The 129,093-nt window shown below is 38.6% G+C and overlaps 1 protein-coding gene and 2 pseudogenes across 1 annotated transcript; 2 read left to right on the top strand and 1 right to left on the bottom strand.

Annotated features, from left to right (window-relative positions):
* Positions 1 to 17,633: 17,633 nt before the first annotated feature.
* Positions 17,634 to 98,426, top strand: LOC122747993 (meprin A subunit beta-like). The gene is given in 15 exon segments (XM_043993743.1): positions 17,634 to 17,696; positions 19,530 to 19,548; positions 21,908 to 21,958; positions 22,054 to 22,097; positions 25,850 to 25,925; positions 31,409 to 31,526; positions 35,304 to 35,482; positions 46,303 to 46,521; positions 48,424 to 48,576; positions 51,743 to 51,958; positions 52,519 to 52,959; positions 58,177 to 58,362; positions 62,030 to 62,171; positions 96,564 to 96,768; positions 98,415 to 98,426. Coding segments are annotated over 15 exon segments (2,124 nt in total).
* A 5,563-nt stretch (positions 98,427 to 103,989) lies between these two features.
* On the top strand, positions 103,990 to 106,567 carry LOC122748004 (annotated as a pseudogene).
* Positions 106,568 to 108,893: 2,326 nt separating this feature from the next.
* On the bottom strand, positions 108,894 to 109,936 carry LOC122748015 (annotated as a pseudogene).
* Between the last annotated feature and the right edge of the window lie 19,157 nt (positions 109,937 to 129,093).

The raw sequence follows: 129,093 nt of genomic DNA on the forward strand, positions 1-129,093 counted from the left end.
CCTGCTCCTAGTCCTTCTCGTCTTCTCCTGCGTCCTTGTAGGCCCATTTCTAGTCTGCCATGCTCCAACCTTTCTGATCTCATCAGCCATCGCTTGACCTCTTCTCTGCCTCATCTCATGCATCCGAACCTCTTGTCTCTCTATCTAGTTCGTCCCCCCAAGTCTCGTCAGCTGCCCCCCTGAGTCTAACTCCCAGGTCTATATATACCTTTTCTTCTCTCCACTCAAATCTTGGGGCTTCCTGCGTCCCCACAGACCAAGCTAATCCTTCATCCAGGGTTTCGGCTGGTGGGGGGGTGGGGGGGTGGGGGTGTACTCCAGCCTCAGCACAGGCTATCCGGGATTTTTCGGATAGCTCCGCTCAGGTCGGAGGGAGCTGGGGGCTTTTTCCCCCCCAGCTATCTGACCTGGCATCTTGTACAGCCCACGGGGCTTTTTGGCTCAGCTGAAGCAGAGGGGGAGGGGCACCAGCCCCTCCCACACAGAAGAGACCCTGAGGGCCTAAGGCTTTCTGATTTCAGCCTAAAGGTAGGGTCCCCAAATCAAAATAAATTTCCACAATACAAAAGAGTAGAAATAGAGAGAAAGGAAGAGAGGAGAGAGAGAGAGAATAATGGAGGTATCAGTATAGGCACCCTTCAGCAGAAAGCGTCTTAGTTGTCTTTTACACTAAATAGAGAATTTTCTTAGGAAGAAATATATATATAAAGAATGTGACATAGGGAACAATTTTGCACAGGCACAGAAGGAGCAGATTAAATATCATGTATTGAACATGTATGAAAAGAGTTAAGAGATCAGTTTGGCTATGACACAGCTTTCTTTAAGGGGAATAATCTGAGATAAGACTGGAAATGTAGGCAGGAACCAAATTGTGTGAGATGTGAAATCTGAAATGACTGAGGAAACAAAAGCTTGAACTTCTGAGCATATCAATTTATTAAACAAAACATGACAATTGTATTGCAATTTGGGACCAGGCCCCTTTAGCTAGTACTATATCCTGAATATGAGGAGACAGATTTTTACTCATTAAACAAAAACAATTAATAGGATAAAAACAGGATGTAATATTAGATAATCTGATTTCTAGTTGGAGTAAAGATTGGGGACTTTCCAAGTCGGGGAGAGGGGGGATGAGCTTGTTTCAGGAAGAGAGAAAACTGGTATACTTTCCCAGATATGAAACAGGATGTCACTCCATTCCCACAATCAGCAAGTGGGTGAAATTTACAGGAAAATGAAACATAGGTCTCAAAATGGAATAATTTTACAAGATAAAGTCAGTTTGGTTTATACAGTTCTTTTGTTAAAAATTGCTAGTATTTATGTAGTTCTTTAACATTTGTAAAGCACTTTACATATGTCATCTCCTTTGATCCTCACAACAATCATGTGAGGCAAGTGCTATTTTTTTCCTATTTAAAATTTTATTTTCCAAATTACATGTAAAAACAAATTTTGACATCAATTTTTAAAAACTTTGTGTTCCAACTTTTCTTCTGCCCTCCCTTCCCACCCCCACCCCCCAAAACTCAAGCAATTCAATATAAGTTATGCATGAGTAGTCATGGAAAACATCTCCACATTAGCTAGGTTTTGAGAGAAAACAGATAAAAACAAAACTTCAGATTAAGGAACTATCACAAAATTATGTTTCAATTTGTTTTCAGATACCATCAGTTCTTTCTCTGTAGATGGATTGCAATTTTTGTAAGTCCTTCAGAGTTGTATTAGATCACTGCATTGCTGAAAATAACCACATCCTTCCCAGCAGATGATTTTACACTATTGCTATTATTTTATATACAGTACATTTCACTCTGTTTCAGTTCATGTAGGTCTTTCCAGGTTTTTCTGATAGCATTCTGTTCATCATAAGTTTTATATAGTACCTTAAACTTGACAAAAAATTTTCTTCATAATAGTCCAGCAAAGTAGGTACCATACGTTTTGCCATTATAATCAATCATCATAACTATTTCCCTCCATCCTATTCCCTTTCCATGATATTTACTGTATTTTCTATCTTCTTTTACCTTATTTCTCCTCAAAAGCGTTTTGTTTCTGACTGCCTGTCCCTGCTTCTCCCTCCCTCTTTTCACCCTTCCCTCCTTATCCTCTTCCACTCCTACTTTCCTGTAGGGTTAGATAGATTACTCCTCCCACTTGGGTGTGTATGCTATTCCCTCCTTGAGCCAACTCTAATGAGATTAAGGTCTTTGAGCTAATTCTGTGTTCTAAATTTTCTTCCTCCCTCCCTCCTCAACCCTTCCTATGAAATCAAGCAATTCAATACAAGTCATATATGTGCAGTTTTGCAGAACATCTTCACCTTCCTTGAAAGTGTTTTGCTTTTTACTGCTCCCTCCCCCAATCTGCCCTTCCTTCCTTCCCCTCTTCTCCTTCCCCCCAATAATTGTCCTAATTTCATCTTCATTGGTGATGATTTCACTCTTTTCATTTTTGATACTAATAATTTGGTTTCCTTCTTTTCTTTTTTTTTATCAAATTAATCATTGGTTTATCTATTTTATCACTTTTTTCATAAAACCAACTTCTAGATTTATTTATTAATTCAATGGTTTTCTTACTTTCAATTTTTTTGGAGGCAATTGGGGTTAAGTGACTTGCCCAGGGTCACACAGCTAGTAAGTGTCAAGTGTCTGAGGCCGGATTTGAACTCAGGTCCTCCTGAGCCAGTGCTCTATCCACTGCGCTGCCTAGTTGTCCCACTTTCAATTTTATTAATCTCTCCTTTGATTTTCAGGATTTCCAATTTGGTGTTTAGTTGGGGATTTTTAATTTGTTTATTTTCTAGTTTTTTAAATTGTATTCCCAATTCATTGATTTGCTTTTTCTCTATTTTATTGATGTAAGCAGTTAGGGATATAAATTTTCCCCTAGGAACTACTTTGGCTGCATCCCATAAATTTTGATATGTTGTCTCATCATTGTCATTTTCATTAATGAAATCATCAATTGTTTTTATGATTGTTCTTTGACCCACTGGGCTATCTCTCATGCCTGGAATGCTCTCCTTCTCCCTTTTCCTCTTAGAACCCCTCAACTCCTTTAAGGCTCAGTACAAGAACCACTTTTCATCGGAGACCTTTTCTGATCCCTCCAGCTGCTAGTACTTCCCCCTTGAAATTAACTTGTATTTATTTTATACTTTGTACAATTAAGTGTACATGTTTTCCCCATGTGAGAATGTAAGCTTCTAGAGGGCAAAAACTATCTCATTTTTGTCATTCTATCCCTGCCACCTAGCACAGTGCTTGGTACATAATAGGAGCTTAAAGATCACCGAGTGGAGAGTCAGAGGCCCTGGGTTCAAATCTCACCTCTGATGCTACCAGCATGATGTTGAACAAGTAAAGAAACCTCCTTGTTTCCCTGTTTCCTCATCTCTAAGATGATGGAGTTTGACTATGTAGCCGCTGAGGTTCCTTGAATCTCCAGATCCATGATTCTATGATGCTTTTATTGGTTAGTAGAAATGGAAGTTTGGATACAATGATTGGTCATGTTGAAGTTGAGATGCCAACAGGACATCCAGGTGAACTTGTTGGTAACGTGAGACTCTAATTTAAGAGGTAGATTAGCAATGTAGATTTTATAAGTGTATACATACACACATATATTTATTATGTGTTGACATCTATGCATGTGAATGTGCGTCTAGATAGTTAAAACTATAGAGAGATGAAGATGTATATAATAATATTTTTCTCTATATGGGAGGAGTTATCTGACCAGAAATGATAATTATACATATGAGGGCTAAAGGAAAGAATTTAGAGAGACAACACTAGCCCAGCCCTGAGCTTCATGGGATGTTCCCATACTGATTAGAGGGAAGATGAGTCATATTTATTCATTAGATGCCATTTTATAGTTGATTGATCTAAAGTTAGGGCAGAAAGATGTGTTTAAGCTCATCATAAACTAAAGCAGAGCAAAACAATAATTTAGTCACCAGGCTTATCATTTTGGAGATAAAATGTACCTGAAAGTTTTACAGTATTTACAAATTGTTTTATGGATATTAAATCTGATGGCAAGAGATTTCACATATGCTGACACTTGATACAATGGGTCAGTGTCATGAAACTTCCCACAGTTAAGGTTGCCAGGTTTTTAGGGTTGAATAGAATCAAGGTCAAGGTTGAGAAATGAAACTAAAGAGGAGAGGTATGTAACCAGAGAGGAGAGGACCAAAAAAGTTTTACATATGCGGTAAGCTAAGACATTTACCAGTAAAAGTGTGAATGTTATCTAAGACATGGAAAAGCTATAATCTAGGCACTTAAAACAGGTCATTGTCATCTCTTTATCATCACCACACATATAAATTGAACTCATTATCTTTTCCCTAAGACCTTCCATTTTCTTTCTTTCTTTCTTTCTTTCTTTCTTTCTTTCTTTCTTTCTTTCTTTCTTTCTTTCTTTCTTTCTTTCTTTCTTTCTTTCTTTCTTTCTTTCTTTCTTTCTTTCTTTCTTTCTTTCTTTCTTTCTTTCTTTCTTTCTTTCTGGTGAGGCAGTTAGGGTTAAGTGACTTGCCCAGGGTCACACAGCTAGTAAGTCTTAGGTGTCTGAGGTTGGATTTGATCTCAGATCCTCCTGAATCCAGAGCCAGTGCTCTATCCACTGCACCACCTAGCTGCCCCACCCCCATTTTCTTAACTATCCTGTTTCTGTAGATGATACCACCATCCTCCTATTCACACAGGATCACAACACTGGGGCCATCCTCAACTTTTAACTTTTTCTCTTTCTGTGTGCTTTCTGCTGCTAAATCCTGTTATAGTTTTACCCTTGTAATGTTTCTCCTATATGCTCCCCAATCTCCTCTAACACTGCCACCATCCTGGAGCAGGACCTCATCACCTGCACTATTGTCAAAGACTTTTGGTTGGTCTCCTGCATCTACTCTCTTCCCAACTCCAACCAGCTGGCAAACTGATCTCCCTAAAGAGCAGGTCTGACCATGTCATCCCACCCTTCATTCAATAAATTCCCATGCCTCCCTATTACCTCCAAAGTAAAATATAAAATCCTTTGGGTTTAAAAGCTCTTCATAACCTGGCCTCTTCTGATTTTTCCCAGCATCTTACTTCCCTCCTGGCAGGGAGGAAGCAGTGACTGGCCTCCTTTCTGCTTCTCATACAAAATACTCCATTTCCCAACTCTGCAAATTTTCATCAACTGTTCCTTATGCCTGGAGCTCTCCCTCCTCATCTCATCTCTGGTTTCCCTGGATTTCTTCAAGTTTCAACTAAAGTCCCACTTTGAAAAAAAAAGTCTTTCCTAATTCCTGTTAATACTAGCATGCTCCCTCAGAGACCAGTATCAATTTATCTTGAATTTGTCTTATTTGTACGGTGTTATTTGCATGTTATTTCCCCTCTTAATTCCTGAGAGCAGTACTGTTTTTTGTCTTTGGGGTTTCTTTTTTTGGTATCACTAGCACTTAGCACAGTGCCTGGCACATAATAGTAAGCAGTTAATAAATACTTCTTGACTTGACTTGACATGGTTCTTTAAAGTAAACAAAACACTTAACATATGTCATCTCATTTTGATCATCACAATAATCTTTTTGTTTCATTGGGGCAATGAGGGTTAAGTGACTTGCCCAGGGTCACACAGCTAGTAAGTGTCAAGTGTCTGAGGCCAGATTTGAATTCAGGTCCTTCTGAATTCAGGGCCAGTGCTTTATCCACTGTGCCACCTAGCCGCCCCCCACAATAACCTTTTTTTTTTTGGTGAGGCAATTGGGGTTAAGTGACTTGCCCAGGGTCACACAGCTAGTAAGTGTTAGGTGTCTGAGGTTGGATTTGAACTCAGGTCCTCCTGAATCCAGGGCCGGTGCTTTATCCACTGCGCCACCTAGCTGCCCCCACAATAACCTTTTGAGGAAGATCATGTTATTACTTCTATTTTATAGATGAGGGAAAGAAAAAGGGGGAAAGAGAATATGATTTTTTAAAAAAGAGGAGAGAGAATAACAATCCATATTTATGCGGTGCTGTAAGGTTTACAAAGGTCTTTTCTCATAATGACTTTGAAAGAGCGGCGATGCAAGTACTAACACTCATTTTAATGTGGAAACTGGACCTGGAAAGATTGAAACATGTTAATGAAGGAGATTCTGGGGATGCTTACTGGGGGATGGTAAGCCAAGGTCCAGGACAATCCTGCCAAAGGCTATATATCTATTTTCACCTTAATTAAATATTTTTCTTCAAATGAGGGACCATCTTAAATCTTACCCAATGAATAAACTTTCATAGCCATCTCGCTAGTAATGGAGGGCAGAGAGAGGGAGACAATTAGGTCCCGCCTTGAAGAGACCTGCCAAAAGTTTTGCCTACCCTAACATTTCAGAATCTATATAAAGTGAGTCCAAAAGGTCAGATCAATCATCCTGCCTCAAATTTTCCTAAAGCTCTTTCTATTCGCCCCCCCCCTAATCCCTTCAGAGCATGCTTCTTTTTTAATTTATTTTATTTTATTTTGCTGGGCAATGAGGGTTAAGTGACTTGCCCAGGGTCACACAGCTAATAAGTGTCGAGTGTCTGAGGCTGGATTTGAACTCAGGTCCTCCTGAATCCAGGGCCAGTGCTTTATCCACTGCTCCACCTAGCTGCCCCCATGCTTCTTTCTTACATGTTGTATTAGAATATGTCACTTGAGGGCAGAGAAATGGCGATTTTTTTTCATTTTTGTATCCCCAGTGCTGATTGCATATTTCTTTGTTCATAACATTTAAGAAATGTTCCTTTAACTTAGTCAATGGAATTTGGTGACTCTCTAAGGCAGTAGGTATGATGGGTTGCCATCATTCCAGAAAGCCATCTATAGGTACTTCATTTAAAAGTTAGACCATTTCTTTGGGATTTATTCCATTAATAGCTTTCACATTCATGAATTATGTCATACATTGTCCTCTCTCCTCTGCAGGATAATCTTCCTGAAACCAAATCTGAAGATATCGAACAGCAGCAACCACCACCACCACAATAGAAAAAAATAGGAAAATGCATTGCTTCCTCCTCATGAATTCATCCAGAAACAAGTTTCAGCTGTGAGAAATGGGGTTTTTCTGTAACCCTAAATCCCTTTTTGTTCTGCTGGAAAACATGCCCTCTGTCAAAAATTGGAAATGGATCTTTTTTTTTCTTTTAAAGTCATTCAGTTTCTGTGTCATTTCTTTTTTATTGATGTGTTTAGAAGAGGTCACTCAGGCTGTTCATTAGGAATTCCCTGCCCATCACAGGGCTCTGTAGCCCTTCAGAAGTTTCAAATCAAGGAGATAACCCTTGGGGTCCCCCAAAATTCTAGCCACTATGTCATTTGGAGTCATCTCCTATGTCTCCTTTGGCTAGGGATGGCTTGTGTCTCTGGATGAGGATTTGGGGTTGGGTAGAACAATGAGTGGAACTAATGCTGGATTTGGTGTCGGGGGATCTGGATTTGAATGCTCTTGGGGGTTTGTTTCTTTACCTCTAGAATGACAGTGTTGTACTTTTTCCCACCTCACATACAATCAGTCAGTAAGTCCCATTGCATCTGCTTCCACAAATTTTTTTTATCCTTCTTCTCCTCTCCATTCCCATTGTCCCAACATGAGATACTCCTTCAGAACCACCTGATTGAACTGTGGTAATACATTCCTTCCAGGTTCCCTCTTCCTCTAATTCATCCTTCACAACCACTTGTCATAGAATTTTTCCTATGTATCAATATGGTTATGCCACTTCTCTTAGCAAAAAGTTTTCTTGCTTCCTAAATATGGTTTACACTCTTCTTCTTAGCATTCGAGCTCTACCACAACCTGGCACCACCACACCTTCCCAGATTTATTTTGTATTTTTCATTTTTAAGCCTTAACATTCTAGCCAAACTGGGTATTTCTGCCTTCCCTAAACATGCAACTTACTCTTATACTTGTAGGATTTGCTCAAGTTATTTCCTAGGCCTGGAATATATTTTCTCTCCATTTTCAATTCCATCCATCCCTTAGAGTAGTTGTGTCAAAATCAAAGAGAAAAGCAGGCCACTAAAACTGTATGAAAGGATGACTTTGGACTGCATAGTGACTTAGACAATGGCATTAACATTATCTGTTTTATTGTTTTTTATTTATTTTGTTATTTTGATAATTATTTACCAATTAAATTTTAATTTGGTTCAGTTTGCCCTTGGTAGTTTGTTTTTTTTTTGTTTGTTTTTGTTTTTTTTTTTGGTTGGACAATGAGGGTTAAGTGACTTGCCCAAGGTCACACAGCTAGTAAGTGTTAAGTGTCTGAGGCTGGATTTGAATTCAGGTCCTCCTGATTCCAGGGCCAGTGCTCTATCCACTGTGCCACCTAGCTGCCCCCATTCGCTTGGTAGTTTTGTGGGCCATGTCTTTGCTTTAAAGTAACTCCCCTTCCCATGACCATTTGTGACTTTGCCTCTCAGACTCCACAGAACTCTTTGCACAACTCTAATGCAATTATCATATACTCACTGGTTTTTCTGGTCATCTCTGATGGCGTGATATTCCTTCACTAGATTGTAAGCTCTATGGGGCAGGAACTATAATTGATCTAAAATTTGGTATTAGCCCGGTGCAATGCTTTGTAATAAGTAGAGAGTAAATAAATTCTTCTTGATGTCATTGTGGTCTAAGGTATGTTTCAGGTCTGAGTCTAATGATACAATTACAATGCCATTGACACCTTGTACCACCTGCAGAAACGGAATACTTTCTATGTAGGGTATAATGCTGCCTGGTGATAAAAGGTCTAGTTTGATGCCTACATATGGCTGATGCCTTCAAAGATACTGCAGCCTGGATAAACTCTTTCCAGGTGGCCAAGCAAGAGGGGAACTGGATGGATTTCTTATTTAGGGCTAGAAGATCCTAGAGCCTAAGGGATGAGGTAAGGGGAAGGGAAGAAACAAGGATAATACCCAAGGCACAGGCCTGACCATTTCACTACCCTCTGCAAAAGCCATTAATGTCTTCTTATTGTCTATGGCAAAGATACGAGTTGTGAGCATGAGCCACAACTTACTTGGAGGGAGAAGGTGGTGATCATGACAGGGATTGTGTACATCAGTGTCAGGTTGTAATGTCTACAATACACAGGCCATTCCATAAATGTCTTCTAAATGAAGAATTACTGTGAATGTGGCCTTATTTTATAAATCTTCCATATAAATACAAGTCAAATTATCTCTGTTTGACTTGTAAAGCTCTTCACAAATTAGCTCCTTCCTCTCTTTCCAGGATTATACTTTATTCCATATACTTGATCTAGTCACAGTGGCCTATTTGCTGTTCCTTGAAGAAAACACTCCATTTCCCAGATCCATGCTTTTTCTCTGGCTGTCCTCCATGTATGGAATGTGCTTCTTTCTCACCTCTGCCTTTGGCCTTTCCTAGAGTTCTTCAAAACTCAACTCAAATCCCACTTTCTTCAAGAGGCTTTCCCCCATTCCTGTCAATGATAGTGGCATCTCTCTGAAATTACCTTCCATTTACACTATGTATCTTGTATAGTTTTTTTTCACGTTGCCTCCCCCATTAGAATGTGAACTTCTTCTTTTTTTTTTTTGAGGGGCAATGAGGGTTAAGTGACTCGCCCGGGGTCACACAGCTAGTAAGTGTCTAATGTCTGAGGCCTGATTTTAATTCAGGTCCTCCTGACTCCAAGGCCAGTGCTTTATCCACTGCGCCACCTAGCTGCCCCAGAATGTGAACTTATTAAGGGCAGCAGCCATGTTGTTTTACTTTCTTTGTATCCCCAGTACTAAGCACAGTGTATGACACCTAGTAAGTACTTAATAAATGTTTGCTGATTAATTGGTTAATAAGACTCAATGGTGATGGCTAAGCTAAATATAATCCTGCTCATAATGGTTCCTGGAATTCACTAAAGGAAATTATGCTGGAAGCTGAAGCCAAGATGGAGGAAGGATAGGATGCAGCATAGTGGGATCCCCTTTACAAACTTCTCCAGATAGTTCTAGAAAATACACCAGACAGAATCCTGATAGGGACATTCAGGCAAAGTCACAGTAAGTCAGGTGTGTAGCATAATTTGGCATGGGGGGGCAATTAGGGAGGTATGTGGACACTGGGGACTGTCAAGAACATACTGTTTGTGAGGCTTTCCAGCACCTGGGGAGAGGCTGTTTATGAAAGCAAAAGGAGATCCTAGTCCATGCCAGGGGTCCAGAAGAAACATTCTTGGTCACCATGATGGTGACAGTGTCAACTGGAAGCTTTGTCACTCACTACCTAGTTCTGAGTCACAGCTCCAGGACAGAACGAGGAGTCCTGTATATTTGGTGGAGTTCCATGGCTGGCATGCCCTGGGCAGTTTACTGAGAAAAGAAAAAGTTCAGAAGACAGCAGGCCCCAGCCGTGTAGCTCAGGCTTCACACTTTAAAAAAATTTTTTTTTTTTTTTTTTAGTGAGGCAATTGGGGTTAAGTGACTTGCCCAGGGTCACACAGCTAGTAAGTGTTAAGTGTCTGAGGCTGGATTTGAACTCAGGTACTCCCAACTCCAAGGCCAGTGCTCTATCCACTGCACCACCTAGCTGCCCCTCAGTCTACACACTTAAAGCAAGATCTCACTTCCAGCATCTAGCACAGCCTAAAGATGAATAACAAAGGCAGGAATCCAGTAAAGGAGAGAGAGAAGCCTATAATTCTGCCACTTTGAACTGACAGAACTTTCTAGCTAGTTGATAGAGGCAGAGTCCAGCAGTCTAATTTTGCACAGACCCAAATACAGGTTAGGAATTACAGAACTCAGAACAGTCAGACAACAATTTTTGCCGTAGATCAAACCACTTTGTGAGCACTGAAAACTTGGAGGTTTCCGGCCTGTCCCTGAGATTGTAGAATAATACAACACTCAATATCACGAGAAAGCAGCAACAGGACCAGCCCAGACCTTCTCTCCAGAAATGTGACTGCCCAGCCCTAACATCAAGTCTAAAATAAGGAAGTAGGCTGGAAGAATGGGAAAACAAAAAACACCCAAGAGAATGAGCTATTATGATGACCAGGAAGCTCAAGACACAGATGCAGAAGAGCATGACTCCAACATGTCTACAAGCAAGGCCTCACAGAAAAACACAGCTTGGGCACAAACTCAACTAGAATTTCTGGAGGAGATGAAGGAAGAGTTTACATATAAGTTATATCAAATTTAAAAGGTTTTGTACATATAAAAATTTAGCCAAGACCAGAAGGAAAGTAGAAAATTGGAGGAAAATTTTATCTATAGTTTCGCAGATAAAGATCTCATATCTCAAATATATAAAGAACTTTGTCAAATTTATGAGCATACGAGTCATTACCCAGTTGATAAATAATCAAAGGATATGAACAGGCAGTTTTTAGATAAAGAAATCAAAACAATTTAATTGTCATATAAAAATTCTCAAAATCATTATTGATTAGAGAAACGCAAATTAAAACAACCTTGAGATATCATTTTATACCTATCAGATTGGCTAAAATAATTGAAAGGGAAAGCAACAATTATGGGAGGGGATGTGGAAAAATTGAGACACTAATTAACTGTTGGTGGAATTGTGAACTCATCCAACCATTTTGTAGAGGAATCTATAATTATGCCCAGAGAGTTATTAAACTGTCTATACCCCTTGACCCAGTAATACCACTACTAGGTCTATTTCTGAAGATGATCAGGGAAAACAGAAAATAACAAATGTGTTCTAACATGTTTATAACAGCTCTCTTTGTGGTGGTAAAGAACTGGAAATTGTGGGGATGCCCATCAAGTGGGGAATGATTAAACAAGTTTTGGTATATGATTGTGATGGAATACTACTGTGCTTTAAGAAATGATAGGCTTGGGGCAGCTAGGTGGCACAGTGGATAAAGCACCGGCCCTGGATTCAGGAGTACCTAAGTTCAAATCTGGCCTCAGACACTTGACACTTACTAGCTGTGTGACCCTGGACAAGTCACTTAACCCCCATAGCCCCACCAAAAAAAAAAAAAAAGAAATGATAGGCTCAGTGATCTTAGAAAAACATGGTTAGATGCACAAAATAATGAAGAGTGAAATGAGCAGAACTAAGAGAACATTGTATATACAGTAACAGAAATATTGTTTTAAGAACAACTTTGAATAAGTCATTTTGACTACTATAAATACTCAAATGAACTATAAAGGACATATGAAGCAATACACTATCTGTATTCAGAGAAAGAACTGATAAATATAAGTATGAATAGAATAATTTTACATATATGTGTATATGGTGTACATACATATATTATATATACACACACACTGATTTGTGTCTAATGGTAGCCATCTCTAGGGTGGTGGGGGAGAGGGGAGGGAAGAAAAAAAGGAAAAAAGAATATTTTACATGATAACTTTATTATATATTTGAAAGGAATAATAAGTTGTACATAATAGATTTATATTTTCATGTGCAATCATTTTTATTCTATTAAGTTATGAAAATGCTTGTATTATGTCATAAATTAAAAATAAAATAAAGTAACACACACAAAGAAATGTTGATTACCTTAAGCTTAGAATCTCTCTCTCTTTCTCCCTTCCCTTCCCTCCCTCTTTCCCTCCTTCCTTACTTCTGCTTATGACTTGAACTGTGGAAGGGAGACTAGAGCAGAATAATCCAAATGATTTGTGTTTTCCTTGGAAGATATCATTTCTCTGCCATGGTGGGGAGAAAGAGGCTACCCAACATAACAATAACCACATGGAAAACTCTTTTGGCCTTCAGGGAGAGCCAGGCTCTGGGGAAGATAAGCCCTCAGCAGAAACAGATTTTGTGTTTCTCAAATAGGATAAATTTATTCCTTATTTCAAAAGGTTATGGCACATATGTATATAAGTGTGTGGATATCAAGATTATACAGTAAATATACCTCCCCTCCTCTGAGCTGCACAAGGAATATTATGAGTGATTTTTCCCCATTATCAGTAATAATAAACAACTAGTATAGTATAGTACTTAAAGTGAGAAGAAAAAGTTCTATATCCTCTTGAAATGTGGGATGAGGGGCAGCTAGGTGGCACAGTGGATAAAGCACTGGCCCTGGATTCAGGAGGACCTGAGTTCACATCCGGCCTCAGACACTTGACACTTACATGCAGTCCCTGGGCAAGTCATTTAACCCTCATTGCTCCACCAAAAAAAAAAAAAAAAGAAAAGAAATGTAAAATGAAATGATGTCTTTATCTGCCTAGACACCACATCACCTGTCCTCAAGTTAATCACTTTTCCCACATGTTCCTTATGACTATGACTGTCCAGGTAGGAAAAACAATGTCGTATCCCTAGTGCCATACCTCACACTGGAGACAGTGTTTCCCTGGTCTGTCTCGAGGCCCATCCATCCCTGGATATTGTTGAAACTAAAATTCTTCATTTAGGATTTCACCCTGATTGATGAGGCAAAACTCAGGACAAAGAAAATTAAAAGGAGTTTATTATAATTACTTCAATGCAGTAACACACCGATTAACTGATCACTGAAGATCAGTGATGGCTTCAAGGTAGGGCCAGCTTTTATTGGAAATTTTTTGGAATTTCCTAAAGAAGAATAATTTGAAACAAGAGTGGAAAGGCAAGAGCCAGGTTGTTAAAGACTTTACATACTTAACATTTTGAATTTATCCTAGAAGCAAATGGGAGCTATCAACATTTTAGAGAGCGAGGGGCCTCAGGACATGGCCAGTCTCTGTGTCAGCAATATGTATTGAAAGCTGTGGGAAAGATGGACTGAAGGGGGAAGAAAATGAAGGCAAGAAGATTAATTTGGAGGTCTTTGGAAGAATCTAGGTAAAAGGTATTTACTGTGGCACATTGGATCGATACTTGTAGAGAAGCTAGGTCACACTGGCCCTGGAGTCAGGAGGACCTAAGTTCAAATCTCACTTCAGACACTAGCTGTGTGACCCTGGGCAAGTCACTTAACCCCCATTGCCCCGTAAAAACCAAAACAAAACAAAACAAAAAATAGGGGAATTTGGAACAGGAAAAGGTTAAGCACAAGATGAGGAGCCCAGTCCATCTTCCATGCAGTTGCCAAAACAATATTCCTCAAGGCCAAGCCTGACCTTGCCACAGCCGTGCTCAACAAACTCCAGGGCTCCCTCTTGCTTCTAGTTTCAAACACAAGCTCCTCTGTTGGGCATTCAACGCCCTTCATGATCTTGCTCCAGCTGAACTTTCCAGACTTATACATTTCTTCCCTTCAAGCACTTTCTAGTCCAGCCAAACTGGCCTGTTGGGTGTCCCCCACCCAAGACATCTCATCTGCCATCTCTACCTCTGCATAGGATGTCCCTAATGCCTGTTGTGCTTTCCTTCTTCACCTTTACCTCTTAGAATCTCTAATTCCTTACAATCTTCAGTTGCAGAAACATGTGTTACTTGAGGCTTTTCCTGATCCCTCTAACTGCTAGAGCTTCCCCCTTGAAATGAGCTCATGCTTATTTTACGTTTTGTAAAATTACAAGTACCTGTTGTCCCCATGTTCGACTGCAAGTTCTTTGAGAGTAAGGACTATCTCATTCTTGTCTTTGTATACCTGGCTCCTAGTGCAGTGCCTGGCATATAACAGGAGCTTAAAGATCACTGAGGGTGGAGTTGGAGGCCCTGGGTTCAAATCTTACCTTTTATGCTGGCTACTATTATGACCTCTGGCAAGTAAAGTAACCCCCTTGGACCACAGTTTTTTCATCTTACAGATAAGGAAGTTTGACTCAGTGGTTTTGGAGATCTCTTCCATCTCTAGATCCATGATTCTATGATCCTGTGATTCATAGAGAGAAATGAAGTTCAAGATATATTGATTGGTTATGTTGAGGTTAAGATATCAACAGGATATCCAAATGGATTTGATGTTAACATGGAACTTTAGTTCAGGAGATATATTAGGGATGAAGATATACATTTATATATGTCTATATAGTTATATTTATGTATGCATATATAAACAACATTAGTTGTATAGTCCAGCCTTGACCCCCAGCAGATACTCCCATAGTGCCCTGAAGGAAGATGAATCATACTCATTCATCAGACTTCAGATTTATTCGTCAGTTTACAGTTGAAGGGCAGAAAGATATTGTAAAGCTTATCATAAGTCAAGGCATAGCAAAACAATGAGTTTAGTCAACAGGCTTATCATTTAGGAGATAAGGCAAACCTAAAAGTTCTAGAGTTTATAGATGGTTTTATGGATGTTAAAACAAGGGATTTTGCATATGTGGATCCTGGATACAATGGGTAAAAGTCCTGGAATTTCTTCCTGCAGCTAAGGTTGGAACGTTTGTAGGGTTGAATGGTATCAAGAACAAGGTTGAGGAGTGGGACTAAAGAGGAGAATGTGACCAGAAAAGAGAGGACCAATAATATCATACAAATGAGGCAAGGCAGTTCATTTTTCAGTAAATTGTAGATATCATTTAAGACAAGGAAGACTCTAGTTTAGGCAATAAATGATGTCTTCATCATCTTTATCATCATCATCATCATAGTATACATTAACTTGTGATATGAAATGTGGAAACAGAAAACCTGAGGTCAAATCCTAGAGCTGTCATTTATTGCCTGTGTGACCTTGGCTAAGTCAGTTCAATTCTCTAGGCTTCAATTTCCACATCCTCAAAATAGCTACCAGGTTTTTGATTCCACGTGTCCTGTCCCTGCTCTTACTGCCTATGGCTTATTTTATGGAGATAATGTATTGAGGGTGGGATTAGACCTCATAGACATGATGAACATCAGGTGGCAAGGACAGAGACAAGATACATGGCCTCAGAAGCCTGACAGGGGTCTCTTTTTGGAAAAAATCTGGAGAAGTAGTGTGTCCTTGAATGGAGAGAGTGTGGGACTTCAAGTCAAGAAGACCTGAATTCAAATCTTGCCTCAAACACTTACTCGCTGTGTATTCCTGAGCAAATCCCTTAATCTGTTTGCCTCAGTTTCCTTAACTATAAAATGGGGACAATAACAGCCCCTAACTCACAGGGTTGTTGTGAGGATCCAAGAGGTAACATATGTAAAGTGTTTTACATGCCTTAAATCAGTCTATAAATGCTAGATAATATTATTAACAACAATAAAAGTTACCTCAGTATTTCTCTCGCAGTAATGCGTAGACTTCAAGCTTCTCTTCCCTCTAAGAATGTCACCCTGTCAAATCACTCTACCTTCTCTAAACAGGAAAATAGGTCCCAAATCTCTCTAGGAAGTTGATATTATCAACAACTTCCCTTCCTTTTATAAGATGGTAGAGTTCAGGTACTCAACTTTTCAGCCACTTGGTTTTCTTATCCTTATGGTTGAGCATATATGCAACTTCAATCTACTTCTGTTGCTAACTCTCCGTGGCTGGACCCAGACCCTTGTCATCCAGAACATGGGAATACTCCCTCAGGAGCCTTCTGAGGGTCACAAAAACTGTCAAGCCTTGATAGCTTCATGAAATGTCACTAAATCTATTAATTTTCTAGATGGGGGTTTCTTAAACATCAGTTGTCCTGGATTAATGCCTCTGTATCAACAATCGGGCAATGGGAATGTTCAGAAATGAAATTTATTATTATTTGCTACCCTATGTTCTCAAGCTCTAGAAACTCAGTGGGAATTATTGAATTTTATAACTCAGCGAGTAATTAATGAGCATAATTGGAAATATCATAGCTGAATGGTATTATGCACATGGTAGGTGCTTATAGAAGGGGTTGAATAGGGAGTTTCCAGTTTGACTTTATGAGATTATAAGGAGATGTGTTTTGTTTGGGATTTTTATTGATTATCCCTATGGAGGTTGTGTGCATATATTTGTGATGAATTGGATTTGAGACCTGTCAGTTACCCTCAACCTGGTTTAGATGGTCTGTTGAGACAGTTTAACTGGATTGTGGCTCCTGTGCATGCTACAGCTTCTTGGACCCACAGGTGAGAGTTGGGTAACTGTCTGGAAACTAAATGTGGATAAGCAGCCCTGAAAAGGGCATGATGGTTTTTAACACCCCATACACCCAACCCCCTCTTTTTTTATAAACCCAGTACAAAGGAGTAGCTACAACTCACAACATACTGAGCCAACCAATTCATCTCCAAGGGGACCTGGACAGCCTCCAAGGGAAGATTCCATTAAAGACCCGAATGGGCTCTCCTCTTCTCTAACTTCATCTACTTTATCAGTCAGTCAGTCAGTCAATAAACATTTATTTAATACTTCACTGATCAATGATTTATAATGACTAGTTGAATGGAAGAAAAGATGTGTTTTAATATTAATGCTGAGTTTCTTATTGTATGTGATTTACCAGGAAATAAAGATTGGATATTTAACCTCCAAGGTTAGCTCCTCCCAGGCATTTGCCTCTTGAAAACAAATGGGATAAACTTGTCATCTTCAGAAAGGTGCCCAGTTTGATGGTCTTCACTGTCTTGCTTTGAAGAATTACTCTAGAAAGAGACTAGTGTATAAGATGCCTCATAGAGATCAAAGGCTCTAATTTCTGATGTTTGTTTCTATATAAGTAAAATCCATTAAGAATTTTGTAGTCTTACAGCTCTTAGCTCTGGATGCAACATGGATTCACAGTGTTTGCCTTGGCTTCTGCTCTGTATGACTTTCCTTGTGGTCTCTGGCATGGTAAGGAATTGAAAGGCATATGCTACAAGATATATGAAAAATAAAGCAAAAGAAATAAGCTGGCTGGAGGGTAGCAGGTAATATGAACGTTAGAATAACCTCCAAGGGTGGGGAAAAATGGTACCATTAAGATTGGTTTAGCTACTGATTTTTTTCATATGAATCAGTTATGCTTAATGAAAGGAGTGTTTTTTTCAGGACAAGCAGGGAAAATTTACTGTTTGAAATAAAGTGACTGATTGAAGCAGACTGAGAAACAGAAAAGGGGATATAAGGGAGAGAAATAGGAATAGGGGACTAAAAGACTTTGGTGAAGTTTGTTGTTTTTGGTTTTGTTTCACTGTTTCAAAACCAGCTTTTAGTAATATGGAAAAAATGGTAATTTGGTTTTGTTCAATTTTTGGTATTAGCTGATGACAGATTTTAAAAAATAAATTACTTGGATAGACATCTCAATGTGAGTGATTTGGCTGTGGACTGTGAAGAGCCCAGCAGAGTAAATTTTTCTGTCCCTTCATTAGCTTTAGCCCAACATTATGCAGGTAGAGAGGTACCCTGTACCAGCTGAATATGCACAGACAAAACCAAAGCACAAAATCATATTTCAAAGACTTGGAGAGAAACCTGAGGTTCTAAGTTTAAAACAGCAGCCAAATGCTGAGTAAATGATCTTCTTTTTAAAAGTATTTGTTATATATAAAGCATGTCTTAAATTCTACTACTAAAAATGTGTTATTTGTGTGATTTTGTATTTCTCCCTATAGGCATATTCTTAATGTGTGAGACAGCCTTTTGGTGTCAAATATGATGGTGTATTGTGTTCAATGGGCAACCATTTTATAGCATTAATTTGAAATGACCAATTCATTTCTTTTGCTCAAAACAGCCATAATTGAGAATGATTCTGTGTCTCCTATCTTATTTATATGAACCAAAGAAATAGATTGAGGCATAAGCAATTTGCTATTTGGGGACATCTCAACAAAAAAGTTTGCTATTATGTGAATTATTTCAAACTTATTTCTCCCACCTCTACAAAGAAGGAAGGGGGAGCTTCTTCTCATATCACTTCATTGAGGCAAAGGTTTGTCATTATAATTTCACAGTACTGAGTTTCAAATGTTTTGTTGTTGATCTTTATAATTATATTGTGATAGCCATTATGTACATTGTTTTCTTGGTTCTGCTTACTTCTCTTTGTCTCAGTTCATAGAAATCTTCTTATGACATCTCTGGAATTGTTATATTCATAGTTTCTTAGAGCATAGTAATATACCATTATACTCCTTTACTGCAACTTGGCTAACCAGGCTATGGGCATTGAGGTTGTTTTATATTCTTGGGTACTACAAAAAGTACAGTTATTTTATATACATACATATGTGTGTGTGTGTATATATATATATATATATATATATATAATGTGTGTGTGTGTGTGGGGGGCCTTTCTTTTTCCATTCATCTTCTTGGGTTATATGCCTAGCAGTGGGATCTCTGGATCAAAGACTTATGCCTATTTTTATAACTTTCTTCACATTATTCGTAATTACTTTTCCTGGCTAAAGTTAGAGCTCCACCAATTGTGCATTAATGTGCCCTGGAGGATTTTTTGTTTGTGTGTTTCTTTAAAGACAAATACTCATTCAAGTAAAAATTCAGTTTAGATTCTCAGATTTCATGAAAAGTTACCCTGAAGGCAAAGAATCTGTATTAGTGAGGTAGTAAATAAATGCTCTTATTACTATATAGGACTGTGAGATCAAGGGAAGCACTGATAAATCTTTTCTATCATAATAATGTGTTCTCTCTCTCTCTCTCTCTTTTGTTCTTCAGCTAACCCCAGAAAACTTTGGTGAGTCATCTATTGACCTCTATTCTTTTTAGTACTTCTACTGATCCAAGATTTCATTTATGGGCAGGGAAACTGCATGGTAAAGTTGGCAGTGTTGGATCTGGAGTCAAGAAGGCCTGAGTTTTCTCAAAAAAAACTGAATCCTGTTTCAAATACTTCCCACCTATGTGACCCTGGGCAAGACCTTTTTGAAATTAGTATTCCTCCCTATAAAATGTGGTTAATAGCACCTACCTCATAGGGTTGTAGAGGGGGTTGGGTGTATGGGGTGTCATCAAATGAGATAAAATATATAGTGCATTTGAAATATTTAATGTGCTATTTAAATGCTAGCTATTAATATTATTATTCCACTGGTACATGTTATATATAACACCTTTACATTTCAGTGGATGGCTTCATCAGTGGGTATGGTACCCACAATTCATCACCTGGTGGCCAACCCCCTTTTGAGAAGCTTCTCTAAACTTAGCTAGGCTAGACTCTGGACCATAGATTGATGGGCCTACAAACAGAGCCTTTGAGAATCCAGGGTCACAACCAGACCACAATGCGACCTGAGTACAAGCTGAGTTGAGGGAGTTCTAGCCTTACTTTTGTTAAATGAATAAGAAAATAATCATGAATTACAATCATCGCTATTCCTCCTTAATATTTAAATACTATAACCAAAAGCTGAATCACATTATATTCCATGTATCAAGACTTTGTCAGTAACTATAATAACTGGAACCATGTGATTATGATTGAATGGGTAGGGTTTGTGACCAAAATAATGACTGAACGGTGATAACAGCAACAACAATGACAATAATAGTAAAAACAACACATTGCATTTATATAATATTTTAAAGTTTGTGTAGCGCTGAACTTATGAAATATTATTTGATCCTCAGAACAACCTTGTGAGGTAGAATGAAGATGGAAGGAATAAGCATTTATATAGTGCTTACTATGTGCCAGGCAATGTGCTCAACACTTTGTAGACATTATGTCTTTTCATAAGAGAAAAGTTAGTTTTCTAGTTAACTTTCCCCAAAAGGGGATGGATAAGGTAACCACACACATTTAGTTTTACCTGTCACACATAATAATAATATCTACCTAACAGGCAACTATTAGATAGATGTTATTATTAGATCTATCTTTTAGGTAGATGCTATTATTATTATTTTGCAGGACAATGAGGGTTAAGTGACTTGCCCAGGGTCACACAGCTAGTAAGTGTCAAGTGTCTGAGGCCGAATTTGAAATCAGGTTCTCCTGAATCCAGGGCCAGTGCTTTATCCACTGCACCACCTAGCTGGCCCCAGGTAAATGCTATTATTATCCCTATTTTACAGATGATGAAACTGAGGCTCAAAGAGGATGAGATAACCAGAGTCACACAGTTTTTTCATTGATCTCCTTGAGTCATATGCCTAACATTGGAATTTCTGAGTTAAAGGGTATAGACATTTTCATGACTTTCTTCATAGAATTCCAAATTACTTTTCTGAATGACCAGATCAAGACAAGACTCCAGGGATGGTGCATTAATATGACCTATGAGTTTTTTGGTTTGTTTGTTTAAGAGTAAATAATCATTCAAGTAAAAACTCAGTTTAGATTCTCAAATTTCTTGAAGTTTAGTACTCTGAGATACAGTTAGTAAGAGTCTGAGGTTAAATTTGTTCCTAGGTCTACTTAATTGCAAGCCCAGTCCTCCACTCTTTGGGTTTATGCTGCCCCTTGAAATCATTGAAAAGCCTTATATATCATGCTAACAGATCTTCCTGTATTATCTAAATAGTATGTGAGTTGAATGGGCTATTATTTAAGTCCAACCTGAGTGCTCTGAAAAAAAGCTTAAATGAGGGGAACTGCCAGATTAGATGAAGCAAGTCCAACATTCTTCTAATATTCACCTGTACTCATATAGAATCATAAGAACAATGATGGTTTCTGTTCCCTAGGAATTTAGAAAGGAATTCAGGGTTAAGCTGGAAGCTTTGATCTGTGCCATTTACTAAAAGCTTCAGTTTATATCAAAACAGCCACATATGGATGAGACAAGGCTGGCTATGTTAGTTTGCAGTACTCGATTCCAATTTGGTTTCAATTCAGTGCAGCCTTTGTGTATCAGTGGAACTTCTTTCTAGTCTAGTTTTCCATTTGCACAGAGGGAGCTATAATGAACTGTATTGATTTATTCCTAAAGTCAGTCAATGCTCAGGGGAAATAGGAAAACAGACTACACAATGTGACCCTACTAGGACAAGTTATAGTTTCACGATGAGGTGACCTAAAGATTATTTTCACTTCTGAAATATATGTCAAGGTTAACCTCTCTCCTGTGTCTTTTTATTTGTCTTTTTAGTCATAGATGTAGATGGTGGCAAAGATAAGGATATATTTGACATCAATGAAGGTTAGTGGATTCTTTTCTTTTGAAATCCTACATACAGGTGTGGGGTTTTTATAATATCCCATCTTATAATATCAGGTTTTTGTTTTGCCATTTAGCTTTGGGACTGAACCTTTTTGAGGGAGACATCTATCTTCATGAGGTGAGTTTGCATGCTGCAGTGATATCGATGCTTCTTTTTTTTTTAACATATTAAACATTTTTATTTATAGTTTTGAGTTCAAATTTTATCCCTCCTTCCCTCCCCTCCCCCTTCCCTGGGGTGGTAAGCAATCACATATGGGTTATACATGTGTAATTATGTAAAACAGATATCAATGCTTCTATTGGCCAAAGCAAGCTAAAATACTACTGCTCTGAAGCTCATCTACCAGTAAGTATGTTAACCCTAACCAGTGGAGAGGACGCAGAATTAATGGGAATCATTTATCAATGTATCTGTACAAAACCTCATAAACAAATTGTGCTGGAAATAATTACTTGATTCATGTTAATATCACAATCTTTCCCTTACTGTGATTTACTGCAAATTAGTCCCAAGGCCATCATCATTAACAATATGTAATCAGGGTATATTGATCTAAACCTGTTGAGTTTAAAATTCTTTTTTTATTAATAACATGTATTTTTACATTACTTTTATTTCCACATATTTTACTTTCCCCTTTCCATCTCTACCTAACCATTTAAGAATACAGATTCACTAGCACCCTGAGCCTTCTATCTCCTGCTCAGTGCAGTGTGTTCCCAGAAGAAATGTGGCACATGGCTGAGCCACGCACCTTCCATCAGCCACAAAGCAACCAATTCCATCTGTACCAGAACAAGGCATCTTCTACTTTCTGCTGCCAGCCCAATCTCCTAATTAGGATTTGGAAAACCTCTATTGCAAAGAAGAGAAACCCCACTCCTAAAACTTCAGGCTTCCCATTTCCAGCCAAGCCTGTTCTTTGGGGGTAGGAGTAGCACCCTTCACTCAATGATGAACATTCTCATATCTGATAATACACTTCACATTCTAGTGATTCTGAACTCTGGATCATCATCTAAACCTCACTTCAAATCCCCTACTATTGGAGGCCTTATTTCCATGCTCCCTCAACTCTCCCATCCCATCCTAACTTTACCCAGTCCTTCCACTGTGCCCCCTGGAATGCCTGTGCATAGGCATCAAACTTCCCTTCATCTGAATTCTATTCTTTTTCTACTCCCCTCTTCAGCTTCCCACATTATCATTCCACTGAAACTATCCACTTTCTCCAGTGTTACAAATTTAAAGGCCTTTCTCAGTCTCCATTTCTTGGATCAGAGTCTGAAGCCTTTGACAATGTTGATCATTCTCTTCTACTTAATACTCTCTTATCTCTAGATTTCTAAGACACCTTTCTCTCCTGGTTTTCCACCAACCTCTCTGACTGCTCCTTCTCTCTCTCCTTTACTGGATTCTCCTCTGGTTTGTGCCCTTTAACCCTATGTGTCCCTCAGGGTTCTGGCCTAGACCATCTTCTCTTCTCCCTCTAAACTACATCACTTGTTGATCTCATCAGCTCCAAAGAATTTAATTTACCAATCCTACGATGATGGTTCTCAAGCCTACTCTAATCTTTCTGCTGACCTCCAATATCACATTCCCAACTGCCTCTCAGATTCTTTTAACTTGTCTGGTAGACATCAAAAATTCAATCTGTCTAAAAGAGAACTCCATTACCTTTCTTCCTAAAATCCCCCCCACCCCCCCGCCACCTTCCCTACTATTTCAGCAGAGGACAATATTATCCTTCCTGTCCCTTAGGCTCACAATCCTTATGATCTTTCACCCTGGCCCCTCCACCCCAAGCTTGTGAATTTCACCTTTGCAACATCTCTCAAATATAGCCCCTTCCCTCCTTTGACACTGTCACCACTATAATGCAGGCTTTTATCATCTCATGCTTGCAATAGCCTGTGGATCAGTGTTCCTTCCTTAAGTCTCTCCACATTCCAACAATTCTCCATTCAGCCATGAAAGTGATTTTCCTAGGATTCAGATCCAATCATGTCACCTTCCTAGTCAATAAACTACAATTACTTCCCATTACCTCTGGGATCAAATACAAAATGCCCTGGTTAGCATTCAAAGCTCTTCATAACCTTGCCCCCTCTTACATTTCCAGTCTTGTTATACCTTACTCCTTGCACATACTCTTTAATTCAGGGATACTGGCCTCCTGAATGTCCCATGAATATGCCACTCCCATCTCTTGGCTCCAGGCATTTTCTCTAGCTATCTCACATGCCTGGAATATTCTCCCTCTTCCATTTTAACCAGTGACCTGACTGACTTCTTTTAAGTCCCAACTAAAATATCACTTTCTGCAGGAAATCTTTCTGAACCCATTTTAATTCCAGTCCTTTCCCTCTTTTAACTATTTCCTACTTATTATGGATATACCTTGCTTTATATTTTTAGGCTCCTCCCTCTCTCTCTCTCTCTCTCTCTCTCTCTCTCTCTCTCTCTCTCTCTCTCTCTCTCTCTCTCCCTCTTGTTTCCATATTGTCTCCCCCATTAAATTGTATTCTCCTTGAGAACAGGGACTGTATTTTTGCCTCCTTTTGTATCCCTAGTGCTTAGTACAGTTCCTGGCACAGAGTTGGCACTTAATAAATATTTGTTAATTGAAGAATTACTTTTATAAAAGAATAAAAAAGAGAAAGGAGGGAATTGAGTAGACCTGATTGACATATCAATTGAGTCTGACAATGTATGCTATGTTTCATAACCATAGTGCCTCACTTCTACAAGGAAGGGAAAGAGAATTAAATTTTCTCAATTATTTTCCAAGACCAGGCTTCTTGGTCATTTTATATATATATATATATATATAAAAAAGCTTGTTATGTTTACATCAGGTTGTCAACCTAGAAGATTTTAGTTATGTGATAAAACTGTACTAATTCAGATTAATTGAAGAAAGATCAGTTCAAATTAGTTGATTTTAATATTTTATTAATTTCAAGCAATCAATTTGTCAATCAATAATCATTTATTAAGTCTTAATATGTTTTAGGTACCACACTAGGAATTGGGGTGACAAAAAAGAAAAAGAACAAAGAAAATATTTATCCTCAGGGAATCTAAGATAATAAAATGTTACTTCATAGAGATACTACCAGACCCATCTGATGAAAAGGCCTAAATAATGGTCATCGGTAATTGGTACATTGATGAAAATAGGCATAGCTAAAATAGGGTTTGAGAATACTTAAAAAAGTTTATTTACTCAACTACTATAAATATAACCCTCCCTTTTTTAACACTTTTTTTTGTGTGAGGTAATTGGGGTTAAGTGACTTCCCCAGGGTCACATAGCTAGTAAGTGCCAAGTGTCTGATGCTGGATTTGAACTCAGGTCTTCCTGACTCCAGGGCCAGTGCTCTATCCACTGTGCCACCTAGTTGTACCCCACCTTTTTTTTAACACTTAAAAAAAATAAACTCCATTTTCACAGTGCAGTGGTAAACTTTTAACTTAGCATATGTCTGAATGACCACAAATTCTGAAACAGTATAGCTCAAATTAATGCGCTTTTGCCATAATTTTCTCCTTGTGGATAATTATTTAGTTTTTCTGCCAATGGTGATTGGATCTCTCCCATAATCATTGCTAAACATAAGCTTTGCATGCCTCTTTTAAATTGTCCTACCAAAAAATTAAGTGCTACTGATGCATTATTCTCCTACTGACCTCTTACAGAATTGCTGGGAAATTACATTTATACACCTGCAAATGATTTGTTTTCCCTGTTGGTTGGGAGATCCCTAAACAACCTTTCCTCTTGGGACAAAAACTTATTCTTCCCCAAGTAGTGGCCTAATCTTGACATAAGCACACCCTGAGTTTATTTTCCTTTTCAGAGAGACAGAGGTTCCTTTATTGGTGATGAATATAGATGGCCTCACATCATCCCTTATGTCCTTGAAGATAGTCTGGGTAGGTATATAATTTTGGATAGAATTCTTGTCCCTTTACTCTCTATCCCAAACTCTGGCCTTGTTTAAACTCCAGGCTGTAGGTGACAGGAGCTGTTGAGTTCAGACCCACTTTAGTTGAAGATAGAAAGACGTTTTTGCTTTCACCTTAGAATGGAGCTGGGGAGAGAAATGGAAGCAGGTACAAAAAATCATAAATTTGGCTCTATTGTCCAGTTTCATAAGAAGAAGCTATGATTGCCAAAGTCCCTCCTAGTCATCAGATTTCTAAAACCTATGACTTATAGGTACATGGCTCCTCTCTAGAATTAATGAAATGGAAAACTGAGATGTTTGGTCAGGTGCATTGAATATAAATACTCAGAAGCCTGGACATAAACGTATTACTATATAATTTTTGGGGGGGGGGGCAATGAGAGTTAAGTGACTTACCCAAGGTCACACAGCTAGTAAGTGTCAAGCATTTGAGGCCAAATTTGAACTCAGGTCCTCCTGAATCCAGGGCCTGTGCTTTATCTACTACACCACTTAGCTACCCACTATATAAAATTTTTTAAAAATTTAGTCAGTTTTTCAAAACAACTATCAGAAGAGCCTGTTAGAATCTCACCTGTTTATTTTCATGGATGGAGGTTTCTAAAACTGAACATATTTGGGGGCAGCTAGGTGGCACAGTGGATAGAGCACTGGTCCTGGATTCAGGAGGACCTGAGTTCAAATCTGGCCTCAGACACTTAACACTTACTAGCTGTGTGACGCTGGGCAAGTCACTTAACCCCAATTTCCTCACTAAAAAAAAAGAAAGAAAGAAGAAAGAAAGAAAGAAAGAAAGAAAGAAAGAAAGAAAGAAAGAAAGAAAGAAAGAAAGAAAGAAAGAAAAATGGAACATATTTTACCCCACCTTCCTTTGGAATTAGGGAAACAGGAAGGTTGCAATGGAAGGAGCACTGAACCCACATGGAATCCAAAGATTCAAATCCTTCTTGCTACTTACTGCTTGTGTGACCTTGGGCAATAATAATAATAGTAGTAGTTAGTTACACTTTAAGGTTTCCAAGCTGATTTATAAATATTATTTCATTTGTTCCTCATAATAACCCTTGGAGGTAGTTGCAATTATAAGACCCATCTTGCAGGTGAGGAATGTGTGGCAACCAGAAATTAAATACCTTGCCCAGAGTTATCCAGCTGGATAGTATGTGACTGGATTTAAATTCAGCTCTTTCTGACTCCAGGCCCATCACTCTAACCATTGCGCCATCTATCAGCCAATGACATAGTCAGTCACTTAACCTTTGTGATTTTCAGTTCTTCATGTGTCAAATAGAAGGATTGGAGTATATGATCACTCAGTCCCCTTCCAGCCAAGATCAATGACATGGATGGTTGATGGATGCTCACAGAGCCATTTGTACCTCTCTTATGTGCTTCTATACTTCTTTGTATTTTCTCCTTCAGCAAAGACTTCCTCTAATTCCTCCTTGTGGTGTGGAGGTGACTCTAGTTTCTCAAAGGTTATTTTAGTGCTACCTACACAAGCAATATCAGGTCCTATCAAAGTGGAAAGGTTTCCTATTTGAAGATAGTAACAAACTCTCTGTCATGTAAATAACAGCCTGGTTGATTTTGGAAAGACTTTTTATCAGATTACTTTCAAAGTGATGATTTTGCTGTCACAGAAGACCACAAACTAGGCTATAGAGGGTTTGTGACCCATGTCTATGACAGGTATGACCTCTTGGACAAAATAATAGAACCTAGGGGCAGCTAGGTGGTGCAGTGGATAAAGCACCAACCCTGGATTCAGGAGGACCTGAGTCTGATACACTTGACACTTACTAGCTGTGTGACCCTGGGAAGTCACTTAACCCTCATTGCCCTGCCAAAAACAAACAAACAAAAAACCCCAAAATAACAGAACCTTGAAGTGTTCAAAATTTTGAAATAAGTTTATATCTCACAACCCTCTATAGCATTACAAACTTCATAAGGGCATAGACAATGGCTTATTCAAATTTTCTAACTCCTTGAACATCAAAGTATGTTAAATACGGTAGGAACTTAATAAATAATTGTTGCTAAGTAGCTAATAACTGGGGCAGCTCGGTGGCGCAGTGGATAGAGCACCGGCCCTGGAGTCAGGAGGACCTGAGTTCAAATCCGACCTCAGATACTTAACACTTACCAGCTGTGTGACCCTGGGCAAGTCACTTAACCCCAATTGCCTCACTAAAAAACAAAACAAAACAAAACAAAACAAGTAGCTAATAACTGCCACAGAATGTATTGATACTAGCTTTTTAAAGGGTAGAGTGCTCTATTTTAAAATATATCTGTGTTTTAAAGTGTATTTATTTATATACTACAGAAATGGGAGAACTTAGAGAAATTAACAGGTGGAAAGCCATGGAATAAATTATTTATTTTACTGGGAAATTTATATTGAGGGTTGTTCAATTCAGGGATGATAGTTTTATACTGTTATTGATTGAAATATCACTGTTTTGATTTCATGAACTCACTCTTGGGAATACAAACCTATCTACAGCCTCTCATTCTCTGAGATTCTTGTCCCTTGCCTACCCCTTAGTACTACACAGAGGGGCTATTTTCTGGAAATTAGATGCCTTCCTTTAGGTCTCAATATCATATGGATGAGACTGCAACCCTTGAACTGTCCATCTTTTATTTCTCCTTTTGCTACCTGCCCAATCCTCTTTTTTTTTTTAGATGATGTATCTTAAGCAAAATAGTATTCCATAAGTCACTATTGGTTATCTATTGCAGCCCATATACACACTTTATCTTTCCATTGAAATTTGTGTCACTGAAAAATTTTATTCTTTAGAAATTGTGATACCCTATGATTAGCAGCCATGTTGCATCAAAATATACTTCAAAAATGTGGCACTAAAATATCCATTGTAGTGTCAAGGACAAGGTTAGGATAATTGACAGTGCTGTATGATCTAAACCCAATCTAGTCTGTCATCTTTCTTCCCTTCTGTTCTAAGCAAAATACTGTCCTTTTTTTTGATGGGTTGGCAGCTTTGTCATAATCTGGGTAATGCACAATACTTCTTTCACTTGGATTTTTTTGTATAGATTTGATCATTTATATTTTTGCAATAGCCAAGGATTTCATTCACTTATCACAGATTTTTGTAGTATCTTAATATTTGAATGGGAGATACTTTGTTAGAAGAGATTTTATAAAGCTGTGTTTTATATTATCAAGTATTGATAGAGTATTTTTGCTAATTAATAAACAAAGCAATATTTTGTAATGTCTGTACCTTCCCATCTATTATAAGGCTGTGGATGTGTGTTCTGCAATAGGAAATAATCTACAAAACATTGCCAGTTCCCATTTCATATTTCCAACAAGATTACCCTATAGCATATTTTCATAAAGATTTAATAAAGATTAGAAAGTAAATATGTGGTTCAGTAATTACTAGTATCTTCTTGGTTGCCATTTGGGCAATACAATAATACGGTTAATAATTTTTTTCTTTTTCTTTTTGTATTCTCTCTCATCTGAGATACATTAAAAATCAGCGCCTCTAAAATGGTGTTGTCTTCAGCATGAATTTCTTCTGTATATGTTTAGTCTGCTCCAGCCACTCTTCATGACTTCATTTTCTTAAGTACTATTTATCATATGCCCCATTGGGACAAGGGTAAGGAATGAGCAAAGAAAACAAAGAGGTAGGAGATAAAGAGGTAGAAGGAGAAGTAGGAGGACATATTATCTCTGAAGCAAAGGGAAGAGAAAAGGTGAAGAAGGGGGCACCATCTCTAGTGTCAGAAGCTGCGGAGTCCAACAAAGATAAGACCTGTATAAAATGAGTACATGATTTAGACATAAAGAGTGATACCATAGGTAAATTAGGAAAGGAGAGATAGTCTACCTCTCAGATCTATGGAGAGAAGAAGAATTTATAACCAAACAAAAGACAGAGGGTATTATGAAATGCAAAATGGATGATTTTGATTACATTAAATTAAAAAGGTTTTGTACAAACAGAAGCAATGCAGCCAAAATTAGAAGGGAGGCAAAAAGCTGGGAAACAATTTTTACAGCCAATGTTTCTGAAAAAGGACTTATTTCTAAAATATATAGGGAACTAAATCAAATTTATAAGAATCCATGACTACTCATGTATAACTTATTTTGAATTGCTTGAGTTCTTGTGGGTGAGGAGTGGGAATGGAGGGGGGAAGAGAAATTGGAACACAAAGTTTTAAAAAAATTGATGTTAAAATTTTGTTTTTATATATATTTTGGAAAATAAAATTCTATTTTTAAAAAAAGAATACAAGTCGTTCCCCAATTGAGAAATGGTCAATGGATATGAACAGGCAGTTTTCAGATAAAAAAATCAAAGCTATCTATTGCATTATGAAAAAATGCTCTAAATCACTATTGATTAGAGAAATGCAAATTAAAACAACTCTGAGGTACCACCTCACACCTATCAGATTGGCTAATATGACAAAAAAGGAAAATAATAAATATTGGAGAAGCTGTGGAAAAATTGGAACACCAATGCATTGTTGGTGGAGTTGTGAACTAATCTAACCTTTTTGGAGAGCAATTTGGATCTATGCCCAAAGAGCTATAAAACTGCATACCCTTTGACCCAGCAATTCCACTACTATGTCTATATCTCAAAGAGATCATAAAAAAGAAAAAGGACCCACATGTGCAAAAATATTTATAGCTGCTCTTTTTGTGGTGGCAAAGAATTGGAAATTGAGGGGATGCCCATCAATTGGGGAATGGCTAAACAAGTCGTGGTATATTAATGTAATGGAATATTATTGTGCTGAAAGAAACAATAAGCCGGTGGATTTCAGAAAAACCTGGAAAGACATGAATTGATGCTGAGTGAAATGAGCAGAACCAGAACATTGTACACAGTATCAACAACATTGTGTGATGATCGATTGTGATAAACTTAACTCTTTTCAACAATACAATGATCCAAGATAATTTCAAAGGACTCATGATGGAAAAATGCTCTCCACATCCAGAAAAAAAGAACTGTGGAATCTGGATATAGATTGAACCATACTGTTTCTACTTTGTTTTTGTTTTTTGAAGTTTTTCCCTTTTGTACTGATTCTTTCGCAACATGACTAATGCAGAAATATATTTGATGCAATTGTATATATCTAACTTATATTGGATTACTTGTTGTCTTGGGGAAGGGGGGAGGAAAAGGAGGGAGGGAGAAAAATTTGGAATTAGAAATCTTATAAAGACAAATGATGAAAACTCTCTACATGTAACTGGAAAATAATAAAATACTTGTATGATTTTTTTTAAAAGATAAGACCTGATAAAGAACCTTTAGGTTGACCACTGGTGGCCTTTGAGAGACCAGTTTTAACACAGGGCAGGGAAAAGTCCAGCTCTAAAACTAGGATCCTATTGGTGGTTAACAGTCACTGTTTTTGTTTCCTTTTTTCCTTCAGAAATTAATTCTAAAGGAATTATCCTGCAGGCGTTTGAACGGTACCGCTTAAAAACCTGCATTGACTTTAAACCATGGGAAGGAGAAGAGGACTATATTTCACTGTTCAAAGGACAAGGGTAAGAGAAAGGCGTGACATTCTAAGAATTTCCTGAAAACAGAGGGCCTCTTGCATGTTGTAAATCAAAGCAATTAACCTCAGGTCCTGATCTTTATGTGATTCAGATGTTTGGCTTGTGTGTGGAAAGTAGCTCAGGGAGACAGGGAAGAGGCAGTGGACCAACTCTAATTTGAAAAAATAAAAATTAAAATAAGATCGGAAGATTATTACATGCTTATGTCTAATACTTACAGCTCCAAAAGCTAGTATCAATAAGGAAAGAAGTATTTCCCTCCTTCTTTTCCTCCCTCCCTCATTCCCTCTCTTCTTTCTCTCCTTCCTTTCTTCTCTTCCTCCTTTGATCATTTCATTCCTAACTCTTTTCCTTCCTTCCTTTCTTCCTGCTATCATTCCTGCCATTCTCTTCCTTCTTTCTTCTCTCTCTACTTTCCTCCTTTTTTCTTCCTAAAATACTATTTCTTGATCCATTTTTTTCACATCACAGTCATTTCACTGCCTCACCATATTGAACATTCCATTATGAAAAAGAAAACCAACACAAACATCTATCTGATAGCCACATCAGATGATGTATGTAATAGTTCACTTCTCTACATTTCTGTCTATCTTTCCAGGTATTTTGGTCAAGCTGATATGATTGCTCTTCCTCCTGTATAGCATTCCATGTCCTGTCTCCCTGTCTTTGTACAGACTCTCCCCAATTCCTGAAATGCCTTCTCTCTTCACACCTGCCTCTTAAAATCCATAACTTCCTTCAAACTTCAGCTCTAGACATATCCTTATGAAATGTTTCCTGATTCTGTCAGTTGTTAGTTCTATCCTCCTCCCATTGCTTTGCATATATTTCTTATATTTGTACATAGTCTTAGAATATTCGCTCCTTTCAGGCAAAGTCTTCTTCATTTGTCACTCTGTATCTCTTGTGTTAGTTGGGTAGGCACTATGTGCATGACACATAGTAGGAACTCAGAAAGTGAATCACAGAATGATATAATTTCAGAATTGGAAGGCACCTCTACAGCCTCCTAGTCCAACTCATAGCCAAAAGGAATTCCTATGGTCACACACTTGCCAAGTAGTCATTTAACCTCTTCTTGAAGAACTTCAATGAGGAGCAACTCACAATCTCATGAAACTAGGTAGCTGTTTGAACTTTTGGACAGCACTAATTCTTAGGAAAAAATTTCCTGGCATGAGACTTAAATTTGCTTCTTTGTATCTTCTCATTGTTTCCAGTTCAACACTTCGAAGTACATTTCTTCTACGTGACACCTCTTGAAATCATTGAACACAGCTCTCATATCCCCCATGAATCTTTTCTTCTCTAGGCTAAAGCTTGACATTTCCTGATATGAAAAACTCGGTATATGTCATCATTCTTGTTGGCTGGATTCTCCAGAAGCTGCAATCCAAGATGTAATGTGTGTGTGTGTGTGTTTTGTTAGTCATTTCAAACTACCAAGTTATACTGACATTATAGTTCTTTCAAATCCTCAATATTTTTTAGAGAAACTTCTGTATAACCATGCTTTTCCCTCTCCAACCTCATTTTTGCTTGTGAAGTTGATTTCTTTTTAACTCCCATATAAAATATCACATTTATCCCTATTAAATTTAGTCTTATCAGATTAACTCCAATGCTCTGCAAAGGTTTTTTTGGGGTTTTGGATATTGTTATCCAGTAGGTTAGCTATCCCTCCCAGCTTTTTGTCATTCATAAATTTCATGATCATGCCATCTTTACTTTTAGTCAAGAAAATGATTGATAAAAATATTAAACTTCACAGGACCACTCCCCAGGACCCTTCACTGGAGACTTCTTTCCAAGTTGACATTGAACATTAATGTCGGTTCTTTCCATTTGACCATTCAAGCTGTTCTGAGTTTAACAGTATTATGATATAATTCACACCCGTCTTTGCTTCGAGATAGTATTTTATTAAGTGTTTTCCTAAAATCTAGACAGCACAACCCTTGTTTACTTTGTAGAGTTACTTTAACCAATTTATTCAACATAGTTATTGATTGCCTATAATGTACAAGATCTTAAGCTAGGAACTTACTAAATATTCTCTATTTGAGATCATTTATTTGTCAATGGGTAAACTGGGAAGTTTTCGTTCATGATTTCTTGAAGTGCAGTGTCCAGGCTTTAAAACTTATCCTCCTTGATCTCTTGTCCAGGTCAGTTTTTTAATAAGAAATTTAATTTTTTTTCTATTTTTAATAATCTTTTGATTTTGCTCTACTACTTCTTGCTACTTCCTGGAGTCACCGATATATTTCATATATTCTAGTTTTTAGGGAGTCTTTATGTATATAGTTAACTATTTTCTCTTTTAGAGTATTTATTATTTTTCTAGTTCATTTCTCCAGGTCTTTGATTGAATTTTTCATCTTCATTTCTTCTAGGCATTCATATAGTCATTGTAGAAAATGCATTTTTCCTTTTAATCTTTGCTTGCAGTTGTTATGGAGCTACTCTCTTCTTGTGGCATGGATTTGGGGATATCGATGGACCTATAAAACTTTTTTAGTAGTCTATGTATTCTATTTATTTATTTTCCTTGTCTTAGTTCCTGAATTGGCAAGGACCAGGACCATATTCTATCTCCTGTTTTTGGTTGAAATAGTCTACCTTGATTAATCTCAGTCTGTTTCACCTAGGTTCCTATCCTGACCTCCACCTTCTATACTAATACACACACTACAGATAGTAGGTTTTATGTTTTTATTTATCTTTAAGGGTCAGAGTCAGGGGCAGCTAGGTGGCGCAGTGGATAAAGCACCGGCCCTGGATTCAGGAGGACCTGAGTTCAAATCCGGCCTCAGACACTTAACACTTACTAGCTGTGTGACCCTGCGCAAGTCACTTAACCCTCATTGCCCTAAAAAGAAAAACAAAAAAGTTAAAAAGGGTCAGAGCCCTGGAATCTTCATGGTCTTCTTTGGTATCTCAGGACAGAGTGTTGGAATTTTAGTACCTGGGCACTTGACTTGACCCATTCACAATAGTACAAGTCCCACACTTATCACTGCATTTTACTTCTCAGGTCTATATTGTAGATTTTCTACCACTCTTGGGCTTTTTTTGTGGGAACTCTGCTCTTTCCCCCTTAATGGTTATAATTATCTGGCCAATTTCTGGTCATGTTGCTAATGCATCTGTGAATTCTTATTTGAGGGCTAATGTTTATTGTTTAACTATGCCAAGTAATCATGCTACTTAGTATTTTCTCCAGAAGTGGTGTAGCCTTTGAATTTAATGTTAATCATCACCCAATACCACATCAGTCATCCTACCTCTTTGTTCCTTGTTTTTTGGTGCTATTCTTCAGTAAGAAATAGACATATTGATAAAGAAATATTTTCTATAGGTACCATCTCTGGCACAATCACATTCTTCTATGAAAACTTTCTTTCACTAATTGAATTGCCTCCTCTTTTTCTCTTCTTTACCTCTCCATTATTTTGCTGTAAATAATCCAGATTTGGGGTTATTGGGGTTCTTCATTGCTTCTTTTTCTTTTTTTCTATTCATCTTCCTTTCACCCACTTTACTGTTTGTTAGTTCCTTCATTAGTGCATGAGCTGGAGCAGGGAGAAGAGTTGAAGGTGGAATTGATCAGTTCTATTATTTGTTAGCTTTTATGCCTGGCAAAAGGTTGGGGTGAAGAGTAATTTGAAAATAATGATTGAATTGAAGCTTAGAGATCAGGGAAACACAACTGGACTACATTGTCAGTTATCTTACCACTTTATGCCTTGTTTTTAGGTGCTTTTCTTCAATTGGAAATGAGCACGTTGGCAAGCAACATATTTCCATAGGAGACCATTGTGACACAGTAGGTATAGTTCAACATGAACTCCTCCATGCCCTGGGATTCGTGCATGAACAGTCCCGTTCTGATCGAGATGACTATATTATCATAATGAGAGACAAAATTAAGCCAGGTATTATTTCCTCACTTGTTTTTCTTTTTGTATGAAAGTCTAGGACTAGAGGCAAAAAGGGTGTGTGTGTGTGTGTGTGTGTGTGTGTGTGTGTGTGTGTGTGTGTGTGCTTTCAGTCATCTGTGGGTAAACAAACTTTATTAAGTGCTGATTTTCTACTAAATACTAACAATAAAAATAAAAAAAAAATGGCAACTGTCCTCACAGAGTTCACAATCTAATGAGATAACATGCAAACAACTATTTACATAAGAAGTATACGCAATGTAGATGGAAGGTACTCTCACAGAGAAAGTATTAGCAATTGAGAAAACTTGTTTACAGAAGGTAAAATTTGAGCTGAGTCTTAAAGGCAGCGAGGGAAACTAGCAGGCTGAATAAAAGAGGCTGAGAATTTTAGGCTTGGGGGATAGCCAGTGAAAATGCACAGAGTCAGGAAATGGAGTGTCATGTTTAAGGAACAGCAAGAAGGCCATTATCATTGGACCATCAAGGAACTGGGGTGAGTGTGGAATAAAGAATAAGAAGATTGTAAAGGTAGGAAGGGGACAGGTTGTCAAGAACTTTAAAAGCCAAACAAGGGATTTTATGTTTGATTCTGAGATAATAGGAAGCTGGATAAGTAGATAAAGGAATTATCTGTTTTGAAATGATTACTGATGTTGTGATCACCAAGCTAGATAGTACAGCAGAAGAAGAGAAGAGGGCCAGCACCAGACCCCTGAGAAACACTCAGGATTGGTGGTCACTATTTGCATGATATTCCAAGAATGGAGACTAAGAAGGAGTAGTCAGAAAGCCAGAAGGAGAACCAAGGAGAGAACAGTGTCATGAAATCTCAGAGAAGAAAGAGTATTAAAGAAGAGAAGATCCTCAACTGCATCAAAGGCTTTGAAGAAGTCAAGAAGCATGAGGATTGAGAAAAAAAAGCCATTTGATTTGGTGATTAAGATCAATTTGGCAATTTACTTTGGAGGGGTAGTTTTAGTTTAATATTTATTAATGAGGGGGCATCTAGGTGGTGCAGTGGATAAAACACTGGCCCTGGATTCAGGAGGACCTGAGTTCAAATCTGGACTCAGACACTTGACACTTACTAACTGTGTGACCCTGGGCAAGTCACTTAACCCATATTGCCCTGCCCCCCCCCAAATTAATAATGAGGTTAAAATCCAGACTGCAGAGAATTAAAAAGAAAGAAGAGAGGAAGTGGAAACAGAATTTATAAGAATTTAATTACAAGAAGAAAGAGAGATATAGGAGAGATGTCAGATATAGTGGATGGTTGGATCAAGTGATGGTAAGACATAGAGGAATTTGTAGGTAACAAGAAAGTAGCCATTGGACAAGGAAAAAATGAAAATTTTTGAGATAGTGGAAGTTTAGAAAAAAATTTTTGACAGCTACATAGAGAAATGAAGAAATTGAATCTCAAAGTGTTTAATAGATTTGTTTCATGTCACATAGACAACTAGCCAGAATTTGAAACTAATTATGGCACTTTCCATTATACTATGATGCCTTCCATATATAGCTAATGTCTTAAAATTATATTTACTATAGCATACTATATTTAGAGTATAAATATCATATATAATATAATTATGCTATACACAATGTAAATATTAGCTAAATAAATAATTTAATGGGACTATGCTATGTGGCAATATGCTTATCTTTCTTGGCCAGCTGGCAAGGGGAACTCTTCTACTAGGTGACAGGGAACAAGGACTAGCACTCTAAAAATTATGCTCAGTGAGGGCATACTTCAAGCTGGAGGCAGTGACTTAGGATTCTCCCTGCCTCGTTTCTAGGAAATCTTTGCCTCACTTGATATGGATGTCACAGGAGATATGAATACCATGACATCCTCATAAAAATATTTAGAATGTTATTAAGAAATTAATTAAAAGTTTCACATTAGATTTTAACTGGAGATTAACAAAGCACTTTTGAGAGAATTTAAGATCCTGAACAGCCTAATTTATCTCTAAATGTGGGTAATTTTAAATGTTCTTGTACACTACTAAAGTCTTATTTCAATGCTTCTTTTTGATATGGTGGTTACTCTGAAGTCTTGATAGCTATGGCAATGGACTGAATGTTTTGGGAGACTTACTGGCTTGTAAGATAAATGATTCTTCTCCCCTTTTAATGTTAAGTTGTTTTTCTCTTCTTTGTTTTATCATTTTATTTTTAACATATATTTTTATTTTGAATTCCAAATCTACCCCTCCAGCTCTCCCCTATCAATTGAGAAGGCAAGCAGCACGACACCCATAATGCATGTGAAATCATTCAAAACATTTCTATTTTATCCATGTTGCAAAAAAATCAAGTAAAATAAAGTGAAAAAAATCTGCTTCAATTACCACTCAGAGTTCATCCATTCCCTCTTTGGAGATGGGATAATATTTTTTCATCATGAGTCTTTTGGAGTTGTGGATCATTATATTAATCAAAACAGTTGAGTCTTTAACAGTTAATTATCAGTATAATATAACTGTTATTGTATACAACAATCTCCTAGTTCTGCTCACTTTACTATGTATCAGTTTATATAAGTCTTCTGAGGGTTTTTTTTAAACTACATCCTTCATTTCTTATAGTACAATAGTATTCCATCACAACCATATACAACTTCAGTCATTCCCCAATTGATAAGCATCCCTCAATTTCCATTACTTTTGCCACCACAAAAGGGCTGTTATAAATATTTTTGTACATAAAGCTATTTTTTCCCCTTTTTCTTGGTCTCTTTAGGATACAGATCTAATGGTAGTATTTTTGGGTCAAAAGGCATATGGTTTTATGGCCCTTTGGACTTTGTTCTAATTTGTTCTTCATAATATTTGGACCAGTTCACAATTCTAACAGTACATTGGTATACATATTTTTGCACATCCAATCCATCATTTTCCTTCTCTATCATGTTAGTTGATCTGATAGCTATGAAGTGGTACCTCAGAGTTGGTTTGATGTGCATTTCTCTAATAATTAGTGATTTAGATCATTTTTTAAAATATAGTATTAATAGCTTTGATTTCTTCTTCTGAAAAAAGGGTTATTCATATCTCTGATCATTCATCAATTGGAACATGGCTCTTATTTTTATAAAATGATCTCAATTCCCTACATATTTGAAAAATAAGTCCTTTATCCAAGAAACTTGCTTAATTTTTTTTACGTTTCTTATAATTTCATTTAAATTTTCTCTGCATTATTTTTGTTTTGCTAAAATCTGTTAACTTACAATTGCAATGGTCCATTTTACCTCCTACAATCCTCTCTATCTCTTGTTTAGTCATAAATTCTTTCCTCATTTCCCTTATTCATTGGTCTGACAATTGATTTTTCCCACTCTCCCCTACTTTGCTTGTGATAGCCCTCTTTATGTCTAAATCCTGTATCAATTTTGAACTCATATGGGTGCATGGAGTGAGATGTTGTTCTGTGCCTAGTTTCTGTTAGACTGCTTTTCATTTTCCCAAGCAGTTTTTGTCAAATGGTGAATTTTGGCCCCAAAACTTGGATCTTTGGTCATTTACTTGTATATATTGTGTACCTACTAAGTCTCATTGATTAAGTACTCTATTTCTTAACCAGTATGAGATTGCTTTGATGAGTACTGCTTTGTAAATATACTTTAAGATCTAGTAATGCTAAGTTGTTTTCACATTTTTCTTGACCTTTTGTTCTTGCAGATGAATTTTGTTATTTTTCTAGATCTATAAAATAATTATGTGGTAGTTTGAAAGGCATGTTTTTGAATAAGTAAATTAATTTAGGTAGAATTGTAATTTTATTATATTGCCTCAGCCTACCCCTGAGCAATGAATAGTTCTGTGATTATTTAGATTATTAAATGAAAATGACCCTACTGTCAAGAACGTGATGTTCTGACCTACACTTCTAAGGTCCTTTTCTCAATGCAATTTTTATTGCATTGTGGTCTTAAAAGTGTGCATACACACACACACACACACACACACACACACTTGCTTTTCTGACTTTGTTTGTGAGGTTTTTAATGCCTTAGTACACGGTCAACTTTTGTGGAGATACTATGAACAGCTGAGGAAATGGTACACTCCTTTTTATTTTCACTCAGCTTTATTCAGACATCCATCATATCTATCTTTTCTAAAATTCTATTCATCTCCTTAACTTCTTTCTTATTTATTTTATTAGATTTATCTAGTTCTAAGAGGGGAAAGTTGAGGTTTCCCATTAGTATATTTTTACTTCCTCCTATGACTCTTAACTTTTCCTCTAAGAGCTTAGATGCTATGCCATTTGGTCCATACATGTTTAATATTTATATTATTTCACTGTCTATGGCATCTTTTAGCAAAATGTAATTTCCATCATTATCTCTTTTAAGTCAGTCTCTTTTTGCTTCTCCTCCTCCTCCTCTTCCTCAAGTCTTTTATGCTTGAATGTCAACTTTTCTATTCGTCTGTTTTTTTTCATCCAGAAAGCCCAGAAGTTCTCTATTAAATGCCCACTTCCCCCATAATATAAGTATTGTATTTAGTTTTGTTGGAGAGGCTATTCTTTTTAAAATATATTTTATTAAATTCATTAAATATTTCCCAATTACAGGTAAAAATTAACATTAATTTTTAAAAAATGTTGAGTTAAAAAAATATTGAGTTCTAAATTCTTTCCCTCCTTCCCTTCCTTCCTTGGTAAAGTAAGCAATTTGAGACCAATTATACAATGAAGTAATGAAAAACACATTTCCATATTAGCCATGTTGCAAAATAAAACACAGACAATAAAGAAAACAAGAAAAATAAAGAAAATAAAAAAGTATGCTTCAATCTGTATTCAGAGTCTGTCTGTTCTCTCTCTGGAGGTGGAGAACTTTTTCCATCATAGGTCCTATGGAATTGTCTTGGATCATTGTCTTGATCATAGTAGCTAACTCACTTACAATTGATCATTATACAATATTGCTGTTACTATGTACAATGTTCTGGTTCTGCTCACTTCATATTACATGAGTCCATATAAGACTTCCCAGGTTTTTCTGAAAACATTCTGCTCGTCATATTATAACCATATACCATAACTTGTCCAGCCATTCCTCAATTGATGGACATCCACACAATTTTCAGTTCTTAGTCACCACAAAAAGAGCTACTATAAATATATTTTTTGTATATAGGTCCTTTTTAAAAAAATCTCTTTAGTATAGAGACCTAGTACTCATGTTGCTGGGTCAAAAGGTATGCATGATTTTATAGCCCTTTGGATGTAGTTCCAAATTGTTCTCCAGAATTATTGAATCAGCTCACAAATTCACTAACAGTACATGGTATCTCAATTTTCCCACAATCTCCAACATTTGCCATTTTCCTTTCTGTCATATTAACCAATCTGATAGGTGTGGGATGGCAACTTCATTGTTTTAATTTGCATTTTTCTAATCAATAGTTTTTTTTTTCATATGTCCATAGACAGCATTGGTTAATTCATCTGAAAACTACCAGTTCATATCTTTTGATCATTTATAAATTGGGAAATGACTCTCATTTTTATAAATTTGACAAAGTTCTTTATATATTTGAGAACTGAGAAATTTATCAGTGAAATGCTGTAATTTTTCACAGTTATGATTACTAACTATGTTTTCCTTTCTATCCTATTCCCTCCTGTTTATCCTATTCTCTCATTTCAGCCTATCCATCTTTTGAAGATAGCCTCCCTCAATCCACCCTTCCTTCTATCACTTCCCCTTCTTCTTTCTTTTTCCACTAATACTTTCCTGTAGGGTAAGATGTATTTCCATACCCAACTATATATGTTATTCCTCTTTGAGTCAATTCCAATGAGGTCAAGGTTCAATCATTTCCCCCATCTCTCACATCTTTTCCTGCACTATAATAGCTTTTTCATACTTCTTTTTTTTGTGAGATGATTTACCACATTATCCTTCTTCCTTTCCCATTTTCCAAATGCATCTCTCTTTCTCACATCTTAATTTTATGTTTTTAAATGTCATCTCATTATATTCAACTCACACCCATGTCCTTGATCTGTCTATACCCCTTCTATCTGCCCTAATAATGAGGAAGTTCTTAGAAGTTATAAGCATCATTTTTCCATGCAGGAATGTAAATAGTTTAGTCTTATTGAATCCCTTGAGATTTTTCTTCCCTGTTTACCTTTCTATGCTTCTTGTGAGTCCTGCATTTGAAAGTAAAATTTTCTCTTTAACTCTAATCTTTTTTTAAAAATTTCCTTTTTCTGGTTTTTTTTTTTTGGTTTTTTTTTTTTTTTTTGGTGAGGCAATTGGAGTTAGGTGACTTGCCCAGGGTCACACAGCTAGTAAGTATTAAGTGTCTGAGGTTGGATTTGAACTCAAGTCCTCCTCAATCCAGGGCTAGTGCTCTATCCACTGCACCAACTAGCTGCCCCTAACTATAATCTTTTAATCAAAAATGCTCAAAAGTCCTCTATTTCATTGAATTTCCATTTTCTCCCCTGAAGGATTATACTCAGTTTTGCTGGGTGATTCTTGGTTGTAATTCTAGTTCTTTTGCCCTCTGACATAGAATTTCTTGAAAGATGATGTCTGGGGGTCTTTTTTTTTTTAGTGAGGCAATTGGGGGTTAAGTGACTTGCCCATGGTCACACAGCTAGTAAGTGTTAAGTGTCTGAGGCTGCATTTGAACTCAGGTACTCCTGAATCCAGGGCTGGTGCTCTATCCACTGGGGGTCTTTTTTTATATCATGACTTTTAGGTTGTCCAATAATCCTTAAATGATCTTACCTAAATCTATTTTCCAGGATAGTTGTTTTTCCAGTAAAATATCTCACATTTTCTTCTATTTCTTCTTTCTTTTGATTTTGTTTTATTGTTTTTTGATGTCTTATGGAGTCACTAACTTCCATTTACACAATTTTAATTTTTAAAGATTTATTTTCTTCAGTGGGCTTTAATGCCTCCTTTTCCATTTTTTTCATTCTAGTTTTTCTTTCTTTCTTTCTTTCTTTCTTTCTTTCTTTCTTTCTTTTTTTGAGGCAATCGGGGTTAAGTGACTTGCCCAGAGTCACACAGCTAGTAAGTGTTATGTGTCTGAGCCGGATTTGAACTCAGGTCTTCCTGACTCCAGGGCTGGTGCTCTATCCACTGCACCACCTAGCTGCCCCTCATTCTAGTTTTTAGGAGTTCTTTTCTTACAATATTTGCATATCTTTTTCAATTTGGTAAATTTTGCATTATTTTTTAGTGGGGGGTAGGAAATTGGGGTTAAGTGACTTATCCAGAGTCACACAGCTAGTAAGTGTCTGTGGCCTGATTTGAACTCAGGTCCCCTTCACTTCAGGGTTGGTGCTCTATCCACTGTCCCACCTAGGTGCCCCACCAATCCTTTTTAAGGAGTTCTTCTCTTCAGTGAATTTGTGTGTGTGTGTGTGTGTGTGTGTGTATTTCCATCAGGCTAATTCTGCTTTTTAAGGAGTTCTTTTCTTCAGTAGATTTTTGTACCTTTTTATCATTTGGCCTATTCTGTTTTCTAAGGTGTTATATTCTTCAGTATTTTTTGTCTTTTTTTTTAAACCAAGCTATTGATTCTTTTTTTTTTTTTTTTTTTTAGGGAGGCAATTGGGGTTAAGTGACTTGCCCAGAGCCACACAGCTAGTAAGTGTTAGGTGTCTGAGGTCGGATTTGAACTCAGGTACTCCTGACTCCAGGGCCGGTGCTTTATCCACTACGCCACCTAGATGCCCTATTGATTCTTTTTTAATGTTTTTGTATCATTTTCATTTTCCCCCAATTTTTCTTCTACCTCTTTTATTTGACTTTTAAAATTCTTTTTGAGCTTTTTCAGTAATTCTTTTTGGTCCTAAGTTCAATTTAAATTTTTCTTTGAGCCTTTGGGTGTATAGTTTTGAATTTCTTGTCTTCTTCTGAGTTTCTGTTTTTATCTTTCCTATCACTATAGTAACTTTCTATGGTCAGATCTTTTTCTTGTTTTTTTTCTTGCTAATTTTCCAAGCTTATTTCTGTACTTTTAACTTTATGTTAAAGTTGGGTCTTGCTCCTGGAGTTGAAGGGGCACTGTTCCAAACTTCAGGTTTTGTGTGCTGATGTTTTCAGAACTAGTCCTGGAATGTTGTAAGTTTTCATTTCTTCCAAGTTGGTATGATCTAAGGAGAGATGTGGTTGCTGCTCTTATGGCCCATGCTCTGGTCTGTGAGTAATTACAAGCAGGATTTTCCCACCCTGGAACTATGACCAGGGTTCCCACTTCCCTGCAGCTTCAAGCTCTGATGTGTTGGTACTCCTTCTTGCCCTAGGACTGCAATCCAGGGCTGTGACATGGATATTTGAATTGGCAAATATAGAGTCCTGCAACCAGTGTCAGCAAAAGACCCCTATAATCTATTTCTGACCAGTTAACTGATCCCCTTACCATCTGTAAGCTGAGAACTCAAGAAGCCTCTATTGCCAATTCAGTTTTTCCTAAGGCCTGCTGCTGGCTTGCTGGGGTATTATATGCACTAGACTGAGCTGCACTCTCACCCCAGTGTGATGGGCCTCTCCTTCTGACCTTCTAGATTATTTTAGGCTGGAAAATTGTTTCATCTTATCCTTTTGTGTGTTCTGCTGCTTCAGCATTTGTTTTGAGATGTTATTTTAAAGTTGTTTGGAGGAAAATTTGGGAAATTTCAGGGAAGTCCCTGCCTTTTCTCTATCCTGCTCTTATTTGTTTTAAAAGTCATTTAAAAAAATTCCTTTAAAAATATTTTTCTTGGGGGCAGCTAGGTGGTGCAGTGGATAGAGCACCGGCCCTGGAGTCAGGAGTACCTGAGTTCAAATCCGGCCTCAGACACTTAACACTTACTAACTGTGTGACCCTAGGCAAGTCACTTAACCCCAATTGCCTCACTTAAAAAAATATATATATATATGTATATATTTTCTTCAGCTCTTCTAGTGATTCTTTTCAGATTTGTGACCAATCTGATTTTTCTTTGAGAAATTTGAGATATTTTCATGTCATTGTCTAGTTCAGAGTTTCTGCCTTGAGCTTCTTTTTCACCATAATAGCTTATTATGATAAGGTTATTTTGTTTTTTACTCATTTTTCTAGATTTTACTTGAATTTGACTTTTATTTTAGAGTTGTGCTTTGTTCATTCTGGGGGCTACAGCTCCCCTTCTAATCTTTAGCCTTTTTTTGCCCTGCTGTTTTTACAGCTACTTCTGTGGCTCTACAAATTTTCACTATCTCCAAGGTGGTGTGATTCATAGAGAAGGGTACTCACTGCTCTCTTGGTCAAGTTTATAATCCTTACTCAGGAAAGGTCCTTGCTCCCTTGTGACAGCAACAGGTGCTAGTGCTCTTCCCTGCCCTGAATTATAACCAAGACCTAGTCCCCTTTTCCCCTTTTGCCCTTTAACTGCTACCCAGAACTAGGGCCTTTCCTCCTTTGCAACCACTAAGACTTCTCTATGCCTTGGAACTTTGAACAAAAATTAGGTAATGGACACAAATTTGGAACTTATGGGTAAAGAGATCATGAACAGTGGTAGGTTTTATAGCCAGTGCCCACAAATGGGTCTCCTGTATTCTTCACTCAGCTTTAGTTTTCTCATTCATGAAATGTTATGTAGTTATATAGTGTGTGTTATGTAGGCCATGGGCCATCAAGGATCAAACATATAGAAAGTACTTTGTAGTTTTAAAGCACACTACAGATTACAGTTATTTACTCCCATATTCTATCCATATCATACACTTTATCAGTTTTATTATGAACTTGACAGTCATCAATAAATATAAAAATTTTCATGTTAAAGGGCCATAAAAGAGGATTGCATACGAAGCTATGAATCTAACATGTAGAGCTTGGCTTTTTTTTTTTTGTGGGGCATTGAGGGTTAAGTGACTTACCCAGGGTCACACAGCTAATAAGTGTCAAGTGTCTGAGGCCAGGCTTGAACTCAGGTCCTCCTGAATCCAAGCCTGGTGCTTTATCCACTGAGCTACCTAGCTGCCCCTCAGAGCTTGACTTTTTAAAGTATACATCCCATTTAATATGGTAGTAATAACATTTCCTTTCTTGTCTATGTCCCTTTCTGAATTTCCTTCTACTCTTTTCTGCATATTTTTAAAATTGTTTAATCAATTTTATTTTGTTTTTCCTATTTTTTGCATCACTATCACTACCTCTTTACAACTCCTGGTATTCTCCCATAACATTCAGTCAGTCAAAAGCATTTATTAAGCACCCACTATGTGACAGACACTGTGCCAAGTTCTGGGGAAACAAAGAAAGGCAAAAGACACTCTGTGCTTGAGAAGCTCCACTCAAAGCTTAACCCTGGCAACAAAATAATTATAGTCAAGCAAAATAACTTTATGTTCTATTGCATATGAAATACATACCACACACTTTTGAAATGTCATTTCATATAGTACCATGCAACATGGCAGTGTATAGAGTGTGGGTCTGGGAGGCAAAAGGACCTGAATTCTAGATCTGCCTCAGACACATACTAGCTCTATGACCAAGGACAAGTCATTGAACCTCTCAGTTCCCTCAAGTAATTCTCTAGACATAAATTGCTGATCTGCACTGGTGGGAAGAGTTTCCTCATTGGGAGCACCTCATACTAATGAATCCAAATACATGTACAAAATAGAACCATGTAAGGAAATATTATTCACAACTGCTTTCAATTTGGTGTAAGGGAACCTATGGTTCATAAACATTAAGCTTAAACATAAACATTAAACATAAGCTTTTAAAATTTAATATTCATATTTTTATTTTATATCATTTATATCATTTTTACTTTAGGCAAAGAGTATAATTTCTATGGTTTCAGTGATGTGAAAGTAGACACCCTGAATGTTCCCTATGACTACACATCTGTGATGCACTACAGCAAAAATGCCTTCCAAAGAGGCACAGAACCAACAATTATAACAAGAAACCCTAACTTCAAAGATGTGATTGGACAACGAATAGATTTCAGTGATCACGATGTTGAAAAATTGAGTCGACTTTACAACTGCTGTAAGTATCCTGGCCTTTAAGGAATCCTGGCTGTTTCCTCCTGTTCTGTGGGGAAACGTTTAAGTCTGTTTGGTTTTTGCAATTGGGAAAAGTTTAATCATAATGAAAAATGAGGGAAGAACAATTAGAATTAAATCTGCATTGTTGCAACATTGTATTTTGGGGAGGAAGTTTGGGGTTTGGAATCAGAAAACCAAGAACCAAATCATAGCTGTGCCATTTATTAGATGTCATTTTGGGCAAATCACTTGCCCCAGTTTCCTCCCCTATGTAATAGAAATACTATTTTTACCTGCTTCCTCACAGATTTGTTGTCAGGAAAGCTGTGTAAATTATAAATCATGACATAACTCGAAGCTGTTGTTAGACCATGATTATTGGAATGAGCTTTAATTGGCTCCCTCCTAGTGAGAAAATTCTCCCTGCCAATGTAGCTCAATGCCTACTCTACAATTTATAGTCTTAGAGTGCTGCCATGGGGTACTGAGAGGCTAAATGATTTGCCTGGAGAAATTCCCATTAGACTTTAGATCAGGGAATGGTTTTTCCCCCCCTTTCTTTGGGTCCCTAGCACTTAGCTCAGTGCCTGACATATAGGAGGTACTTTATAGCAATCAGTGTTAGTTGACTGACTGACTAAGACAAGCCTTATGTGTCAGAAGCAGGCCTTGACCGTAGATACTACTGATTTCCAAACTAGTCCTTGTGAGAAATGATTTTTGTAATTAATATCTTGGAGATATAATCCCGACTTCCCCCCATTCCAAAGTCCTTCTTGATAAAGCCAACTGTTCTTGGCCCTGGCCATGGCTATAAACTTTTAGAAATCTTGATAAGAACGACTCTTCTAAATTCTTGTTGGGGCAATAAAAATTTGGTCTGGGGTGAAGATTAATATTAACCCTAGGTTGGGGGATGGTCTGATATATATATATATATATATATATATATACATATATACATATGTATGTGTATGTGTGTATATGTATATATGTGTGTGTGTGTGTGTGTGTGTGTGTGCTTCATTTAAATATAGCCTACATCCAAATTAAGTTGACCAGTAAGAAGTGATTAGACATCCCTTAGGAACACCTTCTCTTTGAAGGGCATATAATCTATGACCATTGTGACTATTCGGGGTCGAGCTCATTTTACTGATAACTTGCTGGTCTAATTAATAAAATGATTAGATTACCCAGACATTATGTCTCTCAGATTTTTAATTGTCACATCCTCTGGCCACTGCACTGACCTCCTTAAACATTATGTGGTTACAAGGAAGACTCAATGATTTTCTTCTCCTAAATAGATCTTCTTCCTGATCTGGAAAGATTTCTGATCCTTTGTGGGATATGGATATATATATATATATATATATATATATATATATATATATATACATATATATTTTTTCTTTTTTTTCCTTTTTTTTGACCTTGGAAATGTCAATTTGGCATCAGGATTTATCTATCAGACAGGTTTCTGAAGGTCTGTTATAGAGCCAGGAATAGGTACATTTCACATATTGAAAACTGTTTTCACACAGTACCTGTAAGACAATGAAATGTTCAAATTCTTAAGGAGGAGAGATGGAAAAAGCTGGAGTATTGCTCAGCCAGTTCAGTAATTTGAGGAAGATAAAAAGAAGGAGGCATGGATTCAATCAAAACCTTACTAACATCTCCAAGGGAGGGCACCTTTGCCAAGCTGCTGGTCTCCTTTCTATTGTGTCTATGTGAGCTGGCATTAGTCAGATGTCCTCAGGGCACTCAGCTCACTACCTAAGATTGCTAGCCTCCTTCTTTCCTTGAATGCTTTCCTTCCTCAACTCAGTTATTCAAAGAATGAAAAATAGGTTACCTCCTGACTAGAGAATCATTCAATGATTTTTGCCTTTTGTAGCTTCTTCCCTAACCTTTCTGGATTCGTGTGATTTTGAACTGGAAGATATCTGTGGCATGATTCAAAGCCCAGAAGACAATGGTGACTGGCAGAGGGTTTCACAGGTGCCAGGTGGGCCTGACACTGACCAATCATACCAGGACAAGTGTAAAGGTAACTACATACCTTTCTTTGCTTTCTTCAGTAGGCTTCTTAACATTTGCCTTTCCCAGCTTAGTCCTACTCTGGGCTTATAGATTTAGAGCTGCGAGGAGCCTCAGAGGGCTTCTAGTCCAACTTCTTCATTTTACAGATAAGGAAATTGATGTTCAGAGAATTTAATTGACATGATAGGGTCACACAGGTAGCAAGTGCCAGATGCATGATGGGAACACAGGTCTCCTTGATACCCTGTCTAGAAAGGTTATCTCCTGCACGAGGCTGGTGCTGTAATGGAAGAAGCTAAATGTCATCTAAAGTCAGAACAGGGTCTTATTTCTAAGTTCTACCAGTCTTATTTGACTTATTATCTAGTTTTAAATTTATACTAAGAGCAGATTTGGAATTTCACTTGTTACCGTAGCAAATTAAAATGAATAAAGTCTCTCTTATCCTCCTGAAATTGCCACATCTTGCTGAGTTTGGACAGTGGTGAGGTGGAAAGAACAGTGATTCTGGCAAAATAGCACTTTGACTTGGAATCACAACTGTGATTTTACTTCAAATATGTCTTTTAACCTCCTCAATTCTCAGTTTTCTCTGAATGGTGGATTTTCAGCTCTAGATCTTTGGTCTATCGTTCAGATAAGTGATTTACTTAAGGCCACAGGAGAGTGGGATCTGAATCCGTGTCCTCTGGCTGCTGAGGCAATGCTTTTTCCACTGGAAAGTCATTAATAATCATTTCTTTATAAACTATCTGGAGTCTAAGGAAAGGAGCCTTGAAAGCTCCCTTAATTTTCTCATGGAATGATCTCTAGGTGAATAGGGGAGAAATGATAAATAAAAGGTAAGATTGCTCTTGTGCTCTGGGGATGGAGGAAATAGGAAGGTTAAGGAAGAGGGAAGCAGCCTGAAGTAAGTATATGAATTCATGCTTTGTTTGTTTGTTTGTTTTTTCCTTGAACCTGAGAATTATTACTTACAATCAGAAAATCTGTTAGGATATTTTATTCTTTCTTCAAATATATTGTCCTTTCCATAAAACATGAACTTCTAGAGGACAGGGACCATATTTTATATGTCTCAATGTTCACTTTGAACATAGGGGCTGCTAAACAAAAATTAATGAAGAAGCCCATAAGTAGCTAATTAAGAAGCAAATAACTCTCTCTGACCAGCCCCATAATCTTCCAGAGGCAAATTTTACTTAGAAGGTTGAGTATTAGAATTATAGTGATAGAATATTAGAACAGTAAGGAATTTTGAGAACCTCTACCTCAAGTTTTACACTTTTATGAATCTGAAGGTTTTTACAAATAAGAAAATTGAGAGCTGGAAAAGTGAAACAATTCAAGAAATGTGGACCATCTAAACTGGATTGTTCATTAGGGAAAGTGAGGCAAGCATTTCCCTATGCATAGAATAATAATGAATAAATGATGACATCCTCCAACAGCCATCTTTCTCCATGGGCACCTGTGGATGGAACTCAAGAGAAGCAGCATGGGGGCAGCTAGGTGGCACAGTGGATAAAGCACTGGCTCTGGATTCAGGAGGACCTGAGTTCAAATCTGACCTCAGACACTTGACACTTACTAGCTGTGTGACCCTGGGCAAGTCACTTAGCCCTCATTGTCCCGCTGAAAGAGAGAGAGAGAGAGAGAGAGAGAGAGAGAGAGAGAGAGAGAGAGAGAGAGAGAGAGAGAGAGAGAGAGAGAAAGCAGCATAGTACAGGGGGATATCTACCTGAAGTCAGAGGGCTGAGATTCAAATTCTACCTTTCTTTTGGGGAATTCTCTTAATCCAGCTGAGCCTCATTTTCCTTACATATAAGATGAAGGGGCTGAACTAGATGGTGTGTGAGGTACCTTTCAGCTTTAGGTCTCTAAGTTTTTGGTGCCCTCTTTCTTATTCCTCCAAATCTATAGTGTCCTCAGTCAGGTGGCATGGTGGCCAGAAGTCAGGAAGACCTTAGTTCAAGTCTGGCCTCAGATGCTTATTAACTATGTGGCACTGAGCAAGTTACTTAATCTCTGTTTGCCTCGGTTTCCTCATTTGTAAAATAAGGATGATAATAGCACCTACCTCCCAGGGTTGCTGTGAGGACAAAGTCAGATGGCTACAAAGTTCTTAGCTCAGTGCACAGCTCATGTTAAGTATGGTAAGCTAGTGTTATTTTCATCATCATGATTGGCTAGTGTGGCACAAGAATTCAGGAAGAGTGCCAGTCAAGGCCGACTAGCAAAGGGCCTTATTTTCTTCACCATCTTTGTTTCTACAATCCTCAGAACTGAGGTGCCTTTACATTTCCTGAGAAGACATTCAAATCCCTTGCTTGAATTAACCCTAGTATATATGTCGTTGTGGAAACTATTTGTTAACTGGTATAATGAGACCATATCTTCTTTTGGTCTCCCTTCTTCCTCTCTCCTATTCCTGATGGGTGTATCCTTAGGGGCACATGCCACAGAGCACCTTTTTTCCTTCTGTGGAAGGAGTGGGAGGGCATGTGTGCAGATTTGGAGAGATCTCCAACCTGGAGCCAAATTTTCAGTGTGAACATTCATGCTTCAGAAATCACCAAACAAATCAGGGCTTGAGTTTTTTGTTTTGTTTCGTTGAATGTCTAGATTTAAGAAAGTGATGGAGAAAATGATCATGCAGATTAAACTTAAAAATCTGTCATGCATTCAGGATTCTCCCCCCCCCCAGCAAAGAAATCCAATTATTAAATATTTACCAGCACACCCCTGAACCTGCCCATTCTGCCTGGCTGCCTTGGTAGGGTTTGAAATGACATCTGAAACAACATAATAGTGTTTGGTTCTTTGAATATTCTTGTGCCTCAGTTTCCCCCTTTACCAAATGTGATTAGGCTTGGAACCATGAAAAAGCAGATTGTTTTGCTATTGTAAAATATAAATATATATATATATAAATATAAAATATAATGGTTTTTACATGTATGTGGCCAACTAATATTTCACTTAGTATTGACTCAGTGAGGTGATTTTTCAAGTCCTGACAGTAGTTTAGATTGTTGCATGCGCGCGCGTGCACGCACACACACACTCACAGAGCTTATCTTGGCTTCATATATTAAGTACAACACCCTGTGAAATTTCCCCTTTGGAGCCAAGGCCTTCAAGTCTCAAGTCTCTTCTTTGTCCTCTCCCAGGCTGTGGTTTCTTTATGCACTTCAACAGAAGCTCTGTGAACGAGGGGGAAAACGCAATCCTGCAAAGCCGGATGTTTTTTCCCAGGAGAAATGTTCAGTGCTTGCAATTTTATTACTACAACAGCAGTAACCAAGATGACCAGCTTAATATCTATGTCAGGGTGTATACTTCAGGAAATGGTAAAGGCTTTCTTAATCTGGTGGACAAAGTGAAAGGTATGAAATTTCAGCTTTGGGGAATTAAGATTGACTTTGGACTGAAAACTTCTGTAGCTCTTTGCTTCCCTTCATAGAACTTGTCAGGGGCTTTCCTCCTTTATAATGCTAGGCTTTTGGTCTTTTGATGGTTTGTAATGCACAGAGGATTCTCAGCTGCAAGAGACTCTAGCATTCTTCAGATCCAAAGTTTTCTGTTTTTATTTTGTCTTTCCTATGTGACCCTGGACAAGTAATTTAACCTGGGTAGACTTTAGTCACAGAAGTAAAACTTAGTCATTGAATATGTCAGCTTGCCTAGCTCTATAACCCTAGAAAAGTGTGTGTGGGGGTTACTTCATTGATTGTTTAAAAAGTTCTCAAATATTCTATCAGGTCTTGTGATCTGACATGATATCAAGAAATAAAATGTTTAAATCAAAGAGTGGCGGGAACAATGATTTAGAAAATTATTGACTTATGACCTTTTAGTCCTGGAAGCTCTGAACTATTCTTATTCATTGGTATCTAGTTAAGTAATTGATTGACCTTAAAAAGTCAATGTTTCTCTTCTATTCCAGATCAACCCATTGGAACCTGGCAACTCCATCATGTACCCTTAACAGTTACCACCAAATTCAGGGTAGTATTTGAAGGAACTCGGGGTAGCGGCACATCAGCTGGTGGTCTCTCTATTGATGACATCAATCTTTCAGAAACAAGCTGTCCTCATCACACTTGGAAGATAAACAATTTCACAAAATTCATCACCTCCAAAGGAGTGCTTCTTAGCCCTCCATTTTATGCTCCTTCAGGCTATGCCTTTCAAGTCACAATGGATGCAAGTGATCAGGTTAAGATAGGGTTATATTTCTTCCTGATCTCTGGAGCTAATGATGAACAATTACAGTGGCCATGTCCGTGGCAACAAGCCACAATGACACTATTGGATCAAAACCCTGATATTCGTAGGCGTATGTCCAACCAGAGGAGTGTGACTTCAGATCCATTTCTAAAAAGTGGTTTGTGATTTTTTTTCTTTATTCTTGACACAATATATCTTTTCAATGGAAACCTGGGGAGGGAGGGAAGGGAAGAGAAGGAAGGGAAAAAAGGATGAAAATGGCAAAAGTTGTCAATGATTTAACGGTGACCACCAATTAGTCTGGTACAAGATTCCATAGTCTTTGGAGAAGGGGAGCTTGTGAGGGAATGTTGAAGTGGTTGTGAGGACGTGAGTGTCAAGAACAGCGGGCAGTAAAAGTTCCAATATAGAAACTTAGAATGAGAAGATTGTCACATGAAAAGTATGGGCCAATTCAAAGGATAATCCTTCCCCCCAGTTGATTCTCAACTTTTGGCTTATGTCCCATTCCTGTTCCCTGGTCAGTTTCTTGGCTACTCTTTGTACTACCCAACTTTCCTGGTTACACCAACGTTGTGTATGGCAGTGGTAGAATTAAGTTCTTGAATAGAAGAGAACTACTTAATAAATTGTTATTGAATTAATGAATGGCTTAAGCTCAACAAGTGAAACAATGACATTGAAAAAGAGGACCAAATTATAATACTCATTGAAAAAGGGTTTTTTTGGTTTGTTTTTGTTTTTGTGGGGCAGTGAGGGTTAAGTGACTTGCCCAGGTTCACGCAGCTCGTGTCAAGTGTCTGAGGCTGCATTTGAACTCAGGTCCTCCTGAATCCAGGAGCCACTTAGCTGCCCCCTCATTGAAAAGTTCTTAAAGATTGGTCCATGCTGTGACTTCATGCTTATTTTCTAGTCCCTGAAAAGGAACAGGATTTAGGGAATGAACTTCTGACTTTATTATTTTTACTGTACACTGTGGGGACTTGGTAAGGAGAAAAGAAGAGTGTTTCTGAAAGAATTCTTGTGAACCTGAATTTTGAAGTTTATCATGAAAAGATTGGACTTCTGTGACAGAACAGGTAAGAGACATGGTCATCTTTGAGGGAAATAAATTCACAGAACCAATATGCAGAAGTCTTCCTCACCACAGATAGATAGACAGAGTTGTTTTTGTTGTTTGTTCTTCTTTCTAGGAAAGGACCAATAACATCAGGAGGGTAATGTATTGGCTTACAAGTGAGTTGGATTTACATGAGGCAGGGCTGTTCGAAGTCATCAGCCTCACTCTTTCCTCTAGAATTATTTGGAATCCAGTGGCAAGACATAGGTCAGGGAAACTGTCAATGACCCTGGATGCAGTGGGAGATCTTGGCCTTTTAAAGCTAAGACCTTTACCAGGTCTCAGTTTGTCTGAGGCAACACACACTGACTGATTAAAGGACAGGAAAGAATTGAGGCAAAGTACGGCCTAGTTTGCCTTCTCAAAAGAATCAATCTGGAAGGGAAAGACCTCAAGGTTTCTGGCCAGAACAGAAACAATTGCTATTTGCACTCATTCTGAGCCATCAAAACCTGTTTGTCCTTTGTTCTAGAAGAGGACGGTGACATCGGGATGATGTCATGACTTGCAGTGAATTGGATTTAAGTGAGGGAGGGCTGTGCAAAGCCTCACTTTCTCCTCCACAGGCATCTGGTATTAGGACGACTGGAGATGATCCCAGATGTTTAAGGCAAATGGGGTTAAGTGACTTGCTCAGGGTCACAGAGCTAGTGTTTAATATTATATTTGAACCTAAGTCCTCTGGACTTCAGGCTCAGTGCTCTATCTACCATGCCTCTTATCTGCCCTGAAACCATCAAAATCTAAATAATCAGCAAATGAGGTTTGGGCTGGGACCTATTATTGGCCAATCAGTGAGAGCCATAATGATTTGGGTTTAAAGGCATAGTCAAGTAGGCTCCATTTATATCCCAATGGGATTTATCAAAGCCCGGTATTTCAGAGCTATATTTCAAAAAGTCACAAATTAAAATTACATGAGACAAAAGGGTTAATTTCCCCAGTGTTTGGGGGGAAACGATAGAATAAAGAAATAGGAAGAAAAAAAAATCTAGCCCCCAGACTCCAAGATTTTTTGAAAAGTATTAGAGATCGGGGCAGCTAGGTGGCGCAGTGGATAAAGCACCGCTCTAGATTCAGGAGTACCTGAGTTCAAATCCGGCCTCAGACACTTGACACTTACTAGCTGTGTGACCCTGGGCAAGTCACTTAACCCCATTGCCTTACCACCCCCCCCCAAAAAAAAAGAAAAAGAAAAAAGAAAAGTATTAGAGATCAAAATTTGTATTCATTTGGACAGGACACGCATATGAAAGGGTGTAAGTTCTCATGTGGACAGAGGGAGAGGAAAAAGGAAAGAAGAAAGGAAACAAAGAAGGAAACAATGAAAGAATTAAGAAAGGAAGGAAACAGCAACACTGCCCAACTGGAACTGGGCTGTTGGGTCCTCAGTGGGGCAGCTACTACTACTCATAGATTGTTGTTTGTTCTTCATTCTTTTTTTGTCATAAAAGTATTTTATTATTTTCATTTACATGTCAAGATAGTTTGCAACATTTGTTTTCATAAGATTTTTAGTTCCAAATTTTTCTCACTCCCTTCCTTTCCTGCCCCCTCCCCAAGTCAGAAAGCAATCCAGTATAGCTTATATATGTACAATCACATTAAACACATTTCTGTATTAGTCATGTTGTGAAAGAAGAATGAAAAAAAAATAAGGGGAAAACCTCAGAAAAGAAAAAAATCAGCATCAAAAAATAGAAACAGTATGGTTCAATCTGCATTCAGAATCCAGTTCTTTTTTTTTATATATGGAGAACATTTTCCATCATAAGTTCTTTGGAAGTGTCTTGGATCATTGCACTGCTGAGAAGAGCCAAGTCTATCACAGTTGATCATCACACAATGTTCCTGTTACTGTGTACAATGTTCTCCTGGTTCTGTTCATTTCACTCAGCATCAGTCCACTTAAGTCTTTCCAAGTTTTTCTGAAATCTGCCTGCTCATCGTTTCTTATAGCACAATAGTATTCCATTACATTCATATACCACAATTTGTTTAGCTATTCCACAATTGATGGGCATTCCCTTTATTTCCAATTATTTGCCACCACAAAGAGAGTTGCTATAAATATTTTTGCACATGTGCATCTTTATTTTTGTACATGTGGGTCCTTTTCTTCATTCTTGAAGAGGACCAATGACATCAGGAGAGTGATGTCTTGACTTGCAAGTGAATAGGATTTTAGTGGGGCAGGACTGTTCAAAGTAAACAGCCTCACTCTTTCCTCCTTAGTCATTTATAGTTCAGGGTCACAACATAGGTCAGGACTACTGATGATGGCCCTGGATGCAATGGACTAAGGTCTTTGAGAGACAGACAGACAGATAAATAAATAGGTAGATAGAACACATAAGACTTATTATGTGCCAAGCACTGTGAGTAGAGCTAGGGATACATATACAAGTAAACAAGAAAATCCTCATTATGAAGAGTTTCCATTTCAGTGGGGAGTAACAATACTGAATGGGAACTAGAGAATGGGTTGGGGGTGGGCTTGGAGGACAAAGGGTACCAAACAGACAAGATGTCTGGGGAGGAGGTAGAGAAGTTTGGAGAGAGAGTTGAGACAGGAGTGAAGTGAGTATGGCTCAGGCCCTTCTGGGAATGATGTTCTGAAATCATTCTTTGGAAATCATCCTTTCTCAAATTACATTGAACAATTACCAGGAGATATTGTGCTGTCACATTCTGTCAGAAAACAGTGCCTCCCCTATACTCCTCCCATGATCCTTTGCAACTTAGCTCTGGACTCTGAGTTCAGGTCAAGATGACAGGGTGAGCTGGAAGTCCAAGCAGAATGTGCAATCTTTAGAGCCAAAAAGAAGGGAATGGAACTCTCTTGCATTGAGTCAGTACTGATTCCTCTATGCTTTCCTCAACCCATTTTTTGTGGTGCTAAGGATCTACAATAGGGAATTTTGGGGGTTCAGAATACACGGCATAATGGAAATGACATTCCCTGTGTGATCCTGAGTAAATTGTGTTTCCTCTCTGGGCCTCAGTTTTCCCATTCTTAGAATAAGAGAATTGGAAAAGACCTTCTCTAAGGTCCCTTCTGGTTCTAAATATAGGAGCCTCTGATCCAATATTGTATAATGGCACAAGCATTCCATGCTATAGCAATAGAGGTGGTGCTGGTGCAGGTTTTTTGGGGGGTTGGGGCAATGAGGGTTAAGTGACTTGCCCAGGGTTACACAGCTAGTAAATGTCAAGTGTCTGAGATCAAATTTGAACTCAGGTCTTCCAGAATCCAAGACTGGTGCTATATCTATTACAACACCTAGCTGCCCCATGCCAACTAGCTGTCTGCTGGTGCAGTTTTTAAAAAGTTCTAGCCAGAACAACAACATAAGTCAAAAAGTTTACTCTCTTTTGAGCATCTGAGCATATTTCAGAAATTTCCTCAGTTGGCTTAGAAACAGGCATATAAATAGGAAATGGCCTCTTTTCTCCTCTTCAGTAGACTCCATAGGAATATCAGGGCTCTGTGTTTTTTTTTTCAATTTAAAAAATCTTGGGGGAGATGGAAGTAGCACAGGCAGAATTGTGAAGTAGCACAGGTAGAATTGTGAAGTTAAGCAAAACTCCTTTCTGAATCATCTCTCTTTCCCTTCTTTCCCCCAAAGTCTCTTTGTGGGGTCCCCTTAGCGCTGGCCTCTGGCTGCCTTGGATCCCCTATTTTTAGGCTTCCTTGGCATTCTGTACTTTTTTCTTGGTGTCAGATCCCTTCAAAACTTTATTTCCCAGAAATCCCTCCAAATCCCTTCAAATAATGCCCTAAGAAAACTTTATATCCCAGAAGGTGACAATCAATTACTCTACTATTTTAACTAACTAAATTAAATTAATCTGTAGTAATATGTTGCTCTATCCAGGTACAATATCTTCTTAATGCATTTAAAATGAACATGTCTCCAGAAAATCCCTAAAAAGTGATTCCAATGGTGAGAATTACAGCAGGTCAGTGGAACAGGTGTTTTGGGTTTGGATTTTGGGCACCTGTCAGATTACATTACACTGGTGATCATCAACTCAAACTACAGAGCAGGCCTCTGTCTACTATGTCTTGCTTTAGCATTAAGAATGTAGTAACAAGTTCCACAGATCTGGCAGAAAAAGTATCCCTGACCATAAACACCATTTATCATCTACTTATCATGCTTATACCATTGGACCACTGCTTATTTTCTCCAAACTCGTGAAAACCTGCCATTACTGGACATGACACATAAATATGAATTGCTTTTTCAGAGATGGGTAATGTAACATTTTCTTGGGACAAGCCCTCCAAATTAGGAGTGACAGCACTTTTTCCCAATGGAACATCATATAACAGAGGTCATGCATTTGGAACTTCGGGCTACATAACCCACCAACGTATTCAAAGCAGAGATTTTATCAAAGGAGATACTGTTTACATCCTAATTAGTGTGGAAGGTATGTTAATAGAAGGTGTATTCTATAGAGAATGTTTTTGTTTTTAAGTAAATTTATTATTTTAAAAATTCATTAAAATTTTTTTTGAGTTCCATATTTTTTCATTCCCTCTCACTTCTCCCCTATTCATTGTAAAGGCAGAGGTGTAATATCAATTCTACATGTGAAATCATATAAAACATAATTCTATATTATACATGGTAGTTGTTAGAATTTTTCCATACTCCCCTAATTTGCACTTGATATCATCCTTTATGTCTAAATATGCACCCATTTTGACCTTATCTTGGCATATGAAATGAGTTGTTGGACTATACTTGATTTCTGCCAAGCTGCTTTTCAGTCTTCCCAGCAATTTTTATCAAATAGGAAGTTCTTGTCCCCCCAAACTTGAATCTTTGTGTTTATCAAACATTAGATTACTGTGACAATTTAGTACTGTGTATTGTGTATCTATTATATTTCATTGATCCATTACTCTTTTTTTTTAATCAGCACTAGATAGTTTTAATGATTACCATTTTGTAATAGTTTGAAATCTGGGACTGCTAGACTGTCTTCCTTCACATTTGTTTTCATCGATTCCCTTGATATTTTTTACTTTTTGTTATTCCAAATAAATTTTGTTATTTTCTAGCTCTATAAAATAAGTTTTGATAGTTTGATTGGTATGGCACTGTATAAGTAAACTAATTTGTTAGAATTGTCATTTTTATTATATTGACTTAGCCCACCCATGAGCAATGAATATTTCTCCAGTTATTTAAATCTGTCTTTATTTGTGTGAAAAGTATTTTGTAATTATGGTTGTGTAGTTCCTGTATTTATCTTGGCAGGTAGTTTCCCAAGTATTTTATATTGTCTACAGTTATTTCTAATGGGATTCCTGTTTCTATCTCTTCCTACTGGGCTTTGTTGACAGAATGTTTTTCTTTATAACACAGTATGTGACTTATTGTGCAGTTTCTGTATTCTATTCTCAGGTAGATAAGATGTGTTCATAGAAGTAAAGGTTGGGGTAGGAGAGTGAGAGATATTTCCATACACTGAGATGTTTATGGAAGTATGGAAGAACCATTTCTAATTTATATAGCTCTTCCATCTAATCAACGGGGACAAGAGACTGCATATCAGAAAGACCCTTTGCCTGAGAGTCACCACTCCTGGTTTCTAGTCTCAGCTCTGCTACAAACTTTCCACGTGACTTAGTGATACACTTCTCTGGGATTCAGTCTTATAATAAAGTTAGACTAGGTGATCTCTAAGGGATCTTTTACCAACAAAGTTCTGTGATTTCAATTTCAGTAGCTAATTGTGATTCTTGATTATCCTGTTGCAGAGGACTCACATGAAGATGAAAAGAGATTGACTTAGGTTTGTTGTAGAAAGATTCAGAAGAAAAGAAGGGAAAATACATCATACATGTTTTATCATATATTTTATGTTTGAAGGAAACAAATCAAAACAACTGAAGCCTGAAACAAGAGGGTTTAAATCCAGGGGCTAACTTTTTTTTTTAAGATTTTGATTAATTGTTTTCATTTGTAATCCTAGGTATGTTATTTTATTTATTTAAAAGCATTCTGAGAAATGGTTCATAGGCTTCATCAGATTTCCTAAGGGGTCTGAGACATAAAAAAGTTTAAATTTTATTAAGTCACCCACAACCCAAATAATTCATTCCTTTAAAAAAGTAATCATTATTGATTTTTGTTTTTGTTTTTGTTTTTGAGTTTTCTGGAAGTTGTGTGTATGTTTGTATTTCTTTGCATATATTTCTAGTAGTGAAAATTATCTATTTCTTAAAATAGTTGAGCTGTGGCAATGCATATTAATCCTTCAAAAGGTCCATGATTTCAGCCTGATGGGTGCACTCTCTCCATTGACCTAAACTGTAACCCTTACATTGGTCATGAGTTTCTGTTCCCAATAAAATCATTACTTTGTGCTTGGTCTTCTGATGCTGAATGTCTCCAAGTTTAGCTAGGCTGGCTTTTGGGCAGAAAACCCACTGGAAAACTTTTCAGCTAGGTAAGACCAGTTGTGTGCTGTTAAATGTTTAACAACTGGCTCTCCAGTAATACATACTTTTAAACTTAATTTAAATTCTTAACATTTCTCTATTACTTTCTTAAGCCTAGACAATCAACAAAGCCATAAATCATACCCTGATTTGTAGCATTTGCTGTTTCCCAAAGTGTAAATGCTTATCTTGAAAATTTAACAATCAGCTCTTGTGAGCTTGTTTGAGCTAGCTCTAGGATACCTCTGGACCTGCCAGAGCTTGTACTTTACTCATGATGCCTTTGACTACCCTAGATCACCTCTGTACCCTAACAAGGCATCAGAGTATATTTCATATTTTAATTTCAATAGTTCTCATGTTTTGTTAATTAGAGCTATATTTTCCCCATGTTCAGAATACCTGTGAGAAGCAGTGTGCCATAGAGTATTGAGAACTGGTTTTGGAGTCAGGATGATCTCAGTTCAAGTCCCACCTCCTACTCATACTGGCCATGTGATCCTGGGCAAAGTCTTTAATCTTTCAGTGGGCCAGGGATCTCTCCAACACTATAAATTAGAGAGTCATTGTTCATTTGTATTAGTAGAATGAGTTTCCTCACTGTAGGTCTCAGTTTCCTCATCTGTAAAATGAAGGGGACAGAAATATCTGTAACTTAAGGCCCATGGCTCTAATATGCTCTAGTCTTTGTTCTCTCTGACTTAGGAGGTTAAGAGTTGAGAAGAAAAAGTCTTGTGATAGCAGGTGGTCCAGTTTAAAGTGTTAGAAAATTTTGACTTTCATATGTTTGATGGAAGGAAAACCAAATTACATCCCTTGTCATGCATCTTTTAGCGCTGTCCTATTCTTAGGGAGAGAGAGAAATATTTCTATAGGCAATAAAAGTGACAGTTTCATCTATTCAGCCAGGTCCTCTCTTAATCACACAAGTGTTATCTTTGTGTTCCTTGGGCCTGGCACATAGTAGGTGCTTAAGACATAGGTGCTTTCTGATTGATTAATAAAATCAGATAAAATCTGTTACCTCTGAGGCCTAAGATTTAACTATACCAGTTTCCCCCACTCTGAAACCTCCTGAAATACACAGCATGTCTTTCTGCATCAGAATGTCTGTCTTCCACAATATTCCCATCATATGGTGGTCATCCAGCTTCCCCTTGAAGACCTCCTGTGATGGGAAATTCAGCTGCTATTGCCTCACCCTTCAGTTGATCTTTCACCTAACCTGTTTATATTGTCTATGTACTTAGTCATTATTGTGATTTCATTAGAATGGACACAAATTGAGGGCAGAGACAGGTTATTTTTTTCTTTGTATCCCTGGTACTTAGCACCATGATTGGCACAAATTAAGTGCTTAATATTTTTAAAAATTTTTATTTTTTTATGGGGCAATGGGGGTTAAGTGACTTGCCCAGGGTCATGCAGCTAGTAAGTGTTAAGTGTCTGAGGCCATATTTGAACTCAGGTCCTCCTGAATGCAGGGCCAGTGTTAATATTAACTAATGTTTGTTGATTGATTGATTCAGCATTAATTTCTATAGGATTCTAAGTGCTCTGCCATACCTACAATTCTAAGACTTAGACCCCATGGTTATTAAAACAAAAACCAACCTCTATCCATGTACCCCTTTTCTCCTTTAGATATATCACATCTCCTTTCCAGTGAGCCATCATTTATTCCTACAAAGGTGCCTCCATCAAACCCTAACATAAGTCTTTGTGCAAATGTCTCCTGTGAGAACGATGGTGTCTGTGTTATTCGCAAGGGCAAAGGGGAATGCAGGTAAGAAGACAGCTTAGTATCTCCAGGCATACTTTGGTCTATATACTTTCTTTATGAAGTGAATAGAGTTTGGGGCATTGAGTCTGGAAAATCTTGGTTCAATTCTTGCCTCTGATACTTCTTGGCTTTCTCCCAGGGCAAGTCACTTAATTTCTGAGTCTCTCTCTTGGGGATAATAATATCTATGGTGTCTGCCTAACAGGGTTGTTAAGAGGCCTATATGTAATGATATTTCTAAAATACTTTGTAAATTTGGTAAAGTGCTATATAAATATCAGGCATTATGATTATACTCAGGTTACCCAGGTTCTCAACCATAGTATCATCCTTGACTCCTCACTCTCACTCACTGTATACAACTTTCCTTTCAAGGTTATGAGGAAAGATTGACATCCTGAAATTGTGAATTGGGGAGAACATTCTTACTGCAATGAGCACTTTCCCAGCCTTTGTATATACTTTTCTGACAGTAAAATGGCAAATGAGAGGCAGTGTGGCCTCTTGGATGAAGAAATTTCCTTAAAGCCAGGAGGACTCAGTTCTAAGTCATGCCTCTGACACGTACTTGCTGTATGACCCTAGGCAAGTCACTTAAAATAGAATTCATATCTAAAAATCTATACTCAACTCATTATAATTACAGTAATTATTGAACAAATTGACTCAAAATGCTATAAAATGTATTCAACCTTTATTGATCCTATGAAAGTCTGTGACTCAGTTCTGTACTCATGACTCAGTCATGTACTACAAAAATATAAGAGACCCAAGAAGAGTGAGAATGGTAGAGCATTTACTGTCTATATGGGAATTTGTTTTCTGTTAAAAACATGTCACCCATACAACAATGCCAAGAATAATTCTATTTTCTACCTACCTCTGATATCAAAGAATGTGGTTCCACTAAAAACATATTAAACAATTCATTAATCAACTTCTCAATGTTCTAGAGTCTAGAACATAGAGAACTCTGTAAGGCTCTAAGTTGTAGAGTAGGTGGTGACCTTCATCATTAGAGAGACTCTTCATCTGAGTAAGACTTCCCCATATCATTAAAGTCCCCATGTTATTCACTACCCCTGTCCTAAAGAAAAAAATGATAATTTTAGAAAGTATCCAAACAAACCTTTTATATTTATATAATATTAACCATACAACAAAATATTAACAAAACACAAAGGATATCACCCTAAGGCAGTTATAAAAAGATGAATACTTTCTTGTCAAAAGGAAGATTGATAGATGTTCTCAGAGCACAGGATCAATAAATCAATCAACACATATTGATTAATCATCCTGCACTGTCATATGTATACAAGTGTAAAGAATAAAACAATCCCTACTGTCCATAAGCTTCCATTCTAATGGGGAAGACAATTATATGTTAGCAGAAATAAATAGTGAATAAGTACAAATATATACAAAGGTGATAAATACAAGGTTATTTGAGAGGGAGGTCACTAGCAGTTGGGAAGATCTGGAAAGGTTTCAAATAGAGGATTAGTGTCTTAGCTGCACCTTACAGGAAGAGGAAGGCTCTGTGAGGTGGAGATGGAGAGGACATTCTAGGCATGGGAATGGCCAATGCAAAGGGAGGAAGAAATACCTGGAGGTAGGAAATGAAGCATTGTGTATGGAGAACAGAAAGAAGGCAGTATTACTGGATCTCACACTGCAGGAGTGGGGAAACCATCCTATGAAGTTGGAAAGAAAGGTTGGGGTCAGATTGTGTAGGTCTTTAAAGCTAAACAGTGTAGTTTATAATGTGTCCTGGAGTCACTCCTGGATTGGTCAGGGATGAGAGTCACATAGTTCACACTTAAGGAAAGTTACATTGGCAGCAGCATGTAGGATGTACTACTGAGAGACATGAGGTAGGGAAACCAATTAGGAGACTATTGAAATATCAAATTCTGACTTTGGTATTTATTGGCAGAGTGACCTTGGGCAGGTCACCTCAAGTCCTTAGGACTCAGTTTCCTCCTCTATGAAATGAGGGAGTGCGACTAGATTATCTCAAAAGTCTCTTCTAGCTCAAAATTCTATGATTTTACCCACACAAGCTCTTTCAAGTACACCATACTGTGCTTCTTTGAAGGGAAAAGGTCACAACTGTACAACATTTCTACAGCCTGATTGGTGTTTATGTTGGGGTGGGGGTGGGGGGGGGGTGGGGGGGAATTGGTTGCTTTGAATGTGTTCTACAGATAGAAATCCCATTCATGGACTAAATCTATTTTAGCCTTAGAATTTTTCTACTGCTACTTGAAGAGTAATTTTATTGTCCCTGATTCCCAGCATCCCTATGGCTTCCATAACAGAGAGCAGGCTATGGAACTTTGGGCCATGTCCTAGATTCAGACCTATTCCCCACTTTCTCCATTACTGGCTGCTTTGGCGTTCTATAATTTGCTGCATCTTTCCCAAAATCAGGGGATGGATGATACACTGTTGTCTGTCCTGCAGATGTATCTTAAGATTTTAATACTGTGGTCATAGATTATAGAAACCAACATTTTCAACTGATCAAATATATAATTTTCTAGTTGTCTTTCCTCTTGTGTTGTGGCTGATACATGTTTGAAAATGACCAGGCTGAAGGTTTACTAAATAGCTTTTTAAGCATGTTTTGCTATAATGCTATAATGTTTCAGAGTCTAATTTCTCTTTCTGCAGGTGTCGATCCGTTAAAGACTGGTGGTACATGGGAGAAAAATGTGAGATAAAGGCCTCCGACACGGACACCATAATTATAGAATTTCTATCTAGTTTCATTGTATTTATTGCTATGCTGATATTATCTAGTATGAAAGTCTACTCTGTTAAGAAGAAATACAGTAAAAGGAGGAATGCCAATACATGAAATAACACCTTAGAACATGTAAGTATGCAAGAATGTAACAGAACAAAAATACTCAAAGAAACCCAGACTGAGTCATTATAATAACAAAGCTTGATCCCAGAGAAGAAATAATGAAATATGCTCCCTTTTTTTTTGTCAGAGAGCTATGGGACTATAGGGGCAGAAGGTTGCATATGGTCATTATAGTACTTACTTTTGTTTGACTGATTTTCTTTGTTCTAATAGATGGTTCAGAGGGACAGATAGATATATCCCAAATGATATGAAAATAAAAGTTATCAATAGAGATTATTTTTACAAAAAAACCCCAGAGGTTATAAGTACTATGGGCAGCTAGGTGGCACAGTGGATAGAGTGCTGTGCCTGGAGTCAGGAAGATTCATCTTCCTGAGTTCAAATTTGGCCTCAGACACTTACTAGCTGTATGACTCAGGTATAGTCAGTCACCTAACGCTATTTGCATCAGTTTCCTCATCTGTAAAATGAGCTGGAGAAGGAAATGGCAAGCCACTCCTGTATCTTTGCCCTGGATTAGTCACTTCGCCTCTGCTTCAGTAACCTTCTTTTGTAAAATGAGGAAATAATAGCTCCTGTCATAACTACTGTACATGGAAGAAAAATAAGTCCAAGAGGCTAGAAGAAAATGCTTGGAGCCCTGTGCTTACCTGCTGTGTGTAGTACTTATTTTTTTGTTGTTCAGTCATTTCAGTCGTGTCCCATACTTTGTGATACCATTTGGGGTTTTCTTGGCAAAGATCCTCAGTCTCCATTTCATAGTCGATTAATCAAAAGTTGGGGCAGAAAAATATTTTTAAGCTCACCATAAAGCAAGACATAGATAAACAACCAATTTAATCAACAGGTTTATCATTTTGGAGATAAAATGTACCTGAAAGTTTTACAGAGTTCACAAATTATTTTATGGTTGTTAAATCTGAGCCCAAGAGATTTCACAGAGGCCGACAGTGCCTCTGTGAGTAGTATCTGTGAGTAAATATCCTGAACCTTCTTCCTTCAGCTAAGGTTGCCAGGTTGGTCAGGTTGAATGAAATTAAGGTCAAGGTTGAACAATAGAACTAAGGAAAATAGGGATGTGACCAGAGAAGAGAGGACCAATAAAGTTATGCAGAAGAAACAAGCCATTTCCCAGTAAAAGTGCAAATATCATCTAAGATATGGAAAAGCTATAGTCTAGACAATAAAAACAGGTCATTGTCGTCATCATCATCACCACACATATAAATTGAACTCATTATCTTTTCCCCCAAACCTCCCATTTTCTAAACTTCCTTGTTTCTGTTGATGATACCACCAGCTTTCATTTCACCCAGGATCACAACCTTGGGTGCATCCTTAACTTCTCATTCATTCTCTTTCCACAAGCATTCTGTTCCTAAGTCCTATTATGATTCTACCTTTGTAATGTCTCTATACTATATGTAATGCCTTTTACTGTACTCTCTCCTCTAACACTGTCACAACCTTGGAGCAGGACCTCTTCATCTCATGCCTGGATTAATATCATAGTCTTTCATGTTGGTTTCCCTGCATCTACTCTCTCCCCTCTCCACCCGGCTCTCATACTGATCTCTGTAAAGCACAGTTCTGACCATGTCATCCCACCCTCCATTCCATAAACCCCAGTGACTCCGTATGTTACCTCCAGGATCAAATATAAAATCTGTTGGCTTTAGAAGCTCCTCATAACCTGGCCTCTTCTGATCTTTCCTAGCACCTTACTCCCCTCCCAGCAGTCAGGAATCAGTGACTGGCCTCCTTTCTGTTCCTCATATAAGGTACTAACTCCAGCTCCCAACTCTGCATTTTCTGTGAGGGTTCCATATGCCTGGAGCTCTTTCTCCTCTTCTCAGTCTCTGGCTTCCCTGGCTCCCTTCAAATGTCAACTAAAGTCCTACTTTCAAGACAAGAGCCTTTCCCAACCCTCTTTAATCTTAGCCCCTTCCCTCAGACGCCACCATCAGTTTAACTAGCATTGATCTTGTTTCTTCTTAGTGGTTTGCATGTTATCTCCCCCACTTAGTCCATGAGATCCTTGAGAGCAAGGTTATTCTTTTTGTCTTTCTTTGTATGCTTGGCACTCAGTACAGTGCCTGGTACATAGTAGGTAAGGGTGTGATAAATGCTTATTGACTTGCCTTGATTATAGCTTTCTACAGCAGGTCAAGTACATAATATAAGTCATCTCATTTTGATCTTCACAATAATCTTTTCAAGAAAGTGTGATTATTACCTCTTATAGGTGAGGTAAAGAAAAAGGGGAAAGAGAAAAAGGTTTTTTTTTTTTAAAAGGGGAGAGAGCATAACAGTTCACATGTATGTAGTGCTTTACGGTTTACAAAGATGTTTACTCATAACCTTGAAAGGAAAGTTATGCAAGTACTGATATCTTCATTGTGATGGGGAAACTGGACCTGGAAAGATTGAAACTTGTCAATGGGGGAGATTCAGGGGGATGTTTCATAGGGAGTGGTAAGCCAAAATCCAGAACCATTCCTGCTCAATGTTGGATATCTATTCTCACCTTAATTACTTTCCTACAGTGAGGGATCATCTTAAATCTTTACTATATGTGTGTGTGTGTGTGTGTGTGTGTGTGTGTACTTTCATAGCCATCACACTGTTAATAGGGTCAGTGTGGGGACAGACATAATTAGATCAGGCCTAAAAGAGATCTCCTAAAAGGTCTGAGCAGTCATTTGGGCAATCTTTCCTGCCTCAAATTTCTCTAGAGCTCTTTATATTTGCCTCTTCCTTGGTCCTTTTACATCACGCTTGTTTCTTATACATTGTATTAGATTGTAAGTACCTTGAGGGCAGACAGGGTGATATTTTTCACCTTTGTATCCCCAGTGCCTAGCATATCGCCTTTCTCATGAGATTTGAGAAATGTTCCTTGAACACAGTCTATTAAATTTGGTGAATCTCAGAAGCAGTGGGTATGATTGGATGCCACCATGGAATGATTCTAGAAAGCCATTGATAAGGACGTCATTTAAAAATTAAACCATTTCATTGGGATTCATTCAAATAATAGATTTCACATTGATTAATTATGTCATAAATTATTCTCTCCCTTTTTAGTTGAGTGTACCTTTCTGAAACCAATTCTGAAGATATTAAACAGAAACAACACTAAGAATAGAAAACAACTGGAAAATGCATCATGGATTCACCCAGAAACAAATGTCAGCTGTGGGAAATGACAGTTTTTTCTAACCTCTAATCACTTTGTTCTGCTGAAAACATGCCCTCTGTAAATAATTGGAAATGCTGTGAAATGATATTTTTTTTTTTGGTGAGGCAATTGGGGTTAAGTGACTTGCCTAGGGTCACACAGCTAGTAAGTGTCAAATGTCTGGTGCTGGATTTGAACTCAGGTACTCCTGAATCCAGGGTCAGTGCTCTAGCTGCACCTAGCTGCCCCGAAAGGATTTTTTTTTGGGAGTAAAAGTTATTCAATTTCTGTGTCATTTTGGTTGTATTGATGTGTTTGGAAGAATTAGCTCAGGCTGTTCATGAGGGAACTCCCTTCCCATTGTAGGACTCTGGAGCCCTTCAGAAGTGGGATATCAAATTCCCAACCGATTGGGGTATTGGGGAAGGCATCTCCCCCATGACTCCAGTCACTGTGTTGTTTGGAGTCATCTCCTATGCCTTAGAAGTGGCCTATCTCTTTGGTTGAGGATGTGGGATTGAGCAGAACAAGGAAGGAATAGAACAAATGCTGGATTTGGTATCTGGGGTCCTTGGTTTGAATCCTGTCCCTTTTCCTTTACTACCTATAACCTTGGGCAAGTGTTCTTGGTTTCTTTACCTACAGGATGAGTATTGTACTCCCACCTCATATCCAAAAGAGTTAATAAATCTGGTTGAATCCACCTTTGCAAAATCTCTTTCATTCATCTTTTCCTCTATTTTTACTGCCCCTACATAAACGTATACCTTCAGAACCACCTGACAGGATTATTGTGATAACTTCCTTCCAGGTGCCCATTCCTCTAATTCATCTTTCACAACTACTTCCTGGAGAAGTTTTCTAATGTGTAGGTATTGTTATGCCACTTCTCTTCTCAAAAATCTTGTCTCCTGAATACAGTTTACACTCCTTTGCTTGGCATTCAACCCCCGCCCCAAACCTTCCAGAATCACCACACCTTCTGAGTTTTTTTTTAACATTTTTCATCTTTAAGCATTAACATTCCAGCCAAACTGGATATCTCTGCCCTCTCTAAACATGCCCCCTACTTTCATGCCTTCAGGGCTTTGCTCAAGTTCTTTCCTAAGCCTAGACTACATTTTCTTCCCATTTTCCCCTATTGAAATTCCATCCATCCCTTAGAGCAGTGCTGTCAAAATTAAAGAGAAATGGAGGCCACTAAAACTGTACATAAGAATCCTGTGGGCCACATGTTGACTTAGAAAATAACATATTAACATTATCAGTTTTACAGTATTTTAATTTATTTTATTAAATATTTCTCATTTCAATTTTAATCTGGTTCAGGCTGCATTCAGAAATTTTGGGGGCTGGATATTCCAGAAGGAAAAAGATATAAACTTACAACCAAGAATAACTTACCCAGCAAAGTTGAGTATAATGCTACAAGGGAAAAGTGGATTTTTAATGAAATTGACAGTTTCTAAGCATTCTTGATGAAAAGAGCTGAGCAACTGGACTTCCTTCACAGTTTCTGTGGAGAAATTTTGAAGTAAATAAATTATTCTATCAGATCCTCCATTTTATTTTTTATGCTTTTATCTTAAATTTTGTTAGGAATCACCTATTATTATGTCTTGATTGTTGGGCAAGAAGTGTGTTTATGAAAAGATGCATCCATCAGGATCTTTAGTCTTTCAAATTATATATATATACACACACACATTATAAAATTATACATATTATATACAAATTTATACAAATTCAATACAAACATATAAAATATTAATTAAGGAATGGAATAATACCAGTTACTCAGGATTGTCTTGTCTGTCAACTCCATGTTGAAAGGTCATCACTCATTGACAAAGAAGATCCACTTCAGTCACTTTAACATATTAATATATGGGTAGGCTGAGCCAATATAATAAAAATGGCAATCCTACATAAACCAATCTATTTACTCAGTACCATACCAAACTATCGAAAATTATTTTATAGACCTAGAAAAATAATAACAAATTTCGTCTGGAAAAACAAAAGCTCAAGGGTATCAAGGTAATCAATGAAAAAATGAGAAACAAGGTGGTCTACCCATACTAGATCACAAACTGTATTATAAAGTGGTAATTATCAAAACAATCTTGTACTGGCTAAGAAATAGAGTGGTAGATAAGTGGAATAGAATAGGTACAAATTATACCATAGTGATGACTTTAGTAATCTATAGTGTTTAATAAACCCAGAGATCCAAGCTTTTGAAACAAAAACTGCTGGAAAAACTGGAAAATAGTATGGCAGAAACTAGGTAGAGACTAACATCTTGCACCGTATACTAAAATAAGGTCAAAATGGGTACATGATTTACACATAAAGGGTGATACCATAAGCAAATTAAAAGAGCATCAATGAATTTATCTGTCAGATTTATGGACAGGGGAAGAATTTAGGACCAAAGAAAATACCTAGAGCATTATAAAATGTAAAATATATAATTTTGATTATATAAAATTAAAAAGATTTTGCACAAACAAAGCCAATACAACCAAAACTATAAGGAAAGCAGAAAACTGGGAAAGAATTTTTGCAACAAGTATCTCTGATAAAGGCCTCATTTTTCAAATATAGAGAACTGGGTCAAATTTATAAAAATACAAGTAATTACCCAATTGATAAATGGTCAAAAGGCAAGAATAGGTAGTTTTTCAGACAAAGAAATCAAAGCCATCTATAGTCATATAAAAATGTTCCAAATCACTATTGATCAGTGAAATGAAAATCAAAAACTCTGGGGTACCACCTCACACCTATCACAGTGGCTAATGTAACAACAACAAAAAAAGAAAATGTTGGATGTTGAAGGGGATGTAGGAAAACAAGAACACTAAATCAACTGTTAGTGGAATTGTGAACTAATTCTGGAGAGCAATTTGGAACTAGGCCCAAAAGGTATAAATTGTGCATATCCTTTGATCTAGCAATACCACTACTAGGTTTATATTCTAAAGACTTCCAAACAAAGGGGAAAGAACCCATTTATACAAAAATGTTTAGAGCAGCTCTTTTTGTGGTGGCTAAAAATTGGAAATCAAAGGGATGCCTATTAATTGGGGAATGGCTAAACAAGCTGTGGTACATGATTGTAATGGAATATAAGAAATAGATAGAAATAACAATAAGAAATAACAAGCCAGATGATTTTAGAAACACTTACATGAACTGATGCATAGTGAAGTGAACAGAATCAGTAGAATGTTGTACACAGTAACAGCATTATTGTTTGATAAAGCACTGTGAATGACAGCTATTCTCAGCTAATACAATGATTCAAGATAATCTGAAAGGACTAATGATGAAGCATACCATCCACCCATAGAAAAAGAACTGGTATTGATTGAATACACACTGACACATTCTATTTTTCACTTTGTTTCATTTTTTCTTTTATTCAAATCTTCTTACACAAAATGATTAATGTGGAAATGTTTTACATAATTGCATAGTGTAACCTATATCTGATTGTTTACTGCCTCAGGGAGGGAGGAGGGATAGAATTTGGAACTCAAAACTTTAAATGAAAATGTTTATTACTTTCGAGGAGGGACAGGGTGAAAGGAGATAGAGAATAGAGTAAATGTCATAGGGAGGAAATAGGAAAGAGAGAAATACAGTTAGCAATAGTAACAAAAAATTTTGAAGCAAGTTTGTCTGATAAAGGCCTCATTTCTCAAACATATAGAGAACTGAGTCAAATTTTATTATTAAAATAAGAGCCATTCCCCACTTGATTAATGATCACAAGATATGAATAGGCAGCTAGATGGCACTGGTCCTGGAGTCAGGAGGACCTGAGTTCAAATCCGGCCTCAGACACTTAACACTTACTAGCTGTGTGACCCTGGGCAAGTCACTTAACCCCAATTGCCTCACCAAAAGAAACAAAAAAGATATGAATAGTTTTTAGATGAAATAATCAAAGCTATCTATAGTCATATAAAAATATTCTAACTCACTATTGATTAGAAAGATGCAAGTCAAAATAATTCTGGGGTACTACTTCATACCTATTAGATTGAAACATAGGAAAGCAGAGAAAAATGACAAATTTGGTAGGAAATATGGGGAAAATGAGAAATTAATGCACTGTTGGTGGAGTTATAAACTGATTCAAACATTCTGTGGAGCAATTTGGAACTTTGGCCAAAGGGCTATAAAACCATGCATACTCTTTGACCTAGTAATACCATTACTAGATCACTATCCAAAAACATATAAAAAGCAAAAAAAGTTAAAGGACCTATATGTACAAAAGTATTTGTGGCAGCTTTTTTTCTGGTGCAAAGAATTCAAAATTGAGGGAATGCCTCCCAGGCATGGGAGAAAGCTAGTGCAAAGCCAGGAAATGAGAGGTAAAAAAGTCATGTGTGAATAACAGCAAATAGGCTTGTGTGGCGGAATGGGGGATGGTAGGCCAAGATCCAGGACCATCCTACCAAATGCTGGATATCTAAGATAGCATCTTCATTAAATACTTCCCTACAAGTGAGGGACCATCTTAAATCTTACCCAATGTATAAACTTTCATAACCATCTCACTGTTAAAGGGGACATAGTATAGGGAAAAAATCATTATATCAGGCCTTTAAGAGATTTTCCAAAAGGTTTAAACAATCATTTGGGCAATCTCTCCTGCCTTGAATTTCCCTAGAGCTCTTTATATTTGCCTCTTCTTTGTCCTTTTCACACGATGTGTGTTTGTTTCTTACACATTGTATTAGATTATAAGTCCCTTGAGGGTAGAATTTCCCTAGAGCTCTTTATATTTGCCTCTTCTTTGTCCTTTTCACACGATGTGTGTTTGTTTCTTACACATTGTATTAGATTATAAGTCCCTTGAGGGTAGAAATAGGGTGATTTTTAAAAAACTTTTTATTCCCAGTGCCTAGCATATTGCCTTGCTCATATTGAAATGGCTGAATGATGTTATTATGATGGAAACACTATTGTGCTATAAGAAATGATGAGCAGAATGCTCTCAGAAAAACCTGGAAAGACTTACATGTTACATGAGCTGATGCAAAGTGAAATGTATTGTAAATTTGGTTGAATCTACCTCTACAAAATCTCTCATTCATCTCTTCCTCCTTTCCCACTGCCCCTACATGAGCACACACTTCTGGAACCACCTGATTGGGCAATTGCCATAACTTCTTTCCAGGTAGAATATGATATCCCAGAAGGCAAAAGATAAGGGCTTACATCCAAGAATAACTTATCCAGCAAAAGTGAGTCTAATGTTACAGGGAAAAAATAAATCTTGAATGAAATGCTTTCAAGCATTCCTGATGAAAAGACCAGAGCAACTGATCTTCACAGTTTCTGTTGAAAAACTTTAAGGAAAGTAAATTCCTCTATCAGATGCACCACTATATTCATCTTGGATTTTGTTAGGAATTACTTATTATTGTGTCTTCATTGTTTGCAAGACATTTGTTCATGAAAAGATGCATCCAGGGGCAGCTAGGTGGCACAGTGGATAGAGCACCGGCCCTGGAGTCAGGAGTACCTGAGTTCAAATCCGGCCTCAGACACTTAACAGTTACTAGCTGTGCGACCCTGGGCAAGTCACTTAACCCCAATTGCCTCCCTTAAAAAAAAAAAAGAAAAGATGCATCCACCAGGATTTTTAGTCTCTCAAATTATATATGTCATCAATTAAGTAATGGAATAATGCCAGCTAGTCAGACTTGGCTTTTCCTGCCAATTCAATGTGTGGACTCATTGACAGAAAAGGTCCAATTTAGCTAACATAACAATTAGCATATTCATATATATATGTGTGTGTGTATGTATGTATGTATGTATGTGGGGCTGTGTAGCTTGTGTGTTGCCAGGTGCAAAAGGATGCAAACTTTGGGGGAAATGAACCACTTAGATCTTTCCAAGGTCCTGAGCAAAGCTGATAAATTCTTGGATTGATGATGGGCCTCAGTGGATCCCAGTATTAGGACAAAGTCTGGAACCCAGACTTTGTCCTAACCAGGTAGCACATGCATTCTCAGCTGTAACTAGGGAGGAGCAATCAAACAATCAGTAAGCCTTTATTAAATTCCTATTATAAGTCAGACACTATGGGAGGCACTGATGATACAAAGACAAAAATAAACAATCCCTAATTTCAAGGAACTTACATTCTATTTCATACTACAAGGACCAGGCTCATCAGATGACATGAAAATTTGCTTTCTCCTTTGAGGCATCCTTAAATTTCAGTCTTTTATTTTAATTGGACTTCATTATTTAATTGGATTCTTCCCTACTGCTAGGGTCTAGAGTCCATCATATCCATGAATTATACCTGACAGTTCCTCATCTGCTCAGTCATCCTAATGGGTTGTGGCAGAAAGAAAGTGAAGAAATTGTTGAAGGCAGAAGCTGAGGGAAGAGGAGAAAGGAACAGGTCATTCTTTAATACCTGACAATTGTGCCCAAAGTCAGACTATCTCTCCTAGGACCACTTGTCCCAAATGGCCCTTCCCCATTCCTTTTTTAATATTCTCATCCTGATGTAGCTCAGTTCTAACTGAGCTGGACCAGTGCTTTAAAATTATTTCCTAGGACAGAACTCAAAGCCTTATTCATCCTTTGAGTCCTGGGCATAGACCTTTTCTCGTCTAGTATGTCTTTTGATAAATGTCAATAGTGAAAATAAAAAATACAAATAAAAAACAAAACCAAAAATAACATTCAATTATACAGGGAAGTTTTAATTACATAATGCTCGGCAATTTCCAGCTTGAAAACAAGACAGAGATTATCTTTGGGAATTAGCTTTCAGGTTCTGTGACCATGAGAGAAAAGGTTTCCAGTTTCATGGATATGAATGTATCCACATAAACTCATCAAGGCACACACATGCAAATTTATAAATTCTTACCAGTTCATTTTACATGGATTCCTAGAACCAACATTTTTGGTAAATGGTTAGGGTCAGAATTAAAAATTGTTGACATTTAAGCTTTCTTTTCAGAGGAAGGTGTGAGTGAGAACATTTATTAACCTTAATTTAGATAAATTATATTAATTCTCAATTAAACAAGCCAGTTTCCCATTGTGACAATTACTTTGAAGCCAACTACAGGTGCTAGTCCACCCAGGAAGTAGAAATTGGAGGTTTTAAACCTAATAAAACATAGGATGTTACAAAAGCTTATTGGGAACTAGTCCAACCTCTGGCAAAGTTCTGGTGGGTGAACAGCATTCTAACTTTACCAGATTGAGCACTTGGCCTTCATTCTTTGTCAGAAACCTACTTTTGAATTAAATTGAATTGAACTGATCTCAACAAGTAATTCTCAATTGCCTAATCAGTGCCAGGCTCAATGCAATGGGAATTTTAAAAAAAGAAGAGGGAAGTCTTCCTTGTTTTCAGGGAACTTCTTTTTAACCAAGGAATGAAGTAGATATTTAGGTAATTAAATGTAAAACATTTGTAAGAAGAATAATTCCAGAGGCCTCTCATATAGAAAATGATTTTTAGGGGAAAATTAGGCTTGATACTGGTTCCTAAAATCTAAATTTTATGCAGATTAGTCTCCTTGGGAGAGATATATCATAGTGCCATGGGAAGAAGACTCCATTTGTGACAAAATGCCAGTGAGGGGTGTGGGTGAGGTGCTACTTCTAAAGGAGATACCTATAGGAGAGAAACATAGGGCTGTGCCAGCAAAGGATTCCAGAAAGACAGTATTTACTCCATTTGTCCCTGACAGGCTTGGAAAAGTAGCCTAGGAAATTTTGGTTCCCTTCAGTTTAGAATCTCTCCCCCTCTCTCTCCCTGTGCTCCCTCTTTTCCCCAACTCTCTCCCCACCTCTCTCCCCTTCTCTCCTCTCCCTCTCTCTCCCCCCTACCCCCTCTCTCTTCCCCCTCTCTTCCTCTCTCTCTTCATCCTCCTCCTCCTCCTCCTCCTCTTCCTCCTCCTCCTCCTTTGGCTTATGATCTTGAATTGGATAAGGAAGACTAGAGCAGAGTGATCCAAAATGTTTGGGTTCTCTTGCAAAGATATCATTACTCTGCCATGGTAGGGAGAAGAAGGCTACCCAAGATGACAGTAAGCACATGGAAAACTCCTTTGGCCTTCAGGAAGAGCAAGGCTCTAGGGAAAATAAGCCCCCAGTAGACACAAATTTTGTGAATGTTAAGCTCTCCATGGCACACATTTATTTCTTATTTGCTAATGTTGTGCCATATGTCTTTGAGTGTGTTTATCAAGATTAGACAATAAACATGACTCCCCACCTTTGAGCTGTACAAAGAATATCATGAGTAATCTTATCCCATTATCAGAAATAACAACCAGTACGGGGCAGCTAGGTGGCGCAGTGGATAAAGCATCGGCCCTGGATTCAGGAGTTCCTGAGTTCAAATCTGACCTCAGACACTTGACACTTACTAGCTGTGTGACCCTGGGCAAGTCACTTAACCCCATTGCCCCATAAAAAAAAAAAAAAGAAATAACAACCAGTGCAGAGCTGTACTTAAAGTGAGATGAAAAGGTTCTAGGTCCTCTTGAAAAGTGGGAAGAAATGATATCCTAATCTGCCTACAAACCAGGGCACCTGCCCTCAAGTTGATGATTTTTCCCACCTGTTCCTTATGACTATGACTTCTGTGAAAAGAAAGGAAAACAAAACAAAATTGTGACTGTTCAAGGACCATACCTTGCGCTATCATGGGGGTATTTAACATCATTAAATACCTTTAGATATCGTGCTCCATTAATAAGTCAAATACTATGTAGAGGGTTGTGGGCTATCTTATCAACATTTAGAGAAGTGGGGCTACTCTGGATCCCTTTTTTAAAAGCCTTATATAAGAATAAAAATAGCTAGCATTTATGGAGCACTATAAGCTTTGCAATACACTCTATATGCTAATTTATCTAATCTTCACAATTAACTTGTGAGGAAGGTGCTATTATGATTATCTTCATTTTGCAGATGAAGAATCTGAGGTGCAGAGAGGATGAGTGATATTCCCATGGTCACACAGCTAGGAAGTGTCTGAGTTAGGATGAGAATTGGGGTCTTCATGATTCTAAGTTCTGGGCTTTATCCACAATGTCCCCTAGCATCCTCTTGGCTCAAAGATTTAGAACTGGAAAGAACCTCAGAGGTCATTTAAGCCAATCTCTACATTTTACAGATGAAGAAACTGAGGCCCCTAGAGGTTAAGTGACTTAGGATCATGGGATCTAAGAATCATAGTTATTAAGTTGGGCAACAAACATTTATTTAAAAACTCACTTTGTGCCAGGGAATATGATAAGTGATGGGGATGGAAAGAAAGGTTAAAAAAAAAAGCCTCTTGCCCTCAAGGAGAATACATTCTAAGGGAGGAGTCAACATATAAAGATCTGAGTATATGTGTGTGTGTGTGTATGTATGTATGTATGTATGTATACACACATACACTTAGTTCCTTATATGTATATATGTTCCCCCAAAAATGTATGCAAGTGAGACTTGAGGGCTCTGGGAATAGACATCAGCAGCTGGGAGGAGATGGCCAAGGACCGAGCCGATGGAGTTCAGTACTCAGGAGCAGCTTGTGCGCAGCTGAGATGGGCCTTCAAGCTTAGGAGGAAGAAAAACGAATGAGACGCAGGAACCTAAGGGCAACAGAGAGAGCAGTTTTCCGATGTCCTCGTTGCGGCAGGAGCTGCGGCTCCCTTATCGGACTGCACAGCCACACTGTGGCCTGTGGCTCTTCAAGGTGCTGATCCATGGTGGTCCGAGACTGGTGGAAGCCTACTACTACTACTACTACTATGTTCCCATACATACACACACACACACACACACACACACACAAGATACATAGATAGAGGTAGAGATAGAGTTAGACGGAGAGAGAGTGAGATTGTATACATAGATCTAAACAAGAGTAAAGGAGGGTAATTTGAAGAAGTCTTTAGCAGTGTATGGAGCTAGGAAAGACTGGCAATGTAGACACAGGGCTGGTCTCGGTGTCGAGATAACCTCATACACAGGCTACCTGTGACCCACTGGGCAAGCCACTTAATATCTAGGAGGCATTAAGATTATAGATTTCAGAACAATTGATTTCATAATTGATTTATAATTTGCAAAGTGTTTCCCTCACAGTAACCTTATAAAATAGTACAAATATGATTATTCCTGTTTTACAGATGAAAAACAATTGAAACACAGGAAGGTAAGTGATTTCCCCTAATGAGTAGTAGTTCTGGGGATTCAAATTCAAGTCATCTGTGTATCAGTTAATGCTCAGTTTAATACACTGGTCATAGCAAATAGCACATTTCTTCCCTTCTCAACAGGATTTTGGTGTCATGCTGTGTAATTACATTATTCTGTTTAACTATCATTAATTATATAAAATAATACCATAATTACATTAACCATATAAATATGTTAATTACATGAATCATAATAATTATTAATAAAATTAATATAATTTATGCAAGAAAAGGCTTGAAACTGCAACTTATCACTGCAGGCTGAGCTATCAGGAACACACTTTACAAACTTCCTCTCAAATGCAAGCCTGATTCCATTTTTCTTTTTTTTTTTTGTGAGGCAATTGGGGTTAAATGACTTGCCCAGGGTCACACAGTCAGTAAGTGTTAAGTGTCTGAGGCTGGATTTGAAGTCAGGTACTGCTGACTCCAGGGCTGGTGCTCTATCCACGGCACCACTTGGCTGCCCCTGATTCTATTTTTCTTAATGGAAGGCATAACATTTATCTCATAAAGATGAGAAGCCTAACCCCATGCCTCCAAATATAGGCCAATTACAAGCTTATACACTTTAAATATAGAAATTATAGCTTACATAATTTTTAAAAATCTATAAACACATATAAAAATAATATATTGCCTGAGGAATACAAAGGATGTATAAAATGTATGGTGGCTTTCAAAAAATAATTTATCAATTCAGTAATTATTGAACAAACTGCCCCAAAGTGCTATAACATATATTCCTCCTTTTTTGATACTATCAAAGCCTTTGACTCATGGTTTAATAATGTCCTACAATTATGTAAAATAGACCTAAGGAGAGTGAGAATGGTACAGCATTTGATGTCTACATGGAAAATTGTTATCTATGTCCAAAATAATTGAAATAAATTATTATTAGGGAATAAGTTTGAGTCTATTATGATCCTGCCTAGTCTTAAATGTATGATCATCCCTCCTGAACAGAACTAAGTATGGCTGTCAAATGAAAAAGGAAGTCATATGAAAACATCACTAATACATATGCTGTATATATAGAGAGATATATAGATATGACATCAGACAAAGTAGTTCCACTAAAATACATTGAACACCTTACTTATCTCATGGAAACTTACTGATATTAAAATTAATTTAAAATTAAAATATTAATTTTAATATCAGTGATATTAAAATGTTATTTGGGCTCAGTTTAACTATTTTAAGGTTTGCTTAACAAAAATAGAGACTGAATGATTTGAGCTTGAATCCAGAGATCAAATTGAATCAGTAGGAGGAGGCAATGCTTGCAAATACTTTTAGTTTTAACTAGGCAAAGCACATTGAGCATTAAGGCTATGGTTGTGTATAGTAAGAAAACTACTAGCATCCTGAAGGTGAAATTAAATGGGAAGAACGTGTTTAGAACAGTGAACAGTTTCCCAGTTTTTACATAGTTTTTTGTTTTGTTTTGCAGGGCAATGAGGGTTAAGTGACTTGCCCAGGGTCACACAGCTAGTAAGTGTCAAGTGTCTGAGGCTAGATTTGAATTCAGGTCCTCCCGAATCCAGAGTCGGAGCTTTATCCCCTGTTCCACCTAGCTGCCCCCTTTACATAGGTTTTTGTGACATATTTTATAAAATGGAAAATAAGCTGTGTGGCCTGTTGGATGAAGAACTTTCCTTGAAGCTGTAAGGGGGGTTTTAAAAGATCCTCCAGGTTCGTTAAGCCCCATACGGGCCACCAATCTGTAAGTGCCAAATTTAATATGGGAAGAGTTAATTGGGAGACTAGCCACAATATTGAGACTCAGAAAACAACAGGGGACCTCTAGGTCTCCAGCCTCCTCTTCCGCACTGCCCCCTCCCCCACTGTTTCTCCCAGTCTGATAAGAAATGAGATTAAAAAGCCTCTTTTCAAAAGAACAAAATAACAGGGTGTATTGATGGAAATAAATGTAGAAATAAGGACCAAGAAAAGCAGGAAACATCTCCTGTAAACTCACCCACCAAACTCTCTCTATCCCCCTCAGCGTCCATGTTTAACTTTCTTGCCTGTCGCCATGAACTCTTCTCTCTCTCTCTCCCTTCTTCTCATCTCCTCCCCTCGTCTCCTCCTTCCTCTTCTCTACTGCTCAGAATACAAAACCCTTCTCTCACAGGAAACCTGGACCGACCACCCACACACCCCAAGCTAATTCATTGGCACCCCTAGAGGCAGCACCCAAGGCCAGCTGGGGCACGGGGTTTCCTTGCATACCCTAACTTGGCAGAGCGAGCCAGGGTTTTTGTGCATACCCCTGCTGGGTGGAGGGAGCCAGGGCATGCCCAGGGAAGGGGGCAGGGAGCCATGCGGGGTGTGCCCGCGGTTTTCTAATTTTAGCCAAAGATGGGGTCCCCAAACCAATTCTTACAAAGCCAGAAAGATTTGGTTTCAAGTCCTATTTCTGATGTGTACTGGCTGTGCAACCTTTGGCAAGTCACTTAACCTTTCCTGGCTCTAGAGTCAAGAGAACTCTCTAAGACTCTAAACTCTAGAGAAGGTGCTGACCTGCATCACTGAGAATTCTTTATATTAATAAAAATTTGAATGTTAGTCATTATACCTATCTAGAGAGCATAATGATAATTTTAGAAAGTATCCAAACAAAACCCCCATATTTATTCAATGTTAGCAATACCATTCAATATATTTTCAAAACAAAACAAAGCCAAAAAGAAAGGACACATCACTCTAAGGCAACTATACAAGATCAATACTTCCTTGTCAAAAAGAAAGAAGATTGATAGATGGTCTCATAGCATTGGATGAATAAATCAATAAACAAGTATTGATTAAGCACTGACTAGTACATAGCCCCTCTAGGTATACAAGTGCGAAGAATAAAACAATCCCTACTCTTAGTGAGCTACATGTAAAATTGTATGAAGAAAAAATGTATAGTGAAATAAGCATAAATATATAAAAAGGAGTTAAATAAAGTTAATTTAAAAGGGAGCTTACTAGCATTTGGGAATATTAGGAAAAGCTAAACACGAGTTTGCAAAGTGTCCTAGAGGCAATAGGATGCCACTGGAACTGGATAAATATTAGAGTCACATAGTCTACACTTAAGGAAATTACTTCGTCAATGGTTTGTAGGATATATTAGAATATGTGAGGCAGGGAGACCAATTAGGAGACTGTTAAAATATCAAGTTTTCACTTTGGCATTTACTGGCTATGTGACATTGGGCAAGTCACTTCAACTACTTGGGCCTCAGTTTCTTCTTCTATGAAATGAGGGAGTTGGACTAAGTTATCTCAAAATTCCTTCTAACTCTAAATTCTATGATTCTATCCACACAATGAGCTCTTTCAGGTATATCACACTGTGCTTCTTTGAAGGGAAAAGGCCACAACTGTAAAACATAAACCCAGCCCAATGCATGTGTGTGTGTGTGTGAGTGTGTGTGTGTGTGTGTGTCCATGCAAGTGTGCTGAGGAAGTGTGCTTGTAGTGTTTGCTATAGATACCTATTCATAGACTTGTTTTATTTGGGCATTGGAGTTTTTCCTAGTACCAGCTAGAGACTAATTTCATTGTCTCTGACTCACTGCATCCTTATGGTTTCCATAAGTGGGCTTAGGTTATGGAACCTTGGGGCACGGATTAGTTTCTGATCTATTCACCATTTTCCCCAGTTCTGGGTGCTCCTGCATCTTATGACTTGTTGTATCTTTTCACAAATCAGTAGTGGGATGGTGCACGGCTCTCTTTCTCCCGATGGTATAGCTTAGGATCCCTATACCTTAGTCAAAAATTACACAATTAAACAACTTCAACTCATCAAATATCTTTTTTTCTAGTGATCTTTCCTACTATTGAATGGCTAACACTACTCTGAACATGAGCTAGCTAAATGTTAACCAAGTACATTTTTAAACATTTCTTGCTACAACAATTTAAAATCTAATTTCTTATTCTGTATGTGTTGCTCAGGGAAAGCCTGTTGGTACAGGGGAGAAAAATGTGAGACCCAGGACACCATAGTTATAGCAGTTTCATCCATTGTGACTGTATTTGCTGCTATGCTGATGCTGACTCTTGTCAGTGACTCCTCTATCAAGAAGAAATATAAAAGGAACAATACCAATACAATGAATATGACCTAAGAAAATGTAAGCATGGAATATTGTAACAAAAAATGCTAAAAGGAAGCCAAGACTCTGTCATTATAATAAAGGATCTTGGTCTCCAAGAATAGATAATGAAATACGATTCCCCTACTATTAGCTGTTGTTGTTGTTGTTGTTTGTCCTTCATTCTCCAAGAGGACCATGACATTGGAGTGATGTCATGACTTGTACTGAATTGGATTTAAGTGAGGGAGGGCTGTGCAAGGTCACCAACCTCACTTTCTCTTACAGAGCCCTCTGGCTCCAATGGAAAGATATACATCAGGATGATTGGAGATGGTCCCGGATATTTAAGGCATTTGGGGTTAAGTGACTTGCCCAGGGTCACACAGCTAGTAAGTGTCTGAGGTGAGATTTGAACTCAGGTCCTCCCGAGTTCAAGGCCAGTGCTCTATCAACTGTACCACTTAGCTGCCCCCTCATATTGGCCCAGAGATGTGACAATAGAGGAGCAGAAAAATGTGGTCATTATAGAAATTGATTTTACTTGATTGTTTTTCTTTGTTACTATAGAGGGTTCAGTTCAAGAGGGACAAAGAGATACATCACAAAATGATACAAAAACAAGTCATTTTCAGATTTTATTTTTAAAAGGAAAGACAGAGGGTAAATGTACTACACACACTAGGGACTTCTGAGGTCCCTTCCATTTCTAGATTCAGAATTCTATGATCCTATGATTGATTGATAGAAATGGAATTCAGGATCTATTAATTGGTCATGTTGAGGCTGAAATGATAAGAGGACATCCAGATAAATGTGTTAATAACATGGAATTTTAGTTCAGGAGATTGCTTAATAATTAACACATACACATACACACACACACCTTGGACTAGTCCTTGAATAGAAATAGTAGTTAGACAAATGCGAGCTGAAGAAGTCACCAAAGGAAGCAGTGAAGAGGTAGATGAGAAGCTCAGCCCTGAGCCTCTCTGGATGCTCACACAGAGACCTGAAGAAAGATAAAACATATTTCTTAATCAGATCCCATTTTATTGTTGATTAATTTAAAATTATGGCAGAAGATACTGAACTTATAAGGTAAGGCATAACAAAATAATGAATTTAGTCCACAGGCTTATCATTTTGTAGATGAACTGTACCTGAAAGTTTTATAGAGTTTACAACTTATTTTATGGATATCGAAACAAGAGATTTCACATATACTAATACTAGTGGGTAAATATCCTCAAACTTCTTCCTGAAGCTAAGGTTGAAAGGTTGGTAGGGTCAAATGAAATCAAGATCAAGGTTAGAGAGTGGACCTAAGGAGGATAGAGATGTGACCAGAGAAGAGAGGACCAATAAATTTATGCAGATGGAATAAAGTAAGACATTTCACAGTAAAAGTGCAAATACAATTTTGGAAAGACTATAGATAATAAATAAGTAATTATCACCACCACCACCATCATCATCACATATTAATTTTTTAGGCAGCTGAAAGAATTTGCAAATAGATACTCTGGGGCTATCATTGAATGTCTCAGTGAATGATTGAAGGCCTTTGTAGTCAGTTCAGATCTCTAGCTCTTGGTTTCTACATCCTTAAAATGTCTACCAGGCCATTGAAGCCTCTTGTCCTGTCCCTACTCTTACTACCTGCTTTTCATTTAATGGAGATAATACATTAAGAGGTGGAAGAGACCTCATCCTCAGGATGAGCACCAGGTGTATAGAGCAGAGACAAGACAGGTTACTTCAGAAACCTCGTAGAGGTCTACCTCAGCAGCCTCCATAATGCCAGTGCTCTAGACCTGGCCCTGTAGAATGAGAGTGGTAAACGCTGAAACACATCTGGAATTCCATTACTGCATAAATGCATTTCAGACGACAGATATAGAGCCTCAGGCCTGATAAGTCAAGACTCCATTATTTTACTGCTGTTTTGCAGGCCTAAATAAGGACCCTTGAGACTTTGTATTATTTTCCTCTGGCTTCTTCTCTGAGGAATTCTTAAGGCTCCCAGAAGATTTTCACATGGGACAGCTCAACAACCTCTCCATTAGAAAAAAATAGCAATGACCTTCCCTTAGAATTATGGTTCAAATCCTACCTTTGATACCTATTACCTGTGTGACGTTGACAATTAACTTCCTTGTGACTCAGTTTGCTCACATAAGTAAAATGAAGAGGTTGGATCACATTTTATAAAGTTCCTTCTAATTCTTGGGTTATAATCCTATAACTTGAACAAATATGATAGATAGATAGATAGATAGATAGATAGATAGATAGATAGATAGATGATAGATGATGGATGGATGGATTGATAAATAGATTGATGGATAGATAGATTACAGGAAATCATTTTTTCCTATTTAATATACCAGATAATGGGGTGCTTCCATGGAGACATCTTTTCCTACACCAGCAGTAATAGTGAAAGCTCCGTGAATAGCTTTCACGTTGACAGCAGATTTTTGAGGGTGTAGTTATCTAGATTTCATTTCTAAATAGTTCTAAGGAGCCAAGGGGCTAACTCCTTAATTAGAAAAAGAGGAGAGAAGTTAGGGAAACAAATTCTATGAGATGAAGGCAAGTTTTGATGATGAGTGGATAGATACTGAGACTTAGAGACAGAGCTGAGGGATCTGTGCTTTCAGTAGGTAACCAAGACTTTCAGGTGATTCTTAATCTGGGGAAGGACTGATTAAAATTAATTTGAACCCATGGCTAAGAAACCTGTTCCATTTGATATATCCCTGTTTTCCTAGCCTAGAATGCTCCCTCATAGTCAGACCCCCCAATTTTTCTCTCCTTTATTCCATTATGTTCCTCAGTTTCAACAGATTTGGCCTTTGTGCAGCCTTTCTTGTGGTTCGTGGTCTAAGAAGAATAGTGCTCAGGTGAAGCCTGTAGAAATGCCTGCTCCTGATCCCAGCTCCTTTATCCTAGATTCATTTCATTTCATTTAAGTCTCAATTTATGGAGCTTCCCCTGGATAGATAATGTCTCCCAAAACAGCTAAGATTCACATATAATCTATGTTGGGAGGCCATTCTGGGTAGTTCCCCAAATGGCTTCTCTTTAAGGATTGCAACTTGACACACTGGGAGTTTGCCACCCTATCTACACTTGTTGCCTAACTTGTTTCCTTGGGTTTGGGGACCAGAGGTGGCTTTATAACTTGGCAGCCAGCCACAAGACATATTACCTAGTATCTTATGAAAGACATTGTAGGAGCTGATTTGACCCATAATGGTCCATAAATAGACATTTTAGCCATCCCCAAATGCCTCCTAGTGTCAGGATACATGTGAAGAAAGCTGGTGGAACACTTTGTGATGAAGCAGAAACAGCTGCTGAAGGACTGAGATTGTCCACTGGTAAAACACACACACACACACACACACACACACACACACACCTGTTTTCCTGTCCATTCTAAATGGATGAACCTAGAGAAAGTCCTTCAATCATTTCACTATAAAATAAGGATATGTTTTGGGTTTTAGCCACCATTTATCTGGCTTTCATTAGTCTCTTGTTAGCCATCATCTTTCAGCAACATTTTAATTTTTGAATTAAAGAACGAATTTTTGTTCTAAACCTTTTCCAGTATATTCCATAGTATATAAGATAAAAAATGTCAAAGGACATATTTGTTATTAGGTTTTGTTTTTGTTTTTGTTTTTTCAAGGCATCCCAGAGATATCCTCTTTGCACCCTCCATTATTCCTCAAACCAGTTTCTCAGGTCAAGAATACAATTATATTTTATCTATTCAGAGAGTGAAGCCTGGAAAACTAAGAGAAACGTGACTGTATATGAATTAAAATATGAGGGTTTTTTGTTTGTTTTTTGTTTTGTTTTGTTTGTTTTTACTTGGAGGATCTGTTAGCTTGTTTTTGGAGGGAATTGGGGTTAAGTGACTTACCCATGGTCACACAACTAATAAGTGCCTGAGGCTGAATTTGAACTCAAGTCTTCCTGATTCCAGAGTCAGTGCTCTATCCACTGTGCCACCTATATGCCCCTTGTTAACTTGCTATTTTTTAAAAATGATAATTATGTTTCAAGAGAATTAATTTCCTCTATAATCCTATGCATTTTATTTAATGCATTGAAAAATATTCTGAGAAAAGGTCTACCAGAGGGGTTAAAACATGTCAGTTAAAGGATGGGTAGTAATAGGCAAAGAGGAAAAGCTGACATAAAGAATAAACATAAGAAATAGTTTGGAATTTAGAAAATGCCCCAGTTGTTTTCCATTGATGTTTCTGTATCTGCAACTGCACTTTGGGAATGTTCAGAAATTAAATCTACTACTATTAATTATCCCATATTCTCAAGCTCTAGAGAATCAATGTGAATTATTGAATTTTATGACTCAGTAAGAAATGAGCATGAAGATCAGAACTATCACAGATAAGCAGTATTATGCACTTAGTAGGTGCTTATAGATGAGGCTGATCTGGGATTTCCCACTTCACTTTGATGAGGTTACAAGGAGGTTTCCCTTTGTTTGGGATTTTGATTAATTATCCTTGTGGAAGCTGTGTGGATGAATTGTTTATCATGAGCTGCTATGAGCCAGAACTTAAAAAAATGGGGAGAAAGGTCAGCTGCAGAGTCATCCTCTTTTTCCCTTTCTTGAAAGATCTGAAAGGACAAAGGATCTTTGGTTTGGGGGTGGGATAATGGCATAAAGAAGCTAGGAGACATGATGGATAAAGAGTGGGATTAGAAATCAGGAAGACCTGAGTTTTAAATCCTGCCTCAGACACTTACTAGCTGGGCAAATCACTTTAACCTCTGTTTACCTTAGTTTCCTCAACTATAAAATGGGGATAATAATAGTACATACTTTATAGAATTGTGAATCCAATGAGTGTGTATATGTTTGTGTATATATATATATATATTCATTGTATTGTGTGTATGTATATATACATATATATGTATGTGTGTATGTATGTATATGTGTATATATATATTCATGTATGTGTGTATATGTCAGCATTGCCCTGGGGAAACAAAATAATATTATTATTTAGCATTTACACATTGTATTAAGGTTTGCAAAGCCATATCTATATGCTGACTAAGTCCCACCATACTTCCCTAGCCCTAAAGATAACAGCCTTTTGACTTAAAAGATGTTAGCAGTTGTGGGCAACGAAGGACTGGTTCCTGGATCTAATTATGGACTGGCAGTAGCAGAGACAAATAGCAGCTACACATTTATGCTGTCATATGGTGGCTCTGGCTCTCCAGGTTATGGGACTGGTGCTGGACTTTTTACCAAGATACTAGGGCTCCTAACCTTCTGGGCATCATACAAGTTTCTCCCTCAGGGCTGGGGTACAGTTCTCTAAGGGATATGAAATGGCCAATACCACACTGTAGCCTTCCAGTGGAACCATGGTACCTACATATGTCTATAGGAAGGTTTGCTGATTTAGAGGGTCACCTGCCACTTCTTAACCTTTGGGAGGCAGCATGGTATATAGTGTATAAAGTATTAGATTTAGAATTAGAAGATCCTGGTTTACACCCTGGCTCTGGAACTTACTACCTATGTAACCCTGGGGAAATTACTTAACTTTTCTGGGCTTCTGTCTTCAAATATGAAATGTAAGGACTGAAGAACTGATGATGTTGAAAGTCTTCTCCATTTCTAAGTCTATGATTCTATAATAGTGAATGTGGTACAATGATAATATTATTTTATATTACTACATTATATACTTAATATCTGTGTTATTAAAAGTATAACAAATTACTAGATTTATTTGAACAAAAAAACCACCAAACATCCTCCTTATAATCCCATCATATTGATCATGGAGCTTTCTGATCAAATTTCTACATATTGTGTCAAGATAATGGAATGTGATAGATGAGATTTAGCAGATACTCAGGGCCCACCTGGAGACTGATTTAAACTGATTGAATTGGACTTGACTGCTGACTGGATTACTGGCTGACTTCTAATTAACTAGATTGTAAGCACATCTGGCTGGTACTTAAGAAAGCTTGGTTCTCAGAAACTAACAACTTTGAACTTTGACCACCTTTGGGCCTAGTCAACCAATCAGCTTGAAGAACCTCCAATGTGTGGGAGGGGAACAGGAAGAAGGAAGCAGAGGTCGCGAGACATCACTGTGGTGGAGAGAAGACTTCACAGGGGAGCTTAGGAAGTTTAGTATCACCAGGTTATAGGAATTCTGTTCTCAATCTTTCTCTTTCTTTTACTATCTTTCAATAAACCCTTAAAAACCTAAACTCGTTTATCAGTGTTTTTAGTCAGTTTCCCCCCCAAACCGGGGGGGACAGATTAGAACCTACATTTAGAAATTTAAATTACACAATATCTACTGTGTGCATTGTACTATGAAATTTCAATATTTCCAACTATGTTCATCACTTATTCAAATCCAATAATGCACAGTGTTTCTTTAAATAAAAATGTTTTATTATTTTAAAAATATGTACAAAATATATAAAGTCATTAAAAATATTAGTGAGGTGCTAAATAAATAAATGCTTTTATTATTAGCTAGGACAGTGAGATCAAGAGAAGCACTGATAAATCTTGTCTATCATGATAATATGTTCTCTTGTCATTTTCATTCCTCAGCCAGCCCCAGAAAACTGGTGAGTCATTTACTGACTTCTATTCTGGTTATCTTTTCCCTAAACCCTCTCTTGTTGCCAACTTTCATTTTATTGTCAAGGGCACCATCATCTTCCCAGTCACCCATACACTCAACCATTGTTATTGTCACGGGGGGGGGGGGAATAGGTGGTGGGGGTCCTCAGGTATTCTTCTTTAAAGAATTATATCCTCTTGCATACAATCTAATTAGAATAAAATAGTCTTTTATTTGGGTGCTCAGAGAAAGTGACCAAGAGGGAAGTCAGAGACTTCCCTTGAGGAGAGGAGATATTTTAGAGACATCTTACTCCTCCAAGAGAAGAAAAGCAGAAGCTTTTATAGAGGACAGATGGTGGAGGGACAGATGAGGTGACCCCCTGACCATGGAAAGTTCCCTTTGGGGTGGGGAAAGCTTCCTGAGAATCAGGGAGAATTCTCTTTTGGAATGATAGTCCTGACCTTTGGAGTTATCTCTGTCTCCTAATTCAGGCAGCAGCCACACCCAACTGACTTTCTTGCTATGGAATTTAATCTCCCTTATTTCCCAGGTGTATCCATCTGGATAGCCAGTTGGGCAGCTTAAACTTTAATAGTCCCAAACCCTGTGTCACATTATCCTTGCCCCTTAAGTTGTTCTCACACTTCATATCTAATCTGTTGCCAAGTTTTGTTATTTCTACCTTCACAACATCTCTCATTTACAACCCATTTTCTTCACTCACAAGGCTGTCACCCTGATGAAGACCCTCATCACCTCACACTTAGCCTATTGCAATAGTCTCCTCAAGGTCTCATTGCCTGCTCCAGTATATCTTCTAGTTAGTTGCCAAAATGATCTTCCTAAAGCTTAGGTTTAACTCGCTCACCTCTGTATTCAGTACATTTCAGTGGCTATTATTTAGTAATAAAAGTATATTATTACTTGCATGGCCAAATATACAATCCTTTATCTTTAAAGCCCTTCACAACTAGACCTCTTCCTACTTTTCTGTCTTCTCACACTTTACTCCTCTTTACATTCTTTGCTACAGTTACACTGGCTTTCTTGCTGATCCTCTCACACAAACCTCTATCTACCACCTCCATGTCTTTTTACTGAGGTTCCTTATTTCTGGAACACTCTCCCTCCTTACCTCTGCCTTGTGATTTCTCTGGTTTCCTACAATATTCAGCTCAAGTTGCTTTTATTCTGCTTGAGACTTTCCCTGGGCCATCCTCCCCTCAACACACCCTTGACTGCTAATGCCTTTCTTATAAAATTACCTTCCATTTACACTGCATGTATCTTCTATGCATGCAGTTGTTTTGATGTCATCTCCCTCCCCAGTGTGTGAGCTCCTTGAGGGCAGGGTTCATATTTTTACCTTTCTCTGTTTCACTAGGACTTAGCACAATGCTTGACATATAATGCATGCTTGATAAATGCTTGTTGATTGACTGAATCCATCTTTCCTGTAAGGAAGAGAACTATTTTTCTCTAATTCAAGGAAGCTCAAGATTTTGCACTTAAAATAGGGGGAAATGATTACTATTTCCATTCAAAAAATGGGAATAAAAACATGTTTATTGACAATTTTTTTGTGTGTGAGGCAATTGGGGTTAAGTGACTTGCCTAGGGTCAGTGTCTTAGACTGGATTTGAGCTCAGGTCCTCCTGAATCCAGGGCTAGTGCTCTATCCACTGCACCATCTAGCTACCCCTGTTTATTGACATTTCAGTATAAGACCAATGATGAATCAATAGTGCAGAGTAATGTGATAGAGAGAACATAGAATCAGAAGCTAGGAGTCCTTGGTTCAAATTCCATCGCTCTCACCTTTTCTCAGGCTGTTTCTTTATCAGTAAAATGAATATAATGCTTTAAAGAGTTTGACAACAATATACACAGGAAAAAGCAAATGGATAAAGAATGATTATTCCTAGATCTTGATATGCTGCTACATAGTCATTGGTTTGGTGTATTAGTATATCTATCTTGGTGAGACTCTGCAGACAGACAGTGAACTGGACTCACAATTGATTAAGAAGAAGAAGAAGAAAAGATCCTGGAATATTTTTCAGAAATTCTATAGCACTTTGAAAAATCCTGAGCTGCTCCCAAAACTGAACCCCAACTTTTTTGACAATAATATTCTTCCAGGGATACAATGTATATGAATCATAAAACGTCACAATCTCTAAAGAACCAAAATTGCAGAGACTGAAAGGGTAAAAGTGAAATATCTTGTGGGCATAAGTAGACTGTAACACATTCTCCACAAGTAGCATAGAAGATCATAATCCAGCAGATATATTAACAGAAAAGGGGTCAGCCATGTTGAAACTTTTTTGGTTTGTTTCTCTAATTTCTTTATCGTGTCGCCCTTTATGTCTGAGTCATGAATCTATTTGGAACTTATGATACCTGGTATGAGCTATTGGTCTAAACCTAATACCTGTTCAGTTTTCCTAGCAGCTTTTATTGAGTAGTGAGCCCTTTCCTCTGTAGCTATAGTCTTTGGGTTTCAAACACAGGGTACTATATTCATTTGTTTCTGTATGTAGATTCTGTATCTAATCTATTGCACTGATTTATATGTCTATTTTTTTGGTAAACATCCAATATTAAAAGACCTAAGAAAGGCCTCCAGCATGTTGGATATACCCTTTATGGGGGAATATAAAAGAGGGGATAGATGAAGGCCAGACATAAGAAGCAGGAAAGGATGTATTATGATCTATACTGTTGGAGGAGCATCCCCATTGATGGGATCACAGATCCTTGGAAATACTTGGTATGATACCTGTGCCATGTATCCACAGCCTGTGGTGAGGAAAGCTATTTGTAAACTTTAAAGCACTGCAAAACTCAATTATTGCATGTTCAGAAGTTGTTGTTTTCCATCACAGTTAATATAATTTAACTTAAATCAATAACCATATATTAAGAACCTACAATGTGCCAGGTACTGTGTTAAGTGTTGGGGATACAAAGAAAGGCCGACAGTCTCTGCCCTCAAGGAGTTTTCAGTCTAATTGAGGGGACAACATGCAAAAGACTGTATACACAAATTTCAAACAGTATAAACTGGAGAAGGCACTAGCTTTAAAGGAAATGCAAGTCTTCTAGAAGGTACAAGGATTAATTGGGGATTTGAAGGAAGTCAGGAACTTTTAAAAGTAAAACGAACTTTTGAAAATTTAGTGGGCTCAGAGTAAATAAGGAAAAAATTTAAGGAGATACCATTCAGAGTTAAAATTAAGTAAATATTTCCTTTTTTAAACAAGAAAACACAAGCAAGTAAAGTCTTAATATACAGTTCCAAAGCAGTGCCATACATACCTAGATATATTGGAAATAAAAATCCTTATACATATGAGTGAAAATTCCTTATGTGGGGAAAATGCAAATATTACACATGTAACAAGTTTTTCTTCAATTTCCTATAACAGTCATTACTTCAAATCTTGTTTAAAGGTTCTTAAACTTTTTTGGTGTCCTGGGCCATTTTGGAAATCTAGACACATTCTCAGAATAATGTTTGGTTGCCAATTATACATAATTAAGGGAAATGATATTTTTTCTTTAGACGTTAGTAGAAATAAAGATGTAATTTTTTTTCTCCTAAGTTGAGGGATTCAATGAAATTTTATCTAGTTAGTTTTACTGCCTTAATTGTCAGCTTTCAGGAAATCAGAGCCTTCTTTTAGCAGATGCCAAGATGTTTTAAGGAAGCTTGTATTTTCAGTCCATTTGAAAGCAAGCCTTTCCAGGTAGGATGACACAACAAATGGGGGGAAGAAGAAGAAGAAGAAGAAGAAGAAGAAGAAGAAGAAGAAGAAGAAGAAGAAGAAGAAGAAGAAGAAGAAGAAGAAGAAAGGAGGAGAAGGAGCAAGGGGAAACAGAAGTGATTCTCAGGTCTTGATAATCAAGAAAAGAGAATACCCAGTGCTCAGTCCAGTTACTCTGGAATAATTAACCACTCAAATGGATTCTTGAGAAAATGTATAGCCATTGAATAGGACTTCCATCAGTCAAGGACAGTTGTTCTGCTGAAGAGTTATTATGCATGGACATCCCTCTCTTGATTATTCAGGACCTTATTTTCTCTGTTGCTATATTGTATAGGATTTTTTTTTGGACACTTTCCAATCACTTTTTGCCTCACAAAGAGAACTTCAAATCCTCCCATTTTCCCACCATTCAAAAGTTCTGGTGGGTAATTGAAGGAAGGAAGATGGCTGAATTGACCAAAATGAGGATTTGGGATTACCTTGCCAATTTCTTAAATGATTTTGCTTGTTCTCATCCTTTTATTGATTCTATGAAAGACTTTGACTTAGTCCGGCATTCATTGGTTAGTCAGGTACTACAGAAATGTAAAATCATCCCAAGGATACTGAGAATTGTACAGCATTTGATGTCTATGTGGAAAACTTTTCTATTTAAAACAAGTAACCTGTACAATAATGCCAAGAACAAATTTATCTATGACATCAAATGATGTGGTTTCACTAAAAACACATTAAACAACATATTGATCTCATGGTAACTGTCTCCAGTGTTATAAAATGGTATCTGGACTCAAGTAGTTTGACTATTTTAAGGTTTGCTTAACAAAAATAGAGACTGAAGGTTGTTAGCTTGAATCCAGAGATCAAACTAAAACTATGGAAGGAAGCAATATTAGCAAATACCTTAGTCTTAACCAAGCAAGGAAAGGCACATTGAGGATAAAGGCTATGATTATGTATGTAAAGAAACTTACTGGCATCTTGATGTCAAAGTGAAATGAGAATAACATGTTTAGAGCAATGAACACTTCCCCTGTCTTTATATATGTCTTTGTGACCATAAAATGGAAAATGAGAAGCAGTGTGGTCTCTTGGATGAAGAACTTTCCTTGAAGCCAGGAAGACTTGGTTTCAAGTCCTGTCTCTGACATGTGCTGGCTGCTCTCTGACTTCTGGCTTCTCATGACTCTGGCATTTAATGGCGATGTGACCTTGGGCTTCAACTCTTTGGGCCTTAGTTTCTTCCTCTATGAAATGAGATTTGACTAGCTTATCCCTGAAGTTCCTTCTACCTCTATATTCTATGATTCTACCCACACAATGAATTTTTTTTTTTGGTGAGGCAATTGGGGCACACAGCTAGTTGTGTCAGTTCTAGAGCCAACAGAACTCACCAAGGCTCTAAGCTCTAGAGAAGGTGCTCACTTGCATCAATACAAAGATTCTTCATCTAACTGAGACTTCCTTATATTAATATAATTTAAGGAATAATCATTATCCCTATCCTAAGAACATGCTGGTAATTTAGAAAACATCCAAGAAAAATACCTATATTTATACAATGTTAACAATACCATTCAATATTTTTTTAAAAGGGCACATCACCTTAAGGTAGTTATAGACAGATATATTTCCTTACCAAAAAGGAAGAAGATTGATAGATGTTCTGAAAGTACAAGATCAATAATAGATTAATTAACAAGTATTGATTAAGCACCTATTATGTGCCAGACACAGCACTAGATATACAAGTGCAAAGAATAAAATAACCCATACTCTCAGTGAGCTTCCATTCTAATGGGGGAGACAATGGGTATATACAGCAGAAATATATAGTGAATAAGTACAAATATATACAAAGGTGTTAAATGCAAGATTACTGGAGAGGGAGGTCACTAGTTGGGAAGATCAAGAAAGGCTTCCTGCAGAGGTAAGTGTCTGAGCTGCATCTTACAAGAAGAGGAGGATCCTGTGAGGTGGAGATGAGGAGGAAGAACATTTCAGGCATAGGGAATGGCCAGTGCAAAGGGGGGAAGAAAAGTCCAGAGATGGGAAATGATCTATTGTATATGAGGAACAGAAAGAAGCCAGTGTGGTTGTATCTCACACTGCAAGAGTGAAGCTGGAAAGGTAGGTTGAGCCAGGTTGTGTAGGATTTTAAAGTTAAACAATGGAGTTTCATAATGTCTCTGGGAGGCATTAAGAAACCGCTGGAATTGGATAAGTGTGGAAGTCACACAGTCTACAATTAAAGAAAGTTATTTTGGCAGCAATGTGTAGGATGTATTGGAGGGGTGAGAGATGTGAGGCTGGGAGGCCAATTAAATATGTCTTGTGGGGCAGCTAGGTGGCGCAGTGGATAGAGCACCGGCCCTGGAGTCAGGAGTACCTGAGTTCAAATCCGGCCTCAGACACCTAACACTAGCTGTGTTACCCTGGTCAAGTCACTTAACCCCAATTGCCTCACAAAAAAAAAAAAAAAGAGAGACTATTGAATCATAAAGTTCTGACTCTGGCATTTAATGGCTATGTGACCTTGGGATTCAACTCTTTGGGCCTTAGTTTCTTCCTCTGTGAAATGAGATTTGACTAGCTTATCCCTGAAGTTCCTTCTACCTCTATATTCTATGATTCTACCCACACAATGAACTTTTTTTTTTGGTGAGGCAATTGGGGCACACAGCTGGTTGTGACAATTGTCTGAGGCTGGATTTGAACTCAGATCCTCCTGAATCCAGGGTTGGTGCTTTATCCACTGTGCCACCTAGCTGCCCCACAATGAACTTTTTTTGGGGGGCAGGGCAATGAGGGTTAAGTGACGTGCCATGGGTTACACAGCTAGTAAGTGTCAAGTGTCTGAGGCCGGATTTGAACTCAGGTCCTCCTGAATATAAGGCCAGTGCTTTATCCACTTTGCCACCTAGCTGCCCTTCCCACAATGAACCTTTAAAGGTATACTACACTGCTTCCTTGAAGAGAAATGGTTCCAACTCTACAAAATATATACAGCTTGATTGGTATGTATGTTGGGGGCAGGCTTGGGAGGCCAATGATGGGAGACTGAGGCATGTGCTACAGATAGCTGTCCCATTCAAGGGCTAAATTTATTTGAGCTTTGGAGTTTTCCTAATACCAACTGGAGAGCAATTTTATTCTCCCTGATTCACTGCAACACTATGATTTCTATAACAGGGCCTAGGCTATGAAACCTTAGGGAAATTTCCTAGGTTCAGATCTATTTACCACTTTCCCCATTACTTGGTGCTCTGACATCCTATAATTTGCTACATCTTTCCAGAAGTCAGGGAAGGAATGATACATGGCTCTCTCCTACAGACTTCCAAAACTATAGTTAGAAATGAAATAATACAACATTATCAACTCAGCAAATATAAATTTTTCCAGTAGTATTTCCTACTGTGGAGTGGCTGATACCATTCTGAACATGACCAGGCTGAATGTTGACTAAATAGCTTTTTTAAAAGCATGTTTTGCTATAGTGTTTCATAGTCCAATTTCCTATTCTGTAGTTGTCCATCTGGGAAAAACTGGTAACACATGGAGAAAAAGTGCAAGATGAAGGCTTCTACCAAGGATGCGATAATTATCAGAGTTCTATTCAATGCACCTGTATTTGCTGTGTTGTTGATAGTGACTCTTGTGAGCATCTGCTGTGCTAAGAAGAAATACAATATAAGGAGCAAAGCCACTACATTGAAGATGACCTTAGAACATGTAAGTATGAAATAGTGTAAATTATGTAATATTATAAAAGAAAGTCATGCTCTGAGTTATTATAATAAGAAGTGTTGGTCCTTGAGAATAGATTATGGCAAATTCTATCATGACCACAGGCAACTTTCTGCCACATAGTCCCATATTTCTCTCCCAAGAGAGTGGCAGAAAGTTGCCTGTGATCATGATAGTATTTGCTTTTTCTTGACTGAGTTTCTTTGTTATAAGACAGGGTTCAGTTTTGGAAGGACAGAGATATATCAAAAAGTAATATAAAAATAAAAGTCATTAATAGCACTTATTTTTAAAAAGAAAGACAGAGGCTATAAGAACTACATTTAGTAGGTAGACATAGGGCTCCAAAGATTTCCTCCCACCCTCTCAGATATTTTTTTAAATGTGTAAGAAATTATGACAGGTGCTATTATTATTCTCATTTTACATAGGAGGGAACTGAGACAGACAAAGTTTAAGTGACTTCCCCACAGCTATAAAGTTAATAAGTATCTGAATCAGGTTTTGAACTCAGGTCTTCATGATTTCAGGCCCAGTGTTCTAACCTCTGTAGCACCTACTTGCCTCTAAACAGGATAAGATGTGATCCTATAACTACTGTCAAACGCAGAATTTGAATCCAGATCTTCCTGACTCTAAGCCTACTACTTTTTCTCTTATTGAAAATATTCAGAATTATTTTATTTTATTTTTGTGGTGCAGTGAGGGTTAAGTGACTTGCCCAGGGTCATACAGCTAGTAGGTGTCAAGTGTCTGAGGCTGGATTTGAACTCAGGTCCTCCTGAATCCAGGGCTGTTGCTTTATCCACTGTACCACCTACCTGCCCTCGAAAAAATTCAGAATTGACAGTTCTTAGTTATCAGCCCACATAAGTTGAACAGTGCTTCAAAAGAAAAGGAAATAATTTGGTTTTGAATACTTTTTGTTTCAAATTTACATTTAAACCTGTATATATCTGATGTCCTGGGTGTTCAGACCTAATAATAAAGCCACAGTCAGAATAGGTAGGTAATTTCCAATAATCTTCCTGCTCTTATGTAGTACTTCCTACTTTCCATTCATCTTATGGAATAGATAGAAAGTGTCATGTCATCAGAGGGACAGTAGTATGGATGGACAGACAGTAGGGATGGACTTCTGTAGTCATCTTCTCCCTGATACCTGTTGATTCATAATTTCCCCGAGGAAGGACTTAGGGATCATGATGACGATTAAGTGTTGGGAGGTTCCATTCCGATTCTGTCTCTAATTCTTACCACCTGTGTGACCTTGGTCAATTAGCTTCATCTCCTTGGGCTGTCAGCTCACCTCTAAAGTGATCGGATGGGACTGGATATCTTCCAGTTTTAGATAGGAGAGGCTACTTGAAGCACTTTCTTATTGGCCAAACCCAGGTTAGGTGAGACTTTGGAGCTTGTTCTACTGGAGAAGATTCCTAAATGCTACATAAAAAGTGAGTAAAAAATGATGCAAGAATCAAACAGAGATCTTCAAGATTGGCCACACATTCATAGATTTCAAATCATCCTTTATGCCTCACTCTCCCTCCCCCTATACTCAGTTGCACAAACGTGTTGTTTCTATCTCCCCAATATCTTTCATATTTACCCCTTTCTGTATACTTATACAGCCGCCACCCTAATCCAGGTCTACTTTATTTGTATCCCCACTACTATCATAGCCTTCTAATTGGTCTCCTTGCCTTAAGCTTCTCTTCCCTTCAATTCATCCTCCATATGGCTGCCAAAGGTGATATGGCTAAACTATGTCATCCCAGTATTCAATAAACTCCAGTGGGTTCCCTCTTACCTCTAAAATCAAATACAGATTTCTCTCCTTAGCCTCTAAAACCCTTCGCAACTTGATTCTAACCTACTACTCTTATCATTTACCCATTATTCTCTATGCATTTAATGTTCCACCAGACAGACCTACTTACTGTTACTCACACATGACTCTTCACCTCTCATCCTCTGGCCTTCCACTAGGCTTCTCCCATGCCTGGGATGCTTCCCTCCTCTCTCTTTCTTAGAATGCCTGGTTTCCTTTAGGATCCAGATTAAGTTCATCTTTCTGCCTGATGCCTTGTATCTACTTCATGTGCATTTTACACATATAGGTGTATGTATATATACACATATATATGTGTCCATCTATAATACATATTTTGTTTCTCATCAGAAGGGAAGCTCCTTGAGAAGTGATTATGTTTTTGTCTTTGTATCCCCACTGCAACATTGAAAGCACTTGAGACACTTAATAAATTCTTAAGTGATTGATTGATTACTACAAAGTAGGGGAGGAAGGGAGGGATAGAGATAGAGATAGAGAGAGATAGATGATATATATAGAGAGAAACTGTGTGACCCTGGGCAAGTCACTTAACCCTCATTGCCCCACAAAAAAAAAGAGAGACAGAGACAGAGAGATGCAGAAAGACAGAGAGATAGACAGAGAAACAGAGACAGAAAAATAGAGAAACAGAGAGAGACAGAGAGAGAAAGACAGAGAAACAGAGACAGAGAGATAGACAGAGAAACAGAGACAGAGAGCCAGAGAAACAGAAAGACAGAGACAGAGAGACAGCGAGAGATAGAGACAGAGAGATACAGAAATACAGAGAGACAGATAGGCAGAGACAGAGAGTTAGAGAGACAGTTCAGGCAAAGAGGCAGAGAGGAAACAGAGAGAGACAGAGAGATAGAGAGACAGAGACAGAGACAGCAAGATCGACAGACAAGAAGAGACAGAGAGAGAGACAGAGAGAGAGAGAGAGAGAGGAATAATCAAGGGGATCAGTAAAGACCTCCTGCAGTAGATGGCATCTGAGTTATCTTTTACACAAATTGGGGGATTCTATTAGGCAGATTGTATAAGCAATGAATTACAGACATGTGGGACTATTTGTGCAAAGGAACAGAAGGAGCATATAAAATATTACATGTGAATCATATATGTAGAAGTTAACATATCAGTTTGGCTATCATACAGATTTTATTAAAGAGAATGATCTGAAATAAGACTGGAAAGATAGAGAGGAGCCAGATGGTAAAGGGTTTTTGTTGTTGTTGTTGTTGTTGTTTGTTTGGGTTTTTTTGTGGGGCAATGAGGGTTAAGTGACTTGCCAAGGGTCACACAGCTAGTAAGTGTCAAATGTCTGAGACCAGATTTGAACTCAGGTCCTCCTGAATCCATGGCCGGTGCTTTATCCACTGCACCACCTAGCTCCCCTCGGTAAAGGGTTTTAAATGCCCAGCATTTGAATTTTATCCCAGAGGCAACTGGGAGCCAGTGAATATTTTTGAGTGAGGAGAGGCAGCATATGTTCAGTTTCTGTGTTAACAATATTAATTGAAAGTTGTGTAGAGGATACTTCCTTGAAGAGGGAAGAAAATTAATGCAAGAAGATAAATTAGGAGGCTATTGTAAGAGTCAAGGTAAAGGGTGGCTAAGTGGTACAGAGAATAGGGGACTGGACCTGGAGTCAGGATGACCTGAATTCAAATCTTGCCTCAGATGCTTACTAGGTATGTGACCCTGAGAAAGTTATGTAACCTCTATCTGATTAAATTCCCATAACAGTAAAATGAGAATAATTGTATATGTCTCCTAGGGTTGCTGTGAGGATTAAATGCGATAATATTTGTAAAGTTCAATGCAAACTTTAATATTCTATATTAATGCTAGCTATTATTATCAAAGAAATGGGGGCTTGAATTTGGCTGGTGGCCATGTAAGAGGAAAAACAAAATCAATCATTCAAAAAGATACTGTAGAGGTAGCATCAGTAAGACTTAGTAACTGATCAAATAAAAGGGAATGTTGAGTTTAAGAGGTTCCAAGGTTGTAAGCCACAGTGACTTGGAAAGATGGTGCTTTAAAAAGTTTGAACCTAGAAACATAAACTCTTCTGTTTGGCCTTTAAAGCCCTTCACAATCTTGTTCCAGCCTACCTTTGCAGACTTATATATTTCTCCCCTTCATATACTTTACAGTCTAGTCAAACTGACCTATTTGATGTCCTTCACCCAAGATATGGATTTGCCCATCTCTGACATTCATTCCTGGAATGCTCTTCTTTTCTACTTTTACCACTTAGAATCCCTAGTCACCTTCAAAGCTTTACTCTAGATCCACCTTCTACCTGAAGCCTGTTGTGATAACTCTGGCTGCTAATGCCTCCTTCTCAAAATTAACTTGTATTTCTTTTCTACTTTGTACAATTACATGTACTTATTTTTCTCCATATTATAATGTAAGTTCCATGAAGACAAGGGTCCTCTCTCTCTCTCTCTCTCTCTCTCTCTCTCTCTCTCTCTCTCTCTCTCTCTCTCTCTCTCTCTCTCTCTCTCTCTCTCCTTCCTTCCTTCCTTCCTTCCTTCCTTCCTTCCTTCCTTCCTTCCTTCCTTCCTTGCTTTCTTGCTTTCTTGCTTGCTTTCTTGCTTTCTTGCTTTCTTGCTTGCTTTCTTGCTTTCTTGCTTTCTTGCTTTCTTTCTTTCATCTCTGCCACCTAGCACAGTTCCTGGCTGGATAGGAACTTAAAGATCATTGAGTATGGAGTCAGAGGTCCTGGGTTCAAATCTCACTTCTGATACATGGTAGCAATATGACCTTGAGTAAGTTAAGTATTCTCCATGGGTCACAGTTTCCTCATCTATGAGATGAGGGGGTTTGACTTGATTGCCTCTGAGGTTCCTTCCATCTCTAGATCCATAATTCTATGATCCTATTATTGATTAATAGAAATGGAATTCAGAATTGATTGAATGGTCATGTTGATTTTGAGATATTGATAGAACATCCAGGTGAACTTCCTGGTAATATGGAACTTAGTTCAGGAGAAAAATTAGGAATGGAGGTACAGATAGATAGATACATAGATACCTAGATATAGGGAAATGATATATACATATATATATGTATACAGATATGTTTATGTATGTATGTGTGTGTATATATATACACACAACTGACATGAATATATATACTTATATATACATGTATAGACTATATATGCTATACTACAGTATAGATATACTATATAGCACAAATATCTATACTTATCTATTTATCTATATCTGGGAGGAATCATCTGAACAGAAAATATAATTATATATATATATGAGAGCTTAAGAAAGGAAAGCATTCAGAGGACAGGAGCTCAGTCTTAAGCCTCATGGGATACTCACACAGTGTTCTCAAGGAAGAAGAGTCATATTTGTTCATCACATTCTATTTTATAGTTGTAAAATCTAAAGTTAGGGCAGAAAGGTATATCTAAGCTCATCTAAGACAAGGCTTGGCAAAACAACAATCAGTTTAGTCAACAATATTATCATTTTGGAGATAAAATGTATCTGAAAGTTTTACAGTGTTTACAAATTGTTTTTTGGATGTTAAATCTGTGGCCAAGAGATTTCACATATACTGACACTGGATACCATGGGCAAAAGTCCTGAAACTTCTTCCTGTAGCTAAGGTAGGAAGATTGGTAGAGCTGAATGGAATCAAGGTCAAAGTTGAGGAGTGGTTCTAAAGAGGAGAGGAATGTGACCAGAGGGGAAAGGACCAATAAAGTTACACAGATTGGGAAAGTCAAGACATTACCCAGTAAAAATGCAGATATTATTTAAGATATGAAAAGGCTAGGCAATCAAAACATAATTATCATTAGCATCAAACATAAAGACTTAATTAGTTATCTTTTCCTTAAAATCTCCCATTTTCCTCACTTTTCTGTTTCTGTTGAGGGTACCACCATCTTCCCATTTACCCAGGATCACAATCTTGGGGCCATCCTCAGCTTCTCACTTTCCATATCCATTCAACTTCCAAGTCCTACCTTTGTGGTGTCTCTTCTCTATACCTCCTACTCTCCTCTAACACTGCTGCAACCCTGCAGACCTCTTCACCTCATACCTGGACTATTGTATTAGCCTTTTGATTATTCTTCCTGCATCCACTCTCTCCCCTCTCCAGCCAGCTGTCATATTGATCTCTGTAAAGCATAGGTCTCACTGTATCATGCCACCCTCCATTCAATACATTCCAGTGGGGCGGCTAGGTGGCGCAGTGGATAAAGCACCGGCCCTGGATTCAGGAGTACCTGAGTTCAAATCCGGCCTCAGACACTTGACACTAGCTGTGTGACCCTGGGCAAGTCACATAACCCCCATTGCCCCGCAAAAAAACAAACAAACAAAAAAAAACCAAAATCAATACATTCCAGTGACTCCTTATTACCTCCAGGATCAAATATAAAATTCTTTGTCTTTTAAAGTTCTTCATAACCTAAACCCTTCCTACTTTTCCCATTTTATTATATCTCATTTTCCCCCTGTACTGTGCAAATCAGTAACTGGCCTCCTTGGTGTTCCTCATAAAACATTCCTTATTCCATCTCACAATTCTGCATTTTCACTGGCTGACCCTCATCCCAGGAACTCTTCCTTCTCATCTCAGTCTCTGGCTTCCTGGGCTTCCTTCAGATGCCAACTAAGGTCCCACCTTAAACAAAAACCCTTTCTTGATCCCCTTTAATGCTAGCATCTTTCCTCACAGACTACCATCAATTTATCATGCATTTGTCTTATTTGTACTTAGTTGTTTGCAGGTTATTTCCCCCAATTAGTCTGTGAGTTCCATAAGAACAGGGCTGGTTATTTATCTATTTTTCTATCTAGCTATTCATTCATTCATTCATTCATTTATCTATCCATTTATTCATTCGTTTGTTTGTTCATTCATTAATTTGTTTATTTGCTTGTTTGCTTACTTATCCATCCATCCATCCATCCATCCATCCATCCATCCATCCATCCATCCATCCATCCATCCATCCATCCATCGCCTTTCTTTGTATGCTCAGCACTCAGCCCAGTGCCTGGCACATAAATTATAAATGATGCTGACTTGATATGGTTCTTTAAGGTAGACAAAGCACTTAACATATATCATCTCACTTTAATTTTCATAATAACCCTTTGAGGTAGATGCTATTACTATCTTTTTCTTACAGATGAGGTACAGAAAAGTGGGGAAAGAAAAAATGATTAAAAAAAAAAGAATAACAACTCGTTTTTATGTAGTACTTTAAGGTTTACAAGGATCTTTTTTCACACAATAAACTCAAAAAGAATGTAATATAAATATTAATATCCTCATTTTAATGGGGAAACTGGACTTGGAAAGAATACAATGTATTAATGAGGGAAATTCTGGAAGATGCTTCATGGGAGATGGTAAGCCAAGATTCAGAACATCCTGCCAAATGCTGGATATCTATGCTCACCTTAAATAAATTCTTTCCTTCAAACGAGGGACCATCTTAAATCTTACCAAATCAATAAACTTTCATAGACATCTCTTGTTTAACAGAGGGGTGTGGGGGTGGGGGTAGGAATAATTAGGCCAGACCTTAAAGGGATCTGCCAAAAGTTGTGCCTATCTAACATTTCATAATCTATGTAAAGTGAGATCAAACATCTGGGCAATCATTCCTACCTCGAATTTTCCTACAGCTCTTCATATTTGTCTCTTCTTTGCCTCCTGTTACAGTATGCTGTTTCTTACACAATGTAATAAGTATTAAGTCCCTTGAGGGTTAGGGTTAGGGTGTTTTTCTTTCACCTTTGTATTTACAATGCCTAGCATATTGCCTTGTTCATAATATTTAAGAAATGGTCCTTCAACTCAGCTGAATTTGGCGAATCTCAGAGGCAGTGGATATGGCTAGATACCGCCATGGAAAAAAATAAGTCATTTCATGAGTATTCAATCAAATTATAGCACTCACATTTATGAATTATGTCATACATTTTTATTTCTCATCTTAGCAGAACATATTTTTCTGAAACCAAATCTGAAGATATTAAATAGCAACACTGACGATAGAAAAAATGGAAAATGCCTTGACTCCTCATCATGGATTCATCCAAGAAAAAATTTCAACTGTGAGAAATAGCAGTTTTTTGAAACCTATAATCATTTTTTTTTATTCTGCTGAAAACATGCCATCCGTCAATAATGGGAAATATTGTCAATTGATCTTTTTGAGTAAAAATCATTCAATTTCAGTATAATTTCTAGTGTATTTATGTACTTTCAAAAGGCAATTCAGCTTGTCCATTAAGCCAATCCCTTGCTCATCACATGGTTCTGCAGAAGTGAAGTCTCAAGTTCCCAACCCTTGGGTTGTGGGGAATGTTACCTCCCTACAGCTCCATACACTATTCATTTGGAGTCATCTCCTATGCCTCCTTTGGCTGAAGGTGGTCTATCTCTCTGATGAGGATTTGGGATTGGACAGAACAATGAGTGGAACAAATGCTGAATTTGGTGTCAGGGGATCTGGATTTGAATCATGTCTCTGCTACTTTATTATCTGTATAACCTTGGGCAAGTGCTCTTGGGGGCCTCAGTTTCTTTACCTGCAGAATGAGAGTGTTGTACTCTCTCCCACATTATATCCATTGAGTTAACAAGTCCAATTGAAGCCCACTGGAGACTGGGCCCGGACAGTGTTCACACATATCCTGGTGGCCCTCTTTTCCATGGGTTCCTGCATTGCCATCAGTGGGATCTGGGTACAGTTGCCGGTGCTGGTGAATGTCTGTGCCGGTAGCCTTTGGAAACCTGGGACCACTGGCTGGAACACTGTAGGACCATCTGTCAAGGGGTGAACAGGGCCCAATCCTGGCAGTGCAGGCTCTGGTGTGGGGGGCATGGCACTGCTGGCTCCTCTGTGGTCCCTTGTGGTACCCATAGCCAGCCAGCCCCATGCTGCGGCCTTCCTAGCATTAGATTTTGCACTTGCTCTGAGTTGCTGCACCTCCAATGTCACTTTCCTTCCCTTCATGTCCTGTCTGTCCCCAGCCTATGTACGATCATTTTTCTTGGGTCAGGGTCTTAGTGCCCTGCTTCCCCGTGGACTAGCCCTGGCCCAAGGTGTGGGACACTTAGCATGCCAACCATCCTACTCTCCCAACTCTATTGTCTCTCTCTTGGCACCCTCAGCAGGTCTTCCCTCTCCTGGCATCTCCCCATTAGGCCCCATGGTGCCCATCTCCTTTAAGGAATACTTTTCAGCCAGCACATTCTTCTGAGTGATAACTAGCCTTCTTGCATTCTCAGAAGCAGCCTTTCAGGGACTGCTGCTCATGTTGCCACCAGCACCCACCACAGTTTCCACTAGGAGTGAAGGACGGGGGCAGGGAGTCACCCCCAAGGAAGAGGTGTCACCACTTCAGGAGCCAGGAGAAGAGGTTGGGACACCTGAGCCAGAGTCAGAGGAAAGAGCCTGGGATCCACTGAAGCTGTGTTAAGTCAGAGGGGCCTGCCTGCTGGAACTGCTAGGGACCACGAATGCCCTGACCAATGGAGTGCTACCCTCTGTGCAGAGCTATTCCTGCTTGCCTGGCTGTGGTGTTAGCAGTGCCTCCAGTCCCTTTGCCGGCTTCCTGGGCCATGGGCATCCTCTACTCACTGCATGGTCTGGTGTCCTTTCATTGTTGGGTACCCTTCTGAAGACCTATGTGATGGTATTGACAGCCCTAAGCCCTTGTCCCCTCACTGGGCACTTCTGCAGGTGTAGTGCTTGTGATGTTGTCCTAGGTCCTGTGCCTGGGCACAATTTCCTATGTGAAGGTGGCAGTGAGCTCACTCCTACATGGCAGTGGCTGAAGTGCGCTGCTGGCAGCAGACATTGCCAACCAGACAGGTTCTCTGATGGGGGCTTTTGCCATGTTCCCTCCAACAAGCATCTACCACAGGAGCCAGGACTGAATGGACATGTGTAGCCCTTAATGATCCCTGCAGGGGTTGTTTGTTTTTTGTTAGGAGTACCCTTCCCTTCTCTGCCCCCACCCCCTCAGGAGTAAAGTAACCATCTCTGCTGGAAAAAAAAATTAGTCCAGTTGAATCCACCTCTACAAAATCTCTTTCATTCATCTCTTCCTCTATTTCCACTGCCCCTACATGAGCATACACCCTCAGAACCACCTGACAGGATTATTGTGATAACTTCCTTCCAGGTGCCCATCCTCTAATTCATCCTTCATAAACTACTTCCAGGAGAAGTTTTCTAATGTGTTGGTATTATTATGCCACTTCTCTTCTCAAAATCTTGTCTCTTGAATACAGTTTACACTCCTCTGCTTGGCATTCAAGCCACTCCCACAACCTGCACCATATCTTTTTTTCCCAAAGGTTTCATTTTTATTGCGAAAAAAATTCCAAAAGTTTATATTACGACTTTTCAAATTACAAAATGCTTGACAGCTCAAACTATCTCTCCCAAACCACCACATAGCAGCAAGGAAAGTCCTAGAAGTGGTTCTTTGTAATACTGCCTTTAAAATATTTTGTCAAAACCACAAATGATCTTATTTGAAATATACCAGAGGTATTGCAAATATGTCTTTAACCATATGATTTACAAATAATTCTTATGCACAAATTCTCATTGTATATAATTTCCAACTTAGTGGTTCCCCCTGTGAGACAAACTCACAATCACCCACCCACAATTGTAGACAACTCTAGCATTTTATTTAACATTTTCTTGTGAAAACACCAGAGAAGAGGTTCATCTGCTAACCAACAGTAGTTATGTTACAGATTGTCCTCCTCAAAGGCTTTAATGCTGCTTCAAGTAAGCTGCTTATCTTTTTCTTGCCCTACTGGGAGTTTTTAATGCATGAGGAAACACTGGAATCAAAATTGATCTTTCTCCCTTTATGAAACTCATATGGCAGAAATGTACATACCTAAAGACACTTTACCACAAAAAAGTGAATTCACCGATTCCAAACTCATCAGTTTTGAGAACCAACCACCAAATGAGTGGACGTAAGCCAATCCCTCTCTACAAACTATCAATGAAGAGATGAGACCTGAGTTTCAGATCAACACTTTGCAGAACTATCTCCCCACCAATTATGCTTAGTGCAATAAACTTCCCATTAATGCTAAATCCCTTTTTCTGAACCCCAAACAAGACCTTATGTTCCTCAAATACAATTATAAACTTCATGATTTTCACCAATCCGTAATACCTGTTTCCATGAGAAACCAGAAGCTTCTACCTGTTTAATTTTTCTTCTTTTATATTGTACAATTTTTTGACATGTGCTGGACCCCAACCTTGCTGTAAAAATGACAGAAAAACCTATTCGGCAACAGGTTTAATGTTTTTCATTAAGTTTTCTATTGTAGTTCCTGGTCACATGCAGCACCCAACATCCCCTTGAAGTGCCAGATGTAACTGGCAGTGGCCCTGACAAAGTGAATTTCAGACCTCTGCTCTTTGAGTAATGGAGATGTACCAGAACTTAGCAAAAGCTTGACTTTTCAGGGCATCTGTGCTAATGGTGGCACTTTTCCAGAACTGGTCTATTCCCTAGAGATTAGGGACATTAAAAATACCAGTGAGAGACTTTCTTACGTCCTCCCTCTACAAAGGAATGGAGACACATACGCTCTCCAAACCAAACACATGTGGTGGTAAGGTCTATTCCCTACCTAGTCCCACCTCTTCAGGTTCTTATTTTTCTTTTTTGCTATGACTAGGAGGGATGCAAACCTAACCTGAGTTACAAAGAACCAAAGACAGTGAAGGCCACAGAAGGGAAGCAACCAGGACTAGTTGGGAGCTCCCCTCCCTCCACACCCAATGAGCAGGTTTTACACAGGAAAACAAAACAAAATAAAACACACACACACACACACACACACACACAAACTGGATTTACAAAATCCATTCATCCAAGGGTGTCAGAGCAAAGGAGAGGGATGGCACGGGGGGAGAAAAGCAAAGTGTTCAAATCAGCACAGGCACAGGGCTGGCAAAGGCTAGAAAACAGCTGCAGAAAATCTGCGGTCACTGAGACAGCGACGGCATTAAAATCCACACTGACATCAAAAAGATTCTGGCCTACACTCACAAGACAGTGAAACTCCAGACCCACAGAAAACAATGGAAGTGCTGAGGGCCTTTGGCAGGGTGGGTCCTGCTTTCCCTGGGTGAGGGGAAACTGAGGAAGCCACCATCAGTGCCTCCCCCAAAGCCATCCCTCCCCTTGGAGGCAGCTCAGTGGGCTGCAGCAGCCCTTCAGTTGGCCGAGATGGGTGAGGTGAAGGGAGCTTTTTCGGCAGAGGCTGAGCTGCTCAGGGCAGACTTGCAGTAGACCGTCTTGTGAAAGAGTCTGTTGCTTAGGAAGACCACCCTAGGAAACGAGAGGCGTGACTGGAAGAGGTACGCTTTCCCAGGGTCTTCGCTACATTGGAACTGATGATGAACAGAGGGAAGAGGATAGCGAAGAGGCAGCCGCTGATGATGAAAGAAGACTGCATTGCTGTGAGGAAGGCCAAGGGTAGACCAAATCCAAAGTGGTAAGGCCAATTCCTTTCAATGTTGGATAATCGTGGGTGCATTTCAATCCCTTTGTTGAACCAACGGTATTCAAAACAATAAAGTGAGGAGAGAAGAGACATGACAGGAGACTGACCAACTGGCCAATGAGATGGATTGGAATAGACTGACAAACATGCCCTGGATCAGGAAAGGGCTGGTAGTAAGAAGTTAAAAAGCATGTCGGTGATGATCTTGCTGACACTTGGGAATGGTTGAGGTTTTCTCCCAGACACCTCAAATGCCAGGTCAGCAATATCCTGAAACCATATGGCATTCACCACTTTACTGAGCACAAACAGGCGGAGCACCCACAGAGCCCTAAAGATAGAGGTGAGGATAAACTCCAGTCGCAACCAGACATCTCCATGCAGAGAGGGATCTCCAATAATTTGAGCTATTACTGACTGAAGCACAGGGATAAATACTCAGTAAAACAAGAGGAGACTGAGCCAGAATACTCCTCCACTCTAAGCACAGCACTGGAAAATTCTGCTCACTATCTTGGCTCACTCTCCTGCTTCCACTCCTCACTTTGGGCTTTTCTCTGTGCTAAAACACTGCTTGCCCTTCTTCAACGCTGCTCTTCCCTTTTCTGCTGGATCCGGGCATCCAATTTGGAGATGGTGCAGATGCCCCAGATGGAGTCCTTGATTCCCCTGACAAGATCATGGAGAAACGTTTTGACACTGTCAGCCATCTGCATCACTTCCACCACCCAAACTATCAACTACAGGGAGAAGGACAGAGAAGGACCCCAAAATCTCTCATCGTAAAGAGTCTGGAAACACAGAGCCTGCCCGCGGCCCCGCTCCGCTTTCCTGGCCCCGGCTGCGGCCGCCGCTGCCCGCCGCCTTCCAGCCGGCGCCGCTCCCCAGGCCGGGGCCCGCACCTCCCGCACTGGGCATGCCCGGGCTGCACGGAGCAGGCTGGGAAGCGAGCAGGACCGGCGCTGCGCCGAGCGGCTGCAGGAGGAAGAGGAGGAGGAGCGGCACCATATCTTATTATTCTTATTTCATATTTTTCATCTTTAAGCCCTAAACATTGCAGTCAACATACTCTTTACTTTATGCCTCCAGGGTTTTGCTCAAGTTATTTCCTAAGCCTAGAATCATTTTAACCCCCCCATTTTCACTAACCAAATTCCCCTTATCCCTTAGAGCAGTCTTGTCCCTCTGAAAGAGAAACAGAGGCCACTAAAATTGTACATAACGATTTCCAGTGGCCCAAACAAGAGATAGCGAATATTATGAAATGCAAGATGGAAGACCTTGTACAAAACCTTTTAAATATAATGTAATCAAACAGACGCAATGCAGCCAAATTAGAAGGGAGACAGACAGCTGGGAAACAATTTTTACAGCCAGTATTTCTGATAAAGGCCTCATTTCTAAAATATATAGGGAATTAAATCAAATTTATAAGAATGTAAGTCATTCCCAATTGAGAACTGGTCAAAGGGTATGAACTTTGGTAGTTTTCTGATGAAGAAGTCAAAGCTATCTATTGCCATATGAAGAAATACTCTAAATCACTATTGACCACAGAAATGCAATTAAACAACTCTGAGGTACCACTCACACCTATCAGATTTGCTAATATAATAAAAAAGGAAAAGAATAAATGTTGGAGAAGCTGTGGAAAAATTGCAACACTAATGCATTGTTGGTGGAGCTGTGAACTGATCCAACCATTCTGGAGAGCAATTTGGAAACTATACCCCAAAGTCTATGGGACTGTTCATACCTTTGACGCAGTGGTACCATTGCTAGGTCTGTATCCCAAGAGATCATAAAGAAGGAAAAGACCCACATGTACAAAAATATTTATAGCAGCTCTCTTTGTGGTGGCAAAGATTGGAAATTGAGGAAATGTCCATCAATTGGGGAATGGCTAGACAAGTCTATGGTATATGAATGTAATGGAATATTATTGTGCTGTAAGAAACTATGAGGCAGGAGGAGTTCAGAGAAACCTGGAAAGACTTACATGAACTGATGCTGACTGAGAGGAGCAGAACCCAGGGAACATTGTACACAGTAATAGCAATATTGTGTGATGAACAGTGGTAATAGACTTGGCTCTTTTCAGCAGTGCAACAATCCAAAACAGTTTCAAAGAACTCATGATAAGAAAATGTACTCAACATTCAGAAAAAATAACTGTGGATTATAAATGCAGATTGAACCATACTGTTTCTACTTTGGGGCTGGGCTTTTTCCTTCTTTTTGCGCGTTTATTCCCTTTTCTCTGGTTTTTCTTTCACAAGATGACCTAATGCAGAAATTTGATTATGTGATTGTACATATATTACCCTATATCAGACTGCTTTCTGTCTTGGGGAGGAGGGAGGGAAGGGAGGGTGGGAGAAAAATTTGGAACCAAAAATCCTATGAAACAAATGTTAAAAATTATCCTTTTAAGTAACTGGAAAATAATAAAATACTTTTATTTATTTTAAAAAGACGACTTTGGAGTTGATCGAGTGTGGAAGGGGAAAGGAAGGAACCTATCTTGAGTCTCTTCTGTCTACAGAAGATCTGTGCAGAAAATCAGATTTGAGAATCCATTAACCTAAAACCTCCTTGTTTCCAATAGCATTCCTCCTTACAAATGAAGGAGCACTCTCAGCGTGTCTAACCTGTCAAACCAAGGAGTCAACCAGAAGTGTGAACTCTGGGAGCACAGAGCTGATGCAAGCAGCAGGAATTCACAGGTTGATCTTGTAGGCTTCCAGCCAGGGCTATTGACACCTTGCCTAGGAGACCCTCAGTGGGCGGGGCTATCTCCTATAAAAGCAGTGCATCCTTGTCCACAGAGCACTGCCTTCAGTGGCCCTGAAATCTCTTCCTCTTAGTTGCTGCAGAAAAGAGCAGTTAGAGAGAGAAGAATGGCTGATGCTATGGAAATGTCTGCAGAAACTGCAGAAGGAAATCACCTGTGGTATCTGTAGGAGCTACTTCTCTGAGCCAGTCACCATTGAGTGTGGGCACAGCTTTTGCCAAAAATGTCCTCTCCTTGAGCTGGAGAGTTGAAGCTACCAACTTCTCTTGTCCCGAATGCAGGCAACGTGCCCAGGTCAGGGAATTCCCAAGAGTCAATGGGTGCCTGGCACCAACTGACTGAGGTTGGCAAAGAGCTCAGCTTCCCGCTTTTGCAGGGTGCTGAAGGACAGCGCCAGTGTGCCACTCACAAGAAAGTCCTCAAGCTCTTTTGTGAAGATGACCAGACAGCAGTCTGTGTGAGATGTTCCCAAAGCCCAGAGCATGAAGCCCACGTGCTCTCTCCTGTAGAAGAGACTGCTCATAGATGCAGAGAGAAGCTCCAGAACATGTTGAACTCAGAGTGGAGAAGCATGTGGGAGAAAGCTGAGACACTTTTTGATCAGGAGGAAGGATCTTCTGTTGACTGGCATTGATGATCACTGGAGAATATAACCAACTGCACCAATTCCTGATGGAAGAAGAATTTCAATGTCTTGAAAAGATGAGGCAAGAGAAAAAGAAAACCAGGACAGACAGTCCCAGAGTATGCAGACTCTTCAGGGCCTCATACACGATATGCAGCAAGCCAGCCACCAACCGATGTGGACCTGCTACAAGATGTCAAGCAGCTGCTGGGAAGGAGTGAGTCAGTGTTGTCCCAAAGGGTCAATGCTGTCACCCAGAACTGAGAGAATGCCCAATCCATGGCATGATAGAGATGATGAGAAAATTCAGAGTGGACATCACAATGATCCCTTATCAGCCAGTTTCCATGTGATTCTGTCCTGAGGATCAGAAGAGTATGAAGGCTGGAGAAGGCTGGCAGGTGAGACTGAGGATCCAGATGACTCTCCTTGCCATTATGTCTTTGCTGAGCAGGCCTTCAGCTCAGGCAAACGGTACTGGGAGGTGGATGTGAGTCAACTACCTCAGTGGATACTGGGGATCCATGCACCACACTCAAGGGGAAGGAGGGGAAGGAATGTGAACTGTTGTGCCTCCTGTGTTCCTGCTTCGATGTGTCAAGAAAGAAGATGATTACTATTTGCAAACCTATCCAGGATCATTGAACCCATCGGGTGAAAGGTCGTGTGCCCAGGGTTGGGGTCTACCTGGAAACACTCCTGGCATTCCTTGTCTTTTATGACGTTATCCAGCTCTCCCCCAACTATAGGTTCTCCCCTATTCCCTTCACAGAGTCTGTCACACCCCTTCTTTTCTCCTGGCCCCCCACTTGCCAGGAACAAAGGCGGTCCCATGACTCTCTGTGCAGTCAACTCTCATCTTTGTGCTTGCTGCATTCATCTCCCTGAGCGTTTCTCCACAGAGTTATTCTCAACCCACCACCAGGCTCCTGGCAGTGGTCCCTTCAATTTTCCAAGCCTTCCCCTTTCAAGAGATGAGCACTGCCTACTTCATGACAAACAGAATCCGTGATCCCCAGCTGGACGCTTGCCTTCCCCACTGAAGCTGATTGGAACTTTTTCCAGTCTCATCCCTCTGCAAGTTCAGTAAAACTTACTTTAAATGTTATTTAGTATAAAATGAAATAAATTTGTCTTTTAATGTACTTATGCAAAAAAAAATTCCGGTGGATCACATGTTGACTTAAAAATACACATTATCATGATTTGTTTCATTGCATTTTTTATTTATTTTGTTAAATAGTTCTGAATTAAATGTTAATGTGGTTTAGGCTGCATTTGGGAGTGTTGTGATGGGGTCTTGACACTTGTGCCTTTCATTTATCCTCCCTCTCCACAACTATCAGTGCCCTTGCCTCTCAGTACTTCACAGAGCCCTTTGTTTGTACAACTTTCTCATGCAAATATCATGTACTCATTGGTGTTATAGCCATTTCAGTTGGTGGAGTGTTCCTTCACTGGATTTAAGCTCTAAGGAGCAGGTACTGTAACATCTAAATTTCATTGTAATTCTTTGCACCAAATAGTGAATAAATAAATGCTTGGTGATAATATTGTGGTCTAAGGTACCTTTCAGGTCTAAGTCCTATGATATAATTACAATGCCATTGACACTTGTACCTACCTGGAGAAATGAAATGTTTTGGATGTAGGGTGGAATGCTTTTCTCAAGTTGCCTTTCCAGGCTTTGTCAATGGTAATGACATCCCTTTGAAATTTACCTTCATTTAAACTCTGTAGCTTGTATAGTTGTTTTCTTGTCTCTCCCCATTAGAATGTGAGCTCCTTGAGATCAATGACCATGGTTTTTTACTTTCTTTTCATCCAGCACAAGGAAGTGCCTGTCCCTAGTAAATACTTAATAAATGCTCACTGAGGGAGGCAGCTAGGTGGCACAGTGGATAAAGCATGGGCCCTGGATTCAGAAGTACCTGAGTTCAAATCCGGCCTCAGACACTTAACACTTACTAGCTGTGTGACCCTGGGCAAGTCACTTAATCCCCATTGCCCCACCAAAAAAAAATGCTCACTGAGTAGTTGGTCAATAAGACTAGAGAATGATGGTTAAGCTGAATGCATTCCTAGTGATGATGGTTCCTGGTATGTGTGTAATTTAAATTTCTAAATGTAGGTTCTAATCTGTCCCCCCAGTTTTTTGGGGAAATGGACTAAAATCATTGATAAACAAGTTTAGGTTTTTAAAGGTTTATTGAAAGATAGTAAAAGAGAAAGATTGAGAATAGAATTCCTATAACCTGGCAATCCTAGCCGATCTCTCCAGCCAAAAGAGACTGAGCTCCCTGCTCAATCTCTGCTCCATCCTCCCTGTCCCCTCCCAGAAATGGGAGGTTCTTCTAGCTGATTCCTCGACTGGACCGAAGGTGGTCAAAGTTCAAAGTTGTTAGCTTCTGAGAACCACACTTTCTTAAGTACTCTTAAGTACCAGCCAGATGTGCTTAGAATCTAGTTAACTAGAAGTCAGCTAGTAATCCAGTCAAATCAGCCAGTAATCCAGTCAGCAGCCAGTCCCTTATCCAATTCAGTCAGTTTAAATTAATCTCCATGTGGGCTCCTGAGTATCTGCTAAATCTCATCTATCACATTCCATTCTCTTGACACATTCCTGCTTTGTTTCTTCTAGGAACAGGGTGTTCCTTGATGAAACACACCCTATGTTAACAAACAATATGTAAATAACAATATAGAAAAGGGAGAGAGAAAAGTTTTGTCCAGAGGGGCGGTCCCTCATGAATGAGATGCTTTGACTTTGGTCTTGCAGAGGGAGGGCCTCTGCAAAGAATACATGTTACAGATGGTGTATATAATTACAGAAAGAGAAAACAAAACCAACAAAACAAAACTGTTCATATAAAGTCTCTGAGTTCTCTTGTCTTCTTGGAGTGGTAAGATGTCATCAGGAGGAAACTGGGCTCTGGTCTGGACTCTGATCTGGAAAGCTGGACTCTGGACTTTGGAACCATGCTTTCTTAAGTACTCCTAAGTACCAGCCAGCTGTACTTAGAATCTAGTTAACTAGAAGTCAGCCAGTAATCCAGTCAGCAGTCAGTCAGCAGTCAATTGCCTTATCCAATTCAGTCAGTTTAAATTAATCTCCAGGTGGGCTCCTGAGTATCTGCTAAATCTCATCAATCACATTCCATTATCTTGACACACATGCACCAAACAAATCTAGAAAATGCACCAGACAGAATTCTGATAAGGAAATCCAGGGAAAGTCACATGTTTTTTTCCAGCCCAGCTCAGTACAGATTCATAAATAGGGAAGTATGGGGACCCTGGAGACTAGGTTGGCCAGAAGCATACTGCACATGGGGAATTACAGAACCCATGGAGAGACTTTGCTCTAGAGGAAGTCCAAGTTCCATGACATGGCTACACTAGAACCATACTGGGTCACCATGATGGATACAAGTACTAACTGAAAACTTTGTCAATCACTACCTAGTTCTGAATCACAGATCCAGGACAGATTGAGGAGTCCTGTCTATATAGTGGGGTCCTTTGATTGGGAAGTCCTGGGAAGTTTACTGAGAAAAAAGGAAGTTCAGAAGGTAATGGGCCCCAGCACTGTAGCCCAGGACCCACACTCAAATCAGGTTTTCACCCCCAACATCTACTACAGCCTGAAAAGAAATAGCCAAGGCAGGAATCCCAAATCAAATGGAAGCCTATAATTCTACCACTTTGAAACAAAAGAATTTTCAAACTGGTTAATAGGGGCAGAGTTTAACAATCTACTTTTGCACAGACCCAAATCCAGGTCAGGATCTTGCAGAGACCAGAACAGGAAGGCAGCAATCAGACTGTCTTGGCTCAAACCACTTTGGGAGCTTGCAGATCCCCAGACTATTCCTGATATTCTAGAATAACACAACCCTTAATATCACAAGAAAGCAGAAGCAGAACCAACTCAGACTTTGCCTCCAGAAATGTGACAGAGCCCTTCCCTAAAATTAAATCTAAAAGCGGGAACTAGGCTGGTAGAATGGGGGGGGGGAATCTTGATGAAATGAGCTATTACTGTGACTGAGATATCAAGACACATGTGTAGATTAAGAAAAGAACTCCAACATATCTGAAAGTAAGGCCTCACAGAAAAACATATCTTGGGTACAAACTCAACTAGAATTCCTGGAAGAGCTGAAGGAATAAGAGTTTAAATGGAATGAGTGGTTTAAAAAAAAGGAAACAAGAGCTATGGAAGAAAGAACTGGAAAGCAATTTAATAGTTTGACAAAACAGTTACAGAACCTTGCTCAAGCCACAAATTTCCTGAAAATTAGAATGCATGAAATAGAAGCCAATGATTTTATGAAACAGTAAGAAATGTTGAAACAAAGTTAAAAGACAGAAAGTATAGAAGAAAGTGTAATGTGAGAATCAGTGCCACCCCCTGCTGAGAAAGACATCCTGAGAACCAGGGCAGTGCCACCCTGAGGAGAAAGCATCCAGAAGTTATATCTATTCATAGAACTGCCTGTAAGTCATGTCAAGCAATGCTACCAGCCAATTAACTTGGAGTTGTGTGTGTGTGGACCACGCCTGGGCGGGCCCACCAGGAGCTTTATGCTTGGAGAGTACAGGGATCTTTCTTTCTGTGAGAGATGGAGGTAGGAACAGCAGGTACAGGGAGCTAGGGTCTTTCCTTCTGAACTCCATGTGTTCTCTTTACTAACCCCTATTATACTTTAATAAATGCATAATGCTTCAAAGACTGGTGCTATGAGTTTCTAATTTGAGGCAACCACACATTAGATTTTAATCATAGCAATTAGATTTTAAACTTCACAATAAGGTATTTCATAGCAAAAATAACTGACCTAGAAAACAGATTGAAGAGAAAAAGTTTAGGAAATCAGCAGATTACATCACCACCATGACCAACACATGATGCTTATACCTCATCTTTTAAAGAATCTTTAAAAAAAATCCCCAGATCTGTTAGAACCAGAGGGCAAGGTAGAAATAGGAAGGACCCACAAATCACCTCCTAAAAGAAACCCCAAAATGAAACCTCACAGCCAAAATTCAGTTCTTCCTGGTCAGAGAAAAATACCATAAGCAGACAGAAAGAAGCAATTCGAGTACCAAAGAACCACAATCAAGATCACATATGATTTAGCAGTCACAACTATAAAAGAGTGGAGAACCTATACTAGGATATCCTGAAGCCAAAAGATTGGCTTATAGCCAAGAATAACTTACATAGCAATATTGAGTATAATGCTACCAGGGTGGGGGAGGAATGGATTTTTAATAAATTAAAGAACTTCTAAATATTAGTGATGAAAAGACCAGAGCAAATAGTCTTTCTTCCCATTTTCTGTGGAGAAACTTTGAGGTAAAGGAAGTTATTCTATCAGATCCCCCATTGCTTGTTTTAAGCCTTTGTCTTGGAATTGCCTATTACTATGTATTAGTTAGTTATAGGGAAAATATGTTCATGAAAAGCTGCATCATCATAATCTTTAGTCTCTCCAATTTTGTATATGATCAATTAAGTAATGGAATAATGCCAGCCAGCCTTGCTTAGCTTTTCCATCAACTCTATGTTGAGAGGTGGTGACTCATTGACAGAAAAGGTCTAGTTTAGCTACTTTAACAATTGGCATATTCATGTGGGGGGGGGACCTAGTAGTTCCCAGGTGTAAAAGGATTCCAACTTTGGGGGTAATGGCCCACTTAGATCTTTCTGAAGTCCTGAGCAAATGGGATCAACTTTTGGGTTGTGTGTGTGCCTCAATGGTCCCAGTTTTAGGACAAAGCCTGGGACCTAAGATTGGTGGTTTTAATCAGGTAGCATAGGTATCCTTTGCTGTAAGTTGGAGGAACAATTCATCAGCAAGCCTTTATTAAATGCCCACTATATGCCAGGAACTGTGCTAGGGACTTGATGATACAAAAAAGACGAAAATAAACAGTCCATAATCTCAAGGAGCTTACATTCTATTAAACATACAAGGCACAGGATCATAATTTGACACAAGAGTTTGCTTGCAACTTTTAGGTATTCTTAAATTCCAGTCTTTCTTTGATTTTAATGGGACTTTGTCCCAGGCACCAAAATCCACTGAAGGTGGTGAGATACTCTTCCCTACCACTAGAGTCCAGAGCCCATCATGCTTTGTATGTCACAGTTCTCCATCAGTCAATGTAACCTGGTTGTAGCAAGAAGAAGGTGAAGAAGTTGGTGATGGCAGAGGTAGGGGGAGAATGAAAAAGAGACATCACCCCCTTCTTCTCTAGCAACTGTGCATGAGGTGAAGTTGCTTCTTCCCTGCTCCCTTTTTCTATATTCTCACCCCCGTGTAGCTCAATTCTAATTAAGCTGGTCCAGTGCTTTAGAGTGATTTCTTGATTTGCTCAGGCAGAACTCCACACTTCATTTGCCTGTGAGCCTTGGGCATAGACTTGTTCTCTCGTGACTTTTGATAAATGACAATGATGAAAATAAAAATACAAACAAAACACAAAATGAAAATAACTTCCAAACTCTACAGGCAAGTTTTAATTGCTTAATGTTCAGCAATTTCCAACTTGAAAATGAGACCGAGATGCTCTTTGGGAATTAGATTTCAGGTTTTGTGACCATGAGAGAAAAGAAATCCAGTTTTATTGAAACAAAAAATCAAGGCATTTATATGCAAAACTTTAATGATTTCTCACCAGTTCATTTTACATGGATTCTTGGAACCAATATTTTTGCTGAATGATTAGGGTTAGAGTTTAAAATTGTTGACATAAAGCTTTCTTTTTGGTGGGATGGGGGAGTGAGAACATTTATTTGCCTTAATTTAGATAAAGTATATTCATTTCAAGCCAAACAGGCCTGTTGGCCTTTGTGACAATTACTTTGAGGTCAACTAAGGCTGCACCTCCAGTTCCAATCCAGGCAGTATTGGAATGGAAATTGGAGGTTTTAGGTCTAATGAAACATAGGGTATCATCAAAGCTTATTGGAACCCAGTCCAACCTTTGGCAAAGCTCTGATGGTTGAACAGTATTCTAGACTTCTCAGACTAACCACTTGGCCATCATTATTTCTCAGAATTATGTTATTGTTGTTCAGTCATTTTACAGTTGTATCCAACTCTTAAGGACCCCATTTGGGGTGGTTTGCCATTTTCTTCTTCATCTCATCTTATAGATGAGGAAACTGAGGCAAACTGGGATAAGTGACTTACCCAGGATCACACAGCTAGTAAGTGTCTGAGGCCAAATCTGAACCCAGTTCTTCCTGACTCCAGGCCAATACTCTATCCACTGTGCCACTCAGCTGCCCTCTTTGTCAGAAACCTACTTTCAATTCAATTGAATTCAATTCAAAAAGTATTTGTAATTGTCTGTATTCAGTAGTAGATCCTGAGGACACAAAGACAAAAAAAAATAAGGAAGCCTTTCTTATTTTCAGGGAGCTTTTAATGTTGTGATGAAGTAGGTGTGTAGACAATTAAATATATGTAACAAGAATAAGACCTGAGGGAGCAGCTAGGTGGTATAGTGGATAAAGCACTGGCCCTGGATTCAGGAGGACCTGAGTTCAAATCCAGCCTCAGACACTGGACACTAGCTGTGTGACCCTGGCAAGTCACTTGACTCTCATTGCCCTGCCCCCCAAAAAAGAATAAGACCTGAGAACTTCCCTGTGTAATATGACTTTTAGGGAGAAGTCAGTCTGACCTCCCACATGTAGATTTTACACAGATTGGTCACCTTGGAAGAAACATATCATAAGTTTATTGGAGGAAGCCTCCTTTTGTAACAAAATACTAGTGATGGGTGTGGGGGAATGCTACTGAAATATCTATAGGAGGGGAATATAGGGATGTGCCAGCAAAGGATTCCAGAAAGGCACTCTTCTCTCTGTCCTGGGAAGGCTTAGAAAGAACTCGAATCAAGGGAATGTTGGTTCCCTTCAACTTCACATCTCTTTCTCGTCTTACTTCTCTTATGTATGACCTTGAACTGGCTAAGGAAGACTAGAGTAGAATAATCCAAAAGGTTTGGGTTCTCTTGGCAAGAAATCATTCTTATGCCATGGGAGGAAGAAAGGGGCTTCCCAAAATGACAGTAATCAAGGGGAAAACTCTTTTGGCCTTCAGGGAGAGCAAGTTTCTGGGAAAATAAGACCTCAGCAGATACAGATTTTGTGGACATTAAGCTCTCCACAGCACACATTTATTTCTTATTTGCAAAGGTCGTGGCATGTGTATATAAGAGTATATATATCAAAATTTGACAGGAACATGCCTCCACTCCTTTGAGCTGCACAGAGAATATTATGAGTAACCTCATCCTATTATCAGTAATAATAAACAACCAGCACTGAGTAGTACTTCAATTGAGATGAAAAGGTTCCAGGTTCTCTTGAAAAGTGGGAAGAAATGATGTCTTTATTTGCCAGTGTCCCAGGTCACCTGCCCTCAAATTGATGACTTTTCCCACATGTTCCTTATGACTATGACTGTCCAGGAAGGAAACAAATAATGTTATTGTCTAAGTGCCACACCTCACACTGGAGACCAAGCTCCCCTGGCATCTGTTGACTTACATGGATCCTTCAATATCATGGGGGTGTTTAACATCCTTTAATGCCTTTTGATCTCAAGGTCCATTAATAAACCAAATACTACTTGGAGAGGTAGAGGACAGTAGGGTGTCAAATAGACATATAAAACAGCAGACCTACACTAGATTTTCTCTCTCTCTCTCTCTTTCTGTCTGTCTCTCTGTCTCTCTCTCTCCCTCTCTCCTCATCTAACACTGGGGAACATTGCAAGGTTTGCAAAGCACTCACTATATATTAACTCATTTGTTCCTAACAACAAAGATGTGAGGTATGTACTACTATTTTCAGCCCCATTTTACAGATACAAAAACTGAGTCATTGAGAGGATAAGTGACTTGCCCAGGGTCACACGGCTAGGGAATGTGCTATGTAAGATGAGAACTCAGGTCTTCCACTTTGCCAGCTATCAGCCACTTTTAGGCTCATGGATTTAGAGCTGGGAAGAACCTCAGAGATCATTTAATCCAATCTTACTTCTGATGCTCCAATATAGATGAGGAAACCGGCACATAGACGTTATGTGACTTAGGATCATGGGATCCATATATCATAGTCATGGAATTGTTCAACAAGCACATAAGTGCCAAATAAAGAATTTTCTATTTGATGCTGGAGGTGGTGGGGGAAAAGGGGAGCTCTGACATTGTCAGAATTGTGCTTTATAAGGAATCCTCTTGGTAGCCAGGTGGTGGCTGGATTAGAGTAGAGAGCAATTTGGGGACCAGAGACCAGTTAGAAAACTATTGCAGTTGTTCAGGTGAGAGGTGATGGGGACCTATATTGAGACTGGGGTTGTATGAGTGGGGAGAGGACAAAAAGGAAAGATACAAAACTAGAAACAGGGCAGTGGAGAAAGCACTGAGCCTAGAGTCAAGAAGATTCATTTTCCTGAGTTCAAATCTGGCCTCAGACACTTGCTAGCTGTGTGACCCTGGGCAAGTCACTTAACCCTGACTGCCTTGGTTTCCTTATCTATAAGATGGGAATAATTGTACCTATTTACTGGGGCTTTTGCAATGATTAAATGATATAATATTTTAAAAGTCCATTGCAGACTTTTAAGTTCTATATAAAAGCTTAGTTCTGGTTAAAGGTGATAAGGGCTTGAATTAAGGAAGTGGCTATGTAAGTGAGGAAAAGAAATCAACTTTTCAAGAGATATTGTAGGAGCAGCTTTAGGAAAACTTAGCAACTGATTAGATATGAGGCAATGTAGAGTTTAAAAAAGGTTCAAAGGTTGTCAGCCACAGTGACTGGGAGGACGGCGGTGGCCTTAGGACTGGGAAAGTTTGGAGCAGGGAAAGTTTAGTGGGAAGAGATGAGCCTGGTATGTGTTTCACCCAGTTTGCCAAAGCATATTCCTTGAGTACAGGACACAGTCGTGTCACAGCCCTGCTCAATAAAGTCTAGGGACTCCCTGTTACTTCTAGTTTCAAACATACACTTTTTGACACACAAAGCCCTTCACAGTCTTGTTCCAGCTGACCTTTTCTTTTTTTTCTTTCTTTTTTTTTTTGGGGGGGGGTGAGGCAATTGGGGTTAAGTGACTTGCCCAGGGTCACACAGCTAGTAAGTGTTTAAGTGTCTGAGGCCGGATTTTGAACTCAGGGCCTCCTGACTCCAGGACCGGTGTTCTATCTACTGTGCCACCTAGCTGCCCCTGACCTTTTCACTTACTTATTTGTCCCCTTCATGCACTCCACAATCCAGCCAAGCTAGCACATTAGGGGTCCTTTACCCAAGACATCTCATCTCCCACCTCTGTGCCTCTGCATAGTTTGCCTCTCATGCCTGGAGTGCTCTTTGTCTCCAGTTTTACCTCTTAGGATCCTTTACTTCCTTCAAAGCTCAGTTCAGGAACTGTTTCCTACATGAGGTTTCCCCCCCCCTCTAACTACTAGTGCTTCTCCTTTGATATTAACTTGAATTTATTTTATATGATTATGTGTATCTGTTTTTCCCATGTTAAAAAATAAACTCCTGGACAGCAAGGACTGTCTTGTTTTTGTCTTTGTATCCCTGCTACCCGGCACAGTGTCTGACACTTAATAGGAGCTTAAAGATTATTGAATCTGAGTCAGAGGCTCTGACTTCACATCTTACCTCTGATGCTTTTACTAGTATGACCTTGGCCAAGTCAAGTAACCTTCCTGGACCAGGTTCCTCATCCATAAAATGACAGGGTTTGATTGATGATCTCTAAGATCCCTTCCATCTCTAGATCCAGGACTATGATACAATTACTAATTTATAGAAATGGAATTTGGGATATATTGATCAGTCAGTCATATTGAAATTGAGATGTCAATAGGACATCTAGATGAACTTGCTGGTAACATGGAACTTTAGCTCTGGAGAGATATTAGGGGTGAATGTGTTTATGTGTATGTATATATCTAAATATCTATGTGTATATATATAACCTTCCAACACTAACTGTATGTATATAAAAATGTGTGTGTGTGTGTGTGTGTGTGTGTGTGTGTGTGTCTGGGAAGAGTCATCTAAAGTAAAATTAATAGGACATAAGGGAAATGAAGAGGTCACCAAAGGACAGAGTATGGAGAGAGACAAAAAGGCCCACCCTGAGCCTCAGTGGGCATTCATACACCGGCCAGAAGGAAGCGTTATATTTGTTTATCAGACATCAGATTTATTCTCCATTTTATAGCTGATTAGTCTAAAGTTAGGGCAGGAAGATATTTTTAGGCTTGTCATAAGGCAAGGCATAGCAAAACAATGGCTTTAACAAAAAGGCTTATGATTTTGGAGATGAAGTGTACCTGAAAGGTTTTCCAAGTTTACAAATTGATTTGTGGATGTCAAAACAGGAGATTCACATATGCTGATTCTGGATACAATGGAGAAACATCTTTCTGCAGCTCAGGTTGGGAAGTTGGTAGGATTGAATGGAATCAAAGTCAAGGTTGAGGAGTGGAACTAAAGAGAAGAGGAACCTGACCAGAAAGGAGAGGAACAAATAAGTTATTTGGATGGGGCAAGGCAAGACATTTCCCAGTAAAAGTGGAATATTATAAAAAAAATAAAATAAAGTGGAATATTATTTAAGACAAGGAAAGAGCTGGTCTAGACAATAAAACAGATCATCAACATCATCATAGCCCATATAAATTTCTGATGCAGTCAAAAGGATCTGGAAACAGAGAACTTAGGATCAAGTTCAAGTTATACCATTTAATGCCTTGTAACCTTGGGCAAGTCAGTAAAACTCTCTGGGCATCAGTCAGTTCCCAAATCACTGAAATGGCTGCCAGGGTTTTGAAACCACCTATCTTGCTCTTACTACCTGTGGCTCATTTTATGGAGATAATACATTGAAGGTTGGATTAGACCTTGTCCACACTATAAGCCCCAGTTGGAAAGAGCAGAGACAGGATGGGTGGCTTCAGAAGCTTGGCAGGGATCCAACTCAGAAGCCAGGGTAGGCCAAACTATCAAGTCCCATGACTTTCATGGCACGTCGATAAATCTCTCTGGGCTCTAGGCCACTAGTATCAAACTCAAATAGAAATGGTGGCCCCTAAATGAAACATAAAGATCCTTTTATGCTGCATATTGACTTATTTTTTCTTGTTTGTTTTTTGTTTGTTTATTTGTTTTTTGTTTTTGGTGGGGCAATAAGAGTTAAGTGACTTGCCCAGGGTCACACAGCTAGTAAGTGTCAAGTGTCTGAGGCCAGATCTGAACTCAGGTCCTCCTGAATCCAGGGCCAGTGCTTTATCCACTGCGCCACTTAGCTGCCCCCCTGCATATTGACTTTTTTTTTTTTTTGGTGAGGCAATTGGGGTTAAGTGACTTGCCCAGGGTCACACAGCCAGTAAGTGTTAAGTGTCTGAGGTCAGATTTGAACTCAGGTCCTCCTGACTCCAGGGCTGGTGCACTGCGCCATCTAGCTGCCCCTGCATATTGACTTTTAAAATCATATATTAATGTTGTCCATGTTCTATCATATTTTTATCTTGTTAAATATTTCCCAGTTACATTTCAATCTGTTTCTGGCCAAATTCGTATTTGGCCATGCTTCCTGTGTGCCCAATTTGATAACTGTGCTTGAAGCAACTCTGAATCCCAAAGGTTTCCACTTTTCTGAGTATAGCTCCTCCTCTGGCTGCAGTGAAATCACAGATTCGGTCCCTATTTCTTTCTATTGAATTGCTGCACTAAAACTCATTTGCAAGTCAGACATCATTTTTTCATATAATAGCAATGCTTATTTGAGCTGCAGGCCTGATTAGAACAACTGGTTTGTGTGTATTTTTTGTCCTCCTGGCAGCCTGGGCAGTTCCCAAAGTGGCTGCCCTTTGAGGATTAGAACTTGGCACACTGGGTTTGCCAAAGAGTTTTCTACCCTGTCCATACTTGTTGCCTTGGGTATTAGGATCAGAGGCGGCCTTATAACATGGCAGCCTACAATAGGAAATATTGCTCAGTATCTTATCACACATGATGTGGAACTTGATAAGCCCAATAGTGGCTCATAGATAGACATTCTAGTAGTCCCCAATTGCCTCGTGGTGTCAGGATACATATGAAGAGAGCTGGTGGCTCTCTTTTGGATGAAGCAGATATAGTTTTTGAAAGACTGAGATTGTAAGAAACTGCTTTCCTGTCTACTTTAAAAGGACTGACCCTAGAGAAAGTCCTTCAATCATGAAACCATAAAATAAGGATGATGATTGGAGTTTTAGCTTCAGGTCACCTGACTTCTTCATTAGCTCCCTGCTACTCTTATGCCTTTCAGTAATATTTTTATTTTTTAATTTGGATGACAATGGATTTTTGGCCTACACCCTCTCCTAGGTATTTCATAGTACATAAGGTAAAATTTGCAAATGATATATTTGTATCATTAGGTTTTTTGTGGTGTTTTTTTTTTTTTTAGGGATTTAAGGCAAACCAGCGATGTCTTCTTTCTACTCTCCAAGATGTAAATTACCACTTTCCAGTGTTAAGAATGTAATTAGATTTCCTCATATTAGAGAGAAGAGCCAGGAAAATGAAGAGGGAAGTGATCGTATAGGAATTAAAGAAGGGATTGTTTATCTGGGGAATCTGTTGTTTTTTTTAAGAAAATGATAATTGTGTTTCAAAAGAATTGATTTTTCCTGTAATGATACACATTTCATTGCATACCTTAAAAAACATTATTCTGAGAAGGGATAAACAGGCTTTGCCAGACTACCAAAGGGGTTAGAACCCCTGAGTTAAAGGACTGGTAGTAATAGGCAAAGAGGAAAAAGATGAGGGAAAGAATAAAGGAAAGGAATGATTTTGGTATTGAGAAAACTCCCCAGTTGTCCTCTGCATTAATGCCTTTGTGTCTGCACCTGTGCTTTGGGAATATTCAGAAATGAAATTGAACATTGGCTGCCTCGTATTCTCAGGCTCTAGAGACTCATTGTGAATTATTGAATTTTATAACTCAGTGAGAAAGCAATGAGCATAATTAGAAATATCAAAGCTGCACAGAGTAGGTAGAACGCTGTATGCAATAGGAGTTTATGTAAAGGGTTGATCTGAGTGTTCCCAGTTCAGCTAGATGAGGTTATAAGGAGATGAGCCTTTGTTTGGGAATTTGGTTATCTCTGTGGAGGCTGTGTGCATGTATTTGTGATAATTTCATTGGCATGAAGTGTTGTGAGCTAGAGCTTATAAACAAGGAGAAGATGAGCTGCTTAGTCAGTATCTTTTTCCCTTTCTGAAAAGATATAGAAGGACAATGAATCTTTGGTTTGTAAGGGGATGCCTGTGTGGTCACATAGAGAAGCTGGGAGGCACTATGGTTAAAGTGTGGGATTTGCAGTCAGGAGACCTGAGTTCAAATTCTATCTGTTTGTCTTCCTTTCCTCATCTGTATAAATGAGAATAATAACAATGTTTACCTCACAGGGTTGTTGTGAGAATCCGATTAGTTAATATATATAAAGAACTTTGCAAACCTTAAAGCTTTGTGTAAAGGCTGATTAATCCCCACCCTACTTGCCCAGCCCTAGAGTTGGCAGCCTTTTGACCCAAAAGATGATATCAGTTTGGGATAATGGGGGATCAATTCCTGGATCCAAACATGGATATAAGCAGTGGTAGAAACAAGTAGCAACTGTACATTGATATTGCCATGGGGTGGCTCCACATCTGCAGGTTAAGGGGCTGGTGCAGTCTAAGAGCTCTTCCTTCTCTCTCTGGAAGGCTTGAACTCCAGGCTTCTTTTCCCTCTAAGAGGCTGGTCCTGTCCAAGCATTCCTCCTCCTTTAAACTGGAAGATGGGTCCTGAATCTTGAAAGTTGATATCAGTTAGACGATATTCCCTCCTTTCTCTAAGCAGCTAGAGTTCTGTTACCCTATACTGTCGGCCATTTGGTCTCTTTATTCTGTTATATGTGGTTGAGAACACATGCAACTGCAATAAACCTATCTTGTTACCTCTCCATAGCTGTACACAGACACTGGACATCCAGTATATGGGAATACTCCCATTACCATTGTTTCCACTTACAGCTATCTCTGAGATTAAAGGGGGAAGAAATGGTTAGTAAGCCCCTCACCTGCCTGGGGACAAAGTCTACTCTCAGCTTTGGTCCCACTCTCCCTAGGCATCTTCCCCAAAAGAGAAAGAAAGGCTGACAGTCCCTTACCCTATTTTGTACAGGTCCAGGCTGAAGAGATAGCTCTGGCCCACCATAGCTCATGCCAACCAATTCACTCTCAGTTGACAGGGATGTCTCAGCTAGCCTAGCTGCTATAAGTATACACAACCTGGACATCTCGTCTCTACTTGAAGACCTCCAGTGATGAACTTACCACTTCCTGAGGTAGTTTATTTGCTTTAAGACAGATCTGATTTTTGGAAGTCTCTCATGTTGATCAGAAAGATGCTGCTTTGCAATTTCTACCCATTGCTTGTATTTCTGCTTCTAGGGTCAAGCAGAGCAGGTCTAAATCTTTTTTTTTTTTTTTTTTGGTGAGGCAATTGGGGTTAAGTGATTTGCCCAGGGTCATACAGATAGTAATTGTTAAGTGCCTGAGGTCAGATTTGAACTCAGGTCCTCCTGAATCCAGGGCTGGTGCTCTATCCACTGCGCCACCTAGACAAGTCTAATTCTTATGCCATTTGATAACCATTCAATTACTTTAAGGCAAGCTTTCTTGTATGTCACTCAAATCTCCCTCAAATTACTCCATTTATTTCAATTAATTCTTGTATAAAATAATCTCTGTGCTTTTCATCATTCTGGTCACTGTTCTCTGGAAGCTCTTCAGTCTGTCATTGTCCTTCCTAAAATGTGTGCTCCAAGTTGAACTCCAGATGGCTCTGAATGCAGAAGAAAATGGAACTATCACCTCCCTTATTGTTCAATTATTCTTACCTAATGAAATTATTTTTAATTTACAAAGTTGGTATATTCATTTCATAAATTAAATATTAATAAAATAGATTTGATTGTGATATATATATAAAATGTTTCTTAGTGTACTTTCCCATGAGAGACATCACCTATAAGAAATAAAGATGAGGAAAAAAGAACAGTTTAGCAACACCAAGCAACATCAAGAAGAATTTGAACTCAGATTTTTCTGAGTCCAGGCCCACTCTATTCACTGCACCATCTGCTATGATGAGATATCTCCTCTATTTGCCTCAGTGTCCTCATTTTGTAGATGAGAAACTGAGGCAAATGGAGGTTAAGTGATTTGCCCAGGATCACACAACTGGAAAGTGTATGAAGCTGGATTTGAACTTGGAATTTTCTGAATCCAGGCCCAGTTTATTATCCACTACACCACCTAGTTGCCCCAAGAAACTCAGTTTTGATTACACTCTAAGAGCAAGGAATCAGTATTTCATTTTATTATTATATAGGTAAGTAAGATGAAGAGAAGCA

This window comes from Dromiciops gliroides, chromosome 1 (assembly GCF_019393635.1).
Source record: "Dromiciops gliroides isolate mDroGli1 chromosome 1, mDroGli1.pri, whole genome shotgun sequence".
NCBI lineage: Eukaryota > Metazoa > Chordata > Mammalia > Microbiotheria > Microbiotheriidae > Dromiciops > Dromiciops gliroides.